The sequence below is a fragment of the Battus philenor genome, unplaced genomic scaffold, assembly GCF_028537555.1.
Source record: "Battus philenor isolate CCGP_79_NKW_IND1 unplaced genomic scaffold, ilBatPhil1.0.hap1 SCAF_24, whole genome shotgun sequence".
Taxonomy (NCBI): Eukaryota; Metazoa; Arthropoda; class Insecta; order Lepidoptera; family Papilionidae; genus Battus; species Battus philenor.
Genome location: NW_027181687.1, coordinates 6,021,082 through 6,142,977, shown reverse-complemented (window position 1 = coordinate 6,142,977; position 121,896 = coordinate 6,021,082). Strand labels below are relative to the sequence as shown.

The following is a 121,896-nucleotide window of genomic DNA, read 5'->3' as shown; positions in this document are numbered from 1 at the left end:
CGATCGGACCTGTAAATAAATTCGATGTACAGCTTTTAAATCCGTGTCGATCAAGTAATGGATTCTAATACAGTAATATATTCTCGCATTACCTGCTCAAGGGATTGTGAACAAAGGATTTATATCCGAAATATATTAGAGCTTTTAATAGAGCTTACAATGCGAATCAATATGGATTCAAAATCACGGAAAGTACGAATTCTCGCCTTGACATTTCGAAGTGCAGTGCCGTTGCTGTAACTCGTGGTAAGGGCTTTTAAAGGATGAACTCGTGCTTGTATTGCGTTTACGCGCCCTCCAGTACGACCCTTCCCCTTACGGCGAATCCTATGGAATACTTACAAACGACTTAAAAGCGAGCCAGTCTGGTTTTGTATTTCCATGCGCACGGATCTCAGGCGCGTCGCTCCTCTAAATCTAACCGTTCCAAAGTCTTCAGAGTTTGGATAAGGAATACTATCGCTTCTTCTTTTTAATATTTTTTTTTTATAAAATTAAGTCATTGATTTTTAAACTGTCTATTATTTTATTTTGATTTTTTGATACCGGCATGAACTTTAACGAAAGTTTATAAAAAGTTTTAATTTTCCGTTCGTAATTAATAAAACATTGTTTTGTGTAAAGTATAATGTTATGTTATTGTTTTGTGGCTATTGTTGATAATTGTTTCGTTTAATATTGAGTTTGGAAAGATATACAAATATTTATTTTGTTATTGTTTTGATGTTTCCCTGTGGTTTTTGTGAAGTGTATAACTTAAAAAGTGTATTTAATTATAAATAAGATATTTAATAGTGTTATTAATATAAAACATTCGAGCAGTATGAAGCTATTTTGGAAAATTTTGTGTTGTTTTATTCTGTTTATCCACGCTGTCACGGGTAATTGGTGGTAAGTGAACTTAATAAAATTTAACTCGTTATTATAAGAAGTTAATTTTTTTTAACTGTACTGTTAGTTTTAAAAATGTAATTATACAAGTTTTAATCGATTGTAGGTATATTTAAATTGTTACCAGAAGTGTTAATAACTTTTTCAGTAATCTGATCCAACGTTATATGAATTTGTATTATATTTAGAGTGTTTAACTTTTTATCTCGGATTTTTATTTTGATTATAAAATTAAGCGGTTCATTACTTATTTTCTTATTTAATTCTAAAAGTATTTTAGAAAATATGAATTTTTGGTTGAAAACATAAAACATAAGATTACAATTGAGCAAAAAATGACGACGGCATTACCGTTGATCGAAAATAAATAGCTGGAACAGAATCTACCTGCCTCCTTACATACAGAGCAGTGCAACATTAAGTTTTTGCGCCCGAGTTTGAATTTTTTTCCGGTGGATACTCTTTTGTGGAAGTGAAAGAGATATAATTTGCAACACGGATCAATGAAGAAATAAATAAAAAAAGTATTTTTAAATTTGGAACCGAATTTAACAGCGTATTATATTGGAGTTTCTTCATAATGTTTATTTTTAACATTTTTATGTTAAGAAAACTTTAATTTTTACTTGTTTATGAGTAATAATATTTATTAAAAAAATATTGTACAATCTTAATAAATTTGACCCCTAAAGTTTATATATGTTATTTCAGTCGAGAAAAAAGGTATTTATAAAAAGGAATGATTGCTGATAATAGTAATAAAATAAATTAAATTTTTAATAGTATTTAGTGTTCTAATTGAGAAAATACATAATTAAAGAATATGAAATTGAAAAATTTTCGCAATGTATGTATATACATTTAGTTTCGTCATTTTTGTTTAACCGACGGAAGTTCGGGTAAATAGTGTCAATTGCACCTAAGTACATTTTTGTCGTCGTTTATATTCTTTGTAATATTTTTGAAGTATAATTGTAATTTGTATTTATATTTACACGTTTTAATCTTGATAACAATTTTAAGTGTGTTACAAAATAATATAGTTAAGACGTAAAAACTTGTATAAAATAGATTATTTCTTTTTATTCTGGAACTTTCTCGGTGCACAAGCTGACGTAATGATTGTAACAGTGTAGTGACATACAGGATTTTGTAATACAATATCTTACGCCTTTTTTCTCTCTTAAGAAAGTTATCTATACTCTTTGTTAATAAATAACAGTGAGAAAACTATCAAGGTCTGTATTTATATTGTCAAATTTGATAGAGTAGGAAGTAAATAATGTTAAACGACGTTGAAAATGACAATTTGTTACGTATTCCAGAACACGCACATGAAAAAACAAATAATAATATGGCGGCCAATGAGAATTTATGTGCAGTGTATTTTGTACAGGATTTCTTGTTACAAAGTTTTTCTTAATGATAAATCAACTTATATATAAAATGATATATAAGTATGATTAAAGTATGTGATATAACATATTGGCGTATATTTCTTTAAAACCTGAGATGTTACGTGGAAATACTACATTCATGACACTGACAATGGGTTCTCCAAAATTCTTCCGATATTAAAGATAATGTCCGCATAATTTAAAACACAAGCCTACTTTAAAGAGACAGTATTAGAAATCGTTATAGTCGTTTCAGTCGTTGCAAGCCCACCAGTCAAAACCTCCTTCAAAGATGCTGTCCATCCTCTGGGAACTTGTTTGTAAGCAATGGCAATCCTATATAATTAATACACTAAGTGTTAATTATCTAAAATTGTATTCTAGGAATCGAATCCGAAACCCACCATTGCAAGTCTCAATCTCCCAGCGGTAGAAGACTGAGAGCGTTCTCTGCGTACCATAATACCACACTGCAATCGCCAACCCGCCTATAAGCTCGGCAATTATGGTATATGCCCCAATAGATATCTTTAGGGGAGTCTTGACGCATTGTTATTTTTTGTTCTACAGAATGAAAAGTTTAATATAATATCACATATTAATTACATTTTCTAGGTATTTCGTTTTTAAACAATTTGAAATATTTTATTTGTCTATTTTATATATACTTATATAATTAATAACTCCTGAAAATGTATTGAACTTGATTGACTACCAATAGAAAAAGATAACCACCTGTACCAGGGATATAAAATTTCATTTACTATTTTGGAACATCACTATCTTGGATCCTCTCGGGTTTTTTTGCTGTTTGACAGCTTTTTGTGTTATGTCTGGCCGTCTATATAATAATATATTTTTAATGACACTTACACGTTTAATTTCTATTTCAAATATAAAAAATTATAAATTAAGGTTTAAATAATCTGTAAAAGATCTGTAAATTCGTATTTGTCAGATAAGTTAAAGGTTTATTGGTTTCATCGTTGTTAGAGAAATTACCTAAAAATATTGAAAATTAATAATCAGAGGGAATGGTTAAAAGAATAAATTGCGACTGCTTTTTTGGTTATAAACAATTAGTCAAGCATATTAAGGTATATTATTATAATAGGGTAAATATTTACAATTACAGTTATACAATTTTGATGGTTTTATGTCAATAAATTTCATATTCTACGTAAAAGTGTTCCACGACACTTCATATTTTTTGTTTACATTTAAACTGTTTACTATTAGAAAAAAAATCATGAAGCTATTTATAACTGAAATATATACCTTGAATTATTGAGGTATCAATGTTTGCTTTCCTAATATATTTTTCCTATAACTTAATATTTTTTAAAATTATATATCGGTTATATATATTAAATAATCATAACTAATAAATAATAATATAAAATAATAATAACGTCGGTTGCCAGAAGCATATAAGGAAATTTACCGATTTGGTTTACCTTCGTCAGTTATAAAATATCCGATATTTGTATTCTCTTGTCATCAACCAAACTTGTTAAAAATAAAGTAAGAATTATTAAGTATCTATCTATCGTATGACATTAATTGTTAGTGGATATCGTATTAAATTTATTGTTTAAGTACAATAATAATAAAAGTTTAAAAATAATAACCGTATTCTAAATTCAAAATTAGAGCATTATCGTGCACGAATGTAGTCATTCTCTTTATAAATACATGTAGAAACATTTGCGTAAGGTAAAAACTATGTTAGGATTGCACTTAACTCAAGATAGTCTACACTCGGAATGTCGAGTTCTCCCACAAGTTTTGCAGCTAATTAGTTACGAGAATTTTATGACGTCCTTTTTTCTTTTTTTCCCCGCTTCTCCACTGAGAGTGTAGTTTTCATTTGAAAATGGAACTGTTGAGATTTTACAACAACGCAGAATTTCAAGTCTTTTTTTAAATATGTTCTTACTCATTCATTAAAAGTAACTCACATGAGCATTAATAATTGTATAGTTTTTTTTTTATGAACGTTATATATTTGTGTACCAGATTATTTATATACCTATGTACTGATTATTATTAACATCATCGTTGCGATTTTTATGGGACGCCTGTGCCTTGGAGTAATAGTTTATCAGCTAGTATAATGGTAATACCTTATTAAGTTGTATATTTGAAAAAATAACAAGTCTAGTTACTGAATATGTATTGGGTTAATAACTTCTTTTCACTTTCCTAGTTCACTACCTTTTGCAAAATAAATATACAGTTAATCGTGCGAGTCCGTGAAATCGTTTTCTATTGTATTACGAAAGCCGTAACCGATTAATATATTGAAACATTTGATTTTTTGTTTCCTTAAATTGTGGAGATGTATTTATAAAATATATACATTTATATATAGCATGCATATAAATCTCTGAGTATATGAAAATGAATCACTATTTTCCTTGGACGTCATAACTTGACAACGGCTACACTGATTTCATTTATTTTTGATAAAAATTTTCTTTTTATTTGTAGAAGGTTGTTAAGGGAAGAATAATTTTCAGGGCAGCATGCATTTGCAATGACTATAATTAAATCACAAGTGCACTGGTTAATTGTTTACGGTATCAATCTTTTTAAATTTATGATCATCATACGGCGAATCAAAATCTATTATAATAAACACTACAACAAAATAAAGATTAAATTATTTATTAAAAGTTAAAACAGGAAAACATCTGTTGGGTTAGCTAGTAAACAATAAAAATATCACAAAAACAATAGCTGCTTAACGTCGCAGGTTACTTATTTATGACTATTGCGCTATGTTGGACAAACATGAACGTCTTCGAAAAAATATATGAACTGATATATGAACTGTTTTAATTAAATTTGTTTGTCTGTCTAATATATAACTAATAATAAATTTTAATTGATATCTTTAAATAATAAAGTATCATAATAAAAACTTCTTTAAGACGTAGTTTAAACTGAAGATAAAAAATAATGTAAATAGAATAAGTTGCGGGTTATGGGTGAACATTAATTATTGCTCGCAATGAAGTAGTGCGGTTACACCTTACATCTGACAAAGAATGCATCGCCCCCTCTTATCTGGGGTATCGTAAAAGATGAGTAAGGAACAAACAAACTAGAAGGTGGGTACAGCCATTGTTTTGTGCAGGCAAAAAAATAGCTACACTCGCTCATATATGCGCGGACAACCGATGACATATTGCTTAGTGACTAAAACCGGGGTGTGTGTTTTGAATCTGTCACCGAATAAAATTAAAAATAAATGTAAGTGTCTGATGTGAACATTTATACACATTTCGCGACTGCCAAATTGTACTAGTAATAAGGTGATAGGAACGAAAGCAATAAACATAATTCAATAGATTTGCCAATTGAAGTGCAATGCGCAGGTTGTCAACCGCGCAGAATATTTGGGTTGACTGGTAAATAATATATATTTATACGCCTTTAGGCATTATGACCGCTATTACAAAGATTGTAAAAAGCATGAATGAATAAAAATATAGGTGATCACTGTCGTCTTAAGGTTCTGGATTGAAGACAGCGATCAGTAAGTACAGCGTAATACATTTACCTACAAGGTGGATAAATAGTTAAGGTCGTCGGAAGATACTGGATCGCTTACAACAGGATCATTTGAAAAATTTTGAGGGAGTCCAATGTCAGTGGACCTGTTATGGCTCAAATGATGAGGGTGATACCCATTTTAGCATAATATTTGTTGGATTGTCATTAAATATTTGTATATAAATGTTTATATAAATGTAACGATTCCGTTATTAATAGAAAGGGAAGATGACCAGCATTCTGATGACCTAACAAATTGGGCTTTTCCTTTTCATTGCTAATAATGATCCAAGTCCTTATGAGAAGCGTAACTGACGGGGAGAAAAAAAAACCAAAAAATAGAAAGATGTGAGTCGCGTGATTAATGAACTACATATATTACTTAACAAAGTATGATAATTCTGTTGATCATGTCATCATATATAAAAATAAATGGCAATTGTTTGCTGCTTCATTCGTGATCAGGTGGACTGTGTGTGCAAAGTATATTATATCGAGGTAGGAAGCTTCTTAGTAGCTCATGGAATTCAATACGAAGGTTTACTAAGAAACAATAATCATAAAAACGATCACAATAGATCACATTGTTCAGATATGTACTATATTTATAAGAAACAATCACTTAAGTATATATAATATAACGAAGAATGCTGTTGACTTATATAAAGCGTTGACTTTGGGTACGTTTGAAAGTTTATTGTAAGAAAACAATTTGTTAAACTGTTAGAGATATATAGTTGTTTTATATCGCTATGACTTAAAATTCTTGGCTTAAGTGTTAACATCAAACAAAGCAGTAATTTTACCCGTATTTCATGCCTGTTTCCAATGGGAATATTAATATAATAATACAAATGGGAGTACACGTTTAAAATGTAAAAAAAACTTTTTATGAAATATTTTATGAAAATAATAATTTTAATAATTTGAAATAATGGTCATTTCTTCTTTATTACTCTGTTTGAATTGTTTAAAACAAAACAATCATTCTACATTTTGTTTGTCAATTTAAAACCATTAAGTTTGACGTCCGTTATAAAAATGTAAATAAAAATATGAATAAAAACAAAATTATTTTACATTGATTATCGAAAATTTATAAAATTAGGAGACGTACATTAAGAAGTACTGATTTTTTTCTTATTTATTTGGTAAATAGTTACATGGAATATACAATAATGTAAAATATATATAAATAAGTTTATGTGGATATGTAATCGGTACATTTTCATTGCATCTGTATTGGCAGATAGACACAATGTAACTAAATTGTATCTTAAATTAAGCTATTCTAATTAGGTGTTTAGGGAACATGCGAGAACGTCTACTAATTTGCTAGTATAAAAATTTTCTACGAGAGCATTTAAAATAAAATTGGTTCTGTTTTTTTATTATAAAAAGGATGACTAATAATGTGGTACACAGGTTATGTGTAAGTTCAATTTATTTAAGTTATTTTTGTTATCAATATCGTTTGAAATAGTTTATATTTGTGATTGTTAATTGTTTATGTTTAGTACAATGTATTTGTAATTATTTTTGGCATTAATGGCTAGTACATTCTACCCAAGAAATAAGTTTCAAAAAAAATAAGTAAGGTTATGTTAATGTAGTAATAAAAAGCGTTTTCAAACTTAGAATTACTATATATTAATATTAATTAAAATCAACTTTCTGTTCTTGCCGTCTTTTTATTTCGAGAAGTTACAGGCCTCTCGCGTTCTTATATAAAAAAAATTACGTAACATATTTCAGAATGATTACTTTATATAGATTGATTGAAAATAAGTTTAAAAATTTTATAAAAAAATTTCTGACCAATGAGCTATATCTATAAATTTTAAAAGTATAACCAATCAGTCTGTGTAGCAAATTACGTACATCGATAAGTAATTGACGAGAAACAGCCAAAGCCGAGGTCCCAAAGTTGGGGCATTCAGGCCTAGTGACTTTTTGGAGGATTCGCAGAAACAATTTCACAGCTTAGCGGCCTCCAAATCTGGTAGAACAGTAGTAGGTATAAGCTCGAGCATTCCAGGGGGAGCCTCTAGCTTCGCTACTTTAAAAGAGCTCTTAAGCTAGTCAGCTTTTGTGCTTTTCCACCTTAAACCTGCGGAATCTCCAAATGCGTTTTGATTCTACCCAAAAAAAAACGATGATCAATAGGGACGTTATATAATTCTAAATACAAAGCAATAACTTTTAATTTTAATAACCAATGACCTGAGGAAAGTTAAAAAGACAAGAGTAAATATGAAAATTAACTAAACATTTAAAATTCTAAAAAGTCCATAAGCGAACTGTTTATTTACATTGAAGGTTCAGCAAAGGTTAGAGCTATGACATTGTGTTTACCTCTTTAGTTAAAAGAACAGTATGTATCGGTGCGTTATGCGTATGGGCCTCAGTTATTTCTATCAACAGTTTGTTTGCGAGGTTTAACAAATATGTTTAGTTAAATTACCTACATAACGGTATTATTGTTTGAAATCTTTGTTTTCTAAGTGCGTGCACACATTTGTTACTCACTGTGGTGGAAATTGAAGTGAACAATAAACAGTATATATGAATCTTTACCATGAAATATAGTGTTTCATACTAGCTTATTGCTAATATGAATATTTTAGTATAATTCGGAATAATTTTACACGGTAAATGAGCCGTGATATACTTTATCTACTTACAGAATATTGACCTTAGAGATAATTAATTATATTTCAATAATAGGGAGTACGATGACTAAAACCAAAAACATACTAACTTTTGAGGAATTTCACATATATACTAAGACATCGTCCTAAGAGGCAACTATACGGGTGATTGGTTAGAAATGTAAATGCTTTTTAGCGGTGAATAAATAAGTGATTTGCCAGCAAAAAGCTTTAAAACTTAAAAACCATTCCCAACCAATCTGTATAAGGTGCCTTTAAAATAGTTTTTTTTTGTTTAAAATAATTAATGTTTTCTATTGGAATTCCACAGTTCAATAACTTATGGCCGTAAAAATTCTGGACGAACAGATATATAAATATCTTGTAAACAATTATTTACTTATTTTGTAGTAATCTAAATTATAAAAAGTGTTTTCTTCTTACTATGATATTACAAGGTTATTTATTATTTCTGAAACCATTGATTTCTGAATAGGATTTACCAATCGCTATTTAAAGCAGTAGCATGTTGCTCTTTAGCGAGGCTCCTAGCTGTAATACCAAAACATTTTAAATAGCATTGTTCCCAGCACCTTTAAACCAGAGACATACGTAAATGTCAATGGAGTAACCGTGACCACATACAAAAATAGAAATGTACACTGCAGCATTAATGTATTTAATTATTTTAGTTATTTTAAATATTTTAATAATAAAATGATTATAACTTTATTGTAATGCTATTACTAACACACTTTTGGTTGACGTCAAATGTTTAACAGCTAGGGACAGGCGTTTTATCTCGTCATGCTAGCCTTAACAAAGTTTTTAAAAAGCCTCATTACTTAAGCCGTTCGCGAGTTTTGTGCTTACTGTTACATTTGGCGGTTTAAATTTATTTATAGAGGTATCAAAGAAACGTTTTAGAATATTTAAATTTGTAATAAGAATATTTTTATATATGAATACACGACCTTGTTCAGTTAGTAACAAGACGCTAAATGCAGGACGCTTCCTACAGCTCCTACAGAAGATCTATGGGGGAGGCCTCTGTACAGCAGAGGACGTTCTAGGGCGAAAATGATGACGAAGAATTAAAAAATAATTTAAAAAATTTTAAGTTTAAAATAAGAAATTTGATTCACATATACCACTCTACTAAAGTTGAAACATATATAATCTACAAATAATAGATTTACCTTATTTATTTTTATTATAGAGTTATAATTGGTTATCAAAAATACAGTCCGTATTTTATAACACTTCGGAGGTCCCCTATTATGTATCTCGTATTGGTAGCCAATAAAAGAAATAATTAAATACATTCTATTAATTACATCGTTAAAAAGATCATGAATATGAAAACTGTTTTAATCTGTTTCGCACTCCACCTGCATATCCGTTGCACATTTACTTGTAGCTAGGTGCACGAACCCTTCTTAGTCATCTGGCAAAATCTCGTATATGAAACGCGATCTGCTGTTTGTACAGTCGTCGTCGCAAATATTAATCAGTGATCTTTACTTCTACGTCACAAGGTTCGGAATAATCTGTGCTGTGTGTATATATTTGAGCACGCGACTGTACCAATGTATTGTAGCGCTATGGGAGTGATTAATGAGAAAGATCCCGTTGTATACAGGGTCGTGAGAAGAGGCTTGGCTTTCCGTCTTTCCAAATGCAGTAGAAAACTTTATACTATTTTGTGTCTTATAAAGCTTTTACTAAAATAAGAATCTTAAAGTAATCTATGTATGGAACACATGACAATAATTTAAACAAATTAAAAAAGTGTGTAAGTAGTTTCTCATACTCAGTAGCAGTACTTATTTCTTACGTGTAGGTTGATATTTACCGTCAGAAAGATTCGCTTGGCAGCGGCTGAACTTTGTGACTTCCTGCTACACTACTCGACTTAAATAAACGCTAGGTCGAACGTAATTGCAATCGATTAAAACTCGATTCATTGAAATAATAAAAAAATGAATAATCAGAAACATAATTTCTGAATGTTAATAATTATTAAACAGTTGAAATTTAGCATCAGCTTTAATCCGTTCAATTTTATTCAATTGTTAAATATTTTGGCTGTTGCATTCTAGAAATAATGCTAATTTTTTCTACACATACTGTTACTTTATTTAAATTCCGCTGTCTATTTGAAAAAACTTTATTGCAAAAAATTCCGACACGGGATTCTTTTTTTGAAATTCAAATACGACGTCACATTTTATTAGCGTTTTTGTTATATACTTATTATATATTTGATTTACATTAATACAATGGATGACTGACCGTGACAAAAATTCAAAGCAATAGAAAATGTTTTTTTCTTTTTTTCACTTTCCGTGTTCCAGTCTAAATCTCAAAAATATTATAGATGTAAATAGTTTTAAATTAATTACGAATAGTTAAGAGCTCGAAGCGAAGTTTATTTATGTTTGTTGAGTTATAATTTAATATTTAATTACACTATCTTAGCACCTCATAACCATTACGCTTCGTATCTTGTTTGATTTAAATTGTGTATTAAAATTTTATTTACTGTTTGACATTATTATGATTAACGCGGAATGTACAATACAACATGTATTTTACACATTAAATCATATAATATACACATAAGAATATTTAAAAATTACCATTTGTAGAATATTTCTAGAAAAGACCAATTTGATAGGAACTAGAGTCAGATTGAACTCCCTTTTAAGACATCCTTTAACTTAAGCTACGAAGGTTTTAAATGCGCCTTGATCTGAAAAGAGCCCGCAACAAACTTAGAAGATTTTTATAGGTAATTTTATAATATTCCTAATATATTAGTTAGAGCAATTTAATCTAAAGTTTTATTATCAAATATTTCACGATTATTATCAAAAATATTTTTATAAAAGAGTTTTTAAACAAGTTTTTGTTAAAAGACCTTACAAAATTTATTACATAATAATTGAGACTAATTATTTAGGAATGTATTGTAATGCCGTATACAGATGCCCCCCAAAAAAAAACTTATTTAAAACTAATTTTATGAAGCGTAGAGAACGGTATTAAAAAGTTGATTTTATTAATAGTACTAATCTTATGTACATACCGAGTTTTCTTAAATTTATTTATCTGTTTATATGTATGACATTGTCACTCATATATATATATATATATATATATATATATATATATATATATATATATATATATATATGTGTGTATATTCATATATAAATATAGAGACTATGTATTTATGTACTATCGTAATATTATAGATTGCCATTACGTTGATAAAGGTGGGCAGGGAACGCTTTCAGTCATGTTACGATGACAATTGAATTTTAAATTGCACATTCAAGTAATGTGTTGATACTATGATTCTATATCTGTGCTCGTCAGCGAGTGTGTTTGTTGTAAGGAACGTTCGTCCAATGTTTGTCAACTAACCTTTGATGTTGACGGTGCTAGCCCGCGATTTCCGCGCCAAGTCGCTCTTGAGGCAGTTAAAATTATTTATACCCGCCCGGCTAGAGTATGGAATAACTTTCACCGCCTTTTGCTCGACTATTTTGTAAACACAACGGGGTACGCTCGCAGCTGCATAAAAACTACAGTAAAGTTCCTCACATCATTTATTTAATGAACTACGAACACAAATATTTGGCGACTATTAAACTTCTAAATAGATTTTATTTACAACAATGCTTCTTTAGTATATTATTTTTAATCTATTTACAACTAGCTCTATATAGATTATTTTCGACCAACATCAAATGATTAATTACATGTTATATTGTAATTAATTGGTAAAAAGTTAGTATTTTTTATTGTCTCTAACAGATTATATTGTACTTTAAATATATCATTCAAAATATATGTTTTTGGAATAAAAATTACACAATCCAAAGAGCATAGCAACATTATACATAAATGATACAAAATGATACATAAAATAGCTAAACTATTCACATTTTAAATCGTCTATAATTCCAATCGATACTTAATAAGTATTAAAAGTAATTGAAAATATCGCAACAGCTAAATCAGATGATTGTTAAGAATGATGACTCGAGCATGCATGCGGGCGTGTATTCTGTAATCACGACGTCTACACAACGTCGCGAACAACAACAAGGCAGTCAGTTATTACGCTGACAGTTATTTTGTCAACAAGCGAAATTGTGACATCTTTGGATTGATCGAAGTTTAATTATAATTGTTACACGTGCTAGCATTTCAATAATTTATAGCGCGCTAAATAATACAACAATTAATTTTCTTTTTTATATGTTAACGGCTAACTTTGTCGAGTAAATGCATATAATTATATATATTTTTCTCCTCGTCGCTTAGATTCTTTCGATCCATAAGATCTCCTCTTAAGCCGTTTTATGCAATTATTTTCAGTAAGAGTTTTTATTCTTAACTGAGGATTTATTTTCAAAATCAGAGAGAGACAATATGTACATTTGTAGTCATCACGGTGTGGACGCTGTTATCTTGATTGTATTTATTTACACCACAATTTGTCGTGTTTTGAGCTGTTTACTATTACAAAATGCAAATATATAGTGGAGGTTGTAAAAATGTCTTTACATTGGTAGCAAAATGTTAGGTGAGATTTGGCGAGGAAAACACTTGGTCTGGTTTTGTTTAAACGATTAAAAAAAGTCGATGATTAATGTAGAAAGTCCAAAATATTAGAGCAGTTTTTCAAAATGTAGTTATGTGTTAAAGCATTTTCAGATATAGTTCCGTTTCACTTACTCACAAAGTTGCGATTGAAAGAGTGATATATTATAACTGTTTAACTGTCTCTTATAAATTTTAATACAGTGCAGGTCGTCGGAAGGCGTTAAGTGCAAGCCACCTCCTAAGTGGTCCTATTGAAAATCCATAAGGAGACCTATATGCAGCAGAAAACGTCTTATGGCCTAAATGGTGATGGTTGTGCAGATATGGTCTGTCCAACGCACAGGAATTCTCTTTAGTGGACTTCCTTCATTATAGCTATATTTATCTATGTTCTCCCTCAGCAAGGTTCTAGTAAGAACGAGTTTTCTAAAGGAATTCATCGGCACATAAAAAACATTGTTATTGACGAACAAAATTTCGAAATATTCGAAATATTTTCTGATTATAAAACTTATTCAATTTTCTTTTCAAGTACAGTTTTAATATGATTGTAAAGTATACAATACTCAAAAACAGATTTAGTTCATATTTTAAATGCTGAAGTAAATATATTGTTAGTTAGATATCTAGCTAGATCACAGTTCAATCCAGCTTGAAAGGAACGTAAATTAACATTGCCGACATTTAAAAAAGTAAAACGTGCACGTGTCGTGATATTGTTGGCAATGTAATAATAAATCGTAGCCAATTACACTAAGATTTCATTGCGCTCCTTCCTTTGGCGAGTAAAGTACGAGAGAATACAGGATCTAATAATAGTTCAAAGAAACATATTTTACGGTTACGGGACAAATGCAGGCAGATGTTAATATTAACGCTTGGTTCCCTTCAAACGGTGCGGGACGAATCATCATACTAAGAATTTCAATACAGTTTTTGTGTTAAAGGTATATTAGTTTCATTCACATATCCAAAATGTATTGAAGTCAGTATAACTAATACTGAACTATTCAAACTATGAAAGAATAGGGAGGGAAGCGTCTTCAATTTTTATGTTTATTATGTGAATATTTTAGTAAATTTAAATATATGTCTACAAACAAAAAACATATTTATCAAACTTTGGATGTACAATATCAATGGCAATATGAGTCTAAAAGCTATACATAGCGAATAGCTTTATGTTTAGATAGTTATCAGCTAAAAGTAGCAAAAAAACCGTTTTTTTTTTAAATCTCCATATCTATAGACATTTTATGAGGGCATTTTTAATTTGTTTTTATAACTTGTCTAATAACGTATTTGTTGGACAGAGATAATAAAAATAGAAAATGCACATTAGATCTCATCGGTTACTCACAACGAGTTAAGGGAGCGTTTATATTGAAAATGGCGCCACGATGGTACTAGCATGTGAAAATAATTAATAGAAAGACAAGAGATCAAAAACAAGCTCTGAATGAGCCAACACATTACTAAAGATAGCCGGCTGTAAAATATGACAAATCGCTTTGCTATATATGCATATATATATAAACACCAGATCAAACATCTAGCGCCGTAGTATCGAGTAAAATTCAAAACATTCTTTAGGAATTTTTTTGTCTTTTTCTATTATAGTTTTATATGTTTGTTATTTATATTCTTTAATGAACTACGTAGTCATAAAATGTTGCTTATGTTTTTCAAACTGAGAACGCCGTTCCAAAAATGTTGCCACATTTAATTTTTAATTCATTCAAACTTTGTATTCTCTGTCGTGGTTGAGGAAAGCGATAATTAGTGAAGCGTGTATTTTGAAGTCACGTCTAAATAATGTTATTGAGTAATAACGATAGTGGTTAAAGATTTACAAGAAAGAAATCAGTAAAAATTAAAATTTTGTATGATAAATTTATTTTATAAGAAATCTGAGATTAATTTATTTATTTTATTGTATGATATACACATTTTAAATACACATTTATACAACATAATAAAATGATGAATTAGATAACTAGAATTATGTTAAAAGATTAAATATAAATAATGTAATTCTATGCTAGCATTGTATTGGCTTCCAACCTGATTTCCTGACACTATTTGAACGATATTTTCCTCATAATATCTTTACTACATTTTTTAAACAATTAGACAGAGTAAAGGAGCAGGAAGTGATCTATCACGTTCAATGCACTAATTACATTATGCGTCGTTGTATTCGGGCATAGATTAAAAGGTTCACGGCTAATTGTAATTGATTCATAGTGATATGAATCTCAATTACCAAACATGTGTTAGTTATTTGATTAGTGTTATTATTTTATAGGCTTTGTCGATGATTAATCTTTCTTGTCATCGTTCAAGAGGTCGTCTTATTAGATGACATTTCAAAATAATTACTGTTTACTACCCATTCCTGCAGATAATGTACTGCCAGAAGTTATCGACTTGTCTAATTACAGTAGAAAAAAATATCGATATGTACGGATATCATCTTATTTTTTCATAACTCAGTGTTGTTAATTTGATGATTTGTATAGTTTCATCGGTAATGTGACAAGTGTGTTTAAGTTACACCTCTGTCTGTAAATTAAGTAGGCTAAAAAGTAGAATAATAAAAGTTTCGTTTAATTTTGTCTATGTAACTTAATTTTTATGTATGAGTTGTAATATAATTAAGATAACAATCAAATTTAATTAAGAGGCACCGGCGACTTTATCCTTTGACTATAAATATGTAAATTTAGCGACAATTACGTAACAATGAAGAGTATTATACAACAGTTGTAATAAAGAATAATTTAGTGACTTTGTAAATTTATATGTAGAGTTTTTTTAACGGCGTTGTCGTTTGACCTTCCACTCTCCTAATGAAAAGTGACGTGGTCGAAGATGATACACGTTGAGTCGAATCGCTTGATACGTCTCCAAGGTAACTACACTGTGTAAGGGTCGTATTGGGGGACTTCTTACTTGTCCTATTGACAATCGGCGATGGCGGGATAAGTTTGTGGAGTTCCGCAGCGCGTTTCCTAAAATGAATCCTGTAAAAAAGAGTGTAAAAGGTACCTGTCGCATGATGACTAAAGTATTTCAAGCCTGAATAAAAAAAATATAAAATTAAATAGTTTTTATTTCAGGAAGCTTTCTATATCTGTAATACAATTGTGGTCCATATTATTATCTAAAAATGATTATCAGAATTATAATTATAATAAAAATAAAAATAGGTCTAGTTAAAACTAAATACAAACATAATTAAGATATATAGTCGTGGTTATTTGCCATTCACACTCTTCTATAGGTGTATTCAGTGTTGATATAAAGCATTTTCGCACACATCACGCGTGACCACAGTTTAAATGTTATTACTACTGTTACGTAGCCTGTTGCATGCACTAGCTGTTCGACATCGTAAGATTGCGCAGTAATCGGCAACTCTGGCGTCCGCAAACATGCCCTGGGCGCTGCAGTATCTGTTTTTTTTTATAATTATACGAAAAGCATCATTAAACTGTACTCCAAGTACATTATACGATGTCTTCGTATAATTCGTTCAGAGTTGGCATATGTAGAAGCTTTGGCAGTAGGCTCTGAACAAAGTCAGCTTAACATCTGCATTATAGTGTGCGCAGCGCCTAGCGAGCATGTTACACCTGACAGCCAGGGACCTACGCTCTGTCGATGTCAATACATTTGTAAAAACAAATTATGATTTAAAACATCCGAAAATATAAAATGTGCTCAAAAAGTAATTAGATATTTATTTAAAATGTGTAATAAATGTTAGCCGTACTCAACTTTACCATTTCCCCTTAATTGTGGAGTGTGTGCAAATACAGCAACTTTCATTTGTCAAAGTTGCGATATCGCGGCCGTGCAGAGGTGAGCTCCCCCAATAATAAACTATTGCAGCCGCAATTTGTGTTTGACGCTAAGTAGGGTGTTACAGGGGTTTTAATTCTTTCGTACAGAATCATTACTTATTCAACGGATGGAGGGTTGGCGATGCCACGATTAATTATGTTTTTTTGATAATTTCACATGTTGTTTTTTAGAATGTTTGGCAAGTTTTTTTTTTCGGATTACACAATCATTTCGATCAGCGATGCAAAGGAGCAATTTTTTATTAAACTATGTAGTAAGATGGCATATTTAAGCTCGTGGGAAGTCGTGAAATAACATCGTGACGATCTTTGGCGGAAGCCTATGTCTTGTAACGGGCATCTATTAACTGATATGATAATGAAGATAGTGATAAAGTGAGAAAGGCATTATTCAGTTTGGTTGCTGTACGTTTGTCTCATCACAAATATTGACAAAGGATTTAAAATAAAAAAATCCATTGAGGAACTGCGTTTTCGTCCTCCACCTCGAGACTCGAGTTAGATTGTCTTATTAATTTAATAATTTAACTATATAGCATAAGCGACATAAAACTAATATACAACAACGTTTAAAATTAATTTATAGCAGTAAAAAATATCCACTGAATATGGTATGAAGCGTTATTTACTTTTATTCCAGATCGACATATTCGTAATTTTTACAACATTTTAGTTCCTTATTTTATTTCAAATAAATGGTTTTATTATTTTCATCGTTTGGCGAGAAAATTATGCCTAAATATATTTCTGAGTTCTCTTATAAAAAGATCTATTAATTACGATACTATTTAAATTTAGAAACACTACCTTTAATTTTTAAACCTGACTATTAACGTAATTAGTTATAGCTAGCCATTGCATTCGGGGTATGAACGTTTCTTATTTTTATAAAACATCGTTACTCTCTGACGACAGTTCTTCCTTAGTAATATTAACATAAAGTAATTATTTTATATAATAGGGAGACTATCATAGGTCTGATTTTTTATCTAGTCTCAGAAAAACATCACTGCAAGTGATTGTTATAATGTCTGATATATCTCTCAAAATCAACACAAAATGAATCACAGAATTTTTGTGAAGGTTATTTCCTCACACTCAAAAACTGTAATGCATATTATATGCGAGTCACTAAGTGACGAGATAAACAAAGCTTTCACCTGATTAAAAGTGCTATAAAAATCAAAAAAAACTTTGAGTGGAATGTCCCTGACGACACCAAACGTATTGTCACCGGTAGATTATTTAGAAGTGATTCTTGCATTTTCGTGATGATTTTTTAATTTTTTAATGTTAATTATATAACTATTATAAAGTACTTGCTGCCCTGACAGACTAGGTACTGTGAAAATTGTAATTAAACAAAACATTTTCAGAGTACTGTATAGATTTAAGTATTAACGATAAATAATAAAAATTCCTTATTATATATTATAATTCTCTTAATATAAATAATAATTTTGATTTGTTTCTCTTTTAGCATGTCTTCTTTCGAATATGTCGTCAAATGTTTGACAGCGAAAGAAAATTTTTCCAAAAGAACTTTCAATTTATCTTAACAAAACATGATCAAAAGTTTATCGAATTGGTTGATCAATTTTCGAGTTCTGTACTCAGAAACTCTATTAAGTCAATAAACTTTATTTTATAGCATGTTACTATTTTCACTAACTTAATAGCCTTTTCGTAAAAAAATGTAGTATAACTTAAGTATTACATAGTTAACTATAATCATTAGGAAAAATATTGAATTATCATCTGAATTTTAAAAACTATTGCAGGTGAACGGTAACAATAACACAATGTCAGATTTTTTGTCTTGGTAATATCAACCGACGTTATCAAAGGTTGGTGGATTTTTATCCTGGTCTGGATCTTCACTATTATTTTATTAAATTGTGTTAACGCCACTTACATCAGGGGCTCCCTCGGAATCTTCGATCAGGCCTTTACATCACATAATTACTGGACTGGGAGCCCGCTAAGCTTTAAGATCACTTATAGGCGTTTATTAAGCGACCTGGTGCATAGGCATCCGAGAGGGAACCTTGGCTTAGGCTGCCACTTAGTACCCGTTTAGCATTCAGATTCTAGGTCACATGAGAAAACCGAGATTTCGGATATTGCTTGTGGTTCTATCAGCTTGAATCTATAAACTTAAAGGTATCTCAAGGTAAATAATAACATCTCTCTTTCATCTTTTTTTTGGCCCCCGCTATTGGGGACCTCTCGTCCTACCTCCTATTTTGTTGGAAACAGAGATTAACTTTTTTATTACATTTTTCACTCTCTCTTTTAGGTAAGTGTACGCTTTTATCAGAAATCGAATTGTAATCAACTTGGCAGAACTGACCCTTGAGACATTCAAAGTCCTAAAACATAAACCAGTTGCGTTCATGAGAACTTTTCCTATTACTGTCCATTTCGGTCGCAATATCTTTTAGCCTTAATATAATTGCACTTTCGTATATGCATACTTTTCGTATATGAAAAAATATGCCTAGGAGTGGATTCTCTCCGCAACCGACGTAATGCATACAAATCTATTAATTTATTAAATGTTTCCTTTAAACTTCATTTCATTGCAAAGTAACCCCGCAATAAAGGAAAGCGGAAACCATATTTCAGCATTTCGCATTTTATCATTCAACATTAATTTAATCTGTAAAACCATGTTCAAAGTTTAGGTCGCATCCGGGAAATTAGGATTATTATTAATAACTATTAAACGACGAAACAGCTTATTATAAACCATTTGACTTCTATATACTTTAAGGAAGAAATACCTATATTTTAGTTAAAAGACATCTTTAGACATATTTAGACGTGTTACATCAAATAAAAATATAAATATCCCCTTTATAATTAAAGGCATAAAACGGATCACAAATATCACATGTTGCGTTGCTTTCGGCCAGATTGCGTTCAATTCAATCTTCTAACGTAATATTTTATACTAAAGTCGGGACGAAATTATTTATAAAGGCGTTACAAAACATTTATATTGCAGAATTTAGGGCTGCCATGCAATATATAACTACTAATATTTATTTGGGTTTAAAATAATGTTTTAAATTGATTTAATTTTTTTTGGTGGTTTATATAGAATATTCGAATGTATCGTTTACTCATTTCATTATATAAGGAGGACGCCGATGGTTGCAACACGGTTCATACGTAATACAGCTGCTAACGACATACTACAATTAAATATACTGTTACTTTTAAATAAATAACATATCAATTAGTCATTGCAAGGAGAAGTATTGTGTTGATTTACTTGTATGACTTATTCATTTTGTATGAGCCTTTTTCTATTATTTTTTATTTTTATAAATGGTGTTTGTACGACTTGTTTTACAAACATATTATAAACATAAAGAAATATGGACGAGTTAGCAAGCAAAGGCGATGCTTCGAACGTTTTTATATTTTATGATCCTAGCAAACCTTGCATTGTTACGAATACCGCACATTAAAATTAAAGCATAAAATTTACTAGGCAAAGATCTCTTGTGTCTCAAGATTGTAGTTATTATATAATCAAAATCATGCTCAAAGCAGCCGATAGACGCGCTCTGCAAACTGTAGACCTAGTGCTGGAATACTCACGCCGCATTTACCATTTAACTTATATTAACTGCTGGTGTATTGAAATAAATATAGTACCTCTAGTTAAAATTCGAAATTAGGTTAGATATTATGTAAACGATGGTAATTCACAAATTGATTTTTATTCCGCTATTTATTGAAGCCATGCGACAACCCTACAACAGCCTAAGGGCTAGTTCACGTCGCCTGACTAATTTGGTGATGTTATACAAGTCGCTTCACTCTTTACTCCGCCTATTACGTTATTGGACTATTGAAGTATTGTTTACATTAAAGTTATCGATACATTTTTATGAACTCAAAAAATATACGCATCATTTTATTGTAAATGATATATAGACCGCAGTAGCCAGGGCGCAGGTGAGCCCATCACTAGGCGGACCGACGTCATAGTTAAGATCGGGGGGAAGTCGCCGGATGCGGGGAGCGAAAGACCGGTCATCGTGGCGATCTTTTGGATAGCCCTTTGCATTGCAGTGGGCGTCTTATGGCCGATAAGACAATATTTTCAATTAAATATTTTGTTTTATCTCTCTTTACTTTTGATAATTACTTGTAGCTATGTTTAAATAATTGAATACGTAACAATTTGGTGACAAGATTATTTTTAAGAAGTATGTTTTAAATTATACAAAGCATTCGATTCAAAGAAAGTAACATTTATAAACATAAATTACTCACCATATCGATAATCGATATTTTTTCATATCGTCACCTCACTATCTATATGAATATTTAATTTCACCCCTTTCGGCGTGTTGTTTATTTATTGGCCGTATATTTCATTGCCCCGGGCTGAATTTGCATACGTTACCCATGTTGTCGAAATCGTTGGGGTTGCATTGCATAGAACATGCATCAATGTCCACAAACAAATAAGTACGAAATTACGTTTTTTTTTACAACATCTGTGGTAGCTGAGATTAAAAAGTGTTTTAAATATTTTAAAAGTATTCGTAGTAATAAAAAAAATTGATTTTATTAAATAAGGTGTTTATAAATACGCATTCTCACTCATTTTCATACTAAGATACACTCGAAGAATGATTTAATTGTGCCTGTATTGGCATAAACGTAAATAAAATGTAAACATGTGCAAAAGTCAACAGTAATGATAAATCTTCATATCTAAATTATTTCATGAAGAAAGACTTACAAATCGCCGACTAAATTATGATATAATGTAAAGACATAATTATATTTTTACCTTTTTAATAATGTTAATTACATGAAGAGACAGTTTGGCGGTCACAAGTTCAATCACTGCTGTATATTATTAATGCGCCTTTATTTCTTTTTTTTGATTACTAATGAATTGCTGCCATCATAATAACACAAAAGAGATTTAAATGAATCTTCATATTTATTTTTCGTATCACTTCGAATCCTATTTTTGTGCAGCTTGTTAATATTTTTTTTTGCTTAAGGCGACGAGATTGTGTGAAGATAACAAGAGAACCATTACAAGTTTTTCGATCCCACTGCCGAAATTCTCTGCTCCTTAATTTGAACGTTGATTGTTACAAAATATTTTCTTGTACACGGCTATTAGTGACGGCAAGATGACAACATACCAATCACTAAGTATCGATAAATGGACAGTTACTGCGCATTAACTTTTTATTTCAATTCTCAATTAAAGTTCATAAATTTAACGAAACATTTTACGGTGCGGCCGTTACTCTTACCTCTGTTGGGTTGTGTTTTTTTACTTCGTCTCGTTGGCGTTCCTTCACCACGGTTATTGGTATACCCGTTGACAGCTACGTGGTTATGCGGTGGTATTCGCTTTGTTCCATCGACGTTGAACAACAAAATCGATGTACTTGTTGAATGAAGAAATGAATTCCGAGTTCTGATTTAATTTTGATTTTAGCAAAATATGTTGTGTTGTTTTAATTTAAAAAGCTAAATGATGGCTGTCATTTAGATTATTTTTTTTATTAATTTAAACACGTCGGTTGTTAATATAATCATATTCAAACGAAATTCAAATTTATTTCTTTTTTTCTATTATTATCTATGATAACTATATATTTACCTCATTTTTTACGTACGCTTAAGTATACAAGTTTGATAGCATTTTCTCGTCCATGTACTATTTTATGCTATTCTTATTTTGAACAGAATTAAAATAGAGATAGAGGACTGAGACTTGCGATCGTAGGTCGAATGTTCGATTCCTGGGATACAATACTACCTAATGCACACTATATGGTTAACAAGTTAACAAGTTTCCAGGAGGTGGGCATCAGCGTGCTTTACGTACCACATTGCGATCGCCAAGGTGTTGGGTGGTGGGTGTGACAATAATGGTTTATACCCCAAAGATATCTTTAGGCTTATGCGTAGTGTGCGTCTATAGGATGAAACGACGATATTATTTTACCTATTTAATACCACAGTACTTTTTCAACCTATAGCCGATAAACGCGACGTGGGTAGGTTCTCCACTAGGTAGACCGACGACATAGTCATGGTCGCGGGAAGTTGTCGCAAGACGCTTTACAAAAGGCTTCACTTTTACCTCCGCCTATTAAGTATACTATTATGTATGGCTATTGAATTATTTTTGACATTAAAGCTAGCACGATATATTTTACATAAACTCAAAAAATGTACACATAAATAATTGGAATAATTTTATTGTAATGTACATAGAGACCGCGGTAGACGTGAATAGGCCCACCGCTAGGTGAACCGTCTGATTGACCTCCATACTTTTATGAGGATCGAGCTCATGTGGAATGAGATCGTCCAGCGTAACTTCTTCGCATACGCAACCTTAACTCCAAAACTTGCCTACCTCTCCTATCGTCCTGACAAATTAAGCGTGACCGGTTTACTGCCACTTTTATTTTAAGTGCATATGTACATAACTTAAATTCTTTGCTTAATTTCATCATATGGAATTCGATTCCTTGGATATTTTCATAGCAAAATCATTTTATTTAAAATTTAAATTATTTTTTTACAATTTACTTTTCTCCTCAGAAATTTACGCCTCGATGGGTCTACTGTTAACGTGAATACAAAGTACTTGGCTCAGCCTCCCTCTTTTTAATTAAAAGCATTAGAAAAATATACTTTGACATCCTCATGACTGAATTCCCTAGCGCACCGAGCGATTTATTTAAGACCCTACATCCAGTCGATGCCATTGCTTGCAAACGCCGGATCAATTTTAAGTTAGAGATATCAATGTGTAATATACACTATATACATATAAAATAAATAATCAGAATAACCATATAAAGCAACACGAAGGAGTGTATATATCTACGTAAAAGGACAGTGTCAAACTATAATACATCACGACATGAATACATATTGACTTAATCAAAATGCTAGTTATAATATTCTTAGTTTTTATTCTGTTAAAGCTACTTTACCGTACACACTTACTAATAACGTAATTATTACTACGCACATATCTAAAGGGCGCTATGACAATAAGAAGTAAACGAAATGTAAAACTTGCTCCAATTGAAACAGCATTGGCCATTCTCAAACTTTTTTTTTCTTGAAATATTACTATTGGCTAATACAATATTCTCAAAGTTTTTCATGCGCTACCGCGAGTGACCATAACCAAGGCGACACTCCATTCGAATAGTCTGACAAAAAAACGATGTTACATTGATGGCATTTTGATTGGATTTTTTACTTTAACCCCGTTTCGATGTACAGGTGAAATAAAACAAAGAAATAACATTTTGTTAGGCCTGCTTTGCACAAATCGAGATGTGCTATGGGTTCGAAAGTGATTTTATTGCTTTATTGTCAATAACATTATAATTCAAAGTACTTGAATTTTTATTTTATATTTTCCATCGTTTTCTGCACAATAATCAAATAGCAATTTATTTTATTTATTAATTTATTTATTAACACTTTTTTGTACACCATAGACAATAGAGGAAAAAAAGAAACAATTCATAAGGTATAAGAGGCGGTCTTATCGCTCGAGGCGATCTCTACCAGACAACCTTTGGATGGAGATGAGAGACATGAAAGTGAGGGATGTTTACGGTGTACGTACGAGGTGTGAGTCACGTAAGAAAAGAAATCTAGATTTTAGGTAAGAGGGAGTTAGTGGGCTATACAAGATACTATAGAGAAGGGAAAGCAGGAATTCCAGCGAATTCGAATCGGCAACCACTTGAGCTTATTACGAAATTCAGAAATATGGTCATATTTGCGCAGTCCAAATATGACCATATTTCTTAATATTATTAATACTATTATTACTATTTAATAATATTATCTTATAATTTTTTGAATGCGCCCGAGCATATTAAATTGTGCTTTAGTAATATTACTACAGCTGGTATCAGAATAATCAAGAAAAAGTTTGTTAGTTTTAGTCTAAAAAGTAGATTTTTCTCTACTTCTATATTATATGTATGTTTTTCAAGTACTTTAAAATACACAAAAATTATATAAACAATAATGTAAAATGTCATCAAGTAGGACGATAATTAGAAAACAGTAGTGGTGTGTGTGTGAAGCATTAAAATGAGATCAGGACACACAGTCGTATTACATTATCCTGAGCTTCTCAAGTGTTTTTTGTTTGCACATAATTTATTAAACTTCCGAGAAACGTCGTGAGAACGTAACCCGAAGGTGGGTCCACGGCTTGTGTTACTTAAATAGTCAATTAATGTGAAACCAATGAAAGCAAACGCCGTTGCTCGCTCCCACACAGGTCAAACGATAATTTACTTATATAAAACTTTATATGTAACAATTGTTGACGCAAGTTTTTTATATTTAATCAAAAAATATCTATTCAATGTATTTGTTTTAAATATTACGACACAGTCAATGCTTACATTTATTTCTTAGGACCTTCGAAGTCATAAATATGTTTCATCATCAAGTCAGCTGAAATACGGTTACTGCAATGCATAGACTTACCGCAAAGATCGCCGTGACTTTTCGTAGATTGCCCGTATCCAACGACTCCAGTACCGCGACATTGTATATTTCAGTTCGAGTGTGTAAACAGATGCTGTGTGTTTGTGTTAAGTGTAAGTCAGGGGGATGATATTTATCATCATTATCATCACTTCATCGTAGATCATCAATTGTTGGACATAAGCCTTTCTCATAAATTTCTAATCAGACCTGTTAAAAGCGCCCTACATCCAGCGTCTTCCGACAACTTTAATAAGGTGATCCATGTAAAGATGATCTAAGTTGGCTAATATATAATAAGAATATAAGATTTTTGTGCCTTTACTTATCCGCCACATGGCATATACTCTGATCACCAAATTTATTCAGGCACAGGTTAAGTGGATTCCCCTGAACTCTTCTCATAAAGTAAACAAGAGCTGCCGGAACCTCGTAGCCAGTTAAGCAAAAGAAAACATCTTTGGTTGATATTTTGCCAAATAACTGTCGCCAGTATTTTCCATCTAATAGATTTTATATAAACAGTGACGGAATAAAGTCCATATTGCAGAATGCAGGTCGCTTCCAGCTGGTCCTATTGATAATCTATAGAAGAAACTTAAATCCAGAAGTGTCTACCTCCTGAAATGATGAATGATGGCAAAAGATTATGATGTATATTTAGATGTATTTTAGAGAAAGAGTGAAATCTATTGCTTTGTTTAAAATGATATTTCAAAATGAAATAAACAATAAACCGCTATTTAAGCCGCGCAAAAAGACTTCGCGTTCGGGTTTCAAATTACGAAACTTATTTAGGAGTAATAACAGCAATCCGCTGCGGTGTACTACAAACGGGCCGCTAAACGCAGAGGATTTGCTCGCTCGAACCGCAGACGAGACCTCAATGAAATTCAACACAATTATGATCAGGAATTATTACGAAAATATATTTTTTAATAACAATAAATTCTAAATAAATTAAATTATTGTACTACATATAAACTGCAAGATATTCGCGCACAACGCGATTATATAATGTTATATAGGAAATACAAATTTTGTATCTGCTAAATGTTAAAGTAGTTGATTTAGTAATACTGTTGTACAATTATTGAGTTATGAATTTCATTCAACAATCCATTGAGTGGGCTAAGCTCGGGATTTCTATACGGGATCGAATCATAATTGTGGAGATTTGTCAACGAACGAAAGTAACCAACATAGTCCCGCGGATTGGCAAATTGAATTTTCAGTAGTTAGGTACGCGAAACAGAGAGCTGCTAGAGCTTTAAGGGTCTGGATTGGAGACTACGGACCAGCAAGCGCAGCGCAGGAGGTCAACCCACAAGGTGGACAGACGACCACGTTAAGATCTTCAGAAGATGCAGGCTGCAGGATGCTTCTAACCCTATTGTAAATCTAGAGAGGTTGCCCATGTTCAGCAATGAAAGTCCTTCAGATAAAATGACGAAGATATGTGTAGAATTAACATTATATAAAACTGTAGTTATCCGTGACAAATATCAATGTACCCTCTGATCTTATTAATAATATTTATAATTCTCAACAGATAGCGAATTGAACTGTCTCAGTGCGTGTGAACTGGACCCTAAATATCTCTTCCATAATTTGTAACTGTATGTTTAGAATACACAGACAAAGAAACCAAGACCGATTATTAATTATTTTTTTCCCGTTTAGCTTTTAACTTATTTAGAGGTTTAGTTTTTTTTTTAAAATCAATTTTTACGAGGTAAAATCTTGTAGCTTCTCTAGGTATTACCGTTGTTACCAAAATTGTCATTAATATTGTATTAGATATTTCTCAATTTCTGTTCACTTATAGTGGTTATAATCTCTAAAGTTCGGTAGTATAAAATAGATAAGCAAGATAGAACCTGTCTGGCATATTATGGAACTAATGCGCAGCACCGGATATTGTGGCGATCTTTATGGAAGGCCTATGCTTTGCAGTCGGCTGAAAAGAAGAAGAAAAAAGAATGCACAAAAATTGGAACTAGTATAAAAAAATCTTTTGTAAATTTTTAATAATTTATGATTGCACTATTCGCCGTAAAATGTTAAGCACACAGAGAAATCTTTAAATACGAAGAGACTGAATTTCTCAACACTGCACGGTTATATGGAGGAAGCCGGATACAGTAGTTGACAACCTGCGTAGCAGGCTTAAGGAGGTCTCTTTCCGATGTATTTGCGTTCACCTTCATTGACTAGCCTCTTCTCCCTACTAAATAAGTAAACAATAGAATAAGCATTCGTTTGCCCAACTTTGCAATGTGCCAAATCAAATGCCATGTACTATTACTTGTGCCCCCTGACGTCGAAAAAGGTATATTTTTATTTTGTTGCCAAGTAGAAAATATATTTCATAGTGATTTTGTTTTATTGTCCGTGGGGAAACTCCAAAGCAATATTTCAAATTCTTAAACAAATTTTAGTGAGAACAATCCAACAAAACAATCCCCTACCCATCACAGATTGTAAACACGTGAAGCATTTCAGTAATTTTAATCACACTAAAACCCCACGACGAGCATCTCGTTATAAAAGAATCACAGGTCAGAATATCCGTGGGTATTCCACAATTTAATTACTGACATATTTCACACGGTAAAATATTTAAAGGACGTATCATGAGAGCATTAGTTTTTTTATTGTTATTTTGTAAACGCAAACGTGTAAAAGGGTGGACCACCTCAGACTCTGGTAGCCAGATAATGGACGACCGCTATTAATTTTAAACGATGTCAGGTCTTGTCAACAGTTTTCGACTGCTCGTTCATTTTTTGTTGGTGTTATTGTCGGGATTTATTTATTTGGGCTCATTTCGTTTCACGATACGTATCATTTTAATACTGGAATTTTTGATTTAGTCGTACAACACGTTGTTGGATGTAATACTTATGTGAAATATGGTCGTGCAGTCTTAATAAGTAATTTATACCTTGTATCATTAATCTATATTTTTGGTATATTTATATCAATTTTATCGCCTATGTATGTATACATATAATTTTGTTATTATTAAAAACATGATTTTAATAGGTACTTTCATAGTTCCATGACGTCTTTAATTTGAATGGGACGTGATTAATAACTTTTTATGAACAATATAGTGGGGAAATCGCTGAACATGGACACGCCCTTCAGCTGTCATTGCGATTTTTAGGAGGGCCTAAAATTTGCGGTGGGCATCTATTGCCTGATATAATGATGATGATGATTGCAGCTTGCAAATATTCCTACTAGCACATATTATAAACAATTATGATTTAAGTGTAATAGACTAATTCAAACTAATTAAGTGAATCTGAGGTCAGTTGACGGTACTCAGCAGCAACGTAAGTCGTAGTAGTAACATTCGAAAAGGACCTCATTAATTGATTATTGTAATCAATAGACTAATTTTGCGATACTTTGTGAACTATGATGGTGATATATATATTTACATATGTATATATATATATACACACATATATATGTATTATACACATATATATATATGTATATATATTATACATATATATATATATTTATACACACATATAGTGTATGTATAGGGTCGCCAGCGAGAGTGACTTGTTCTTGATACATAAATTAACACCTACGGTCACCAAAACAAGTGCATTGTGCCTATTCTTTCTTATGTAGGTTTTAAATTGGGAAGGCGCTGGCTTATGTAATACAGTAAACGCTGATTTAGAAGTCAGGATCTCAGCCAGCAGCAGCATCGTCGCGGCGTCGGATTAGTCTAGAGAAAATTCGCAGCTAGATATGTAATTAAAAAGAAACAAGTATATCTTACCATAGTTCAAAAAAAATAATTCTGATAGAAGTTTGTTAGCTAGTTGCAGGTTGTCACCCATGGAATAATCGTGTGGTATTTGTTTATGGTTTGATATTATAAAGTATGCAGTTTTCTTTCGCCGTTTTCAAGATCTGTCCAAGAACAAGTCTATGATATTAGATTGTAACCCATAATACTCAACTGAAAAACTATTATTGCTTAAAAAATAAAACGAATTATGTTTGATTATTATAATACGAGTGATTACCATTAAAGTTTTGCCTTTAATTTTTTTTCATAAAGTTTAATCTATAAGCACATAAATTTAAAATCTATTAACAGTCTTGTATTTTCCTTATAAAAAAAAAACGGTTGTTGCGCCTTAAACCTCAACGAGCTCTATCGAGTTTTTGTATCGTTTTTCGATGGGACGAGACTACCAAAGAAGTTATTAAGTCGATAACATCGGTCGCCACAATTTATACAACATCCTCTATTAAGACAACCTTCTTGTGAATTTTAATACTTAATTTAGTTGCTCTAAAGAAGTTGCACTTTAGCAAAGCTCATAAACGGACCGAACTGTATATTTTATCTTTAATAATTTCATGTTAGAGCTCATGTTTAAAGAAAAATAAATATTATTAATGTCATATGCAAAGCTGACGACGATAAAAGTCTACGATCGTATATATTTGACTTACTTTACTATGAAAAAAATAAAATAAAGATTAGCACATTACTATCAATTAGCTCTGTGTGGTCTAAGTAGCGACATCGACTATTAAGGGCCGTTTCCACTGCATATTTAAACGAACATTACTATTTACTTAAATTTATTTAAATTATTAATTTGCTACTGTTCGAAGCTCGGTGAAAAACAAAACCGTTACTATACCGAGCCCACGTCTGTCGTTAAGCTATCGATGCACTTAAAATGGAAGTTTATGACGGTTTACAGGATAAGGGTAATTTCACACTATCAACTTAGAGTGCAACATAGTTTTATATCTTCAAATAAGTACTTACATCCTTTTTTATGTTGGTGGAAGCCTTAAAATTGTAATTGACGACCGTATGGTACAATTAGAGCTTTAATGAACTCAGATCATTACAAACATAAGTGGATTAAGAATATTAGAAATCAAGGCTGTGTAATTGGTTCTAGAAAACATGTAAATAACTCTCTCTCAAATTAGTTTGATGACCCTGCATAGCAATTATAAAACACTATTATAAACATATATTGCAGGTAATTATATAATATTAAATATTACTATCCTAAATTTTTCATATTGTATAAAGATTACTGGAAACCAAGAAATAGTAACTTTAAAAAAAATTTCAACAGTGTGTCACCATTATCATTTCAAACGTAAGACGCCCACGTTTGGGTATAGGCCTCTCCATAGATTTCCAAAAGGACTGGTAGGAAGTGGCTTGCATGCAGAGTGTTCTCACTACCTTGTCAACCTCATCTATCCATCGTGTGAGTACACGTCCTACAACCTGCCGGTTCATGGTCTGCATTCCAAAAATTTAAGGCTTCAGCGGCCGTCCATTCTGCGTGTCCAACCTCATCCTAATTCATTGTCGTAAGGATCATCAATATATATATATATATTGAATATATATATATATATATATTGAATATATATATATATATATATATATATATATATATATATATATATATATATAATTAATAATAATAGAAACTAATGTCTTTAACTTCATTAAAAGTGTAAACTAATAAAAATAACAGAATATTAAAAAACTCTGTTTTTCGAACATGTTTTGACATAATCTCAAAGGTGCCATTGTGGATTTAATTGGAAAGGTTCATGCAATTTATTTGACAAAATATAATTAGTAATTTAAATTAAGGTTCGTATACATAAAAAATTAAATTAATGGATTTACGTATTTTAAATGCCAACAACAGTTTTATTAGGTGCCAAAAGTTTTTTTTTTATATTATTACATTTATGTTTTGTTGTTTTAGAACATGGATTCGTACAATATGCAGCTTTAATTTTTGTTATCGTTTTTGTTTTTTATTATATATACGATTATCATCATCATTACAGCCATAGGTTGTGTTTTGCTTGGCGTAGACCTCCTCCATAGATTTCCGACGGGCTATTTACAATACCTATATACAAAAGGGCCTTAACTTTTTTTTAAAAAAATATTACATGTTTTAAACTTGTGTGTTTGAAAAGCATAGTGGAAATGCCTTCCTATATTTACCCATTTTGGGGTGAAAACGGGTTTTGTGAGACTTGCGATTAAAATTCCCTAGATTTTTCTCCACCACTGCCGTACGGCCAGACAGCAAGAATAGTTTTATACATCCGCAGTCCTGCCAGCGAGCGGTGCTCTCTCAGCTTCGTTTCAGCATAGAAAATCCCTTCTTCTTCTCTCAAAAAAAGGTTTGCCGAAACCCAGAGCATAAAAAACATTGTAAGCAAAACACTCCCGCAATATTATTTAGAATTAATGAAAAAATAGTTCTCGGCATTCCTGTAAGCTTAACGTGTTTTAAAAGAGTCACCTGAAATTCCGATAGTCAGTTAATTATAGCGGTGACTAATTTTTAAATTAATTTCCATCGAGTCATATAATGACATCATCATTTCGGCCGATAGACGCCCACTGCAAGCCCTAGGTCTCGTCCCAGGACTGTCACGAAGACTTGTGGCGGGCCTATCCACGACGTGTCTACCGGCTCGTGGTGGCCACTCGAAAAACTTTAGGCCGCAATGGCCAACGGTTGCACGAGCGATGTGTTCCACCCACTACTACTCCAGACGTGCAATTTTTAGACTTACTATGGTGACTTTGCTTTTTCCGCGGATCTCCGTAGATTTGATCTTGCAACGAAACTAGAAGGTGACGGCTTTAATATCTATCTATTTAAAAAAATCGTACTAGTGGTAATAAGACGTATGCACGAGTTTAAACTTTAAGGTATTCTAAGCGCAGGGCTGTCGAGCACCACACCTTAGAAATTTAAATTATTACATTTTTAGTCTGTGAATCCTACGATACTATATATTCATTCTAAAATCATAAATTGTTTACATTTAATTTCACAATATATTGTCTTTAGTTGCAAATTAACAAAAAAATGACACATTACTAAAAACTAATATACATCAATATAGGTAATAGAAAAAATTTAAATGAGCAGTTTAACGTGTATAACACTTAATAAATAAGCGTGTTATGACAATATTGATTCCTCTCCGTAAATCTTTTGCTATTTGTTTTTTATTAAGTGTAAGTTTGATTTAGTTTTATAATTTTCCTTGGTAACCTACACGTATTAATACCAATGTAACTATACATATAATAAAAATATACAATACACATATTAAAAACTAAATAAGTTGCTTGCTTCGACAGTATCAAAATTCAAATATTAAAATAATGCTATATTTTTAGCTGCAATGGTTAAAATGTATGATAAAAAGGGTACTCTTTTGATTGCAAGTCAATAAGGTATTAATAATTAAATTAATAGTGATAATAAATTTCATTTATTACTAATTTCATACAATATTTGTAAGTTAGTTACGATTTTTATTTTTAGTCTTTATTATTAACAGGTTAACATATTACACAATTTTAATTTATTTTATTTCTCTGTGTGCTAATTCCGCGGTAGGCATGCACCACCTCAAATAATTTCACAAAAGAGGTTAGTCATGCCGGCCAACTAACATCTTCAAAATTCGATTGGGACTATCTTTTACACCTATTACCAATTACGCTATTTATAGTGAACTAATATAAAATATTTATAGTACAAACTTTGCAGGAACAAATAAGAACAGAAGTAGTAAACAGTAATTAATTTTTAATATGTTGTAATTTAAATTTTAGAAATGCTTTTTCTTAATATATTTTTATTCTCTTATTTATTATTTCTGAAGCTATTGACTCTTAGATAGGGCTTACCATGTATGTATTGACAGAAAATAAGCTATACATTGGCACTTTAAGCCTTTTGCAGCAATTGCCATTGTATTGTAAGCGTGTTTGATTTTAGTTTTTATTTTTATCATTGAAGTTCTTAATGTGTTCATTTTTATCTACGTAGTTGTCTTGACAGTAATTAAATTTTTGTTTTTAAATTTACCATTAAAACAATTTGTGGCAACCCTAAAGACAAGAATAGTGCAGCACGCTGCCGGCGCGTTATCATTCGGCGGCAGCCCCGGCGACGCTCGGCTCTTGTATTGAGCGTTGGTAAACGAAAATGACAACGTTTATAAATTTAAATTAAATAACTTTTACAATGTTAGATAATCACGTAGACGTTAGGTAAAAGCATTTTCTACTTTACGTCCAAAGGTAAAATTCAATAGATTAACAAACACCTAAACCGATCATACATTTAATAAAAAGTAAATGGAGCCTGTCTTTCATCATCATAATTTCATCCGAAGTATGTCCACGGCTGGGCATAGACCTCATCTATAGATTTCTAATAAGACCAGTAGGAAGCAGTCGGCATACAATTTTCTGGCAACAGATCTTCCATGCTGCGCTTGTCGATCCATGGTTTCAACTCCAGAATCTTAAGGCCCTAGGGAATATTTTTTGTACTCGTCATGTGGACTTGTCACTGCCACATTAACAAGCCATTCCGCTAAACCTTTACGGTTAAAAATTTATGAACATACAGAATTTAAATTTGAATATAAATATTATATAAAAATAAAAAAGTAAACAGAATACACAATCTCATTTTAATGGTACCTTCATTATTTATGAAGATGATTGTTAATAAATAGTGATACAATGAGTATTTCAAATTCAAATATCTTTATTCAAGTAGGCATTTACACGCACTTTTGAACCGTCGATTACTTTACATCATAAGTAAGCTACCATCCGCTCGGAATGCCGATGTACTGAGAAGAGCCGGTCAGAAACTTAACAGTTGTTGTTTTTTGGTTAAATTAAAAAAAAATTAATTCATTATAATATCAAGCCTGCAAATTAATAAATCCAGTTTCCCACATTTCGGTCAACAAAAAATATTATATGAAGATTTATTTCATAATATACTCTTAATTTTAGATTTAAAACTAATAAAAATGAGTTCTGAGATATCTTGTGGTGCTTTACTGTGTATGCTTTTTGAAGATAAAATTTAGGTGTTAAAGTATTTTTATTCCTTGTATTTATTATATATCTGTTATTATTTTACATGTAAGTATTTTAGTTTTGTCGTTAAAATAGTACGTAATTAAATATGTGTATTTAAGATTGCGTCCCCTTGGTGACAAAAGTGCCTGCTTTCGTCTGCAATAGCAAACTTAATTAGAAACAATGTAAACAGGTATACAATAAAAGTTAAATGCTCAAGTTAAAAACTGTATTACTGCAGTTTATTTCTCTTATTGTTTATAATTCTAATAGAATTTTTGTCTCAATCTTGATTTTTTATATATCTGTTACTTAGTAATTTCATAATACTGGTACACTAGTCACGATATTGAACCCTGTGTATACCATGTATTTTATTATAAGCGTAATGTTTCAAACATAGGCACGCCGATCCTTTAGTTCCAGTATCATCGATTTAACACAAATTGCGATATTAATTCTTCATTATTTGAAAAGGTTACTTCAATCACTGTTATAACTTGAAATTTACTTCTAAGCTACAACAGTGAATATAGGTTATGTTATTATGTTTGAAATAAACAAATGTTAATATTTTAATCATCACAAAACTTTTGCATATACATAGATACAGTTTTAGAAAGTTAAAAAACTCACGTCACTATTGATTTTCATTTATTACTTTATCAGTTAGAAGTCTAAATGTCACTTGGTAAAACAGGAAAGCTGATCAAAGTCGCCTATTGGTTATAATAATGAAAAAATCATAAGTATCATATATCTAGTAAAAATCATATATCTTTATCAGTTAATGCATAATTTAATTGTCGTTGAGTATAGCAATTGAGTTGGCTATGCTCGAAGTTTCTCTGCAAAATTAAATCAGAAATGAGATCAACTAAAGAACTATGGTTACTGATGTAGTTCAAAGACTTGCTCGTTTGAAGAGGCAGCGGGGCTCATCGCTCGTGCCACCGACGGTTGTTGGGACTGAAAGGTTCGGCACCACAAGCCAGTAGATGCGGCGGGGGTAGGTCCACCACTAGGTAGATCGACGATGTAATGTAGGTCGCAGGAAGTCGTGGACGTGAGCAGCACAAGACCGGTCATACTGACGATCTTTAGAGGCGGCCTATGCCTTGCAGTGATCGTCTTTCGGCTGAAAGAAATAAGATAGAAGATAGAAGCTGGACGCAGTTTTGTAGATCGTTGTCTTTATTCCCTGTCATGCAGTGACTGCAATTGAGATAGAAATGATGAAAAAAAAAATGTTCGTTTCCGGCGTGCCATATCAAATGCCGAGTACCATTTTCAAAATATCGTTTATTTCTACTTTATTTGTCACGACATACATATTAGGATTCATAATTGTAATTATTACTAATGTTTACGTTTTGTCTGCTTTGGTTGACATTATCGCCTAGCGATTGTCCTCGTCTTATTATTATTATATTAATTAAATATCAATGGGAATACCGATAAAACGTAGAATATTCAATTTTAATACTATTTATTCGTTTCTCGTTCGCTTAACAAAGGCTTATATTTTAAGTCTCAATTAAATAGCGTTTTAATGAATGTGCGCGGGTTTCAATCGGAGACCTCTTGTTGCTTGTGTTATGTTAAATACTTGGAATTCGATTTACTCGCGCCATTTGATGTTCGCGAGGGATCTGTTGGCCTGATAAGAATTAATGAATATTTCGTTACTCAAGTTAAATCGCTGAGAGATTTTATAGCAAAATTTTAATGTATTTCATAATTGTATTTCAATACAAATTATTCAAAATCATCACTTTGGTTCCGTATTTGCAGAGCGTCCAATTAAGGATGTTACTCCGTAAGTTTGCATTTGATTAATAATCGTAAATTTTGTTTTCTATTACAAAACGGTTGTTTTAATGACATAAATGTTAAAAGTGTGTAACATTATACATGTTGATTGTTTATAGGTGCAAAAGTTTTAAAAGGGTGAATTTACAGCAAAAGTTTTAAAAGCTTTTAAATCTATTTCTAATAATATAGTGATCACTCTGTAATAAGGTGCATTATTTTTTTCTATAGGTATGCGACCGGCAGTACAAAGTGTGCAGTGACTTATAGCAAAAAATAATTATTATGAATATCTAGTAATCAGAATTTTTATAATGCTAATATATTATCAGTACATTTTTTTATTATTTTTGACACTATTGATTTTGAATAGAGTGTACAAAACATTGATTGACAGTAAATTAGCTGTACCTATTTAAAGGTTTTACAATTGTAACTAGCCAATTTTTATGCTTTAAAAAATCATTTTGCATTTATTACATAAGCTAAAGAGTCTATTTAAAGTATTGCTGCAGTTTCCTTTGCCTTTTCTTCTCCAAACAATGCTGTGTTAGTAGTAATGTTAATCATATGCCTTCAACTTAATTCAAAGCATAACATCCTTATAAACCGATTATAGTACAGTTTGTTGGATGCATGATAGTGACGTCTTTTTCGGGACTCCATACGCCCAGTTACTTCATAGAGTATAGACAATATAAATTTAAGAGCTTTGTTGCAATCAAATGTACGGTCAATATCAAAAGTGAAGTTCGTAGTTTCCGAAAGAATCCTCGAAATTTGTTATATCCCAGTATACGTTTTTAGTGTTCAAATCATCATGATGATCATTTCAGTTGTATGATGTTCGCTGTTGGACATATGTCTGCTTCATTGTTTTCTAATAAGGCCGGTTGGAAGCGGATCTGCATCCAGCGTATTCGGCGACTTTATCAAGGTCATCGGTTCATCTTGTCTGCAGACATTTTACGCTGTGTTTGTTGATGTTAAAGTAATTAGGTGAAGTTGTAAATGTCAACAGGCGAAACAACAAAAAAGAACATATTGATTTATACAAAAACAGTGAAACAGTTAAGTAAAAAAAAAAACAAATTTAACAATAAGTGCAACTTCGTGTACTCGTCAGTTTACATCTGTAATTTAAATGGAGTTCTATGTTTGAACGGGCGCGTTAATCTCAATCCGCAGACTTTAGCAGGAATTGGACGTGTGTGCGCTCGCATACCGGCCTTGGTGCGGCTGAAACGGTTATTTTAAACGCTCATTGTCAAAGTAACGCCTCACCACGCCCAGCAAATACAGTTAACAAGGAGACACAACAATAAAATTAAAAATAAAACATTGTTTTCCTTATTAAACGGCGCTATTTCATCTTAAATAAAAATTATGACTTTTCAATCTGTTTCTAAACGCATATCTCAAGAACGACTCGTCGAGTTAGACTAATTTATTTTCCTGTTATCGTAAAATGAAAAGGTCTTATGGACAAGTAAAAGCATTTTCGTTTGTACATTTGACGTAAATAAAAGCCATAAATTATTTAATAAAAAATATGTACGACAAATTCAATAAAGTTAAACATTTTATTGGAATAACTGAATACTTAAATAAGGATTTAAATTAAATTGTGAATGTTGTGATGTAAAAAAAATGGATTACAGAGGTCAGATTAACACCTTTTTCATTTATTTCTAAGTTATGTCAATAGCTAAACACGTACAAATTAACAATAATTGGTTATGTAATTTACAAAAATGATAATCATTTATACATTTTATTATGGACATGCAAAACATTAGTTTAAGTCTCATTAACATCATATAATCACCGATGGACGTTCTCGTGTGGTGACCACAAGCCGGTAGACGCAGCATGGGTAAGTCTCCAACTAGGTCGCAGGATGTCACTGAATGAGGGTGCAAGAACGCTCATCGTGACAATCTTTTAGGAAGATCTATCTCTTGCATCGGATGTCTATTGATAGAAAAGAAAAAGAGGAAGAATCACATTTTGTTCAGCATTTCAAATGTAGAACATCTACTACTGGACATGAGTATTCCCTATAGATTTTCGCAGAACCAGTAGGTAGCGGACCGTAATAAGCTTTTCTGTTCATCTCGTGAATGTACGTACGTTGTTGCACTACTAATATTTCATAATAACAACTGATGAAGTTTATAAAAATAAACTTCAATGAACAAGCTGAAGTTCTAAATTCAAATTTAAAAAGAGATTAATGAAAGTAGTAGTAGGTAATAAAAAATGTCAATTATTGTCAAAGTATATTACTATATGTAGTTATAAACTGTAAGGGTTCACTGGTTCACGGCAATACTCGTGCAACCGATGGTTATTAGGCCGAAAGGTTCTCGAGAACCGATCACCAGCCGATAGGCGCGGCGTGGGTATGTCTTCTCACTAGGTGGATCACTGACACAGACAAGGCAGTGCAAAACTTTGGGGGATGCCTATGTCTTGCAGCTTGCGTGATAGACGATTTCTTATGAAAGAGTAACGGTTATCTGTAAATGCTTTACCAGTCTCTTAAAGTTAATAAAAAAACATCTCAATTATGTATAAATTTAAAACGTGGCTGTTTGTTTTATAAACACATCTCCATTATTTTTAATGTTTTGAAATATAAAGATATGTTATGATAATTATTATCTTAACTTGTAAATGTAAAATGGAATTCAACAGAATAATATTGCAGTGATAAAAAATAAAAAAGGATGTAACCGCAGCTTCTTAACGAGCGTTATATCTCACTCATAACATTAAGCGTTTAAACCACCCCGTATAATACCGGTGCGATTTTATCTATATTACCACGAAGCCTCGGAAATCGCAATTGAAAATTACTCGGTAATTTAAACATCATTGTTCGATCTCGGGCCGTAATCGGGCCTTATATACAAGACGTTAATTACTTGCCAGTATGCAGCCGTCCCATTGTACTGATTATACGAGGTGACCACACTATTGAGTTTTTGCGGACAGTCCTTATATAGTTTTATTGTACTTGGATTACCAAATGTATGATAACCAAACATGCTTCATTATCATCATTTTAGCAGTAGGATGTTTACTTCAAGAGATAGGCTTCCCCCATACACTTTCAATAGGATCGGTAGGAAACGGCCAGCATCCAGTGTCTTACGTCCAGCTTAACTAGGCCTCGGAGAGATGTTCTATGCTTTGCTTGCCAGTCCGAGGTCTCCGCTGCAAAGCCTTGACTTACCAGTTGTTAACCGCTCGGACAAACTTCGTACACCTAATGCTTCAGTAATAATGTGATTATAATTGTATTGTAATTGTACACAAATGTGGTTTTGATTCACTCTATTATTTATATGTGAATAATGGTGATCTTTGTATTATTTTATTCGTACTTTTATGGGTTCATTAGTTCTTCATAAAAATTTTATCTATGGCTTTATGAAAAAAATAGTCAGTTGGTCGAGCCGTTTCCGAGTTTAGCGCCTAGCACTGTATATATATTTCATTTCATCATATATATATATATATATATGTATATATATTCTTAAGCTAGGCTTGTTAATACTTAATATTAATAATTATACTTAAAATTATCAATTTTGTATTAAAACAACTTATCCGTAGGTCTAGTAGAAAATAAAATAGGTCTGTCGTTCTATATTGCATCAGAATCTTCTTATCATTGTGCTATTGTAATCATCTCTCGCTTTTTCGATAGATGGCGAAAAAAAGGATTTTAGGAAATAACACTAAATTTTAAAAAATCACGAACGTAATTAGATTACCGTTAACGAGGACTTGTAATAAATATGGCCTTTTTATCCGGGTCCGGATTTAAAATGGAGAAATTATGGCAGGCATGTGTATACCCCACAATTATAATAAACAGAGTGTGGTGATTAAATGCTTACGCAGCCACGCCTCTGTGCAAGCGAGATGAGAGATTTTCTCATGAGATGACGCTCAAATGTTTAATGTCGATCAGCCATCTCTTTCTTTTGGTTTTTTATATAAAAATGACAGGTGAGCGATTGCGGGGACGCTGAATGCAATTATTACGCGGTGTTGCCATTTTGATATTTCTTTTTTCTAATCGTTCCGCTTTGCACTGTTAACATAATATAACGAAAGTTAATTTTAATTGCATTGTACTGGTGCCTACTATTCTGATTCAGGAATTATTTATTGATAAAAATATTAATTTAAAAATACAGAACAAATGAATATTATTAATGTCCATAGATGAACGAAAGTAACCGATATCGCTCAGAGGATTGGCAAATTGAAGTAGCAACGGGTAGGTCAAATAGAGCGCAGAACTGATAGCCGCTGGGGTCTCAAGGCCGTTTTTCAAAAAGTACGCGCTCTCTCACTTTGGACCTCATTGACAAGCTGACATTCGTTCAACGAGTCGTAAAGAGGGCTATGGTCAGATTTTTTTGAAGATCGTATTATGAATTCGTTTGCGATCGAATCACCAATTCCGAAATATAGTTCCTAGTGGATTGGAAAGCTGAAGTGTTAGTGGGTAAGCCACAATGCGCTGGATTGGTGGTCGCTGGGAGGGAGGTCGGGTTTTAGGTATTACAGAACGACAGGCGCACAGTAGGACATCCACCCACAAGGATGACCTTGACAGACGATACTAGATGCAACCTAATCTAACTGATCTTATTGGAAATGTATAGAGGAGACTTATGTTTGGCAGTACATACTACGGCTGAAACAATGATGATAAATCTTCATTTATAGTATCGACGAATCAAAGTAGGACGATGGATAAACCAAAGTAGATTTGATAACATAAAAATAACATCGACACCTAGCTTCGTTAAACGTGCGTCTGCCTGCGCATGATTTTATCAATGAGCTTACACGTCGTAAATTTAGTCGTAACCTGAGGTATTATGTTACTATTGCATCTGTGTGAAAGTCGTTACATCGATGCTCGCATTGTCAGTACTGAATACAGTTTTTTATTGCCTGTTCAGCGATTAGAATAGCAAAGTTCATTGAACTTCATTTTGTTTTGTCGCAATCACGTTGTATTTTGCATGAATATTACTAACATGCTTTTTTCTGTTGTTTTTAATTGATGTACAATAAATTGATTAGTTTGCTGACATGTATTTAATTTTTTTTCTTTAACAATACTTCAATTGGTTCTTACTATCTTTAAATTATTTAAGTATTAAACATAATGAGCTTCTACCAAAAACAGAGTAAGGGCCTTAATCTACAATGCTACTCTCGAGACATCTGAAAGATGAAAGATGTTTAAAAAGTTATTTGTTCTAGGCTTGCTCATGATTTTTTTCCTTTACCATCCGTAAGAACCCACAATCTATCGTATGTTACAGTTTCTAAGCAGTCGCTCAACAGACCATGGAGAAAGTTTAGCTCGGGATTTCTTTAAGAGATCGAATAAAAAATAAGTAGAAACGTAGACGAACAAAGTGACCCATGGCTCACATATGGTAGAACATATAGTTGCTGGGGCCTTAAGGTTGTGGAGTGGAGACCACGGATCGGCAAGCACAGCGTAAGACGTCTTACACTAGGTGGACAGACGATCTTTTGAAGGTCATCAGATGCTATTGGAAATCTATAAGAGAGGCCTATGTCCATCCACGGGCTTTCTATGGCTGAAATGATGATAATGAAGCTAAGACCTGAATGTAGAGAAACATTGTTTTTATTTGTTGCTATTCCGACTATACAAGGTATGGCTGATGCAGATAAGACTCGGATATCAATATAGGGATAAGCCTAGACCTTGCCGGTCTGCCAGAGTTTCCCGCCACTACTTCTCGTCTTACGCGAATATCTGGTTAGAGTTGCACTGCTGTAGCTATGTAATTAGTAAATTAAGTTTAGGGCACAAATATAATTATGTAAACAATTTATGCAGGTTGATTATTGATATAAAAGCTTTAAAGGGTAGAACGTATAGCTTATTTACTGCCATTTAAAGTATGATAAATCAATGGTGTTAGAATAATAAATAACGTAAGTAAGAAAAAGAGTTTTAAAAATTCGGATAATTACATATTAAAATTATTTATTGCTTATTATTTGTCCCTGCAGACTTTGTACTGCCAGATGTTTTTGTCGGACCTAGCCGGTAATAAAAAAAAAATTAATGTCATACATTTTAGATTGACTCACTTTATACAAGGTGATTGGTAATAGATGAAAAAGCTTTGATTTTATCGTGTTTATTAAGTTAATATAATAGAGGAAAATTATTACTTAATAACTAAAAGAGATTTTGGTGTGCAAAATGCTATCTATAAAGATAAAAAAAAACCAAAAACAAAGCAAAAAAAAGCAAGTTTTAGGTTAGCAGTCTTATGAAAAAAAAATTTTACTATATGCTCAATATATACAAAAATATAATTAGTGAATTTAGAAGATGTTTACTTTAAATATTCTATGTGAAGTTTGTACAGTTTTCGAAAGTACGTCATAATAAAAATATGAGGTAACTTCAGTGTGAGGACGTGCCTTCACAGACTAAATCTGTCCGAATAGGTGGAACGAAACTGCTGTATTGTGTGAAGTATGTTTCCATTGTAGGGATCATTTAGAGAGCCTTGTTCACTCGGTAAGTAGGCAATATTCACTTCTCCGAATGGCGGAAACTGAGATAAAAGTTGGTCGATTGTTGTACCCTGGCGATGTGGATGTTTCGGATTCTAAAATACCTGTTTCTGTACAATCTTACACAATTCTTCTTAAAATGGTGAGTATTGACGAACAAGTTTTTATAGAAAAAAAAAATTGTATCTTTTTTTTGCTTTGATAAAAGTATAAAAAACATCAGGAATGGCTTCAATCTTTTCTTATTTTTAATGACTGATTTTATTTTATTAACTGTATGTTAATTGCTTTATGATATTAAAAATATTTTTATGACACCATAGAAATTGAATTATAACATATTTATTAATTTAATTAATAATAATTAATCATATTTCGCGAAGAAAGTTTTTTAGTTAAATTCGTGAAGTACTAAATCAAAAGAAAAAAAATCCAACATATTTTTAATGTACCATTTTTATTGTATATAATTTAAATATATGATTAAATGGTTCTATACAGGAATTTTTTACCTGCAATTCCTATTTATGTACAAATAACTAGGCAAAAACGAAAATCTTGGGTTTTTATTTTCGTATATGATTTTTTTTATAGAACAGCCTTTATATTATATCTTTGATTTAATTTTCATGGTACTTAATATATTAAAATTCTACGTCGAATGGTTTGCCACTATTTGCTCGGGTAAGGTGTTTTAATCAATTGAAATAACTTTTCATGAACAATACAGTGTTGCCTTTATTGCTATATTTGTACTAATATATTTTAATACTTTTAAATATTGGCAAACAAAAGTTCAAGGGATAACCCTCTTATTGTTTCCATCTTTAATTCACTTACCATAAGCACATAGTAATTTTAAGAAGTGTGATAGATGTACCAGTCTGGCTGGAAAGACTGATTTACGAGAAAGGACTCGAGGTCAACGCTGCCAGCGCTTAAAGCGTTTGAGTTATAGCTGACCACTCTCCGATCTCGCCGACTGATGGATTGCGTCTTCGATTCAACGGCTTATTTAAAGCGCTTACTTATTGAATGCTAGCGTGTCTATTTATTCATTTTTAATTTTTTTAATGCTTGCCTCCCATTAGGCAAAATTAATTGTAAAGATAAATTTAAACAAGAATCAATGGTGTCCAAAACATTTGTTATAAAATTTATTATATTTGTCACAAATTTTACACACTCCAGTAAAACTAATAGGCATAATGATTTTTTTAGTGTAACATGCATTGCTTTTTAAGGAAATAATGTATTATATTATTGCGAAAGATATCTTCATCGATGGCAGTGGATTGAAAACATAATAACAATTACAATTTTTTTGTGACGTATTTGCCCGTTGATATTCACGGTATCGCCGGGTCAAACTGCTGAAGACACTTCTTAGCCTAGATATCTTTCTAGTAACTCCGGACTTTCTTTGAGAGATTTGCATTACTAAAGACTTCGAAAGAGGACTTCGGTTTGGGCAGTCACTTGATAGGCGTTTAAAAGCGAACAATAGTTGGAATGGTTTGAATATATAGTTAAGAAATTATGGTTTTGTCGTCGTCTACATATGCGTATAAAAGTCATTATGTACAAATAAGTAAAAGATTTGCTTGTCTCAACATTTTATTATATACAAAATGTAGGTCCAAAAACAGAACTGCAGCAAGCCAAGCGTGTGTGTATTATTAAAGGTACTGTTTAGTACATGGCATATGCCTGTGGCAATTAAGAGGTTGATTACCGACCTCATTAAAGCGAAGCAATTACAATCATGTCGGAGTTTCTATTAGTTCCAATCATTTATGTTATTTTAACATGTTGTCAGTTGATTGATACATGATTTACAGTTTTAAGATTTTGCTCTTGATGCTTTGAATGGTCTCGGTATAGCTTGAACATGTTTGAATATAAAATATAAGAATTTTAGTATACATGTTCGAACTGTTTAGTTCAAGTTAATATATAAAGATGCATAGGACGTATATACACGTCGTCGTTAAACGCTGAGTGTAGGCTACGTTATTGCGACTGTAACAATAATGATGATGATAAATATAGAAATACATTAGTTCCTTTCAGTGTGATCGGCAGTTGTGATCGGTATTAAGTTCTATTTTGTTCTGCTATGCCCAAATATAATAGGATTTTGTATTTTAAAACACATCGACAAATTCACTGCTGGAAACAGGCTTCCCCCTATATATTTCCAACATGATTATAATTGTATTAGAAGCGGCTTGCGTCCAGCTCCTTCTGACGACCTTAACGAGGTCGTCTGTCTACTTTTTCAGTGGAAGGTCTACACTGCGTTTATAGTCCTTTGTCAGTTATGTCATATTGACATCTACAGAATTAACTGTTCATCAAATAGATCAACATATTTTCGAATAATTCAATAAATGTTAATTTTTTCATTTGTAAAAGAACTAATTAAATAAAAAAATCAAACTATTTACCTGTTAATGGCATTGAAAAAAAGTTTAAATGAATTATACACTTAACAAACCCTTTAGAGATTAACTAAACTGTTGATCAATTGACCGCTTTTCGTTAAAAATCAGAGAGATTACATCGATAGGCATTCCTTTTAAAGTGGATTATATTTTGTCGCCTTTTAAACGGCTATTTATCTTCGTACTCGAGTATCGAATGTTATTTACAATATGTAGCTAATGTTACTCACAATAGAGTTTATTATACCATAAAAACTTTTTATGCGAGTGTTGGACATACATATTGTCCCAACACATCAAGCAAGCCTTCGTTTGATGTATTTGTAAAAGGTGTCGACGTTTTCAAATGAGCCAATTTAAAAAGAGCCCTCGGGCCGTATATTTTACACAATCTGTCGATCCTTTTATGGTTTGACATTTAAATGTATTATGTATTTTATCATTTGAAGGACTAATGTGTAAACAGATAGAACGGCTTCGAGTGAAAGTAAATCATGAGGATGGGTTTCCGAACTTATAAAGATAAGATTATATTTTCGTTCGGAATTGATTTTGAAGTGCTTACTTAGTACAATTATGTTTTGTTGAAAAGGTATCCACAGAAAAAATCTCAATGTAATAATCATGAATAACACGTGTTTAGAACGCCGTTTTGTTTTACAAAAATTATCAGATAGAGTTAGACATATTTTGTAAAGATTAAATAGAGAATTGGTGTCGTCTTTGATTAAAAAATTATCATCATCATTTCTTGCTGGACATCCTACTTTGGTAGCGGCCTAGTCACATCAAGGTCACATGTTCACCTTGTTGGTGGAACTCTTAAGTTGTGCTTGCAGGTCCGTGGTTGCCACACCAGTACTTTTAGATCCCAGCGGCCATTTGGTCTGCGCGTTATATCGCCCGCCAAACGCCACTTGTACTTGCCAATTTGCTGGGTTACGTTACTTTTTTCTTTTACGTATTTTCTCAATTTGATATTGTATAGAAATCTCGAGCATAGCCCCCTCCAGGGTTCTTAATGAGAGACCACATTTCTGTGACGTAAGTCATCATTGGTAACACACATTGCTTGTATTTTTTGAAGTCTTGTAAATTTAAAAAAAAACAGATTATTAATGAGAATTAATATCGATAATCAAATAGAACACTTCTCTTTTGCTGAAATACAATTTGCGAGGCAATACGTAATTTCGCCATTTAGTCAATAAACAGATGTAACTTTGGAGAATTACTGAAGTCTTTAGTGCTTCGCCCATAAACATGTCGCGAGTCGAGCGAGCAGGCAAAACAACAGTCAAACGCATTCAAACGTCACTCGACGAACATACGCACAAACATAAACATGGAAGCCGCCTTGCAACTGCTTTCGATGCTTCAATGATGTTATATACCTCAAATGCGATAAACTGTCGATTAAATTCTAACAAAATTAGTTCTTATTCCTATATGCAGTAATGTTCAGAATTGTAATGTAATTTCTATGTTTCGTTACACTGAAAAGCTTTCGATGTAAGTGGAGAGCGTCGACTTCTAACAATTGACACTTATTTTAAACTAATTTGATCCCCTAATGGCTCCACCTTACACATTTGTACTGCATTCCAGTACTGAATTGGATAGTTTGCTGTAATGTTTTTAAACTATGAATTAGGTACAGGATGATTGGTTCTATAACATTTTTTACAGTAATGAGTAAGGCTTCTGATAGTACAAAGTCTGCATGGATAAATAGCTTACAATAATTAATTTAAGTATGTAATAATTAGGATTACGCTTTTAACGAATTCATATTTTTGAAACCGTTGATTTTTGGATAGGGTGTTTCATATTTACGGCGAATTTCCCATACACATTCATTCCTTTAAAGCTTATATACCTAAACCAATTTTTGTACACCTATTAACTTTATTCTCATTAAATTAAGTTATAATTTTAATAATATATTTATAGACACAATAATTTCGATAACAAATAATGCATATGCTTTTGTAAAGGAAAAGAATTCCGAATAACGAAAGTAAATGTTATTATCATCAGTTTGGAGGTATAATGGCGTGTAGCAATTAAGGTAGAGCGTCGTGTATCGCAATTTAAAAGACGTGGGCGCGTGTCCATAGCGCCGGGGCTCCCGACACAACACAGTTTCGTTAGGGCTATTTAAAACACACACTCTAGCTGGAGGTAGCGGGTGGGTCGTGACTGTGCATACGTTGGGGTGTGGCCCAAGCTATAAGCGGTCTTAGTTAGTTACTTGATTACTAAGGATTCTATTCATTGTAATTTAATTCACATTTATTCACCAGCATTTCTGTATTCGTGTATTATTCAATATGTTATTTATTATATTCCCAATATTGACATTATTTGTAATTTGGCAATAAATTTATAATTTATTGTAGGACATTTTCTCCTATGCTGCGCACCTATATATCCTGAATATATTTCTAATGTTTATCAGATCATTAGTGTATAATATTTAAATATTGTACTAATTAAATTAAAGCAAAATAAATATAAAGAGTTTCGAGTTTAATGTGAACTTTTACATGTAACATTGACGATTTTATTGCGAGTTTAATTATGTATTTATTTTTTACAATAAAAACTCTCTTGTCTATGAATTGGATCATACGCTAAGGGTGGGCCGTGAAATTGTGCATTACCATCATCGTTCTACGACCTCGCCGCAGATATTAAGGGGACTCTGACCCCATGCTATATCCAGGTGGATATCAGGGATGCTCGCTCGGAGCTGTCTGTGAATGTTTAATATAATGTTCAACGATTCTACAATGAACGCGGATGAAACCTACCAACCTCCCTAATCTAGCTCTCTGTAATATATATAAGTATAATATATATGTGATATTCATGCATGAAGTATCTTCTTATGTCTACTAACTCATATCAAGAGCTCGCTTAGAACAAAATAAAAATTAATTCACCACTACGGTAATGTCTATAATAATAGATATTATCAATAATTGATTAAATTAGATAAATTAGTATAATATGAACAATCTTAATATAAAGACATAAAAATGAATCGCAATCGCAAATCTCACAAACCGCTCGACGAACTCAGCTAATGTTTTCATTTTTCCCTATGACACTAAGCAGATTCTTGTGGAGAAAATAATTGCGGTGAAAAAAAGCTAACACTGTTTTGACCTATGTAAAATGAATATATACTTAATCATGTTAATACTTCACCTGTTGTTGGACTAAGTCAAGTATAGCCGGTACCGCTTGGAGTCAGCAATGGGCAGACATAGGCGCGATAATCGAGATCCTTTCCAATGGTATGCGTAGGCCGCCGCGTCTCGCCTTCATTAAGAAATTAGTTAAAGAGCCTCTGGCTAGGAACGGCAGCAAAGTACACCCCAGAGTAACCACAGCGCCGAATAGCTAGAACAATAAATAGCGGGAAATTAGAGTAGAATTAGTATTAAGAAAATAGTTACAGATCATCTTTTTAAATTGTAGGTATTAGATAATAGAGAAAAATATTTGTATACCAGATGGCACCCACACAAACTAAAATAAATATTCATAGAATAATTCTAAATAAGTATTAGAAACGTAAAAAAGAATAAGGATAAGATAAGATAAAAAAGAAAAAGATAATAAGATAAGGAATGCACACATTGTACGTACAGGTAATAGAATTAGTAGACAATTTAAGACGAACATAGAATAATAATATAGGATATATAAAGAAAAATAATATAAATAGATTCATATTTAGCAATAATTAATCTAGGTAAATAATAAGGAAGTAACAATTAGGTACTGTTGGGACAAAAAATTAAATAAGGAATTAGCGGTAAAGAATAATATAAAAAGTAGAAATGATAATAAGTGCAACCAAGACAAAAGCAAAAAAAAATTATTATAATATATTAAATCAACGTATTTGATCACTTTAAAGTTCTTTATTTTTTATTAAATTGGGACAGGAGAAAAATTTTGAACAATACAAAAGTTTGTCGTAACAGTTAGCAAGTGAATAGACATGGAACGAATACTCTTATAAAATGTGTAAGAGTGTATTACTCTTATAAAATTTGAACGACGATTAGGAAATATTTGATTCGATCAATAATTTTTACCAGTTTTTATTTCTAGTAGTTAACCAAATGAAACAGTGGCCTATAGTCTCGTTCGTAGATGTCGATTGAGACAACTTCAGAAATTAAGGATTGTTCCTAAAGTGACCCCTGATGTTGCTCGTGATATCAGAGAAGAAGTTTGTCTTAAGCATTCTATAACATGCATTGCAGTAAAGTGAATATTTAATCTTTCAAATAGGCTTCTTTCTTAGGTAAACAGTTTTGAATTGATAATACATTGACACTATGTACATTTAAATAAATTACTATACATGGCATTAGTGATCCTAATTTTCCATATATACTACTGCCAGTTCGGAATGTTTATTCTAAGAGACATGACAAGAAACTCGATAGTTACACATTCAAATGCCAATTTTACATTTTTCAATACATACAATATTTCTCGTGTGAAAATTAGCATGATATTAATCTCAGGCACATATGTAACTGTATTTTTATATTTGGTAATACATATAATTTAATAGAATAATAATTAATTAGACCAATTTTTCCTTAACATAACTTTGTAATTTTTTTTCTGATAAATGTAAAATTTCTTGAGAGAATTTATTATAGTGGCGTATACTTTTTCTCAAAAATGATGAATCAACTTTATATAAGCGATCCCGATTTGATAGAAACTGGAACCAAAGCAAACTCCCTGATATTTGAAAGAGCCCATGACAAACTAAAGCGAGTTTTTGGTGGTTATCAGTAGCAGGATTGCTTCGAAATACTTACTAAAGTATAAGTAAGACAAAAGTAGAAGGAGTAGAAGCAGAGAAAGTATAATAAGACGTATATGAACGTGTTTAGTAAGTACAGGTCAATTTAGTAACGGAATAAAGATAAGGATAAGTTTAGCAGCATGTTCATCACTTGTGTGAGATTTATAGAGACTTAACATAAGTAATGACTAACTAAAATTTATTACACGTTACTTTGCAATGCAAATGGTTTGTCACAAAATGATATTCAAAATAAAACGGGTCGCAGATGTAATTTCTAAACGTTCGCCTACAAGTTTATCGCCTTGTCATAAAATTTGCTTTCTTCTAAGCTTTTATGCGTTTAACTACGTTCTTTGGCGTTCCCTTTACGCAAGCAATAAGTCTTTGAATATTAAATTTATCTACACATTATCGTTTTATTGCCTGTTCAAAGACGAAATTGACGATTTTGTGATGAAACTGTTGTTCTTAAATTTCGTTTTATGAGGTAGCATTAATTAGCTGACGCCGGTCAAAAGCATGGTACAGGATGATTGCTTACAGGTGTAAATGATTTAAAAAGCTGAATGAATATGCCTTTTCCTGTAAATTATTCTAGGATAGGTACACCCTTTTTTGACAAATATAAGGTAAGAAAAAGCGTTTTTAAAATTTGGATTACTACATTAAATAAATTATTGTTTACTATCTGTTCCTGCAGATTTTGTACTACCGAAAGTTATTGAAATGTCGAATTTTAATAGTTTCGGAGTGACCATTTTATACAGGTTAATTGGAACTAAGTATAAAAGATTCAAAGTTTTTTGCTGGGAAATGAAAAATACATTCAAACTTCAATTATCACTTTTTTATATATAGCCACACTATAAATATTTTATAAGATTTGTACGTACGGTTATAGGTAAGCAAGTTTTATAATATAATGGTGGTTAATTATTTTTAAAATGTGTCTCAGGCCGCATTGGCAAGCTCCAACACTTAACGAGCTATGGTGAGGGCTATGCTCAGCATTTCTCTACGAGATATCATATCATAATCAGGCATGACGATATTTGTAGACTAATGAATGTCAACAAATCAACATGGCACAGCGTTATTGGTAAGTTGAAGTGGCAGCGAAAAGGCTATACTGCGCGCACAACAGATATCCACTGGGACCTTAAGGTTTTAGAGTGTATACCACTGACCGCCAAGCGTAGCGAATAGCGTCCAATTATAAGATTGGTAGAGGATCTGGTTAAGGTCTTCGGAAGACGTTGGACACAGACCGCTTGCATGCGGTCCTGTTGAAAATTTATAGGAGGAGGCTTTTGTCTTGCAGTGGACTTCCTACGGCGGAAATTATGATGATGATAATGATATATTTGGGTGACCGTTTCATCGAAATATTTTACAGAAAAATCGATTGATTTTAACCGCTCCGGCATTGAAAATTTGTATACTACATGGCAAAAGGTTATTGATAACGAAGGTAAATATATTATTGATTAGAAATAAAAACTTGATAAAAATGTAGTCGCGTGAATTTAACTAAGAGAGTGAGATTACTTTCCGGTCCCCCCAATATTTAAAATATACAAATGAGAGTAAAAAGACTCTTAAAAAAGTGAGTTTTATTAAAACAATTATTTTTCTTTACTACATTTACTTTATGTACTAACTTGTGAGTACATATAATAGAAATAGTTTAGCTATGTATTGAAAAGACATAAAAAAAAGAATCATGGCGTTGTTAGCAGTGTGCTATTAACATAGCTCTTTTAATTATTGTCTGCGAATTATAATTGGTATTCTTCGAATTACTGTTCTGATTCGCAACGGGGAAGAAAAAGTGATACGGTTTCGGTGCCATAAATTTCTTTTGCATCAACAAAACTTGAGTTTAAAAAATAGTTTGTTAATCGCGATTCCGTGTAACAATGGCGCGAAGAGCAAAACTTGAAACATGGCACCGCTATGCCGCTTTGTCGGCGCGCCTCGTGCAGCTTTTTGTTCACATTTACGGTCCGACGCGATCTGCGGTCACATACGAGGACTTACAAATTATGATGCCTTCGAATTTCGTTAATAACGTTGCATACAGGATGTCTCATAATGAATGAATAATCCTAGAGTGCCTAGTAATACAGCTCACATATTAAGACAATACAGATATTTGTTCTTTGAGGCACTCCAAGATATGACTACACGAATATTTAAGTGTATTTTTAATCTCTGAAGATGCGTAAAATCAGGTAATAGAAAGCGACCAATATGAGGTTTGACCTTCTCGGGGGTCTTTGGATCGGAATGTTAAACGGATATAATCGACGAGGAGGCTAGGGTCCTCTTGTAGGATCCTTGAGCCTAGTTACTCCATGGAGTGTTCGTTTTTTAATTGTAACATGTAACGGCCGAGTCGATACTCCACTGGCAGCTCTTGAGCTTAAAAGAGGTTTTAAGCTAAGCTATAACATAACCATCTGCTACTGCCCGCACTAACCCGCGGAATCTGAAAATACCATTTAGGCAGTAGTGTAAGCCAGGTTAAAAAATAGCTTGCGTGTTAGCATCAACATCCGTGTCATAGGCGCCATTACTATATTAGACAATTAATTTCAAAAGCGTGGCAGCACAGGCTTTTTTTCTTACGCAGAGGCTGTCGTTAATAGTTGAAGACCCGTTTATTCGTGTCCCTATTGTGAAAAAAGATTAGGCAAATTAATATTTATAAGTTGTTTGTTTATAACATACAAGGAAGGCTCGAAAAGAAACAGTTCGGCAAACAAATTAATTAACGAGTCAAGTTATCGTTGCAACGTTAAGCAAAGGCCCGCAATACGATTTCGAAATGTACTTGTTGAGGTCAATATTACATGTGGCGCTTAAAGGTGCGACTGCATTAACAAGGCGGTAGCGTTTTAAGCACACGCTCGTTATATATAAAATAATGCTCTTTATTAAAATAAACATTAACCTAATATCATAAGTCACGCTTCATAGTATTCCGTACATCTTATAATATTAATGCATGTAATGTCAAATGTCAAATATCAAATGTCAAAATGTCAAACGTCAGTGATGATGCGACAATTATGGAGTTGAATTTAAATTAATCGATTTTAAAAAGTTAACATGTAGGTTAATTAATTATAATTAGGTAAGAGGTAATTAATAATATATGTAAGGGGTAATAAAATAGTTCAGTTGCTCTTAATTATTTTATGATACACGTGATGAAATAAAGTAATAAAAACCTTTTCCGAAATTCGGATACTAAATATTAAAATAAATTATTGTTCAGATAGTAAATCAGTCCCTGTAGACGTTATACTGCCAGAACTTACAGGCCCGTCGGATTCCGATATATATCATAAATTAATGTAAGATATTTATGTACGATCACTTCGTACAGAGCTTTTAGAAATAGGTCTAAAGGCTTTGAAGCTTTTTCCCTGTAAATGAGCTTTTAGCTCATTATTTATTTTATATTTATAGCTAATCATACAGTATAGGTAAGACTATGTCAAACATTGAGTGCTGTGTTATCAAGTAAAACGTAATTTTTTTTAGAAAATATTTTGTTGTTTTTTTTCTATGTCAGCTTTTTTCTATATACATTCACACTTTTAAAGCTTTTACAAAATAACCAATGACCCGGTATAGTCATGTGTTTAACTAACAGATGCTCATGTCAGCGTTATAGTGCTATAGAGTAGTTATGAAGAAAATTGTTAACGCCTATGTATATAAACCGCATTCGCTTCACTAATGAAACCTCTTACATTAATGTTCTCGCTAAATGATACACAATGGGGATGACCAGGCGTTAAAGTATATTCGTCATAGCAAATGCAAACGCTTGTCGTTGTTTACAAAAGATTTCTATAAGACTTTATGACTGTGTTAACCTTTCTTAAAGTAATAAATGAAAAAGTTGAAAGAGCCGAGTTATTGTAACTTTGTTTGCTTTCAAACGAAGCAAATTTTTAAAACTAATATTATAAAAATGCATTGATTAAATATGAGATGTATGAATAATTCATATGTGCACACAAACCTGTTCTTATTCGGTTTTTCTTTACGATTATTTTTGTTCGGTTTACGAAAATATTAATAAAAATGTGACATTATTAGTTATCGATAAAAAAGGTGTGATTATCTTGTATATCTGGCTATCGATACGTCTATAAGCATCTAGTGATAAAAATCTGATTGCCTATAACATGATAACTGAAAAATGTCAACTCTTAAACAAGTGTGAAGTAGTATTTTCAAGGGACGAATGCGATTTTAAAGTAGATTATCACAAGATAGCGCGCGTACTTTCAGATTATTATTAGTTATTTCAAATAGGTTTTGAGTTATTAATAGGTCACACTTAAGAGGGACTTATTAACCACATAAAATACTTTTAAATACTGTTGCAAAAAGTAAGTTTTAGTATATACTCGTAATATTTTTTGTGCGATTTTTTATAAATACATATTTATCGCAAAAAAATTTGTTTGGGTGTTTATTCAAACAAGTAGGAAAAATTCTTGTGCAAATATTAAAACAAGAAATGTTTTATTTTTATGAATTTTAATTAGTTAATCGGTAAGTTATATACGTAAGTAATCACATTACAAAACCTAATATAATTAAGATATGAGTTATAAGTTCAGACAAAAGGTTATTATTAACTGTCTTGCTTAACAGGTCAAAGGTGGCAGCTGCGTCGGGATTTACCACAGTAATAATGTGTTCGTGTATTAAGTATGTTCATAACATTTTCGTTATTGAGTTTATTTTAGTATATGTATTCATACATGTTTATTTAAGCAACTTTACAAAGTTAGTGGTAAGGAATCCTACATAACTCCATCTTCCCCTAGAGGCAGGGTATCTTGAACCCAGAAGATTTTCCCCGCAAAAGAGTTGATTTAACTTACTGTGAAGTATTTAAAGGAAAAGGATAGTGTAGTTTTACAATTTCTTGCGCAATTTTAATTTTTTCCGACCTTAGAGCCATTCGCCAATGTAAAAAAATAGGCCAATTATTGCAGACATACCATCGAAGATCAAGATATATAGTAGCAGTAAATACCAAATATGTTAGATATGTGTGGTTTTTTTTTAATTTGTAGTAGATAGTTAGATGGTCTTTCTAGTAATGCGGTTCTAAGAGTTAAGGTAACTATTATTACGAGTAATTCTTAAACGCATTGCCAGTAAAAGGCAATTGCATGTAAGTTTAGTATTAAACGACTCCTTTTAATTTATTTTTTCCTCTAAATTACCTTAAACAGTAACAGCACAGCAGGTGAATTAGACTTTAACGAGTTTCTTACTGATTATATTGCGGATCCAGGGATGTGGCCACCACTTGTGAGGCATTCCAGTCTCTGAGAACATTTCGTTGATTCATTAATGATGGTTCTGTATACTGCTGTTGTAATTTATAAGGAGATTAATGCTTAACGCATTAATTAACCAAGACTGGTCTTAGCTGTTAAAAGGTTAAATGTAAATGAAGTGCAACTCATTAATGTTTTGGTTTTAATGAATCTTCATATAAAAAAAAATACTTTTGTAGTCGCATGGGATACTAAAGTGTCAGTTCATTAAATGATAAACTATTTTAGAAGAAGTCATCCAAATTCGTGAATGTTATTTGTAAAATTATTTCGTTATTGTGATAATTTCCGCCGTTCAAATATTTTTTAAATTACTAAAGTAGTTGGAGGGCTCCCTCGAGGGTCTCGGCTAAGTCTATTACATACATGTTCTACTCTTTTCGTTTAGGCGAATTTCCGTGGTGTTACCAGACGCAAGGGTCTTTTAATAGCGACATGTAGTTGTCCATTTCCATTCAATAGTGCCCAAGAGAGCCGAACCTTGACCCGATTGGCTGTCATCGGGCCAAAACATTTCGAAGTGCAAGAGCAAGTGCTTTATTTGAAATTATTGTTCAAAGCCTTTGTATAAATCATATAATATTACTTAACGTCAAGTAAATGCCGCATCGACCACATAGCGTGCAGAACAGATGACTGCCACGTCCTTAGGGTTCTGAAATGAGACCATGGACTGGCACAGTGTAAGACGTCTACTCATAAGATTGTTAAAGAATCCTGTTATCATCGTCGTCGCCTCCTAACAGGCCTTTATGAAATATATAGACGAGGATAATGTCCAACAGTGGTTCGTAGTCCTACGGCTAAAGTGATGATGATAATTGTGAATCGCCATATAGGTCTCGATACATCAAGTTTACTAAAAGTGACAGGTAGTTTTAAACAATAAATTGTGATAAGCTTTATAATATATCTAAGTAGATATTTTTAGTTTTGGACTTACGACGAACTTCTTTTAAGATGTTTAACAATGATAATATTTCTCGATGAATTTTGGGACAAAAAGGTGCAAATGGACCGCTGTGAGGGTCACTTCAAACACCGACACGACAGCACCACATACGGACCAATTAACAAGTCGTATAAGATATTTATGTCACAATAAAGATTCGTGGAATGTAGCGTTAGCATTTGACATGCACTTTTAACATTGTGTCTTTCTCTTGTTTTTTTTTTTTAGTATTTATTAAATATCAAAAGCAAACACCGTTAAATTTAGGTTTATTTTTATAGGTATAAAATTTTAAAATTTGGGTAAACCTTCTTATTGACAATTATACGACAGAGAGGTGTTGTTTCATTAAAAAAAAAACAACGGAGAGAATGTTTAGAAGGAGAGAGAAAATTTCTGGAGTGGAGAACACAGACCGACAAGGACGTCCACTCTATGGACTGATGAATCGTTAAGGTCGTCTGGAGACGCTGGATGCAGGCCTCCAAACCAGTTTAATTCCAAACCAATAGAAAAGGTCCAAATCTTTATCTCTCTTTTATCTCTCGGTCGAAATGATGATAATGATTTAGGTATAGCCCTTCGTGGTCTCGGCTCATTTTTATGTCAGTTTCTCTAACTTTAACTATGATTTTTGGAGACTACATGAAGATTAATCTTTTATAAATCTAGTGCATAGACGGGAGAAGAAGCGCTCCGAGTTGCACATTACTTTTACAACAAAATCATTGTAATTATTGAGATTTTGGCAAGGAATTGGAATTAGAAATTTGAAAAATTATAATATTTTATTAGTAATACAGAAATTATGTGCAACAAAATTCATTTTCAAACATAAACATCGCGTGCTATTTACAACAGCTGCAGCGTTAGATCCAATTTGTTTACGAATCAAAGTTCGAATTAATTGTAGGTTACAAGCGAAATAAATTAAGCATTGACGGCGAGTCGGTTTTCACTTATCTGTCCCGAGCTCACGACTTTACGACTTCGCCTACATCAGAGGTTCGACGACAGTTCACTGTTGAAAACATTTAGAAGCATTTGTTAAATTAGACCGTAAAGGTAAATTTTACACATTTTACGTACTTTATTAAGATAAAGGCTTGTGCTGATCTTTAGGGCTATATAAGTACAGTTTAAAGCATGATAATTTTAAAGATTGTTTTTAAGAAAAAATAGAAAAGATACGGGTCATTTTTTGGACATGAACATGTACTCTTTGCTCGTAAGCATTTAGAGTTTTATCGGGTTTAAGATAGAACTCTTTATGAGTATTTATTTTCTTAATTTATTCACATTATTATCTATTTATCCAAAATAAATGAAAAAAATGATAGTAGTAGTAAATCAAATTTGATAGAAACTCAAATAAAAGAGCGTCCTTCAATTAAAATACACGACTAAAAGGATTCAAAACGCGCCCTGTTCTGGTAAGAGCCCACAATAAAATCAGTCACTGTTTTTCTGATCAGTTTCTCGAAAAAAATTTTTATTAGTACTATGTAAGTTGGGTAAAAAAAAACACGTTTCATTAAATTGCTAGAAAAAAAATACTGAACACCAAAAATACCTTAATTACCAAGAAGACGCATATTTCTTAAATAAAATGGGCGTATTTTAGAAGTTAGGACTTGTTTTTATATTACACTCTTAAACGTTTTAATGTTTTGTAGTTATAGGATTATAAAATCTTTATTTAAATATAAAGTTAAGCTTAAGAAGTTCTCGAAATACAATGAGTCATATCTACAAAGATCACTGTCCTCAAAATGACAACAGACATTCTAGCGTCAAGATGACGACGTTGATATTTTTAGGTAAAAGCCAATACTGACCTTCTCAGTGTTAAAGGTGAATGTTTATATTTAACATTTAATTACGTAAAGTAGACGGTAGCATAAACGGTAGCTTGTTTTATATGTAATTTAATTTTTACCTATTCACTAATGGGTCAGTTTTTAATTAAAAACGCTGTATATGGTATTCGATAGGCTATGTCAATTAGTGATTATGTTATGTTATTAGTAATTAGTTGAAAATGCATTTAAAAATCTCAAACGCAGATTAAACAAGAATCAACATAAAAGCAACGAATCGCTTAAAATGTGTTGATGAGCACTAAATAACACTTAACGAAGGCGAGGTAATGACGATGAATGAGAAAACCACTTTGTCGATGCTCAAAGAAAAATTAAATTCTGTGAAACCAATATCCGAGCACTGTGCAGTTAAATTCAAATACAGGAAAGCATGCAATGGAAATTGTTTTTTCAATATAGTTTTTTTTCGCAGTTCGTTCTATTGTTACAGTTTAAATTATTTTATTAATTATAATGAATTAATAATCTTTGATAAAGGTTCATTATCATAATCATGTCAGTAAATAGACACCTATTGCAAGGCATAGAGCTCCCTCTAATGACACGATGAAATTTTTCTCGGTGCTCTTAATCATCTCGTCGTCCACGAAGAAATGAAATGTAGAAATTATATACACATATACATAGAATAAAAAAAGATAATATAACAGGTCGAGCAAAAAAACTATTCGCAAATAATATGTATAAATAATCTGATAGTGAAACCTCTTTGGCTGTATTATTAACTGGCTGTTCTTGATGACATTATAAAAAAAAGAAAAAAGTTAGTAAAATTTTATTTTAAGCTATTTTTTTTGCTGGTTTTTAGTTCTTTCTTAGTGCACTTACTTAATGTTTGAAGGAAATTTGATATATTTTTCCCTTACCTATTATACAAAATTAGCATAGTAGCGTAATTGGTTTTAAATAGTATTTCAACATCAAATTAGTTTAATTAAATACGAATAGTGAATTAACTCTTGGTTTGTTATAAAATATTAATCATCTCAATTAAAACGGTGATAGTTTATTACCAGTGTATAATAATTCCTACAGTCGAACACATAATAAAAATAATAACAATTTGATCGCTTCACTAGCACAACCGAAAAAAATATATTTATATTATATTTAATTGACGTTTTAAACAGAGCGGAGATTTAGTAGAACATCTTATTGTGTCTGGTTATCGACATCAAATAACAGTTCTTTTCATTTATCTTTAGTTTGTATAGCAGTCTACATTATTTCTTATATGTACTTAATAATTTATATTAAATTTCTGATAGTAAAAATTATCCTATACCTAAGTCTGTTGACTTACACAGGATGTATTAGTATCAACAGTTATTGCCGTCGATACTATGGACTCATAAATTATATCGAAAGCGACAAGTTCTAATCGGTCCGAATAATTACTGAGTTTTGAATATCCACTAATTGGATTTAGAACCGGTTCAAGCACACTTGTATCTATCGTTTGATTATATTGACTGATCTGTGGATTTTATCAGAATTATTAATTTAACAGGTTGCCGTGTATTGCGTTAATATAAGTATAACCATTTGGATAATCTATATTTATTTTATTGAAATATAATCTATATTTATTTTATTGAACCTTACTATACTACTTACTATTTGTAAACATAACTTTTAATCAGTTTGTCTAACACTGTTCACCAGTGTAATACGTTGTATCTACTTAATTTATGACGTGCCTTGTTTAAAGAGTTTTGTTAAGCAGTAGGTTTTCTCCAGGTCAGCCGGTAGACGACTACTGCATAGACCTTACCCAAACATTGCCATGATGACCAGACTTGCGCTGCCATCAAGCGACTTCCTGCAACCTTAACTATGTCGTCGTTCCATCGAGAGGAGGGTTGACCCACGCCGCTTCTACCGGCTTGTGTTCACCTCAAGAGCCTTAGAAGCAGTAGGCTTATCTCTATTTAAAAAAGAAATTAAAAATATCTTATTATCAGTATTTGTTTATATAGAGAGTTTGTTTTATGAATGATAAAATGTTACATAAAGTTTAGTAAAAATTCTTAGTTAAGAACTTGTATCTTATCGTATAGATTACATTTTTAAAGTTGATACTATATGATAGGTTTGATTTAAATATAGAATGTTAAAATACTGGAGTAATATAGTAATAAATCTAATATAATAGCAATAATTTGAGTCCGAAGAAATTTAACAATTAATATGTTAACCTATTGAACATTGTTATTTATCAAAATTTTAAATATTTTTATGACAGTTATCCATCTTATGACATTAGTACTTTAAAACACGTTTTAATATTATGGTATTTCATATCCCTCATTTAGTTTATAACATAGTTGTTGTAACGTAACAAGTTACACATGAATCATTTGTTTATAACGCGTTATACGGGGGCATTAGAACGCTTTGTACGCGAATGCTCTACAACTCGTTTTCAACATATCATGAAGTAATCTACCGTGTTATAGAGAGGATTACACCGGTGAAGTCCGGTCCGATATACGCTATGAGGTATGTTCATATTTGTTAACACCGTTAATATAAATTATCCATCAGTATTGAGATAAGTAAGAAAACGTTACATAACGTAACTTAAACAGAATTTTATCACGAGGTGTTTGATAACTTAGTGTTTTTTTTTAAAACCACCTGTAATCATCTGCCGCCAATTAGCCGAGGCCTTTCATGTTGGTTACATTTATTATCATTTCTTGCTTTAAAATTTATAATTACCACTAATTTACGATTTTATTTTATTTTTCGACGATATGACTGACTGATACATTATTATTACTTCCATATTATTTTCCTAGATTGCTGATTGCTGAATGTTGATCTATTTATGTTGTTTTTATATCATATACATTGTTATTTTATAATTATTATATTTGTAATGCTTTGATAACATTTCTTAATAATAAATTTAATAAAAATTGAAGACCCGATATGAAAGCTTAAGTCGATATATAGATAAAGTTGAAATGTACAATTTCATTCAATTTATAATGTATTTAAGAATGACTATCTTTTTTTTTTTTAAAAACTTATACTTTCGATAAATGATATCCATGATATTTTGATTTAATATTTATATATATTTACAAAATTCGTTGATGTTTTAAACAGTTTTAAAAATGTACGATTGGAAGTATTCAAGTCGAAGTAAATAAAAATAAAAGAAGATATAAGAAGCGCGGAAATATTAAACATTAACGAAAGAAAATGCGAAAAGCCACAAGTTAATCCGTTCCTTTAATGGGTGGCCCGTTTGAACGGATCCCGTTAAAAGGTCCACTGTCCATCCGATCACCTTCCGACCGGTTGCCGGTGGGTTTAGTCTTGTCCTCTTTTAACTTTATATATACACAACTAAATAAATAAAAATGCTTAAAAGCATCCTTATTATTTTTTTCGAACTTTATATTAAGAGAACTACTTTCTGTATTATAACTACAAAGGATACCTTTGTTCGAAGCTACAGATACAGTTTATAACTAACCATGGTTTCGTAAAAACTGTAAACGATGTTAAAAAAAATTGAGGTGTAATTTAAAATAAACTTTTTAATTTTTGATAAATACAATTTCATGTTAAGTTCATTCCGTCGGATGCTCTATTTATGTTTGCTGTGAATAAAACAGATATTCAATTGTATTTATTTATTATAGATTATTAAATATATTTTAAAATAATAAGATTGAGTTCAATTTTATATTCCCTTCACAGCATAATGTAAGTGTAGATTTTTTTTGTAATTTTTTATGTCGAAATTTTGGGTGTAGAGTATATTAAATGATTTATTTTTAATTTATGTGTTTATATTTCTTAGCTTCAGACTTTGCAGTCATCGTCGTCGTCGTTTCAACCCATAGGCGCCCACTGCAAGGCGTTGGCCTCCCCCAAAGATATCTATTGGTGGATATACCGTAATAACATTCTGCAGGCAGGTTCACGATTGTAGTATGATATTATGGTATATTTGCTTATATAAATTGTGTTTTAATTATATACGATGATTTAAAAAGTTAATATACTTTATTCTTCTCTTTTTTGTAATCGGGTTTATGTTAGTATTATAATTTTTTGAAATAATAATTTATAGTAGTTGTATCCACTTATAAAAATGATGCACACAGTTCTTCGATTTGTGTTACGAGCAGTATTTAATTCCAATTATTTTATAACTGTCGCGGGTTAAATAAATTAATTTCTTACTGATATATGCTAGAGCATCGCATTTAAAACGCACTACAGTAGTGATTATAGATGTAAGGCCGGTTTAAAACGAATTAAACCAATCGGTTTAAAACGAAAAAAACCGTTTAAAACCGAAAAAACCAATTTTTTTCGATTTTAAACGTTTAGTGTTGACGACTATGTTTTTCTTAAATATAAACACATTATCTATTCCAAGCGTGGACATTACCTAGCTAAGTTAAAAAACTATTACCTAGTTAACTATATTGGTTATTTTGAAAAGATTTATTAATCAGTTTCATTCGGTTTAAAACCAAACTCACACACTTGCACTTCTCACGCGGAGAGACGTCAAGATGCAACGTTGCCAGCTCGCCTACTCCACACCACACACACACATACAAAGCGTGTTGCGTGCAGACATGTCAGTGTTGCCAGTATTGTAAAAAAATGTACAAATTTGGATTCAATATAAAGGTACTCGTACCAAATATGCCAAACATTACTAAATAACCAAAATGTAATGAGCTGTTATAAAATTAGATTATTAGGTACCCGACTTTTTCTTGAAAGTAATAAAAAAAACTGGCTAATCTTTCACAGTCCACTCGACAACATGATGATCATACGATTTCTTTATGATTTAGGTACATATTTTAATCTATTGTATGTAATATTGTTTCTTTTTAATTATAGTACTTTATATGTAATATACTTACCTACATAGGTATAAACTGCATAGGTAACTAACACAAGACCAAGTATTGTCGATAATGATGTGTAAAAACACTGTTCTTATATTTTAGTAGGCGAGTTTTAAACCGTTTAAAAAGATTTATTTGGGGTTTTAAACCGCCACTTTTGGTTTTAAACGTTTTAAATCGGCTTTTTTACATCTATAGTAGTGATGCTAACGCGATACTGTATCGCGATGGGTTGGCATAGTTGGCGCAGGTTCCTGTACACGTTTGCACCGCGACATACGTGCGACAGTGTCGCTACAAAAAGTTCTCGTGAACTAGGGGCTTAAAACAGGGACATGACAAAGTTATTTTTAAATTTGTGACAAAAAATATAAAATTTATTTCACCGTTAGTTTTGACAAAAGACATAAATGTGTCGAGTGTTTGTTGGCCAATTAGTACAATTTTGTCCCAAATACAAAACCTACATTTCACTACGTGCTTTTGTAGTTTTCGGAAAGAGAAATAAAAAATTCATTTCGCTTGTTACAGTAACCCTATTTCTAAGTTAATTACAGTAAAACGACAACGTGAATACAGTGTTAATCCAAAAATGGATATCATTCTTGACATCTTAAGCGTTATCTGTTCCGGATAAGTCGAGGTAATTATTGGTCGGACAATGTCACTACCGAGAACCGCGTTCCATTAAACCTAATTATACTTAAAAGTGGTCCAGAAAAAGAAAATGCGCCCTTCACCTGCCGTTTTACCGTAATCGCCGGTTGTACGAAACATAATTCAAACAATGAAATCAATAATGAGTTTAAAAAAAAACTAAAACTAATGATTGTTCTATCTCAAGCACTGAAAATTAATTTACACCGGTCTACATAAGGTACTTTTAACAGTTACTTATATAGAGAAGAATGAAGTTCAAACTATTATAAAATTATGAATAATACATACAATTTTACAAATGTTTCACGAAATTGTTTATTATTTTTAACTTCCATAAGTTAGTATATACGTTAACATTGTAACCTCGTAGATACGAACCTTCCTTTCGAAATGGACTTCCGTTTACCTTACTGTACAAGATGTACTTTATTCACGTTTTTTTAAATTAATTTTTAGATGATTTTTTTCGCTTTTTTACTAAGTTATCATTACATCATTTATTATTTCTGAAACTATTGTTTTTTATAAGTCATACCAGATTTGACAGACATAAATTCAAATCACTATGTAAAATATATCGCTGGAGATCGACCGACGCCATGACGTGGATAATCAGTTAGTACTAAATGCAGGTAGATTATAATCAATTGAAATTAATAACTTTTTGCCTCTATTCGTAATTCTTTTGACCGATATTTCAGTGCGCCAAAACGCCTTTTGTCTCCGTTGACACTTGACGGACACTTAAGAATAAGAGTGCAGTACTTTGGGAACCTATTCACAAACTTCCGTAATCCTTAGCTTGCTAACCGGTTTATTTCATGACAATACTTATGACTATATGTGTGATATATGACGAGTCCCTCTGTTGTATGTAAGCTTCGTAGCCTGGCAGTTTCTCCTACCCGTCGAGAAAATAAATAATGTGTAATTATGCGAATTAGTTCAAAACAGGAAAAGTCACTTCATTACCGTTATATTTAATACCAGTATAGTTGCCACCAAATAGGACTTGGATCCATAAACAGTTTACAGTTACATTTAAAGATTAATATTACAGCATGTTTGCAGTGTTCTCTAAATCAAAATTGATTTTTCGAATTTTTAATTTATTTATAAAGTACAAGAAATAGTTTTTCTCGATAATATGTATCTGTTCACAAATTAAATACAGTATCTTTATTTATAATTTTTCCTTGTGACAATTTTCTATATAGGTATATCGATAAAGCTTTATTCATTGAAATCTATGTACCGGAACCGAGGTTTCTAAGGCAGCAAACGAACTTATTAATCGCTTAGGGGTTTAGGAATACGGATATAGAGCGGTCTGTTATCTCAAATTCCGCGAGTCAGCAGCGCTTGTTCACGACAAAAATAACCGGTGTAAGACGAATCGCGGTGATATAAGCCTCCCCCATACTAGCAGTAGTAGTATAAGTTCTTACTAATATAAAAACAATGTTCAATTTGAAGGACGCATCCAAAATATATTAAAATAGTGTCTGATCAATTTTTTTTACGAAGATGCAATTTTTTCTAATGCCGTAACATGTCTATGGATGTTTGGGAATGATGCGTGTTTGTACACAGGAGACAACGTCCTCAGTTTATTTATCTCTTGCAATACCAGCCTCCCCAACTAATAAAGCATTGATGGGCAAAGCATATTCTTCAAACACGAGTCCCACTGTTTGGGGAAAAGTTATGTCTTGGGGTTGTTTTACGATCAATTCTGTTTTACAGTTCGAATGTGACACGCAAGGGGAGCGATGGTCAAACTTATTTGTGGTGTTATCTTCATCTGTTACACGATCATGGCCTTAAAAGTTTGTTTCCTTTGGTAAAACTTCTATATATTTTATGTCAACTTTATTGCCAGGAAAAGATTCATCATAAATAAGTTCATTATTAAAGGAACAATTGAACGACATGAAACGGTAACAAAACAAATGAAGCAATTTTGCCCAGGGTAGATATAATAACGAAGAAAATAAAATTATTATAAATATAAATTGTATTTGACGAATAAACTACATTACTCATTGTTTTATACAGTATATAATGCTCAAAGATATTTTATTTCTTCTGACTATGTGAAGAGAGTTTTTTTTACTACAAATCGAACTGAGGAAACCTACCAGGTAATTGATTGCGAAAATTTGCAAAAGCGTAATTCTTCAATTATATGAGGTCATCTATGTAACAAACTAAAAAAAAATATGCATTATGTATCCCGTCACCAAATTACGTATGCAAGAAACCATTATTATTTTTTGTCGCCACGATTTTAATTACCTAAATACAGTATAACCAACATATACTTGGAGATTATTATAGTTGTAATATTTTTAAAGGCGTATTGTTCATCTAATCACCGGATAAAGGCCAAATTATTAAATTTAATTTATTTTTTCTATTGGAATGCGATAGGCCATAACTGACAGACAGGAATAGTTTCTGCCTGCAAAAAGTCTCCAGGGACAGATAGTAATAATTAATTTTAATATTTAGTAGTCCGAATTTTGAAAACGAAACTTTTTCGAAACTAAACTTTTTTACTATATTATAACTTTTTCTTACTATATTATTCTGAAATAATTGGTTTTTGGATAGTGTGTAACATACAATTGCTGGTAAATGAGCTTTACGTTCTCCCCGATATAGCCTTTTCACCTACAATCAAATTGCCTGTTTCTGAAAGTTTCTCTTAAAATTATTTCTAGAAATTATCGTCTCTGTTCCTTTTTTTCAAGTATTTTAATTAAAAGAACAAAAAACAGTCGATGCCTGTACCCCACTATTTTCGTTTTACAATTTTATAACGTCTCATCAGGCCCTCGCCTGATACCTTTTATGTTTCCCAAGGTGTAATTTGTGTGAGCGCGCCCCTCATCCAAAGACATAGAAATGCAGCAAAAAAACCGCCTACCCAGCCACCGTGACCAATTTGAACTAGTGAAAAATGAACCTTTATTATCCTTACTAAATTATTGTTGGATATCCCCGTACCACGATATCTCGATCAGTCAACTCAATTACGTATTTTAATATAAAGTTCTTTCTTCTCTCAATATCTTTCAATATAAAGTTACTTCCCTTTTATAAAAATTAAATCTTTTTACATAATTTCAGTTAGTTATTAATGTTAATAATAAGTAATTAAAACAGATTCATTATAATATTACATCAAACGTAAATACTAATATTACCTTTAAATAAATCGATTTTTTTCTTTTGAAAATTCAAGTAATTATACTACAACAATTAGCGCCTTACAGCGCTTTAAAAAGTTTGAGGGATCTTAAAATAAGTTAACAAGTTATCAAAACTAAGTATAAAGAGTACATACCAACTCGAGTCACTGATCATTAAGTTGTAATAATTTTTTGTTACGAAGAATTTTTCACAAAAACTCGTACAAATTTCTCGCAAAGACACCGTGGTAAATAAAGTCACGTAGTAGGGGTGTCGCGAGGGCCAGACATCGTAACTTTACGATTTCAAGTTTACTGCAGCGGCCCTGCAACGACGGGGAAAAAATAAATTGGAAACCAACGCCCCCATGATAGTGGAGCTACATTTTACGAGTCAACACTACGAGCCAGGCCTCGCCAACTATTTTACATCCAATTACTTTACTTTTTATGTTATTTGATCCACTTAATAACATTAATAAATAATGTAATTTATTTTAACACGTGTCATATGTACCCCCTTAGTGAATATACTTAATATTACTTTCATTACATAATTAGCAGCGACTCATGAGTTGAAAACCCCTGTACTTGTACACACAATACAACAAGCTCCTTTTATTCTAATTATAGTCCACGTTTAAGTGGTATTTCGTCTTCAACGTTGTAAATAAGTCTCTTTAAAGCAATTTATCAAAGTGTCCGAAATGTAATCCTTTAATTGAAATCCGTGCACATGGAATTTCTCTTTATGATATAGGTATAAAACTCTGTGACAGGTGGTTAAAAAAACATGTCATGAATATCATAGGATTATTTTTTTGTACTATAAATTGAGGATGCAACTGAGCGTTTACCTGATACCATAGCAATGCAGATTGTCTTTCAAAATAAAAAAATTCTTTGTATTACGGATTGCAGTAACGTTTTTATGCTACTGCGTCAGATACATTGATAATTTATTAACGATAATATGAACAAAATAAAATAATAAGGTGATAACTGGACATAGGCCCCATAGATTTCCAACAGGACCACTTGGAAGCGGCCTGCATCCAACGATTCGGCGACCTTAACAATGTCGTCTGTTTATCTTGTTGGACGGGTTAGTTGTCTTCATTCCAGGACCTTAAGGTCTCAGCGATTATGTGATCTTCGCGCTATGAGATCTGCCCACTCACTCGCGTCACTTCACTGGCACAATCCGCTGGGCTATATTTATGTCTTGTTGAGAAATCCCGACTATATTCCTCTCAAATTGTGATCTTTCAAAGAGGTAATTAGAGAAAAAGAGCGGCTAGCAAATATTGCGTAATTCATTTTAAATACACTCAGACCCATGAGGATATATAAATTTTTGAAGTTGTTAAGAGTTTATTTAAAAAAATTTATATTAATTCGTCCGTCTGCCACTATTTTTGTATAAGATATTAAATGTTGGCACATATATTACATGTTATTAAACATGTATTAAGAGCAACAATTAGAACACCAATCATTATGAAGACTTTTCAGGAAATATCTAGTTTTTAAGTTATAAACAGCCCGCTAAGGCCTTTTTTGTAAATTAAATATAGAATTAATTTCGGCGGCACTGCCCCATAATAAAATACTGTAAGACAAAATGTTAAATATATATGTAGATAAAAATATTATAAATAACAAAATAATAACTAAAATGAACGTACAGAATAAAGTTTTTGTATAGTTTTACGGGCAATACAAACACGATATCATTTTAAGAATACATGTCTTTTTTTGGGTACCGCATATCCTGAGACTTATTCATTTGCTGAGGTTAAACTTACCTAGAGACATATGGAACATGTTCCTTAGGCTATTTTGGTCGTCGATATCAAGATCTTTGTGCTTGCAATCAATTAGGAACCCATTAATACTTACCTCATAAGTATCTCTTGGAATGGTAACGTCTAAAAGATTACGTAGAGTAATGCAATGTAAGCACGTGAAATTGTAAATAACGGTGTACAGGGTACAATACATTCACAATTGAATATAAAATAAATTAAATATAAACTACTACATATACAATTTAATAAGGCACCTGTTTTATTTAAAACTATTTACTATTAAAATTATATCTACGTACCTTACAAACGATATTTTTAAAATTAAAATATTCACTCTTTGAACTGAGATGAGGGATGACAATCATATAAAAAGAAAAATACCAAAAAAATCGTAGAATATTTATAAGGTTTTATAATATCATATTACAATGTATTTTATAATACATTTTATTTATTTTAATAGTGTATTATATCTGTAATGATAAAGCACGGTAAAGATATATTTCATTGTCAAGTCTATTTTTAGTGCAGAATATTCAAAATGGCCGCACAAATTGACGTTCAATAATATGGTTTTTAAGTAAAATTTATCTTATCATTTTTAACGTATTTACCGCGCATTCGCGATGAGCTAAGCGGCTTACGTTCGCAGCATCGTATACAAGATGGTCGTGGTTAGTTATTTTTTTTATTATAAAATAATATTTTATGGGTAATCCCTTCAGCTACGATGTAAAGCAGAAAGTGGTAAATTCAAGAGGTGCTTTTAAATGAAAAGGTACAACAATATTGCAACATCGTTTTGAAATGGATTTTACATATAAGTGTTCCAATTAGAGTCGAGTGTCAGTTCAATAAATTTGGCCTATTTTTTTTTCGAAGTTTGCGTCAGACTACTTTTTTTTATTCCAGCATATTAACACTTATCCCCTTTAGTTTATTTACGAAAATATGTTACTAATTTATCAAGTTTTTTATTTTATATTTCAAATAAATTTAAATATTGCTAATATAAATTAATTAAAGCAAATTAAAAACTATGAGTAGTGGTAGCCCACTGAGACGAGCGATCGTCGGTCACAGGTTTGAATCAAGAGTTGCAATCTTATATATTTTACACATTGTGCATTTATTATGTGAGATTGCTACTACTCCCAAATTTTCATTTCAATTTTCATTGTAGGAGCAGTAGTCTCATATACTCATATACCATTATACCATACTGCGATCGCCAACTCTTCTGCCACGCATGACGACTATAGTATATCCCATAGACATCTTCAGCGGAGGCTCATGCCATGCAGTGAACGTCTATAAGCTGAAACACTGATGAAAATAAAGTAATATCTCTGGAATTTGTTACATTTTTTTTTAGGAATGCGAGGGGATAATAATTTCTAGTTGTACACAGTATATCAGGATAGCTAAATAAAGCTAACTCATAAAAGTAACATGTTGCTATGAAAATGTTGAAGGCGCAGAATCAATCATGACTTATAAAAAAAGAAATACAAAACAGACGAGTAAAATCCCAAATACGATTTTAAGAATGTGAACTATTTAATCGTGAAACACAATCGGAACTGATTTCAATGGACGCTAAACAAATTATGAAATCCGATCCTCCCGCACACAGCTATCCATCAAATTTTTGACAGATGGGAAAGTTCCTACTGGCCTTTGTATGAATAGTGCCTGGAAGACCCGATGAAGTTATGATTAAAAATCGACGATTTCTTTGATTGTTTTTCGGTTAAAGCATTCACAAATTAATATAGGTTTTATATTAGGTTATGTAACGGAAAAGCAGTGGATCTAATACTACTCATATTGTTTTGGAATTTTCTAGTCTATTGCATTGTAGAATCAAGCTCGTTTATAAATAAAATTTAATGGTAGTCATGACGGCGATCATTGGCGATCAGTGGTATTGGTTTTGGGATAAGAGATAACTGAGACAAGTGAGAGAAATAACAGAGTATAATGATAAGTTAAAAAATCAGTAATCTAAGTAAAAAATCCAATCATTCGGTGGTAAAAGAACGACGCGTCTATAGTAATTTGTACAGGCGGTTTTTTTTTTTTATAGAAAATATGTCACCTTGATTTTTCGTAGTCAACTTGGGACATGTATTCCTCAGACTCTTCCCCCTTTCTTTTATGACATATTGCTCTTTATATGTCCTGTTATACAAATTGAGATGTTTATTATATACATTACCCCTCTTTGCTTCTTTGCCCCGAATTATGATTCCTTTCACCTGATACTTCTCAATTTTGAGGGGATTATGTTACGCTATCGATCCCTGTTGTTAACCATCATCATGGTACTGTTTATTATAATGTCTAGTGTTGTGCGTATCTGATAGATTCATTGTATTCACATCTGTATGTTCTCTTTTACCCTCTAGTTTACCTGTGATTATCAGTTTTTCTAAGTTCTTGATCATTCTTTTTGTGTTTATAATAGTCAAGCACTCGTTTGAGTCAATATTCCTCACTAAATATAACTTAAGAGAGAGAGAGAGAGAGGGATGAAATGATTTATACTTTGGCAAGCTATAACCATTATAGTGATACCAAAACCTTAGTACTGCGCGTCAGATATATGCGGTGAGAGGCGGGAGAAACGCTGGATCCGTTCCATCACTCCGCTCTTTTTTTCTTCCCTGGCCTCCACTTTGCCGCGTTTTCCTAAGGCGCGGTATAGCGGTTTGGCACTTCCATTGTTCACAGCGCATTCCCCAAATGTTGATAATAAAGAACGAGGTATTCCTCTCCGAAGCTTTTTCGCTTGATCACTCTATGGAGAGTCCATTTAAGCGATCTTCAACTTTTGTCATAGGGATCTTTTCAGTGCGCCTCGAGCGCTTGGCTACTCCAAATACTTCAAAAACAAAATTCATCCATGGCAGAAAAAAGTAAAACATATTTTTTCAATATGGCTTTAAAACACAGATTAGTAAATTCACGGCGAACATTGTCATTCATAACCTTTAACTAAAGAAACTAGTAATTTTCGCGTACGTCCCGTCATAAATATCAATTTGGAAACAACCAAATAATAGCTTTAACCGTCGGCAAGTGATTTAGTGGCTTTAAGTTGGTATTGTGTGTCGGCATTACGTCAACCGTTGTTATATATTACAAATTTGGAGGTGTATTCTCATTACATGAGGTAAGGTAAGGTTTCAATTGCACGTTGAAATTGATTTTAGTAAACTACGCCTTAAGATAGAATCCCTCAACGTGTCATGGAGATAGCTAAGCTCAGGATAAGTCTATGACATCGAATCAAAAATGAAGAGATTCGTAGACGATTTAAGTAATCGACATAGCTCAGCGGATTGGCTCTTTGTAGTGTTAGCAGGCAGGCCACATAGCACGCAGAACCGATGGCCGTTGAGACCTTAAGGTTCTGGAGTTGAAAATACGAACCAGCAAGCGAAGCTTAGAACATCTACCAATAAAGTGGAGAGAAGAACTTGTACAGATCGTGAAAAGACGCTGGATATAAGCCGCTTTCAACAGATCCGGCGGAAATGATGGTGACGATAAAAACTGAATGTATTGTACCTTAAAATTTTGCACAGAACTTCCTCTGCATATGTTTTAATATTATATTAATTTATGTCGCCAGAAACGCAAACAAATTGTAAGTTTTTACCTATTTAGAAATATTTGGTAAATTACTATATGTGTTTTAAAATAAAAAAAATTCTGCAGAAATGCTAGTTATTATAGTACTAACACTATATTTAAAAAAATTAAATTGCTTAAAGCCTGTTTGTTTACAGTCTTCTGTCCCTTTTTTTTGTTTACGAAAGTGTCGAGAAAGCTATATTAACATTGTCCGGTGAAAATAGTATAGTTATCGCACGGCATTGAAAACATGACAATTGCCCTGGTTTTTGGCGTTAAAATTGGGGCACAGCGGCATACTTAGACGGTCTTTAAAATTCGCCTTCAAGTAGGGGTTTTGTTTGCTTCTCTGTATTGTATATTTACAAATAGTTTTGTGGAACATCGCCTTATGTCAACATATTATTTATTACTAATATACTCATACGAGACCTGAGCTGATAGTACATTGTTCGATGTTCATAGGGTAAGCGTTTGAAATAAAAATAAGATTGTTATACCTTTCCTCAGGCTTTACATTGTACATTTTAGGCTTTATTAAATTAATAAATCTTGTATGTGTTCGGTACCAGAATACACTCCCATGTGTTTGTGAATGATAAAAAAATAAATTAAATAAGTAAATTAACAAAACTTTAAAAAAATCTATTAAAGTGACCATAATAAGAAACCCTCTATCTCTGTCTGAGTTTGTTGTGGGCGCTTATGTCTTCAGTTTAAAGATGCCTTTACAGGAGAAATCAATCTGATTCTACTTTAAATCAAAAAGTGATAACTGTAAATGTTTCTTTGTAGGTAGTAATATGACACAGCTTCACCGGGTTTGTAGTGGCATAACATTGAAAACGTGAAGCTTGACTTCCGTACACTAAGTTTAAAGGCTGCCTCAGGGCCTTCGGCTGTAGTCGAAATACATCCCACCGGTTTGAGCAACTGTTCATCGCGCAGTCTGATAAAATGTCAACTAAAACTTTAGTTGTTACTTATTTTTATTGAAAGACCAATTGTATGGTTTCTAACAGCTTTGTCACAGAGCTCGTGGATCCGGAAGCCGCGAGACGACTCTAAACTAAAAAAGGCTTGATGTGTCATTGTTCTTTTACAAATCACACTTTTTTAAATCTCTAATTTAAAGTACATGTAAGTTTAAATCATGTAAATATGAAAGAAAACGAATTTAAGTTGTGAGTAATAAAATAAATTATTTTAATGTCATAAACATGTTTCGCGTTGAAGCCGAAGACGGAACGTTTGTGCGGTGTCGATAAATAACAATATTCTACGTCTTACTGTAATGACTTGTGCACATTGGTTACACCTCACAATACTTGGCGTATTTTTGTATATTTTGCAAGTGTAGTTAATAAATTTTTTACATATAATTTTAATATTATTAGCTTTTACTTTCTTTATCAACCAAGAAATGGCGTTTTGCAATAAAACCGCCCACTGTACTTCATTTTTCTTATTAGTACGTATTCATGTTTATTTTTTTAAAATTATCTCTTTCTGATAGGTACTTTCAGAATAGGTAATTTAAAACAGATGAAGTTGAGGTATTCGGAAAACGCCGGATCTGGGAGGGAGAGGGAGATCTAAACATACAGCGGTCGTCCTAGGCTTAAAATTCTGTTTATGATGTGAATTAAAAATTGAACATAAATAAAACAGCAATTTATTTTTAAATTCTTTCTTTTTCAGTCTTCTTGTAATAGTTTAATATAAGTCTCTTTCATCTACGTCCTTTTTTGGCTGTTATAAGGATTTAAGGTCCACTTGTTGCCGCCTTCATAATGTTCTCTGCATCACTGAGTCGCAGTTAGTTCATTTATGACTCATAATACCAATCATCATTATCGTTACTTCAGTAGAAAAGGTTCACTGCTACACATTGGCCATCTCTTTACAAGTATTAAATATTTACGTAAATACTACAATATTTTTTAATACCAGGATTTAAAAAAAAAATCTTACTTAACGATTTCTTCTTCGGGTATCTAACAGATATTTTTGTTAAATATGTATAAAACAATTGGGATAATATATTGATGTGATCATAATAAATGTTGCAATAAAGTGTGATGTACAGTTGTGTTACCAGCTTTATACTAGTCGAGGTACTTAAGCTTGCGCTTACGATGATCAGGTAATAAACTTAAGTTATGGTTGTTAATATTACTTTATTACTGTTTTAATTATCAATAATCACAGCGTGCGTTGAAAATCAAGTCGTGTAGAGAGTTGTGTTTCGATACCAAAGGTAATGAACGGTTGGAAAGTATAATTGAACGGTAAATGGATAATTTAAGTTTAAAGTAGAAACTTCTGAAATCATTCGCAGCTGCAATTGAACGTAGTAGTTGATTTACTTTTTTATACTTTATTGTGTATATCGCAACCATAAACAAATCATCTTTATCTTCAATAATACGTATAGCGTAAGACGTCCGCGCACAAGGTGGTCCGACGACATTGTTAAAGTCGTCAAAAACGTTGGATGAAGGTCGCTTTCAAAATATCTTGCCGGAAATTTAGGGGGAGACTAAAGTCCAGTAGTGGACGTTCTGCGGCTGACCGGTTCACATGTTGATGAATAAAGTTCAATAGGTCAAATAGATTAGTGTAAGCAGTATGCTTCGTGCCATTGATAACTCAGTAAAGAAAGCGTGGACAGTCTGGCCGGTGGCAGGGACGACGAGAAAAGAATTAAAAAACTCCGGTCTGTCATAAGCTCTATAATTAAATTAAAAATAACTTAAGCATTTAGTTTATTTATTAACTTAGTTTGTACATTTCTAGTTCAAAATGTTGCAGTGCTCAAACAGCCGGGTGGTAATTAAGGCAAATAATAAATGATAAATATAATAGTAGGGCAATAAAGTTTACGTAGTTATAAATAAACAATTTATTGGTCACAGCCGTAAATGTTAGAGGAATGAAGGCGTAATTAAATAAGACGTTGCTTTATGTGTAAACTATTTTGGGCGTAGTATTAGGTACGTAATTATACTTACTCTGTTTCGTGGTAAAATTTTTGCGATGCGGCAATTTCTTCAAAAGCTTTTACTACATAAAGTCGTTGGACGAGTTTTTGTGTTAATCGCGCCATCTCTCGGCCGGTAGCGATAATAAAAGCGTGTCATTCATTCCTTTTAATGAAACCATAAAAATGCTTTCGCGAGATTTTACTTTTAACAATAAAGTGTTTATTGGCTCTTTACTTTATGATCGTCAAGATGACACATTTTTATTTACGCACACTTTTATACTATGAGTATATAATAAAAATGTAACGCCATTTTGCAGTATAAAGTTATAAAGACATTGTATAGTTTTTAATGTGAACATTATGTGCCATCAAATTTTTATCATATTTCTAATAAACATGATGTGGAAGTAAACATTAAAGATGTTATTTAATGTTGCTATTTTGCACTTTAGGGATAAAAATCTTACATGATAAGGGGGTTAATCTGCCCACTGGTATGACGCTTACTTGATCGTCATTTTAGCCCATAGACGACAGTGAACATCTAGGGAGTTGCATACCTTCATATTGTCTTTCATCTCAATAAATAGGCTACAAATAATTATATTATAAATATATAAAACAAATAACATGGTGACACAAATTTTAAAGTAACATTTTGTTTGTGTATATGAATCAATATCCATTAATACACTTGTTAACTTTACTTACCTTGTTTGAGGATGTTAAAAAAAGAAACCTCTCATCAAATATTTTTATTGGAGTTTAAGCGTGCGCTTGTCCGGGGCAAATACGGCATTGGTGAGTCACGGCGTGTGACGAATGCTAAAATACCTTTATCGGTAAGGGGAAATGCGTCCACCAATTAATGATCATGGCAACATGAACTTTACTTTTTATACAATTTTGTATTCGTAAATTATTTATACACATTTTACTAAATTTTAAATATTTGTCTATTATATTATTTTTGTAGGCTTTGAAGAATAATGCGGTGACAATTTACAAGCTATTGAAAGGTTGAGTACTAATAGATTTCACTCTTCTCTTAGAAACAAACAAGTTAGGTTTAGTACTTTGTGATTTGACCTAGTTAACGAAAAAACTAGGGATATGTTCGTAGTGAATTGTTTGTAGTGGAGAAGATAGAAGCGATAAGAATAGTAGGGAAATAACTGCAGAACCTACTAAAGGGTGTAAATACTTGTCTAGAACTAAAATCAAATCATATCTGGAACAGATATTTAAAGCGGCTTTGGTAGCCTCAATTTCAATTTGGTTAGGTAGAAAGAGACCAGAATTCTCGTCTGGTCGATGAAGGTGAACGCCATTGTATTGCAAGGAATCCTCCTTAAACCTATACAGGTCGTCAGCCTCCAGAACCATATAAGGCCCATTTTCATACTACTTGATAAACCTCGCACTGTGAATCCATGGAATACATGTATACACGAATCCACGTAATACTTTGCTTCAATTCTTTAAAAAACACTAATTTCATTCATAAATATCAGTACAACTCTATCTTTCGCCATTAAGATCCAAGTCTTTATCTAAATAATATTTCATGGTATTATCAAGGTTTGAACTTACTTCATTACAAGTTAATTTTATTTAACAGGTAGTTTATTTATTACAAAATTATGCACATGTTTTCTAAAATGATGTACTATATGAAGTGAATTTTAGTACATTGGAATAAAGGATACATTGAACGCAAAGTTTAAATTGTTGGTATTTAGACTGTGCTCCTGGGCATGTCGTCACCGCACCCGTGTCAACACGATCGCCTTCCTGTTGTGATAACGGTATTTAGGCTAATCATCTTTAATTATCTTTTAAGTAGCTGGCATTAAGTGTTTAAAATATAGCTTTTTTGTGTTCACTTTGATTGCTTCTGTCTCGTATTTATAATAATAAATGTATCATTATTTCAGTTGTAGGTTGCTCATGGCTGAATAGAGACTTCTCCTTCGATTTCAAACGAGTAATTAATAAATGTGTTGATAAATGTTCTGTTGAGACGCATAATACTTGAAATAATTATCTGAAAATTGTTGTTAGCGATAAGACCGTCCTATAGAAACTTATGTAGAAGGTCTATGTCCAGTGCTTCAGTGCTATATCACCCAGAACCTAGTAAAGTAGTGAGGCTTTAATTAACATTAATAGCATTTGAAAGTGAAAAAATGAATCGGTTAAATTATCAATAAATCAGCCTGTATGATACTGATTAAATTGAGTGTCATAATAATATAAAATATTTATAAATAGAACGTGATTGATTATAGGTGTGAAAGTTTTTAATAGGTGATTTTATATCTAGTCTCAATAGCTATCAATTAATGTATGGTATATTCTTTCCTGAATCAATGGTTTCAGAAATAATAAATAATATTATTTCGCATTCCAATATAATTTCAGAGTGATCACTTCAAACAGAGTGATTGAAAATGAGTGTAAAAGTCTTAAGATTTTTGCTAACAAATGACTTTGACATATACCCAAAAAACTTTTAAAACTATATCTAAACGTCGTGTATATTTCACTTTTAAGAATAAGATATCTAGCAAAAAATATATATTCACATTATTATCATCAATTTACAGTGATCTCTTATGAGATGAATGGCTAGAAGAACCCAATTTGATAGAAACTAAAATTAAACTAGAATCTAACTTAACGCTAGAAGTGTTTGTAACGCTTGCTGATCTGAAAAGAGCCCATTACAATCTCAAACGAGTTTTTTTTATTGCTTTTCAATATTTTTAATATAGTAGTGGAGCAATTCATATTCAAGCTTCAATATCATATAAAGTATTCTCACGATGTTGTAGGAATTTGCCACGTTTCATTGTATATATATAAATATATAATAATTAAAACAGGAATTGTGGCTACTGCTAATTAAATATTTTGTATGAGAAAGAGTTTTATCAAAATACGGCTCCACTAACGCAACCCGCACTTAATCTCAAAGAATCGAAAGCAATTTTACGCATCGCGTCTTCACAAAAGCTTGTGTGCAGCTGTATCCAGTTACAGGCGAATTTGATATTACTTAACCAGGTGGCATTTATCGCTTTCTTCTTTATATTTTATAACCAGCCAATAACTTTCGCTAATTAAATAAAGATTAAACATCATTTTCCTTGTTAAAACCAAAGTCAGAAATTAAATATTCTTTATTATTTTTACATACACTAAAACAAACCAATACTACCATTACATTTTTACTGCATCTCTAATTAAATGTAGACACAATATGACCAAATCTTATTTTAAAGTTAAAAAATTAATATGACTATGTTACAAAATAATGATCTTTAAATTAAACTATTCTTTCCGGGTATTTTGTAATGTATGTCTCGATATGTATATAAATATATATATATAATATAAATATATATGTTATAGGTGTTAAAGCTTTGTAGAGGTGAATATAAAGCCCATTTTTTTGAAAAAGATAGTTTTAAGGCTTTTGTATGAAATTCCCAATTATCTTTTATAAAGTAATCACCATGAAACATGTTACATTAATTTATTTTTTCTTTTGCAATGCGACCGGCCAATAACTTCTCACAAGTCACAATAATTATTTTTAATCTGTAGTAATACGAAATATGAAAACGTTTTTTTCTTATTCTTTAATTCTTATGTTCTTAATTATTTCTGAAACCGAAAATTTTTGCATACGATGTTCCGAACATTAATCGACAGCAAATGAGCTACTAATTCATCTATTTAAAACTTTTACACGTATAACCAATAACCCTTTACATTAACAAAAAAAACATCGATTAAATGCGATTTTATCATCGGCTTGGAAGGTTGTTTCTGTAAAGAAACTCGACGGTTACTCTGGAGGTAGCAATTTTACCATTATGACGTTTTTTCTTTCTTTTTTCTATTCTCAGAATTTCATTAGATTTCAGATCCTACACATCTGAATAAATGCATTCATTCCTATGATATGAACAAAACTAAAATAATGAAACAATCGCGTCTTCCTCAGCGATATTTCTGATTTTATCGACGTTAGTGACCACTGGACTTTCACAGTGAGTCTAATGTTGGTAATCTCCAAATTATTAGAATGACAGCATATAACTTAACCTTCTACTGTTGTGTTCGTTGCTACTATGTTTTTGATCATTATTATACTAAAAGAAAATTTCTCACTTTTTTCGTCGTTTTTACGAAGCTCAAACACATCACAGCCGGATTCTCTAAACACAAGACTGTCAAAGAGCTTTTTCATGTGTTATGTATAGAATGATAATTAAAAAATAGGAATTTGCAAAGAATGCATTATGAGATGAGACATATCTTAAGTCATTTACCGAAGAATGCGTAACATTTTTTAATTCATTCATTATTATTTTCACGTTAAAATAAGTACATAGAAAAGATACCCCCGTATGATAAGTATACAAGTTATCCATAGCAATTTTGCGCTGCACAGAATCTCGGTAGGACTGGAACTGTTGTACCGCACTAGCTAACGCGCGGTATAGCGCATTCGGTCAGACTATCACGATCGTATATACAATGTATATACGATCAGTGCATTGTTATTTCCTTCTTAAGTAATGTTACTATATAGACAGTCTGAAGCACTTTTTACGTACAAATTATTGCTGCGAATAATCCTTTATAAAACTTTTAATGTTTAAAACTACATGGCCCAAAGTAGTGCTATATTGTAAATAAATGAATCATAGTAATAATAATCATTGTTTATAAGGGCGATTACTTTATTTTTTAACAACTTGTATATATATCGTTTCGCTATTTTATGTGCATATATTTTTTGACAATTATGTATGTGGAAAATAAAAAAAGGCCGCATACGTAGTTTTATCGAATCGGTAACCCTTTGGCGCAAAGACAGACGTTCTTTAGATTGACAAGGCGGTGTGAAAATCAAAAAGTAAAATACTAAACAGTTGGGTTAACCGCGCTGATAGGGCCGCTAGTATGGAAAAGGTATAAAAACACGAAAAGATTATCACCCTCACACAGCTCAATGCGCTTGTGTGCGCGCGCTCAAACTACTTCAAGTATACTCGTCTGTAGCTAATTTACATTCTGCGCTGACTAAAGAGGCCTGTTGACGCGCTAATTAATAAAGAGGTTAGCGTATGACAAGGAACCCCGAGGGCCACGAATTCTACATTCACTCCGTTTTATTTTTAAGAAATTATGTCAATGATGTAAAGGGTCAGTGGTTTCTGCAATTAAATACATGAGAGAGTTTTATAATGAGCAACGGGAACAATGCTATTTCTCAAATGTTTGCCCTACTTTAAATTCGCGCTCTAGTTTTTCGACATTTTTTGTTAATTATACTCTTTGTGTCATTTTTGGAGTATCTGTCAGGGCTGTTCTATATAAGACCGTAGATTGTTTAGACTGTTAATTATAATTGAGTTTTACACATATAACGGGTAGCTGTTAAAGAGTTATTTTTATTAAAGAGACATTAAGGGTTGTGTCATTATAAGATTATGAAACTTAATTTGTAAAATTGTTATAGGTAGGTTAGTAGTGGAGAACTATGATTTGTGATATACATAATAGTTTATTAAGAAAATAGGGACTTGTTGTTGTAATTCGGCTTAGCATTTTCCCTTGATAAATGAAGCGTTCATTTTTATAATTTATAAAAGACGCGTTGGTACTTTCTAAAGCATTCTCGTCATCGTGGTTTTTTAATTTACAATGGTAGAATTAATATTATCAATTTTAAGTTTAATCCCATGTACTTTTAATAACATATACACACATATAGATATAGAAGTATAGAAAAAAGCGGGCTTGAAAGAGCAAGGCCTTTACTTAACGTATTTCGAGGATTCCTTCGGGAACCTCGGCACAGGCCGCTACTCTTATGCCAAATAGCCAGATTGGTAGGGCGACGAGTTCTTATATTATTGATTCAAGAAGTCGACCTTCCCCCGGGGAGCTCGGCTTCGGTTGTCACTCAATACGCGTTTCAATAACATTTTGACTCCAGGGCTGACCAAAACAAAAACTTCGATTTGGTCTCTTAATAATAGCCCGGGTAAAGGACGTGGTTGAACTGTATGACAACAATGATTTGATATGTTTCCAACTATTACAGCGTACCTCTAAAGGTTAACAATTAACTTAAACTTTTTTAAGCTTTCTCTAAAGAAAGGGGTACGGTAGTAAGCGGCCACGCGTACGTGGTGTTAATTATATGACATACATATTTTTCGGCGATATCAGAGATGACTTTTGGCATTGAACTGTGATCTTATACTTCAGGCCTCATTAGCAAGATCGCAGTTCCTCAACGAGCCGTGGAGAGGGCTATGCTCGAGATAGTTCTACGAGATCGAATAAGGAGATGAAAGAAAATAGGCGACATAGCCTGGCGAATTGTCAAGTTGAAGAGGTAGTCGCAGAACAGATGACCATTGGATTTTAAGGTTCTGCCGTAGAGATCACGAACCGACAAGTGCAGCTTATGACGTTTATTAACAAGGTAGACAGATAGTTGTTAAAGTCATCGGAAGAAGCTAGATGCACATCGCTTTCAATTGGTCCTAATGGAAATCTTTTGGGGAGATTCTAGTGGCTCCACTAATTGACTAGTAATGATTGAAATAATGTATGTATGCCTGTCTCAAGCTACCTTACTTGTTTGGTTTTGTTTCGCGAAAATGATTTCTAGAACTATGATCTCTAGTCTCTGTGACTAAATACCATGATTCGAGGGATTTACCTTAGCCACTATGCTACCTCTATTCGTTTCACAATTCAGTCTTCCGATATTTAGATAAGTACAGGTTTAAGTGAAATTAAATCGCCGCCCGTCCATCGGGAACCTGTTTCCATTATGTCAGCACAGAGCGGCCCCTTCACACGTCCACTTCAATATTGACACGACAGATTTTTTAGTAATTGCCATACCTTTAACAGTCCGTTAGCGTGTGAATGGTTTTAACGCTTTATTATGTGGCTTAACGGAGTTTTGAGGAACGCGGTGTTTGATGAGGCCAGGAAGTCTACCTTCTGTAATAAATCTAAATAAATAAAACTGGATCACCAAGTGAGTCGCTAAAAGCAAGACTCAAGAACTATTTCACACATTCGGCTATTTCTTTTACGTATTTTCGTTAAAACATGTGGAAGATTATTATAGAGAGATATATAAAAATGCAAAAACAACAAAGTACTAAAAACAACACTCGAGACAATTGTTTCTAGCTATGTAACCTTTGTTGTTCAACAAAACAAAGTAAAACCGGGATTGGCTGCAATAAATAAAAAACTGTGAACCTAAAAGCTTTCTAACACTAACATTATAACTTTACCACTAAAGATTACACTATATTAAAAGAAAACTTTGAAGAAACTTTTGTTAGCATTTTAACTTTGGTAAATTAAATTTGTTTACTTTTGAAATAATTATTTTTTATTATACTAACAAAGTGATCACTATGAAATACATGTTCGTTATTTTTTTCTATTGGAATTTGAAATTATCGACTAACATGTGGAAAAGTACCGTATAGCTTTTTCTTCAGAGGATTGAGTAATCAAATAGGATTGTTACATTGAAAATAAGATTTTTGAATTAATTTTGAAATTGAAAAAAGAATAATTTTTGAGTAGGGAGTTTTTACTGTTTTTATTTTTCTTTGTTGTAGTAAATCACAAACATAAAATGATACGTAATAAAAAAGAAATGAGAAATTTCCTAAGATATAGAATGATAAAAGTACTAAGAAATGTTTTGTTGTTATTTATAAATATCATTGAAAATAAAAGCTTAAGCGGCAAATTGGAAAACATTAATCAGTGTGGCCAACATAAGTGTTTCGAAACACGCGATAGATTGGTCTTTTAAGCATGTACTATGAGAATTGATGGAGAAACATTTGTATGTAAAATTTTTAAACATGGGTTTACTATAAACTCCCATGTTCGTTGATGTAAACTAATTAGATTTTGCTATGTTAGTTTCCTTTTCTATATAACTTTAATATAACTTTTCTATTAACTGGCATCTTTTGTTTAACTGTTCGTTTGTAACTTCGATTGCTTTAAATATGGGTACAATCAAGTTGTCGTAAATCCTTTCTTTGGTGCCTTTAAGATAATTTGGTAATAGATTTCTTTGGAAAGAAGGACTGTAGATTACATAAGTGTTACCATAAAATGTGCAGTGGCCCTCAAGATCAAAGGTAAATAGTACACAAAAGCTATATGTTTTTACGAAGAAAACCGTAATAGACTGTTGCTTATGGCAATAAATGACAGAAGTGAAACAAATTAATATGAAATGTATTCACAGTGCGGGTGCCGCGTCCATCGCGTTCTATGGAGAATGGCTGGGTACGGTGCTTGGAGCTGACGGAATATCACATTTTTGGAGGCCACTTGGCAACGTATTGTCTTTTATCTTAACCGATCAAACTAAATTTATTTAACCAAATTTTAAATGACCCTATGCTGCTTTTGAAGCCTGATTCCGGAATGAGTTAACTCATAACAAAGCTAAATCCTTTAGTAGGTTCTACAGAGAATTCGTTGTTATACCTCTCGCTCCTTATGATTATTATTAGTTATTTCCCTATCGTTTCATTCTAGTAAGCTTTCCCCAAAGATATCTATGGGAAGATATAATTGTTGCGCTTGGCGGTTTGGTGATCGCAGTGTGGTATTACGGTTCGCAAAGGACGTTACTATCCATCTTCTGGAAACTTGTTTGCGAGCAGTAGCAATCCCATATAACTAATACTGAAATTGTGAATTATATAAAATTGTGTCCCAGGAATCGAACCCGCGACTTACGATCGCTGAGATATCACTGCTCCATTAGTTATTTCGTTAACCATGTCCAAATATTTATTCTTCTCTATCTATTCTCTCAGTTGTGTGATCTTTAAGGATGCTATTTGACACGAAACCATCATTTCAATGTTTGAGAAGATAGTAGAGTAGATCCGGGTTAGTCGTTACTGCCATATCTTCGGGGATTTAATATAGGTTTAAATAATTTTCCAATCAAGAGCTGCTTTTAGATGGCCTCCTCTATCCTAGGATAAGACCCCTAACATTCACGTGAGATCGCTCCGTATTTCGGGCAACAACGGTCATGATACTTTAAGAGTTAAAATATTCAGAGGCATTCAAATACAAATTCGAAGGTTGATTTAAAGTCAGTGATATAATTTATGCCATAGTTTTTGAAACTATATTTAAAATTAAAAAAAATCCAAATATGTATTATACACCACAACGATTACATCAGGTGCTCACTTTCCTCGCCATCGAAGTAGGAACAAACACGTGAACGGGTAACTCACCTCGAGCCGCTTTACCAACGTACATGCTTTTACAGTATTAAAAAAATAATGTAAAGAGATCTTATATTTATAAAGCTATTGTAAAAAGTTACTGGTTTATTTAAGCAAGTTATTTTGTTAAACTAAAAGAATAAAAGTTTACCGCCTTAAAATCACACAGCTGAGTAAAGAAGTTTGCAAGATTTGAGCACACAATCCGTTTAGTTTATTTTAATCTGTGCTTTCACGGAGGTATATCTGTTTTTGTATTTTTTTATACATATCGTATAAGGTATTATTATCGAGTTTTAATATTTAGAACATTTACTTAGTTGAATATTGACTGTTAAATAATGATCGAAACGACAATATTACAACATAAAATACTTAAATATCGTTATTAGCAGTATATTATTGGATAATACGCAGTGTAATATCGAACATGTTAACATACTTTACCCAAAATTCCTTGAATGTTTGTTATAAAATTTATTAAGCCGGTAAGCCTTTAATTTTCTTTATACAGGGTGATTATAAGCTTTGAATTGGTGAATGGGTAGCTCATTAGCTGTCAATTAATCTATAGTATACCGTGTCCAAAAATAAATGTTATCAATATAGTAAAAAAAAATGTTTTCATAATTCGTATTATTGTTTATCTCTTCTTGTAGACTGACTGTACTGCTATTGGTCTGCCGTATTCAAATATAGCCAATCACTTAATACGTAATGATTGGAATTAGGTGTAAAAGTTTGAAAAGTTTTTACTGACAAATTAGTTATAAATTGATGCCTTTAAAGCCTTTACACATTTATCAAATCAAAATCTCTTGATAACATATTGCGTTAAGAGGTAAAGTAAAATGTTTTGCATAAGATTAGACAAGACATTAATTCGACGAATACAGCAGAACGAAATACATACTCACACTATTATAAAACTTGTTAATATTGTAATAAAAGAAAATTATGTAATGAAAACGAATATAACAATTTACCGATTTTCCATAATTACTTTTCTGTTATTAAAAAATTAAAAAAAAATTCACACAGCATTTTCTTAGGAAATCACATGTGTTTATCCGGATTAATTTCGCATGTCAAATAAATACAAGGTACTTAAGAATATACTCGAAAATAAATACGTAACATACATAATATGTTTTTCCGTAATGCGTATCACAGGCTCGATTGCGACCAAAAGTGACCTACATGATGAACTCGCGTAATCCCCACCAAAGCACTCGTCAGACGTGCTCCATAAGAATATTACGCTATAACTCCCATCTGACAACATGGATGACATAAACAAGAGCTCCTTCCCCCCATTTAAACAAGTTGAATGCGCTTCCCCGCAGCCTCCTTCCTACACGTGCACCACTCAAGGTCTCACAACCCTTTACACATCCTCTCATGCTTGCAATTAAAACGAAAAACCGAGCGAAATGCGACAACGCAATTGTAATGCGAGAGAAGAGGACGACATGCCTCATTTACCAGAGCACTTTTTATTTCCACTTGCACTCCACAGAGGTCGTCGGCCAATCAACGTACTCTGTTTTGCCCGCTCCGCATTGGCCGGTTTGAATAGAGAGCAGTTTTTGAAAAATAACAAAAGAGGGTAGGTAATAGCGCGTTTTGTTTGCGACGAGTGGCGTTTTTGATTTGAGTGCCGGAGCTCGCGGGGAGCGGACGTCCTCGGCTTTAATTACTTTAGCGGTTTGTATTGTTCGCTGCGAGTGCGCTTGTGCTAAGTTGGCACTCCATTTCATTTGTCAGACGATGATCTTTAACATTGTTATTTATTACACTAAGCCCGTTCCCCGGTCCTCGACTCGAGGAGGTATTGCAAAACAAGCAAATTAGCAATGTTTATTTCACTCTAGCAATCATCCTTTCTCTACAATGTTTGCCGGGGACCGCGCAGTTGCCTTCTGTTTGCTTCTATGCGGCTTGAGTACATCTGTGTGGTGTGTGGCAAAGCCCGATGTCTTTTGCGATACAAATTGCAAAAAGCATTTATTACCTTTTGTTAATTGAATAGGTACTGTGAAGTAAAAACAAGTTTAAATGTGTGCACATATTTTTTAATGACTGGTAATATGAAGGATTCCTAATGGTTACTTGATCTAATCGTAGTATTATGTATTGTTAAGTAATCTTAACTAAATAATTATCGACTCAAGTCAAAGTCAGTCAAAATGGCTTTTTTACAAATCATTACAATGACTTGTCATCTGATCATTACAATCACTTAAAAGCAGCTTAAAATAAGTTTACGCTAGTTCGTAAGGGGAGCTCATGAGTTTAAAATATTTATTCTAGAACAGTTTCTTAATAAAAAAATAAACTTATCATTTATATTTATAATATTTACGCACCGAAAACAAATGTGTTTATAAATATGTAAGAAAATTGTATAAAGTTTTTATCCAAAGCATTCTAGAGCCCATATTGGTAAAATCCACTAATAGCGTTGATATTATCAAACAGACTTTTATCAAAATAAGGTGTGTTAAAGTTATTAAAGGATAATTGTAACTTCCGAATGTACCGACTTTAAGTAATTATAGACCTTCTAACTATTGTGTTTAGGACTTAAAGTTCCTAAAGAATTTGCTAGAGCAGTTCTGACAAAATTGAAAAGGATGGATGCCTTTTTGTTCCTATTATTTTTGTGATGTGGTGGATAATCATTTTAATTATCAAATAATGACCCAAAATTATGTTAAGAATTTTATTAAAAGTTGGTAGGTACAAAATTCAGTAATATGTTTTAAATTTTTGAATATAGTTTTTTTTAATAGTTTTTCACTTTGTGATCTCTTTTTAATTTGAAGTTGCAATTTCTTAAAAAAAATATTTCTTACAGGAACCTTGCGGTCCCGAGAGTTTCGAGCCAAACGGGTAATACAACACTGGAAACCTTCACGACGCTTCAAAAAGAGAGCTGTCACAGACTGGAGTATCTTGTTGAACGGCAGAAACAGCTGTGTCTACTCTCAGACAGAGTGTTGCAGGTAATATAAATAAAATAACGTGATAGATATAATTTAATTATTTCTATGATACATATCGGAGATTTAAAAAAAATACTTTGTGTTTTTAAGTTTTCTTAAGGTATTGGTCATTGTTTTTTATTACCAAATAGGTGAATGCTCTGCCACTATTACACCATTACTACGCAAGAAACTCTCTTAAAGAGAAGTTTTGTGAAGAAAATGTTACGACATTTAGCAGTCGATTTATATGATAATTTGGTCTTCGTGCAATAAAACATACGGAAAATATCGAAGTGATTATATTATTATTGACATAAGCAAGATTATTATTATTATAGACATAAGCTAACACAAATATAAATGGGAATATTAGTAACTTTTGTGAGTAACTGTGTGCGGGCTTATGACACACTGTATGGTCTCTGCGTTAAGATATGTTTAATTTAATAGGTGCAATAAACAAAAATATGAAAAAATCCTATTATAATGTGAATAATTTTTAAGCGACAATACATATTGGGAATGAATTGCTCTGCTAATGTATTAAGGATATCGAAGTGAACACAAAAAACATGTCTGATTTTGTTGTGGGTTCTTCAATCTGGGCGCGTTTGGTACCCCACCTATTTTAATTTGAAAGGTTTGTAAGGTAGCTCAATCTGATTCTAGTGTTTACAAATTGAGCTCTACTGCCATTCTTCTCATGACGTCCACAAGTGATCACTATAAAAGATCCAACGTAGATAACAATGTGAATAAATAAATAAAAATAATGTTGCCGGAATCATGGCCTTTATGGTTAATTACTGCAAACAGATCCAAAAGCTAAACAGCGGTAATTAATTAAAAAAAAAGCGATTAATGTCTTCCAACGAATTAGTATGGATTTTTTATTATAATATTCCATTGTTACAGTTAAATACCTGTGATGTAATTAACATTTCATCACCGTTACAGGCATAGGATCTCTACTACTGGACATAGGCTTACATAGATCTTAACAGGGTCGTCTGTACACCTTATTTGTGAACATCCTACGTTACGCCTGCCGGGTTGTGTTCTACATTTTAGAACCTAAGTCTGTCAGTGTTTGCTATGTGGCCTGCCCACTCCTACTTCCACTTGGTAACACGCTGGGCTATGTTGGTTATTTTATACTATTTAAATACGAAAATATTAACCCCGTTCAATGTGTTACGAGTTTCAGTGTTTTTTTTAAAGAAGGTACTTGTTAATAAACCTTCTTAACTAATTAAATAAACGAATTAATTACGACTTTTAACAGTCCTTTGCCGTTAACCGGCAGTTGAATTTACCATCAATTATACCTTATAAAATCTGCGATGCTTAGTTTAATGCCGCTGTAAAGTTTAATGTTAACGATCATTGTCAAAGGAGGCATTGCATCTGATAGCCGCTTAAGTTATTCTTTAACGTACTTAAAGTTTTCATGTAATTAAGTAGTAGTACTTTGAATCAAATAAGATTTTTTTTTAATTTTGAATATTGTTAGTATTTAATCACAAATTGGTGAATACTGTTTTTAACAATTTTTAAATTTTTAACACAGGTGATTGGTTTTGGAAATAAAAAGTTTAAGGCGTTTATAGCTCATTTCAATTAATGTATGGTATGCTTTGTTAAAAAATCAGTAGTTTTAGAAATAATAAAAAGCGTTATGATAATAGAGCAAGATAAAGTTATGTCAAATCTTAGATTACTGCATATTAAAATTAATTATTGTTAACTATCAGTCCTTTTATACTGGCAGAAGTTATTGGCCTGCTGGATACTAGTCTAAAAATGAATTAAATGTAACATATTTTAGAGTGATCACTTTGTTCAGGATGATTGGAAATAGGGGTTAAATCTTTGAACTCAAAAATTCACACATTTAAAGCCTCTACACTTATGACCAGTCATTCTGAATATTAGAGTAGTCATAGTGTAATGTTTGAAAACCGTGAGGTATTTTAGATTGCAGGTTCGATTCCATACAGGAGTAAATTTGTACAACTTGTTTAACACGCCGTTGTCATGTTTAACATGAGTTAATCATATTATTTATCCTTTATTTTTTCATGACCTCACATAAGGTTCTACAATGAAATGCAATACATATATTAAATATAATGTATTCATAATTTTATGTTAATGCTCATTGATTACCGCATTAGCTGAATTAAGCTACTGAAACACCATGATATACAAAAACTTGCTGACAGATGGTGAATGAAGGGGTATCTCTTGCTGAGGAGTTCTTTTAACATAATAAAAGACAGATGGCAGATCAGCTCGGAAAAAATGCTATCTACGTCGTGTGTCTATATTACTGCAATATTTAATTAATTTAATTTTAAATTTATCTATATAGTTATGTGTATATATGGTTATTATTCCAAAGTATCCATGATAATAATCCATGATAATCTAAAATTCTGTTGTGCTTATAGTCCTTAGTATTAATAATATATATAATTAAATAGACGCTCACTATAAGGTATAGGCCTCCCCAAAAAGATTTGTCGGTCCGGCCTTGCTACCATACAGCGATTATCGGCAGAGAACCTTTCGGCCTCAATAGCCATTGGTAGCCGAGCGATGATCCATGCCTTCTTTCATTTTAGACGAGAAATTTCTCCGAACTATAAATGATAATACATCATGAGTTAAAACAAAAAACTGGACATTTTTAGTAATAAGTTTCTACCAAGGCTTTTAATTCAATGAGAAAATCGACAACAGATTGTTTATGATATTTATGTTATCTTAAAGACGAGAGATGTGTTTAATTTCAATCCATAAGATATAGCACTTTGTATTGGAATCTTTGTAATATCATATAGTAATAAAATATACGAGCCAACTCCTATCTCACTCATCTAAATGTGCATGTATTACTTATCCTTGAATTATTTAACATGCTTGGCAGAAATCCAAAAAACATAATCTAGAAACAACATGAGTAAAGCTGATGAAAATAGAAAACTAGTACAGTATTTAGATTGACGTTAATTAAAAAGTTTCCAAAAATATTGTTTTCTATTTACATTTACAACTTCGCGCAAGTTGAGGGGCAGAGCGCTTAAGTTTCTTAGTCTAGACCTTAAAAGCTCGCTCGGAAGTCTAGAAATTTATATATATATATATTTATCGTCCACATAGGATTCTTTAAATTGACAACATGTGTACGTCATGAGAGAAATGCCTGAATTACCAAATGATAGAACTTGAATCAGGTTGAAATTCGCTATAAAACATTCCTTAATTTAAAGACACGAAGGATCCGCACACGCGCTGATATAAGAAAAGACCACTACAAACAGACAATTCAGACAAGTTTTTGTGGTCGTCGTCGTCATCGTTCTTTCAGCCCATAGACGTTCACTGCAAGACATAGGCCTCCCCCAAAGATATACATGGAGCGAAATATCGTAATTGCCCCGCTTGGTACGCAGAATATGCTGCTATAGTCTGTCTTTATGATATTAGCTTCACAAATATTAATATTACAAAAACAGTAACTAATCGAGGTAAGAATCGGCTTTCTTGTGCAATATAAAATTTAACTTTTAAAAACGTTAAGAGTAATAGATCATGTTAATGTCTCGTTACTAGATAAAACCTTTCCATAAGTTAGTTTTCCAGTCAACTTCCCTAGGTGGTCATTTGTCCTCCTTGCGGTTGGACGTCTTATGCAACGATTGCAATGCGCCGAAACAAATAATGTGATGACCCGAGTCGAGATTTTTAAGAGGCTAGTTAGAGGTTACTATAAAAAGATCTAAGTTAAAGTAAATGCTTATTTTTACTTTACCGTTTTTCCACCTTATTGATATATAACTATAATACCAACAACTTTTCGCCGATGACTAAAAATTAGGAATATGAATAATAACAATTATTCTCTTCATAAAATTAGAATTACATTAAAAGTCATTACATAAGTAAGTACTCTCCACTAGGCGCAATCAGTGTAATAGAGAGAATTACATTGAAATAACGTTTAGATCTGGTATTGTCTAATACGGGTAGTGTTAGACAAATACTGGAACTATATTATGTAATGTTAAAATCTAGAATATTTTCAGAAATATTTACCTTTAGAGATAGATTATTTTATTGGTGATGTAACTAATAGTAAGGTTAAAAAGATAACAGAAAAGAAACAATGTTTTTTGGCACAAAAGTCAAAATTTGCAAAACATTGTTTATGCTTAAGTATTTCATTTTATTACCGATCTTGAGTCCTTTTCTCTAGCATTGTGATTGAAATGGAGTATATTATAATTATTTTAAGCAACCTATGACATAGTTAAGCTCGCAAGACGGATCATCGTGTCGACTTATGGCAGAGGCCTATGTATTGCAGTAGGTATCCATGTATCGACTGAAAAGAAGAAGAGCTTATATAGCCTTTACGACTGAAGGTTGTCTTTCCGTCTATATTCAGTTTAGAAATAATTTATTTAGCATTTGCATCTTATTAAGGTCATTGTACGATTGGATGCGGGCCGCTTCCACCAGGTTTTATTGAAAATATATGGGGAGAGGCCCATGTCCAGTAGTAGATGACTTACAGCTAAAATAATGTTCATTTTTTTTCCATGAATTTCCAGGTGTTGCAGACAGGAGCCAGTCAAGCGGTCGAGGAGTGCCAGCATCAATTTAGACACAGCCGATGGAATTGCAGCACGGTCGTCAATTCCACCGACATATTTGGAGGCGTTCTTAAATTTAGTAAGTTCTTAAAAGATTCTAGATGATATTAATGTTTTTTTAAAATAAAATAATCTTTTTGATAATGTTTGTTAAGTCGGATACTTTGAAATTTAATGACTGGCTTGTTATGTATTATAAATTAATTCTCTTATCTATTATTCCGGTTATATTCTTATCGGAATCAAAATCTCTTCGTGGGTGTTGTTAGAAGGATTTAAATTATACCGCTTTATTGATAAGAAACTGATAGTGCGATGACGTTGAGTTAGGTGGTAGACTTCGAACTGATCAGTCACAGCCCATTAGAAAAAAAGAATACTAAATCGTTTTTAATATTTGTTTCAGATTGTTTGGATTCTTTATTTATTGAATAAGTGTTTTAACTACTATTAATTATAATAAACACGTTTTCTATTTTGTACACTACAAGAATTGATTAATAATGTAATAATATATTCACCGAAATGTTTGTATCATAGTACAAGGTACATTATTTTGATTATATTCTTTACTTTATAGGTGGAGTTCTTGTTGTGACATTTGTTTGATCGACGTCAAATGTTTGAGAAGCAGTTGTTAGTTTACACTGTTACAAGTGAAAAAATAGTTTGTATTTTTCTTTTTTTAGCCTTTTTTCTTCATAAAGAAGCTTTCTCGTGGCTGAAAAATGTCGTTTGTACGTATTGGTCAAGCCTATACATATATTCATATTTTTGTTAAGGGATGAAATGAAAAATGCTTCAAAAGTTACGAAGAAGGCAGAAAATAAAGGTTTACAAAACTGCAAAGAAGGTGAAAGAAAAAATGTTTTCTTTTCACATAATTATAATATCATTATACAATAGCTTGTCAGAAACCAACCGTTCATTTTAAGAAAAGGGTAATTCTAGTAAATGACTCAAAGGGTTTCTTTTTAAAATGCACTTTTAGAATTTTGTTCCCGCCACATGTTCTTTGATGTACCGTCTGTGCGCGCTGTACCGAAGTCTGTGCAGACGATTCAGTCGACACCTTTGTTTATGTTACATTCGAGTCGTGTTTGACGGGCAGCGAGAGTACGGTAGGGAGTTAAGAATGGAATTGAGCTGGTTTTGCCGTAATATGGTAAAGATAAACTAAATTAACTTATTATAAAATAATGTTAAGATTAATCTGTGCACTAAGAAATTACAGTTTAACTTTCATGGTGGATAGACAATGATTTGGTTTTTTTGTGAGATTTATCCTTAGAAATTGGTATAGAGATTCAAATTAAATAGTTGTCTTTAATCGATCGAGAATGGATCAATTATTCCAAAAAACCTTCCTTTTTTATTGTCAGACCAGTAACTTACACATTGCTGCATGAGTTGTCTGTAGACATAATCGAGTTTTGTTGTCTCCTTCCTCCTGAATGAGAAATTTATATGAATAGCACATTAATCACAAAATGATTCGCACAAATATGTTTCTCACTTAGCAGTGTACAGGTCTAATTTCTTTATATATGGTATGTTTCATTTCATATCTTAATCATTCAAACTCATCGAAATTATGGCTATAGATAGATATTGATAGATGTATAACAAGTCTTTAATAAGGAAATACTTTTTATTATAAGCTGATGCGCAAATCAGATAAGATGAGCTTGAATTTCGTCGATAAATATTTTTAAGAATGAACACATTTGTCAAGAACTTAGATATGTTCCAAGTAGTTTATATGATGTTTCATAAGTTGTTTATTATTGGATCCAATGTTATAATTTATGTTTCATATCGCCTCGATGCCTAGTCCATTTCGAGACGTCTTCAAAGAATTTCATCTGTTCATGAATTTTGTTTATTTTCGACTGTCGATTACCGAGATCACGTGTGGACTTGTTGATGGAGCCGCTCAGTTTGTTTAACGTATACCACTAATAAATTATCCATTATAAGTTGAACTCTTATGACCGGTACTATGTTGGGAAGTTAAACAGCAATGTCGAGGTCATGGTTATTGGTTTGCCGCAATACTTTCGGTCGCTGAACTTATGTCTAGTTATCTATACGTAATTTTATTTTTATTTAACAATCAATAATAGGGAAATACATGTATATTCTTTCTGTTGACAAGCCTTCAGGCTTGGCAGTTTAACTATATTATTGATAAATTTGATTTAATCTCCTTTGGCCAACCTAGTCATGCCAGATGTTAGATAAGCCATGCTGGTTATTTATATGATCGTAAACATTGTAATTGTTTATATGGAAAAACCGTATGATTTCTGTTTTACTTTTAACAATTCAACATTGCCGAATCAAAGTCTGATATTTGCCCTTTGTGTTAGTATCAACGTTTTTAACTGCTAGATATATACCTGACCCATAGGTTACGTTAAGAAGCAGGTTTACATTTAGTGGCATTAGACATCCTCAATTAAATCGTTTGTCCAACTTCAGGGTGGACGTTCTATACCACAGCCTTACGGTACAAGCGGCCATGGGTTCCGTAGGTAAAGATAAGCTGAAAAGTTCTCTAGTAGGGACCATGATCCGGAAGACGCAGCGTGGGTAGGTTATCTACTAGGCGGAGGACATTTTTACGGTCACAGAAAGTCGCTACATGCGGGTATCGCATGACCGGCCATTATGGCTATCATAGGCATCTGCCTTACAGTGTGCGTGTGACTGCTAACGTAATGATTATAGTAAAATACGAGGGCCAAACTGAAAGTTTTTAGAACTGGCAACTTAAAAGCATTATATTAAAAAAATAAGTTTAAATTTTGAAAATAGAACTCTTTACCAATAATATTGAGTATACATTTCATTCATTTGTCATTTGTTTTACGATTTGGCGGCAAATTGAAAATTGTCTGTGCACGTCAGAATGAATTTAAGCCGAGAAAATTTTCGTGCAATGATTTTTTATGACTTTCGATGTCATATAAGTCAACAAGAAAGTTATGATAGACTTCGATTGGCTTTTCACGATGAAGCCCCATCTCGTGCCACAGTTTACAACTGGTTTAATGAATTCAAACGTGGTCGAACTAATCTCACCGATGATTTGCGTGAGGGACGGCCTTCTACAGCGACGACTGAAGACAATATCAGTGTTGTGCGGCGTATGATAGAGACTGACAAAAGAGTGACCTATCAGCAGATTCGGACAAGTCTAGGCATAGGTATGAGTCAAGTGCACAAAACCCTCCATGAACATTTAGCGGTCAGGAAGCTTTGTGCCCGCTGGATACCGCATAATTTGACCGAGGCTCAAAAACTCCGCCGTGTTGATTGGTGCCGAGAAATGATCCAAAAATTTAACGGAGGTGACTCAAATGCTGTGTTCGACATACTAACGGGTGACGAAAGCTGGATTTACTGTTATGATCCGGAAACCGAAAGACAGTCTGCTCAGTGGGTGTTTCCTTCCGAAGAGTTGCCAACTAAAGTGAAGAGAGGTCGAAGTGTTGGAAAAAAGATGGTGGCCTCGTTCTTCGGAAAGACAGGTCATTACGCGACAGTTGTCTTAGAGGATCAGAAAACGGTTAATGTAGAGTGGTACACTAACAACTGTTTGCCACTTGTCTTGGAAAAAGTTCGAGAGAAACGACCCGCAGCAGGATCCATTCATCACGACAATACCTCGTCGCACACCGCCAGGCAAACGATCGACTATTTGGCGACCTCAGACGTGGAATTACTGGGTCACCCGCCGTATAGCCCCGACCTCGCAGCCTGCGATTTTTATTTATTCCCGAAAATAAAAGAAAAACTTCGAGGAAAACATTTTATGGACGCCGAAGAAGCAGTGGCTGCGTTTCAAAACGCCGTCGAAGAGACCCCTAAGGCCGAGTGGGCAAGGTGCTTTTCTCAATGGTTCCATCGAATGCAGCGATGTATTGATGTAAATGGACGCTATTTTGAAAAGTTATAATAAAACTAATAACTTGCTAGAATGCTTAGTTTTTGATTTTCTAAGAACTTTCAGTTTGACCCTCGTATATATATTGACATAAAGTATAATATAAAATTACTGACTGTGGTCTGTAAGAGACACAAGATGTAAAGATTATCAGAATAAATTAATTATTTTGTGTTTAAAAAATATCAGAATCACGGGAGTCTGCTTTCGTGCATGCGTTGTCATCGGCGGCTCTAGCGCACGCAGTCGCACGCGCCTGCAGTCGCGGCGAGCTCAACGAATGCTCTTGCGACGCTCGAGTAAGGAAGAGGACACCAAGGCATTGGCAATGGGGCGGTTGTTCAGAGGTGAGTGTCACGCATCGAAATACTAACCACGATACATTGACAAGCACCTTTCACAGAACAACTAAAGTATTTGCCGTGTAATTAATTGTAACAGACTTTATACCGAGTCATTGTACATGATTTCAACGAGGGGCTGGTTGTTTTGTTTGAAATTGTTACTGGCCTTCACCCTTAAATTTCCAACAAGACAGTTGGAAGCTGCCTGTATTCAGCATAATAAGGTTATCTGTGTACATAAGTTAATTATATAAATGTATATAACATTAATTATTTAGTGATTTTTAAAACACTTACCGGTGTAAATTTTCGAAAATTTTCTGAGACTGTCACAGGGGAAAATTAAGCTTCGTATATTTAATATAGTTTTATTGATAATTTGTGGTTTAAGTCTTTCCAAGAGCCATAAATTTTAGATTAGTTTGTTTAGGCTCATTGTTTTGGTAAGTACTTGATGAATCAAATAGTAACTAATAAAAAGTTTGCTACTTTAAGCCTATAAGTTAATAAATTTTTAAGATTTATCAGAATATATTTGTTAAATAATGTCACTAGATATTAATACATTTTTATTTCGAAATCTGTTTAGAACAATCATATTTAAATAAATTAACCAGACACAAAAAAGTTGCGTAATAATCAATTGACGGATTTCTAACAGACAATGACCCTGTGTTTTTTCTTTGTAGGTGTATATACCTTCGACTCAGTTCTAGATTATAGCAGATATTAGTAAATATTTGTATTGTATGGGATTGTATTGTGTTGGGTAACTTAAAAACAAACATCTAAAAGTGACAACTAGAATTTTTTTAAAGACAATTTCTCATCGAAAAAAAAATACATAAGATTTTTTTTTATTTCCAGGATATAAGATATGGAGAGATGTTCAGTCGTGATTTCGTGGATGCCAAAGAAGACAAAGATAGCGACGTTGGACTTATGAACCTCCACAACAACGAAGCGGGACGAAGGGTAAATATAATATGAAACGAATTTTACTAAATTGGAATTAAATGATCATCTGTCAATTACATCTACGGCAATACTGGTGAGGCAGTCGAAAGTGGAAAAGACATTAATTACCAAGGAATATCAATCGAAACTTTATTTTATAGTCATTATTAAAACATAGCCGTTGTAGAGATTTTGTAAATTCACTGTTCAAATATGTTATTACATAAAATTAATATAAAAGATTAATTGCACGAACCGTAATATTAGAAACAAGATATTGCTAGGGCGTCGTGAAAAAAAAAACGTTAAGTTTTATTTAGTTTAAAATAGTTTGAGATTTAAGTTAGGAATTAGTTTAATAAGAGCCTAGCTAAGTAAACACCGGACATGCGGAAACGTGAGCAAATAAAAAACCAAAATACTGATAAAAGTACATAAGGAATAAAAACACGGATGTTAATGTTTAAAGATTTAGTAAAAAAAAATCAGAACAGATTGAATTAGACAAGAAAAACAAATTCGTATTCCTGTTATAGCTGTGATTATTGAATAAAAAATTTGTTTACCAAAATATGAGAGTATCACTAACGTAGATTTAAACTAGATGGTGTCATATGCAATACACACATATAAAAAATATATTTTTTCATAAAATAATTTATGATAAAACAATTATGCGTACGGACAGTACGCATAATTCCATGAAACTCCAAATTCAGCATTGTAATTGATTTTTGATTTAATTAGATTAGTTAATTCTTAGGGCTAAAAAGATAGTGTTTTTATAAAATCTATTTATACTTTAATTTAAATGCAAGGTTGATTGTTTAAAAAACATTTGTTTATTTTGTATTCCATTCCATATTGAACCATACACTTCAACTTGAAAACGGTATATTATGATGGTGGAAGCTTATAACGGCCCGCGGCGCCGACCGGTTTACTTATTGTGTAACAATGGATTTCCATTGAAGAAATAGACCCGCCCTTTTGCCAAAAGTTGATGGAAATTTTATAGTTATATCGAAATTTGCAATAGCGAAAATCTGTCCGAAATTATTTCTTATTGATCATAATTGCCGAACCCTATTCTTTCTAATATAACAAAGTTGAATCATTTTCTAATAGATTTATTTTAATTCTATTTAAATAAAATTGTTGTTGATAAATTTTAGAAAACATGCACTTCTATAGGTTTTCAAGTTGTACATTTTATGTAGTATCACAGAAAATCCGGGTCTGGCTTTAAGACATTATTTTTTCTTCCAAACTCTTAAGAATGTGAAATGAAAAATATATGTAAATGAAGAAACACATCATTCTTTTTTATTTTCGAGAGGAAATCTTTCATGGGACATCCATCCGTTGCGGGTAACAACAAAATGGTTATATTGAACTACTTTTGATTAAAACTCTACGGTCTTCTTCAAAGCTCTTTGCCAATACTAAGAGAATGTTTTCAAAAATTCATTCGCATAATGATTTAACGGTGGTAGTCTTATGGCTCAACGTTATAAGGTAGAGTTGGAGCCCTCTACGACGCGCCACCTTGGTGGCAGGACTCTGAAGAGTGTGACTTCTGAAGAGAAGTGGATCTCCCTGAACCCATCACCAAAACCTAGTTAAGAGGGTCGCAGCAGGGTGTAGTTTAACCTCCACCGCGTGCAGATCTTCGGATTAGAAGCTTCGACCTACATAGCATTCTTGGTTTCAACTGGTCTATGTGTACACGATTTCCCAATTTAAAACAATTTAATCAGAAGAGATGCATAGCGAGTTGGGTGACAACGACATGTCACTAACACGAAAGAAGCGCTTGCTTTCACTCAGTTCTACATTAATAATGATCATGTTTATTTAGGCGGTGCGCAGCCGTATGCAGCGAGTTTGTAAATGTCACGGCATGTCGGGGTCTTGCTCCGTCAGGGTGTGTTGGCGTCGTCTACCACAGCTTCGCGTCGTGGGAGACGCACTTACCACTCGATACGAGGGAGCTTCGCACGTTAAGGTTATTTCTACAGTACGTGCTTATATTAAGAATGAAGTTTTACTAGAAACATGTAGAAAACCAAAAAGACAACCAGTAACAGGTTTATAAAATTTATACTGGTCTACTGGTGAATAAACTGCAATGTTTGAATTGTAGTATTAAGAAAACGAACTAATATCTTAGTCTTAAATAATAAATTATTAATAAGCATTGTTGTACCAATAATCTGCTTGCACTTTTGGAAGGAAGTACGTATGACAAGTTTGGTGAGTAATTGTAATATAGTCGATAGTAATTGCATTGTGATACATATGGGAGGTGTGGTTCCCAAAAAGACGAAAGTACATAGGTGTCGAAAACAACTAAACTCGTAGATTATTCTAAAATAACTAAAGTAATCGACAGAAATTATCAAATGGGATATTTCGGGTACGAGATCTTAAAAATAAATTAGGCTATGGGTTTTAACACATGGGATCACGATACGGAAAGTACTTTGATTTTGTACTGACGGATGTGTGGTCAATAGAATGTTTGCCGTCAGATACAAGTTTAAATTAGTTTTACTGCCCACTGATAATGTATTAAAAGGCTGTAGTATTTAACTTTACAAAAGTAATTGGTAAGTTAATAGTGTGAATTGTATGCGACATTGCATGAAATCTGCACTGTCTCTGTTTAATTAATAAAATATGTTTACCTTCTTGCCAAAGTAATTTTAAAAAGCGTGAAGAGCCTGTCAAGTTATAATTTTAAAATATTTACTTTTTATTTTACAATTTTTAAAATTATTTACATTAGTTTAACGATGGAAACGATATATAATAATAATCTAATAATAATAATTAAATAATTCAATAATTAAAAGTTAATTGTTAAAAAAAACCCTCTGTATGTAAATGTTTATGGTGACAGAGTTACTGTAGCTTGGATCGAGATCAAATATCTTACGACACGATGGCTATTGGCAAAATGTGTTTTAAAATTATATCCGGACACGAGTATGGAACATAGTGCGAGACGTTTCCAGACTACATGAAGCAAGCAATCTGCCCAGCATGAATGTAAATTAATTTTGTTATTAACTTATTTACACAGATATTATATATGTAGTTTTGACATTAGTGTATATCACCTTAGTGTTACTAGTTTCTCTATCTTCCTAATAGGGTATAATTGAAAAAAAAAAACAAATAAATAATAAAAAATGTTACAAAAACTTTCAGGTCGTGGAGAGGAAACGGGGTAAGAATGTAAGAAAACTGAGACCACTGCACGCTGATATGAAGAAGCCAAACAAGACGGACCTGGTTTATCTTGAAGAATCACCGGACTATTGCGAACCTAACGATGAGTGAGTTTGAATTCAAAAATATTTAAGCAAAAAATATCGCAGTTAATTTCATAGTTACAAAGGGTGAAATCTATGTATGAATGTAGAGTATTAAGAATCTTTAACTTGACTCGGCTTGTATATAATTATATGCCTTTGTTAATATGATAAACCATTTTATGAATATTTGTCTGAGGCTTTATAATCCCTATTTCCTTCGATCACAACATGACTCACGAACGACTAACAATTTTATTCATCTTTTTATGGGTTTACTAAAAATTTGTGGGAGGTTTTCATGAAAATATAAAGAAAATTGTGCAGAGAGTTTACAATTTTAAGAAAATGTTATGACTTTTAAAATTTGCGAGTTTAACAGTTAGCTTTGATGTTTGAAATGATTATTCATAGCTAAGACAAGACAACGTGTGTCGAGTCAGCTAGTATAGAAATATATATTTATTGGTTAAGAAATACTTGATTGAAAAAATGTTTGACTGTGATATTTGCTATCCAAAGTATTATTGTGGATTGATATAGCATGATACACACTTTTTTCCGTAGATACACTTGGTAAGTACTTCCTTATATTGATAGGAAGAAACTTATTGAAGCCGCCTCCATAATAGCTTAAAAATTACTTTAAATTAAATCGCTTCCCTTTACTTGATCTGTGGTCACAATGTTGAGTAGAATATAGGAAACTATTTTATTCTAAATCTAAAAAAAAAAAAACATGACTAAAGTCGCTATTGTTCCCTAATGATAGTTGTTAGTATTATAAGTAATTGTCTTTCATGATATGGACCCCGCTTTGTGTGTTGGTCTCTACTTAACTATATGGAATACATATATTGTAATCGTATTCCTCGATGTTACAACACACCATTTTGACTTCGCCGAAGACGACAAAAATCAGGGCCTACTTTTTCTAGCGGGTTGATTACTTTTAACTATCTTTTCCTTGATACCAAAGATCTTTATTGAAGGTGTAAGAAACACTAAAGATCTGAGATCTTTATAGAACCGTTAATTTTTCCATTTTTTTATGTTCTCTGTTACAGACTTTGTTTCTCTGTTTCTTTGCTGTCGATGTACTAAGTTCGTTTATATTTCCTGTCTTCGTAATTGCGCAGCATAAGAAAAGAGATTGTATATCCCGATAATCTAACAATTGATTATTTTAATTTGTTTTATCTTTACACCTATTGAAGTTATTGGAAATAATTAATTGAGTTTTCGGAATTTGACTTACAAAGATTTTAATCATATTTCACGTTAATTGGGGATAAATGTTTGATAGAGCGATTTGAAATGTATTGTTTCGATAATATAACATGCGATAGATTAGATTCAATTGTAATCAAGTAACAAATTTCTAATCATTAGTTTACTTGAATGTAAAAAAACGAATATTTTTTTTTATATTCAAGTAAACTAATGATATTCACTCATCATCACCATCACTTTAGTCGAAAGACGTCCACTGCTGGAAATACAATCTTTATTACATGGATCAAATAGAATTATTCATGATTTTAGGATTGAAGTAAATACTTTTTTTTCACAGATTAGGGATCCTTGGCACACGAGGTCGCACATGCAATAGGACATCAGCGGGTCTAGATGGCTGTCGTTTGCTTTGCTGCGGACGCGGCTACCAGACTCGAGTCCGTGACCACGAGGAAAAGTGTCGTTGCCGATTCGTTTGGTGTTGTCGAGTACATTGCGAGATTTGTCGATATAAACGAGACCATCATGTATGCAATTAATACTTACACGGCAATGAAAGTCACTCATTAATTATCGACATTTATAAATTATGGTAAAATTTGAAACTTTTTAAATAAAGACTAACTTCTATAAAAGCGTGTTAGGTCGCAATAATTTGAATCAATTTAAAAATATATCTATTTAAAACGAAATTGACTTAGTATATCGTAGATCCGATACAATTTTCGAGGCTACGTGTTTGATTATTGACTATATTAGAATTGACATCATGGCTTTAATTGTTACTTCATCTATTTCTTTCATTATGTGATGCAAGACTACAAGTTTACCTTTTATTTAGTTTTAAAAAAACTGAGTTCATTATCTGAATCTCTAATAAACGTAACGGTTTTGTAGATTTATTGATCCTGCCAAAATTAATATCTATTTAGTGTTTTAAACCAATTAGAGATATGTTTATTGGGATATAAATCGTTATTAATATTTTTCGTATGACTCAATATAGAATGAATAGCTACCTATAACTGCAAAGGTAAGATGTTAAAATTTTATTTGGAATCTTAGATCTTTATCGGCACTTAATGCATCAGACTGATTATTTTTAAATTATACTTATCTATTTCTTTATATATTTTCTGATAATAAGCTTTAAATTTATTTACAGTATTATATTAACTTATTTTACGTTTTACCTTGTACAAAGCTGTAAATATTAAATAATTTTGTTAATATTAGATTTAAGTCGAACCTACTTATTTAATGATATATTCCAAAATTACTCTTTATTACTATTGTTCGAAGCACATATTTTATTATTTTCAACAGTTGTAAATAGAGCTGACACTTGGTTTGTACTTAATAGGATTTATTTTATATTCTACCTCAGAAGCAATACCGTTTCGGTTGTTCTCTGCTTTTTCTAGATGGACAGTTGAATTACACGCTTCTTTAATTTTTAAAAAAATACTTGGATTTTTCATATATTTTGTAAATATAAATTAAATATGCTTACTATAGTAACTTATTGTATTAGATTGTGATAGATTTTTACCCTATAACAATATACCCAATGAGAATGTAGTTGTTTATGAATCAAATTTTCCAAATCTTTAGCGTTAAGATCGTTGTCTTCATCTGTAAATAACCTCATAGTGTTATTCATATAACGTCGTAATGTTTAGGGCTATATAGTCTTGCCGTGGTTCATAATTTTTTCAAGCTAAGAGAAAGTATTCGGAATTCAAATGTTTGTAATAGAAATAAGAAATTGTATTGCTTTGACTCTAACGTTTCCTGTATTTCAAAAATGGCGTTTACTAAAATAGATATTATCAAAATAGTTTGTGATTTACAATAAAGTTTTAAGAAAAAAATCATTGATCAAAAAGCTTATGAGTAAAGATTGTTGAACGTTGGAGTCAAAGAGAAGACTTTTAGGGTAATCTTCTTTAAATATGAAATAGTTACTATTCGATGTACATTGAATAAATAAATGTGTAGAAAGCTCATTTTTCATTGTTTTTTTCTTCACTTTAAATATATCGGGTTGCGATCGCAAGACACGGGTTCGATTCCCGACCTATAATCTTATAATTCACAATTTTTGCATTAAATATAAAAGACTGTCACTGCTGAACCATAAGTTTCCAGTGGATAAGTAGCAGCGTCCTCTACGTACGATAATACTACACTGCGATTGCTAATCTATTTGCCCAGCGTGACGATTATTGTATAACCCATCATAGACATCTTTGAGGGAGGCCTATACCTTCTAGTAGGCGTCTCTGGACTAAAATAACGATACAATTTTTAGGTACGTGTTTGTATATGCAGATGCCTTGATACGAACATACGTCAAAATATTTATTTTCTTAGGCATATATACCTAAAAATATCAACGAGGATATTTTTAATAATATATAGTGGAATTATAGAAATTCTAAATTGTAAGGATTTTAAATGCCCGAGGCTATGTAATATGCAAAAGTTTTGTCCTTTTTTGTTTTTAGCAAGCGAATCATCTCAAAAAAATGTTTTTATACACAGAACCATTAATAATTCCTATTGTATTGAAAAAGTTTGTAATAGCATCTATAATAAAATTCAATAGTAAAAAAATATTCCATTTTTCCTTTAGTCACGCCATAACTTGGGAACTACTTTACTGATATCTTTCTTATATACTTTTTTAGTTACTTAATACTATGTAGAAGGTTTTCGAGGAAAAATAAAATTGCCAATGAGGATTGTATTTGCAATGTCAATAGATAAATCGCAATAAAATCGTTGATTTTTTTTCCGTTTACAATCTTAAAACTCCATATTTATCATATGGCCAATAGTATTTCGCCTGATCTCGTGTTGGAAAAGCATCAAAGTTATTTACTCTCACATCAGGAAATAGGTGCACATTCCTTAGTCTATACAATTACGAGGCTACGGCTGAAGAGACACACGGCTTCTGTCCGTTTGTTACTGGGACTACGGGTCCAGCCTTCTGCGTGAGTGGTAGGTACTGATCAATGGTGGCGGGTGCGTGGCTATGTAGTTATCTCCAGATGTTAGACATATTCGCTTTCCTGGCTTGGTCTATGTCTGGTCGTTCAGCGTCGCGGCGCAGTGGTCATCGTCACTGGTATTGCGAACGGACCGCATGGTGGGTGATGGCGCAGTTAGGAATAATCGTTAGCGGTAACTTGCTGGCTGTCAACCGGCGAGTTACTTCAGCTCGGATACTTGCCTGCTTAGCAAGAAGTATATGATAGATAATACCATATTCGGAAAATATGAAAGTTAACTTTATCTGGCATCCAGAGTGAGGATTGCATCGTTAGTGCCGTCTTCGATCAGTGCGATTATTAGATTTAGCTTGCGGACCAATCTGTTTCCGCGAATTAATTTTGACAAGGGCTAACAGCGACAATTTCAACAGAAAAAGAGACTAGGCAATAAAACTAACAAAGGTGGATAATAGAAAGCATCACAATAAACTCTATGTCTTTGCGATACTTCTTTCATTAAAGCTTGAATTATACGTCTCTTGCGTTAGCTAATTATCTATCAAAAAAAAACAAAGATATAATCATAGAACTTTATTGAAAACTATTGCGAAGAACAATTACTGCAATGTTCCGAATTACCGACCGAGTGGATTTCCCAGCCAAGGATAAACTCTTGGGCACGTATTGCAAATCTGCATCCAATAGCTCATCTGAAAAGAGAAAGTGTCTTTTAATTTTTTAATATTTCTTGGTTTCTTAATTGATAGATATATGATTTATTACATCAGTAGTTACAAAGTGGTTTAAATAATAAAGTTGTTTTAATGTCCGGAAAATTATACTGATATAATTTTTGGTATAAAAATAATAATGAGAGGAACATATTGGATACCTTTAGCGCTTTTAAACCCAGTAAAGTAATTGATAAATGCCTATTTAATTACCACTAGAAGGTGTCTAGTTTTTAAATTGCTTTAATACGGTATGTTTAATTTTTTTTATCAAAATCAACGTAACAGAATATGAAAATAATATAAATTAATTGATGTATGTACATATGTAAATAAGTAAACGTATGTAATTATATATTTATCGTATTCTAAACTATCTTGTACAAACAAAAGAAAGTACACATCGACTGTACGCAACTTATGGTTCCTCTGTTTCCATAATATGGTGAGACAACTTATCCATGTATTAAGTTTTGCCATAATTGACAAGACTGCCCATAATGCTTTTCATATTAATTTTTCTCGTTGCTTACGTTCCTTAACGTTACTCTATCTACAAAGAATGTAAAATAAAAAATTTACGTTTACATTCCAGAAGCAGTACCTAATTGTTAATTTTATGATAGAGTAATAACATAAAACACTTTTTACTATAGTCAGTTATTTGCTACTTAAAGTAACACCACATCTGCATTTGTTCTGAAGTTTGTCTTTGCTACATACTTATAAAACAATTAACAAGCCATATAGATTATAGATCATGTAATCGTATATGTCAAATTGAAACTAAATTTTGTCCAATTTAGTTTTTTATGCAAGTAGTTTCGTGTACTGTCAAAAATGTGCTTAATGTATGAATGTTATCTCACCACCAACATTATTTTAGTCACAGGAAGTTCTCAGCTGGACAAGGGCTTTACCCGCAGATTTCCAATAATACCGGCTGGAAGATCGTTTGATAAGACGACCATTTTAAGAAAAAAATCTTATGGGTTGACGTGATAAGTTGCATTTCTTTCTCCTTCTTGTAAATATTGTCACGCACGATTGTAATTTAAGCCATATAATATTTTTACGTATCTAATTTACCTCGTTATGTGGAGCGCTAAGAGGTCCGCAGCTAGATGGACGGCAAACTGTTGGAATAAATCGTTTACAACTTTTCTTTACATATTCGTTCACAGGAACTGGGTCTTGTACCCAGTCTATAACTTCACTTGCGCTAACCTAAAAACATGGTTACACTTATTTAATTTTAACTTATAATAATATTAAATATATAGTTGTATATATTTAATGTCTTATTAATGGCTAATATATATATGTAGACATGAGAAATTCATTTTGTGAGTTATTCATCTCAATACATTAGTATGTAAATTAGAATATTGTGAATTGTATACATAAAAGCCAATACTTAAACGTTACTAATAACATTTAATTCTATAATTAGAAAACTTCGTAATATACTTTTTAAAAATGCTTTCTATATTTGCAGATTATATCTCATGTTTGAAAGCTATTTATATAAATAATATAAAAAAAACATTTACCATAAAAGCATCGTTTAGGTTATTAACCATATCTAAGAACTTGACTAAAGCTTTTTTAACGCCAGGATATGCTGAGATGAACCATTCGTGAACATAGAAACCGAAAGGTGCTCGGTTACCGAGGTAGTGCCTTTCAAAGTTAGTGACAATGAATTTGAACCACGCTTCTTCATCATCACGCGGAGGCCTGGAACAGGTATATGATGAATAAAAACATTTCAACACAATTTAAACACAATTCTTAGTACAATTGTGTTTCTAATGTCTTAAACATGAATATAATTGGATCAATTTTATTTAGAACTAGCTGCCCTCAACTCGCTTCTCGAACTAAAAGAACATCACCTTAACTCCCTTTGAGAGTTGAATTTCATAAAATCCAATCTAAGCTGAATTCTATTCAGCTATAGAAATATTCTTAACAAATTTAAGTCTTTAAGATATATTTACGTTTTATAGGGTTAAACATTAAATTTTTTGAGAATACTCACACAAACACACATGCATCAGCCATGGAGCATGGAAAACCATTCAAGTCAGTCCAGCTGATCATGGGCAAAACCCAGGTTCCTGGAATTGATGCAGTTGGACAAGGTGGGATAATGCAGTCTTGAGTAGAAGCATAGTCCGTGGTGTAAGGCCATAAACCTGGGTCTACGAAGCTAGTTGTTGGCCAAGATGAGTCGTATCTCAATCCGGTTGCAGCCATAACTTGGAAAGTAGCATTGCCAGCCATTTGAAGGAAGGGAATACGTATTCCTGTAAATATATTCATATTGTAAAGAGTGTTATAGTGCCCGGTATTTGATTTGGCACGTCGGAAATATCTTTCGTCGAAATTGTAAATACTATATTTTTACGGTTATAACTACTCTTGATAAGTAAGCTATATATTGGCATGTATATAGTGGTAGAGTAGTTGAAATTTATATTATTATTAACATTATATTAATATTTTCGATGAACTACAAATGTTGGTTATATCAGTGGCGGTACTGGCTATAAAAAGGTTTCGAAAATTAGAAGATTCGTAGATGAACTAAAGTAATTGAGGTAGTCTGCTGATACAGCGTAGGACGCCCGTCTACAAGGTGTGCAGAGGACTTTTAAAGGTCGTCGGAAGACGCTGGGTGCAAGTCGCTTCCAACCGGTCCTCTTGAAAATCTATAGGGGAGCCCAAGATCCAACAGTAGACTTCTTATAGCTGAAATGCTGATGATGATGACGAAATCAAATGTCGGGGATATGATATAACATTATTGCAACAGAAATGTTGTTCTTTAAAATATTAGTATAAGAGTAAAAATACCTTGAATAGCATTTATGGGAATATTGGCAAAATGGGCCATCTGAGTTTTCTGATCACCGAATTCTTTCATCATGTCTTCGAATTTCGCTTCCGCCCAATAGGTTTGAGGAGTTTGATGTGTAATGGAATGCAGTGCAATCTCATGGCCGCTGTTGTACAGTTCATTGACACGTTGGTAATCAGTGTATTCGTGGTTGACGAAGAATGTACTTGAGGCTGGACAGTTGTTCTTGTTTACACGCCCAGTGAGGATCTCTCGATAGGTTTCAATGTTGCGAATATTGACACCATCGTCGAATGTTAGAAGAACAAACTAATAACGGAATAAGAGAATGTTAAGTTCTTAATTTTATGGTAAAAGTAAATATAGGTCAAAAGTTACACTTTCTTTGCCACCACAACTGACGGGAACACCGTGTAGAATTTCCCGACGAGGAAAAAAAGTAAAAAATTTACCTGTGGTGCGTCTCTAGGTTCAAGGTCTCCAGGAATGTTGGAAGAGGAGCAACGACAGTTTGGTAGTTTGCAAAGATCTTCGTTACATGGTTTAGCTAAAGGAAGTTCCTCTGCCAATGCAAAAGTGGTTAAAACAAATGTGAACAAAATCGCTGCCCACTTCATTTTTTTAGTACATCAAAAGAAAACAGATACTCGATAATTTACTGTCGTTATATATTGCTTTAAATTATCAATTTACTTATTTTAATCATTTAAATCTGTAGCGATCACTGGTTACGATAATAATTTGATTGATGATGATTAGTTTATCGGATTTCTATGTTATCTTTTAAATCTTCGGTATTCCCTTTAAGTAAAATGAATATCGGATAATCTTTAACAATTAACGAGTATATTTTATATTCCGATTAATTTTATCCAACAAAAAGTACCTATTTGACACTATGTATTTTAATTTGGAATGAGTTTTGTCGTGTTTAGGTCGATATTTCTATCTGAAATTGTTAGTAAGTTGGCTGTTTAGTTAGGTAGAGTGTTTATTTCTAATTCAATAAAAATTGTTTTCGGTATAGAATGGATTACATCTTAATAGATCATCTGACTGTCATCTGTCAGATGAGTTTACCACCTGTTCGGATGATAAATGTCACAGATGTGAGACGAACATGTGGTAATATTACAACAATAATTGGAACAACATCGAAGCTATGTATTTTAAATAGCATCGAATAAGGTACGAGGCGAACTCATTCCCAAGGTGATTCTAATTTACTTCATCGTCTATGAAGTCATTTAGAGTGTAGTAACCCAACACACAAACGTTCTTCGACATGTTTTTAAATATAACAATAGGAGCTTTCTGAATATTATTTTAATACACATATTATTGGAACTTGTTATGTAAGCGTAGACATTGTACATGAATAGTTTTACTAACATAATATAAAGTAGATAATTCGTAATAAAACACAAACCTGCACGTTAGTTTAATATTTTTTTCCTCAAAAATAAACGTATTCGTAACGCAAGTTTAATCTATATCTTAATACTTTGTCCGGAGTGGGATCTGTTATTTAATTGTTTAAGAGGATTTCCCAGCTACAGACACCTTCTTGGACACATGTTGCATATCTGCATTCAATAATGGAGCTGTTAATAAACTATATCGATTATTACATTTGTTAAAGTTAAGATTATGAGTAATTTCAAATAAAAAAATTTATTCGGTACTTACGTACTCACGTCGCTGCAGATACAGATTAGGCCGTTTTTAGTTAGGTTATGATCGTTTAGTTGGTTTTTAAATAAAGTAAATTTATAATTTGGAAGCTTTTCTATTTTATGATTTATTGGAAAATTTAAATAAGTACACAAGCGGCACTTAAAACCGCCGAATTAGTAGCGTCGGTGGTGTTAGTATATAATTACCGAATAATTTTATTACTTCTTATTTATCAACATCATCATTTCCGCTGCTAGACATTTACTTCCCCCATAGATTTACAAATATATTCTTCCTTTTATGTAAATTTAAATTATTTTACAATTTGTTAAAGCAAATTAATTTAAATTTCTGTTAGTCTCTGAAAATATTGTCCTGACATGCGTAGATTATAACATATTTTTTCAATTTTAGAAGTTTTATTCTTTCCCAAAGATTGCCGCGTTAAATGGTCTATGCTAGCATCCAGGAACTTCCTTTTGACTTTAGCTGTGCCGTCGGTCCACCTACTAGAGGCCTATACACAGCGCGGCTGTAGACTCGTGATCGCCACTTGAAAACCTTACAGCCCCAACAGCCGTTGGTTGCACGAGCGATGTGCCGCCCCGCCTACTGCCACTACAGACGAGTAATTTTTCGAACAGCGTCGGTAACCCTGGTTCTGCTGCGGTTCGTGTTATTTCTCGCCGCGTAGTATAAATGATAAATGCCGTTATATTTACGATGGAATTTTCCTTTATGGAGAATTCTTGAGTGAATCATTTTGGAAGACACATACACAAACAAGTCTTGTAGTTTTTAAATAATGTTATTTCGTCGTCGTCGTCGTTTCGGCTCATAGACGCTAACTACAAAACATAGGCCTTTTCCAAAAATATCTAGGGCGGGAAACGTCTTAATCGCCACGCTTGCCAGGCGGGTTGGCGATCGCTGTATAGTGTTCTGGTACATAGAGGACGCAACTATCCTCTGGAAACTTGTTTGTAAATTATATAATATTGTATCTCGGAAATCGTACTACCAAAAGAACGCTCGGAAGTTTCAGTCGTCTGCCGCCGAGCTACTACTCCAATAATATTATTTAAAATAAAGTACTTAAAACAGTTACTCCATTATGTTCACTACGCAATGGTTCACAACTAGACGAACGACAAACCGTTGGTAAAGGTTTTTTACACATATTTTTAACATACATTTAATGGTGTAGTATTTCGCACCCATTCTATGACGTCGCTTTCTTTGACCTACAAGAGATATCCAATTGAAAAATAATGTTAGTAGTCGTTTCTCACTCATAAGAATAGGTTTTTAATTTGACCAAAATATTTATACATTACGTATTATATATATACATATGTATTAGGGGTACCGAAAGTAATGTCTCTTTCTTAAGTTAAATTCAAACGACTAAATTTTTTACAAGTTTTTATTTCTTATTAACAACTTATCCACCTTCGTTCTCAACAGACTTGCTAGATGGCAATGATGGCAAGAGGTATATAATTTTCAATGCCGGAGAGGTAAAATCAATCAGTTTTTGTGTAAAATATGTCGACAGAAACGAAATTACTTTCCGATCTCCATCGCCAGAATATTAACGTCAGTTGATTTCTCTCTTTTATGATATACTTATTTTATTAATTTACATATATGTGTATCCTGGCGTGCACAATAAAAAATATTAAATAAAACAAATAAATATATTCATTCATTTACATATCACACAATCTATCTTGTGAACTTTAGGCATTAAATTCGCCGTTATAATTTGAAAAAGAAGAGTGTAAATAAATAAATAAATATGTAAATTAACAAACAAACAAATAATAAATAAATAAATATGTAAATAAACAAACAAACAAATAATAAATAAATAAATATGTAAATGAACATACAAATAATAAATAAATAAATATGTAAATAAACAAACAAATTAAATAAATAAATAAATAATCAAACAAACAAAAAAATATTTTTTTTAAAATAAATAAATAAATGGATATCTAACTACTTAGAAACAAATGTGTTTTTTAGTTTTGGTTTCGTATGAATAACAGAAATATTTAATATTAAAACCTTTTCATTAAAACATCGTTCTTCGTTTCAGGAAATGTCTATTAAATAGATTAATCTTCTGGAATAAATATAAAAACGATCTAGTAGATGAAGACAGTATTTGTCATGACATTTAGTCAATTTACTATTAATAAGTATATGACTGCAATGCTTTATAATACAAGCTTATACATGTTAAAAATTGACAAAATAACATCCTCAAGATTGTTAAGTAGTGTGAACATGATTAATGATCGTCAAATAGTCGCGTAACTAGTGATATACCAGTCATGGATGCACAAACCAAAAGGAGTTTGATTACCGAAAGAGTATCCTTCTAAATGAGATAATTTACTAAGAAGACTATTTACTATAGACCTACGCGAAAGTCCCATGGCAATAATGTCGTATATGGTGGCATTTATATTTTAAGTAATTGTCATGTTTGTCTATTTTGCTGGAATCTGTCTAGCAGCCTTAAACTATATTTATAAAACAATTCATGAAATATTTTAATAAAAGAATTAATTTGATAATCGCAACGGATTGAGCTGAAGGTCCGCCTAATCGAGATCCGTATCTTGTTACCATATACAATGACAACTCAAACCGAGGTTTCACTTTGATAGCACAGCAGTTTCAGAGTCCAGTTCACGCAGCATCCGTCTAAGCAAAGTAACAACTTTACGGTTTAACATTAAGTTTAAGTGAATATTGTAGGCCTCCATCGTGTCGCTAAAGGGCGCTCTTCGTTAATTACTTTGGGATTAAACGTTTTTATAGCTGAAACCTAGTTAATCTGTATAAGTTGAAGGGAAAACATCTTTGCAAACTTTAGTGACAAAAAAATAAGTGTTTTAAATTGTCTTGTATTTTAAGATTTCTTTTCTAATTAATAATTTACTAAAGAATGTAGAAATTATTACTTTTGTCATTATTATAAGTTTTATTTACATAATATATTAAAATAAAATACACAATGTACAAAAAACTCTTTGTAAAAATACTATTTTTTTATTTGACCTTTTTACTAACGATTTTAACACCTGTGTATATTGCCGAAGTGGCATTTAACAGACACCGCGAGTGGAAGGCGGGATGTTTAAGTTGCTTAGCGTAAAACCTCTTTTAAGGTAGCGAAGCTTGAGAGTTCCTTGGAGAGCCTCGGCACGGGCCGCTACATATTTATAATTTCACCGGATTATATGATTGACTTAACGATCATGTGATAAAGACTTTACGGTAGAAGATATTACACAGGGAGTAGATGTTCGATTGAAGGTTTCTCCAATGTAGGTGGGGAAAGGAATTGTGAGGAGTGCCGTTTGACTCTGCAGATCGTCAGTCCGGTTTGCCAACTTCAGTGTAGAAAGTACCATGCTTCATAGTCCTTCGATTTTGTTTGTGTACGTTGTTAAAAAGTCCTTTTTTCATAATGATACCCTGGTTGATTCTTTTTTATTTAAAAATTATTAACGGATTTTCGTATACGTTCTTCTGGTTGTATTATTTATTTAATTTAAACGAGAGTTTACTATAAACTAAAATAAAAAAAAAAATTATGAGAAGAAATTATAAAAAAAATTAAAAGAGCTGGTAAAAAACATTTATTGTTGATATATATGATAACATTTACATTAAATAATGAATTATAACATAAAAAGTATTTTTTTTTGTTTATATGAGAACAAGAAGGAATTTGAATAAAACATATCGATAATATTTTAAGTTTTCTTATTATGAAGATGGGCTAAAACATGTTTAGGATATACGCATGTTAAAAATCTTCTAAAATGTTTTATTTAATGAATAAAATTGTTGATTTTCAATTATCTTCCAAGAGGATTTCCAATCCATGGGTAAACTCTAGGACATGTGTTGCAGACCTGCATCCAGTAGTCCAACTGAAATAGAAGTTTTTGTCACGTCTTTAATTGAATAATAATACGAACAATATTTCAAAATGTTTAATGTCTTGTTTTCGACCATTAAATGTCCACCAGATGAGCGAGTACGAAACTCTAGTGGCATGTCTGTTATTGACGTATTGCCTAACCAAAAGGACGACAAACAAAACGCACTAGATAACAGCCGACAGTTTATTGTCACATTAATCAGTTTAATTATAGGGCTAATGAAACTGCGGGCTATCGGATTCTAGAAAAGAGATCACGGATCGGCAAGCATAGCGCGAGCCTTCCGCTCACGATGTGGACAGATGAATTTGTTAAAGACATCGCAAAACATTAAATACAAGCAGCTTTCTAACCCCTCTTATAATATATAAACTATAAATGCTATAATATTTGAACCTATATGTTATCGCCAAATTGCAAGCTCGTGGCTCCTGACCGATGCCATGCTTCAAACGAAGAGAGAAAATTCGTGTTACTAACAGATTTTGAGTAAAGCCCACAGTGCGACGGGGTACTGGTTGACAGATGTTGCCACAAAGTGCCACTCATACATCTTGGAACTATGAGAACTCTATGTGATGATATTCCCGTAGACGGGTAAATAGGTATGTAACTTCGTCAATTCCTTATAACAGCCATGCTATTTATTTCTCACAACAGCTTTTCTTTTTAGTTTAGGATTGAGAACTACTGTATTCCCTAAAATTCTATGAAAAATAACAAGAAAACTAAAATAAAAAAAGTTTACCCCATTGTGTTCTGCTCGGAGTGGTCCACAGCTTGTAGGACGGCAGGGAGTTCGTGAGAAACGTCTGCATGGCCTCCTAGCGTATTCATGGACGGGTATCGGGTTCTGCACCCATTCTATGATTTCGTGTCCGTTTACCTAAAATCGTGATGTAATAAATAACAAATTTAAGTCTACATAACACGCTCGTTAAAATCGCTCGAGAAACATGTAATAATTTTATTAGAGTGAATAAAATCTTATTTGTTAAAATCGATTTATGTACTTGTTGCATCTTAACTCATGAATTGTTTTGTTTGATGGCTTACTTGTTCCTTTGTTATTTGAGGTTATATTTTTATAATCGACAGTAACTATAATAATGTTTCAGGCGATATTTATGTTTCAGAAACTGTTGATCAACATTATTCGACACAATATTTTAAAACCAAACTTGAAACAAATTTCCTTTAATAAAATTTAGTTATTAGTAAAAAGGGTTTAGTTTCATCCATAACTGTCCTAGGCCTCGCACGAGGTGGACCGAATATTGGAGCCTTGCAGTGGTTTTCATTCATCTCGGTTGAAGTAAATAATATTAAGTAATTCAAAATATGTGCAGTTATTTCCTCTGATGTTTTAAGTTAATAATGAAAATAAAATGTATTTTATCAACGAGGCTCACCATGAATGTATCATTCAAATTATTAACTAGATCCAGGAATCTAATTAAAGCCCTCTTTACTGCGGGGTTTATTGCCAGGTACCATTCGTGAATGTAGAAACCGAATGGAGCCCGATTGCCGCGGTAGTGTCTTTCAAAGTTAGCGAGAATCATGTTGTACCATCCATCTTCATCGTCGAGTGCAGGACTGTAATATACAATTCTTTATAGGAACTAATAATTTTCAACAATAAAAGAATATATAGATATACTGATTCATTGGTTATAAATATAATCTCACAACACAACTCAACCTCATTTGTTGTTAAATGTTTTGTATCCGAAAATCAATTTCAAATATAGTAAATAACGTAATGATAATATAGTAATAGGACCGTTTTAAAATTCGAATTACTACATATTAAAATTAATTATTGTTAACGGTGTGTCCCCGAAGACTGTACTATCTAGATTAAAGTCATAACGCATACCGATAGAAAAAATAATTCATGTAACATGTTTCAGAGTGTTCCCAGGATGTTTAAAAATAAGTGTAAAAACTTTGAAAATTTTTAAATAAATCAAATTAAGCTTTCTTTCTAAGATTGAACCCGCTTGTAATAATCAAACTAACTTAACAGAAAAACAATTAACTCGGCGCTTACAGCTAAATGATTTTGTAAATGCTAAATGAATTTATAATGATTGACCTTATTTATAAAGTTAATAAATAAATAAAATAAATAATTTAATCTTACGTGAAGTAGCACGTGTCGACCATTGCACAGGGAGTTCCATGCAAATCAGACCATGCGATCATAGGGAAGACCCAAACGCCAGGAACGGAAGCCGTTGGGCAAGGAGGCACAATACAGTCGTGTTTGCTGGCGTAGTCCAAGGTGTATGGCCAGAGTCCAGGGTTTGTATAGCTGGTAGTGGGCCAGGAGTGGTCATAAACAAACCCAGCTCTAGCCATCATTTGAAAACTGGTGTTGCCCGACATTTGCAAGAAAGGCAAACGTATTCCTGCATTAATAAATAATTAATAAACATTAGACTTATTTCATGTGTATGATATGTAACCACAGGTTGCTTTCTTGGACTTATTACAATTGTTTTTTTTGGAACAAAATGTATATTTCGGAAAAACAAAAATCAAACTTTCAAAAGCGATATTAATTTTCATGATATAGAGTTGATGTTGTTAAGTTGAAGTTGGTTATTAGTATCGGTTACCTTTCATTTGTTCCGCGGGAATAAGTCCGAAGTGAGACATTTGAAGTCTTTGGTCAGCAAACTCTTGCATCATCTCCTCAACACTCGCATTTGCCCAGAACGTTTGTGGCGTGCGGTGAGTAAGCGAATGCAGTGCAATCTCATATCCATTATTGTATAATTCGTTAACCAGTTGGTAATTTGTGTACTCGTGATTTACATAGAACGTGGTACCAGCTGGACAACCATTTGAGTTTCTACGACCGTAGACTATTTCTCTATATGTGAAGATATTGATTCCATTTACTGCATCATCGAATGTTAAAGACACGAACTGAAATATTTAAATTTAATTAACAGAAATATTAACATAATTAAAAAGATCACTACTTAAAATATAATGTATCTGCGTTGAACATCATACATAGTTCATCAATTCAGCAATTGGAGATCTACAGCTACATAGACTTTCTCCCTAGATTTCCAATAGGACCAGCTGGAAGCGACCTGTATCTAGAGTCTTCCGTCGTAGCTACGCACTATTAATAAGGATCATTGAAAACTGGGATTTGCTATCATAGGTCGCGGGTTCGATTGCCGGGATATAATCTCAAATAATTCACACGTTGTGCTCTAATTATATAGGATTGCCACTGCTCACAACTTTCCAAAGAATGGACAGCAGCGTCCACTGCACGCCATAATACTACACTGCGATCACCACCCCGGCAGCCAAGCGTGGCGATTATGGTTTATCCCCCTTTAGATATCTTTGGTAGAGAGGTAGAACCTTGCGGTGGGCGGCTATGAGCTGAATAATAAATTGCTTAATGTAGAGCCTTTGGCATACAATAAACGATAAATCTAATGCTGTAAAGCTACGTGCAATTTAAAGATATGTCTGCGATTTCTATATTTTAACCAGATTTAAGAATAATTCAATATTATTTTTTAGAAATAAACATATTATTGGGCACAGATCTTTAAGAACAACCAGAGTTTTAAAGAGTTGATGATAAATTCTCTATTTCGCGTCAAATTTGACTAATCACTAACTTAAGTAAAATTAAATAATATTACTTTGATAAAAAGTGTGAGCAGATAAAAATTAAGTAAGATCTTAAAAATACACTTCAAGCATTTAAAGTTATCTTTTATTATTATAGGTATAATTAAAATTAATGATCAAGATCGAATGAGATATGAAAAGGCACAGAGACGAAAAAAGTGACCGGTATATCACAGCGGACTGCAGTTTAAATGGCAATGGGCAGGTCATACAGCGCAGGGACTACGGACTGACAAGCGCGATTTAGAACGTCCACACGCAAAGTGTACAAACGATGTTGTTAGATAGTTGGACAAAGCTCCACCATGGGATCTTAAAGTCAGACCAGTCTGGATATAGCAAATGCGCGTGGAGCTATAGAACTTCGCCGGGGGAAGTAAAATCGCAAACGTCCTTCATTCGACAGTTGCTATTAGGGTGGTGGAAAGAAAGATTAAGCAACTCAACAGCACAGTCGAGGCTATTCGTCCGGTTCTAGAGGACTGGACGTACAGGCGTGGATGCTTTGGTAAGTATCTGTATCGTAGGTAAGAAAGCGTTCCCGTAATTTTAACAGAAGGCGTTCAAGAAGACCGTGGTTTTTTAGCCGGTAGGAGTCCGGTATAACCTTTTCATTGTCCCGGCAGCGGAGGGGTATCCCATGCAGTATTTCCTAACGAGAAAAAAAGTTGGACAAAGCTGAATGCAGATTAATTCCATTTTGTTCTATAGAAAATGTATAGAGTAGGATAATGTTCAACAGTGGATGTCTTTCGGCTTAAATGATCACGACGATGATGGTAATATGAAAGATTATACAACAAAAAGAAGACATTAGCAACAAACCTGTGGTGTATCTCTTGGTAACAACCCGCCAGGAATGTCTGTGGATGAGCATCGGCAGCGTGGCAATCTGCAAGCCCTTTCATCACATTCTCTTCCGAGAGGAAGTTGCCCATTTGCAAGGGCCGCTACCGCTAACACTGCTAATATTATACCGATCTGCATTATGTCATTAACGGTAACAAGAGATTAAGTGTAATGACAACCCAGTTTATAGCATTCTTATTTATATAGTTCGAATTATCTGATCGATTGTTGGTGCTATTTTTTAATAATGATTACTAATAAAGATGTTATCGACAGCTTTGGTACGTATAACGATTACTTATTTTTCTACGGACGTATGGAACCAACTCTACCAAAGTATTTTGATAAATAGTTTCAGAATAATAAAAGATCGTTGTAATCAGCCAAGTTACTGGCGTAATTATATTCATGTTATTTCAAAAAATTGTATTTCATAAATTTCGTCAAAAAAATAAGTAAGTAATTTGACTGGAACTTAGTATCGTAAGAAGTACATTCGTAATTTGCTTCTCTATTTATAATTATCATAAACATCCAGCGTTTTCCGACGACCTTAATAGTGTCATCTGTCTACTTTATTGGTAGACATCCTTCGCTTAGCACGTCGATCAGTGGTCTTCACTTCAGAACACATACACGGTCACACATTATTATGTGGCCTGCTCACTGCTACTCAATTTGTCAATTCGCTGAACTATGTCGGTTTCGTTCGTTCATCCAAGGATTTTCTTATTTTCTATGCTACGTTGTGATCCTGTGGGCTCGCCAACGATTCCCAGAGTAAATTAGTAGTACTTACCTTTTTGTCTAGCCTTATCGTGGTGGAGGAGGGGGGACGAAGGGGCTTAGTAGCTGTGGCCTGATCACGTACGGTTTAGTTAAGAACAACCTAAATGGCCGGCCTGTGATCCACTTCATAAAGTAACAGGTGAGACGCGGATCAGTGATGAGAGCGTCTATTACAACGCGCGTTTTCCCCTCGTCTCAGCGACTAAGCGGGGTCGCACCGTGGATGTGAAGGCTATTGAAGATTAATTAATTAAAGCTGAAGTGAGGTTAGCAGCTGTTCCGAAGACGAGGTCCTCTGCAGGTGGTTAAAAAGGGTACACGTGAGTGCTCTATCTATTGATATCCTTAGCACTGGACTTTTACGAGTCCCTTGCGTGTGTTTGGTGGAAAACCCGAGAAGTAATGTACAATAGGTTCAGGTGAATTATTACTTGGGAGGAGAAGAGAAGGTATTACTCCTAGATAGTGCAGCATGGGCGGCTGTCATTGGCGTGGTTTTGAAGGCGTTTCCCTCACGTAGGTATCAATTAGTTTTAATTTGAATAACATGTTTAATAAGTAGCTAAGAATAAAGGTTACAATGGCAAGTTCTGAGAAAAAGTCAATTTTGTTGGGAAATAACTGAGATTGTTTAATGTTAACAGAATTAGACAAAATCCTAAAGTAGTTAATAACTGTTGCTATTTCTGGTAATGATTTTATAAATTATATTAAAGTAGGTGCATTTTTTAAAAGTTAGATCCATTTTAGGTATATATCCTTGACACAAAATACACATCATTATGGTAACGTATTATAAGATCTAACATGCATTTACGATTAACAAAATGAGTAAATGGAAAAGATATTAATCTTTTAAAGATATTATCTTCATGCATTTGTATTCTTAGATTAACTTCTTTAAATATCTACCGCGATTTATTTTGTTTTACGTAGTTGCTTATCTTATTTACATTTCAATTGCGGGCACTATTACTCATACTTGCTACCTGGTGAAATAAACTATCGGCTAAATTTTATTTACTGTATTTGTCAAATAAAGGTTTGCATTCTCTTTGACGCCTGAACTTAATGCCAATCCTCAACGAAGCCATTGTAATGAAAACGTATTAAATCAACAAGCCCTAGATACGAAAGTTGACGACTATCTGGATAAAATATTTCGATTCTTTGAATGATTAAAATCGTAAGATAGCATGTAAAATTTTTATGATAAAAATTTAATTCCATTTAAATAAAAATCTTCCAGTGAAAAAAATTTTTATTATCATTTTCTCGTTTAAGAAAATCAAGCGTAGTACCACAGTTGTTAGGTTTTTAGAGTTACTATCAGAAGTCGCACAATATATACACTGTGAGTTGTATGAATTTGCAACTGATCAAGAAACACGGAGCATAACATCATATGAAATTGGTATACGGTAGAACTAATAATACGAAATGAATGTTATGTCCAGCAATTAGCACCTGGTTTTTTTGGAGCATAGCGGTCCCAGCTGTCAAAATGGTAAAGGTCAATCGTAAAAGTAATTAACTAATACTAAAAATATTAACTGAAACTTATGTCAAGCCTTCTGATTGCAAATATTTCGGGTGCCTTTTACCAGTCACGTCTCCATCTCAAATACATACCTCAAGCGGCAAGAACTAGTATTGCCACTATCACTTTAGTAACTCTTGATTAACACGTTCACGACGCCGCATTAAATTTTCTCATGGGACGGCGCGTAGCTCCGTAGGCCCGCACTAGATTTTCTCATGGGACGGCGCGTAGCACCGGTGGTCCGCACTAGATTTTCTCATGGGACGGCACGTAGCACCGGCGGCCCACACTAGATTTTATCATGAGACGGCGCGTAGCACCGGCGATCCGCACTAGATTTTCTCATGGGACAGCGCGTAGCACCGGCGGTCCGCACTAGATTTTCTCATGGGACGGCGCTTACTAC

The 121,896-nt window shown here is 32.5% G+C and overlaps 3 protein-coding genes across 4 annotated transcripts; 1 reads left to right on the top strand and 2 right to left on the bottom strand.

The window, feature by feature from the left end:
• Nucleotides 1-381: 381 nt before the first annotated feature.
• Nucleotides 382-103,378, top strand: LOC137924720 (protein Wnt-4-like). Of its 2 annotated transcripts, none has more exons than XM_068768139.1 (8): nt 382-891; nt 87,788-87,935; nt 92,537-92,657; nt 96,720-96,877; nt 97,742-97,849; nt 99,693-99,839; nt 101,048-101,175; nt 102,725-103,378. In XM_068768139.1, the coding sequence occupies exons 1-8, from the start codon at nt 824-826 to the stop codon at nt 102,924-102,926; spliced, it is 1,080 nt and encodes a 359-aa protein (XP_068624240.1). In that variant the 5' UTR covers nt 382-823; the 3' UTR covers nt 102,927-103,378. The 2 variants fall into 2 exon arrangements, with proteins under 2 accessions (XP_068624240.1, XP_068624239.1); XM_068768138.1 differs by having other exon boundaries at nt 99,693-99,851.
• Nucleotides 103,379-105,965: 2,587 nt separating this feature from the next.
• On the bottom strand, nt 105,966-109,642 carry LOC137924603 (chitin deacetylase 8-like). Its single transcript, XM_068768019.1, has 6 exons — nt 109,439-109,642; nt 108,983-109,295; nt 108,165-108,432; nt 107,674-107,860; nt 107,210-107,347; nt 105,966-106,099 (listed from the first exon to the last, which is right to left on the bottom strand). The coding sequence occupies exons 1-6, from the start codon at nt 109,601-109,603 to the stop codon at nt 106,025-106,027; spliced, it is 1,146 nt and encodes a 381-aa protein (XP_068624120.1). The 5' UTR covers nt 109,604-109,642; the 3' UTR covers nt 105,966-106,024.
• Nucleotides 109,643-114,308: 4,666 nt separating this feature from the next.
• On the bottom strand, nt 114,309-119,337 carry LOC137924634 (chitin deacetylase 8-like). The gene is made up of 6 exons (XM_068768054.1): nt 119,135-119,337; nt 117,262-117,574; nt 116,784-117,051; nt 116,047-116,233; nt 115,383-115,520; nt 114,309-114,622 (listed from the first exon to the last, which is right to left on the bottom strand). The coding sequence occupies exons 1-6, from the start codon at nt 119,294-119,296 to the stop codon at nt 114,548-114,550; spliced, it is 1,143 nt and encodes a 380-aa protein (XP_068624155.1). The 5' UTR covers nt 119,297-119,337; the 3' UTR covers nt 114,309-114,547.
• Nucleotides 119,338-121,896: the final 2,559 nt, after the last annotated feature.

Coding starts and splice junctions, on each gene's coding strand:
- LOC137924603 (XM_068768019.1), bottom strand. CDS start 109,603: ATGAAGTGGGCAGCGATTTTGTTCACATTTGTTTTAACCACTTTTGCA. Junction 109,296..109,438: donor AACCTAGAGACGCACCACAG/GTAAATTTTTTA, acceptor TTCCGTTATTAG/TTTGTTCTTCTAACATTCGA. Junction 108,433..108,982: donor TCCCATAAATGCTATTCAAG/GTATTTTTACTC, acceptor ATATATTTACAG/GAATACGTATTCCCTTCCTT.
- LOC137924634 (XM_068768054.1), bottom strand. CDS start 119,296: ATGCAGATCGGTATAATATTAGCAGTGTTAGCGGTAGCGGCCCTTGCA. Junction 116,234..116,783: donor GTCGACACGTGCTACTTCAC/GTAAGATTAAAT, acceptor TGTATATTACAG/TCCTGCACTCGACGATGAAG. Junction 115,521..116,046: donor ATTTGAATGATACATTCATG/GTGAGCCTCGTT, acceptor TCACGATTTTAG/GTAAACGGACACGAAATCAT.
- LOC137924720 (XM_068768138.1), top strand. CDS start 824: ATGAAGCTATTTTGGAAAATTTTGTGTTGTTTTATTCTGTTTATCCAC. Junction 92,658..96,719: donor TGGAGGCGTTCTTAAATTTA/GTAAGTTCTTAA, acceptor AAAAAATATCAG/AATCACGGGAGTCTGCTTTC. Junction 96,878..97,741: donor AATGGGGCGGTTGTTCAGAG/GTGAGTGTCACG, acceptor TTTTATTTCCAG/GATATAAGATATGGAGAGAT.